Genomic DNA, 120,434 nt, shown 5'->3' on the forward strand with positions numbered 1-120,434 from the left:
TCCCCGGTGTTGTGTCCACATGCCGGACTGCTACATAGTCACCAGGTTCATACTTTAATAGAGCCCCATGATTATGGGCATACATCTTCTCATTTCTTTTCTGCGACAACCGTATGTTCTCACTTGCTATTTATCTTATAGTTTCCAACTCTCTAAGTTCTGACGCTAACTTCTCCTCTAGATATTCGGTTAATTCATCTACAACGGGTCCTTTCTGGGGTATTCCAAATAACAATGTGCTAGGTGTCTTTTTCGTACAGCTGTTAACGGAGTTATTAATGGCGTGCTCTACCTTGCTCATCAACCTATACCAATCGGCTTGCTCAACTGGCTCTGACAGTTTTCATAACATAGGAGTAAGAACACGATTCACCCGCTCCACTTGGCCATTCGCCTGCGGTGCACCTGTAGCTACCTTAATGTGCTCTATCCCTCTCTCCTGCAGAAAACTAGAGAACTCTAACGAGGTGAAACAGGTCCCACAATCTGATATTATCCTAGTAGGGCGACTATAGAAATCAAAATATTTACTTAAGGCATCCTTCGCTTCCCGCGTGCTGGTACTATTAACCGGGAACAATTTGACAAACTTAGTGAATGCATCTATTACCACAAGGAGGTGTTTTCGCTTAGATCTAATACTCGGCAACGGACCCAAATGATCAGCATGTAGGGTATGAAAAGGAACACACGACTTTGGGATACTATGGAGCGTTCTGTTATGGATTGTTTTAGGCATCGAGTGTAGTATACACGGTAGACAGTTTCTGATGAACCTTGCCACTTTACTTCTCATTGACGGAAACCAGTAGGTCCTCAAAAGGTCACTCACGCACTTCTCTGCGGCCAGATGTCCTAGTTTTTCGTGTGACCGCCTTATCAACTGCTCTTCCATACACATTGCTACATAGAAACATAGTTTGTTTTCACAACTCCTCTTGTAAACAATACCATCTATCATTTCAAAATCTACTTCAATTCCATCCTCTAGCATTTTTCGAATCCTAACTACTTCCTTGTCTCGCATCTGTTCTGTTTGCAAAATCAAATCAACATCTTCTGGCGTTGCACCTACTACCCCAACTATCAATGATTTTAGTAATCTTTCCTCCTGAAACTCTAACTTGTCCCTCTCTACTGTATCCTCAACACATTTTTTCTCTTTATCTGAATTCCTACTACTAATGTACTTTCCTCCCCCCACCACATCGTTAACGCTTCCTCTAAATTGGCTCAAATCTCCAATTTCAATCTTCGATCCATCCTCTTCCCTATATTCACTATTCTCTATGTTATCTCTACAATCACTACCAAGGTTCTCTCTATCATCAGACTTCCACCTATTTCCCAATCTACTTCCTACTGCACTTGATTCTCCACACTCAATCGAAGGGTTCTGTACGGTACTACTACGCTCTCTACTGATATTTAATTCTCTACACTTAATCACAGGGTTCTCTACGGTACCTCTATGCTCACTACCAGGGTTGTCTCTACTTACACTATTCCTTTTATATTGCTTTCTACTCTCATCTTATTCTAAATTAGACTTTTCTAAACCGTATTTGACTCTATAACCATCCTCTAACATATTCGTCACTTGATCTTGTCTGCTCAGCGCATCAACGTGCGCCATACTGGCCCCAGGTCTGTGCATAATGGAGTAATCATAGTTCTCTAACTCTAGGGACCACCGTGCTATCTTAGGACTAATTGACTTTCTGGTTAACGTCTGTACTAACGAATTACAATCCGTGATTATTTTGAAGGACCTATGCTCCAAATATGCTCTAAAACGCCTCAATGCATAAATTATAGCCAATGTCTCTAGTTCGAAACTATGATAACGTGATTCTCTTTCTGTTGTTTTGCCGGAATAATAGGACACAGGGTGCATCTTCCCATCATCTTGTCTTTGCATCAGTATTGCGCCATAACCGTATGAACTTGCGTCTGTATGTAATTCCGTTTCTCTATTTGGGCTAAAAATGGCTAATACTGGAGGATTTGCCAACGCATTCTTAAGAGTTTCAAACGTCTTCACATGTTCTCTATTCATGGGAAACGGACCACCTTCTTTTAACAACTGCACCAAGGGCTTAGCTGTCGTCGCAAATGACAACATGAAACGTCGAAAATACGAAAAGAATCCCAAGCATGAGTGCAGTGCTTTTACATTTTGAGGGACTGGGTATTTTTTCAAGGCCTCAATATGGGAATCACTAGGAACTATTCCGTTTTGATTAACTTTATACCCCAGGAAATCGATGTTTCGATTGACAAACCTAGACTTTTTTAGATTTATCTCTAAATTTTGCTCGCTAAACCGAATGCATAGTCTTTTTAATATATCCATGTGTTCTTCAACTGTTTTAGTCGCTACTAATATATCATCCATGTACACTACAATGCTTTTTTTCAAGAGCTCCGAAATAAATCTTTGAAAAATAGCGGATCCATTTTTTAACCCAAAGGGCATTCTCAAGTACTCATACTGTCCTTGCGGTGTCACAAACGATGTATACGGAACTGATTTTTCTTCTACGCCTATTTGATGATACCCACTTTTCAAATCTATAATGGAAAAACAGCACATGTTGTTGTTGGAGACTCACTATGACGGATTACTTTCTTTTCTGACAGATCATCTACTATTTCAGCTACTTTCTCTCTCTCATGGTAGGATAAACGACGCGGAGTACAATGAAATGGTGTTGTTTCTGTTACACGAATCTGCATCTGATACTTTGGTGGTGCTTTAAAGTCAAATTCTTTGTGTAAATAGTATGTCTTAATAACTTCCCTACACTTTTCTGCAAGAGTGGGGACAAATTCGAAACCTACGTTAATATGTTCCTCTTCATCAATCTCTACCGACGCACAAAAGTTACTGAATTCGTCGCCTTGATTCATATTCTCGATGACCATTTTGTCATTCCTTGAGTTTTCTTGTGTCTGATTTTTAAATGGATTAGAACGTTTGATTAGCTCGCTTCTTTCTGATTGATTACCATCTAACTTATCATATAGTCTTATGCTAATATTATTTTTACTTTCGGTGAATAAAGACGCGCAGGTTAAACTAATAGCTTTTTGCTTTAACGAACTTAATGGTGTGTGTTGCTTCGCATTGATATTTTTCTTATGAACTAATTTTACTTCAATAACTTTAAGGGCATCGCGTCCCAACAATACCGGCAAAGGCAGCATGTTATCATCTACGATGTTTAATAAAACGATATATTTATTTGTGCAAAATTCAATATGGCACTTAAATTTTCCCCATATGGGAATTGGTTGTCCTCCTAGTCCATAGTATTTCCTAACTTCATTATAGGCTTCAACTATAGCCGACTTCGGTATCAAAGACTTATGAATAAAACTTACAGGGCTACCTGTATCAAATAGACTAAAAATACTGACGCCTCTTTGTTCACCAAACGGAAGTCATAAAGTGATTAACTGGACAGCCGCTAAATCGTCGTTGTTTTTTCTCCTGGTCGCTCCTCATCTTGAACTGCAGCTACCCTAGTGGCCATCTTTCGTTTCGGGCACTGCGAATATAGGTGGCTGGTACTCCAACAGTTAAAACATGCCCCATTCGGTCTCTTTGGCTGACTGCATTCCTTCATAACGTGCCCAAATTGCCGACAGTTGTAGCAACGCATTGCGCCACCACCTTGCTGCTGCCCAACTGCCATACTCACATTTAGTTTTCCCTTTGTCATACCTTCGCTACGAATTGTTACGACGCCAGGAGCTCTTCTGACCTTATCATAGGTGACCATCTTGTCACGCAACTCGTTGAGTGTGCTGCAATATAGCATGGATGCTGCCATGCCCGTCTTGTCCTGCAGTCCCTCTACGATGAATTTGACCACATCGCTCGTGGCCATGTCTGCTTGCGACGCTATGCTGCATCGGATCGACAAAAAAACTTTCAAAATGATTTTGGAGAAAGTTCAACCCCATTAAGGTGTTACCAGGAAGTTATCTCCCTCTACGCAATTGGCTTCAGTAATGTGATATCTCGCCACTGGCTGCTACCAGTGGGCAGTTGCTAAAGACCACCATATAAACATTGGACGCAGTACATTTGGAAAGATTCTTCACAAACTTATTCCGTTGATGGACAGGCTGTTATGTATTGAGTTCATTTCGTTGTAGATGAATAATCATCAATTGCAACAATCATATGAATATTTCTATCGGAACTTTAAATTGCCTCGAATTGGTGCCTGTGTGGATGGAACTCATATCAGAATACTAAAGCCTGTACAAAACCACTCCGTGTTCTATAATAGGAAATGATTTTATAGCATGAATGCCATGGTGGTGTGTAACTACAACATGGAGATAATTGCTATTGATGCCACGCACCCTGGTTCCTGCCATGACTCCATCATTTGGAATCACTCCCCTGCTAGGGAATATTTATCCACGACCATTAATGGGTTTGTTTTGGCTGATTCGGGCTACGCTCTAGAGAGTTTTGTTCTGACTCCTTATAGGAGCGCGGAGATAGCCACCTATCAGCACAGATTCAACATAAAGCATACTGGAGCACGAAATATTATAGAACGCACCATTGGAGTCCTTAAAAGCCGTTTCCGTTGCTTGCAACGCACTTTAAATTACCCACCAATATTTTGTTGCCAAATTATAAATGTATGCTGTGCCCTGCACAATATTTGTAGAAGACGTAATGTCTTAATCGAGGAGGATGTTCGATTTGACGACCCTTTAGACACTGAAAATGAATTCGACGACACTGAAAATAATGGATCATCTATACGCGATGAAATAGCTCAGGCCATTCCTTATTAAAATGCAAAATTTTTCATGTTTTCTTCTTTATGTCATTCGATATTCTTTATAACTAATAAAGCTAAGTTTCACAAAAAAACTAATAGGAAACTAATTATTTCGCAAATTTGTCCAAAATTTGGCTAAATTTGTCTACAAGCGCCTTTTGGACCTCGAGCTTCTCCTTCTCTAACGATTCCATTCGTTCGAAATGTTCCGAAATTTTCTTGGAAATTGCCGACATTTCATCCAGCTGAGCAGCGCAGAGATCGTTGAGGTCCATGGTCTGCGCTGGTCTAGTTGGACGGCGCTTCGGCATGGGCTCCTCCTTCTCTGAGGGTTCGTCCTTCTCTGAGGGTTCCTCCTCAATGGGGTCTTCCATCACGCACTTAACCCCAGTGTCGGCCTCCTTGGTCGTACGGGGGGAAGTCCATACGCTGGCCCACCTACTCCTTCCACCATTTCGTAGAGGCCACATAGCTATCTCCTCCAATTCCCCAAGCGATTGCTGAGCGAAGGGCCCTCCACCTGTAGCTCGAGTTTCTGATTTGTTTTTCGCCATCTTCTTGCGGATGTTTGTTTTCCAATCTGCCCAAACCTGAAATTGTAGAATTGAATATAGAAGTGTGCTACCTTTTGTTGTGCAACACATACCTTTTTCCAACCCAATGCGTCCTTGATTGGCGGCCCAACAGCATTGAGAGCGCCGCAAAGCTCTGCCCACTTGGCATCGACAACAACTCGGTCGCCCTTCACAAATCCTTTTGCCAAGTCCGGGTTGTCTTTCATAAAACCCACCAGGATTTCATCTTGAAGAGATGATTTATGCTTTCCCCTGGATATAAAGAACAAAGCGGTAATTTTGAAATAAAAAATTAATTTGCTGCACTTACATTTTGAAGTCCGAATTATATTGGGCGGGAAACAGCTGTGCTCACCCAGATGTTCTGTTAAGCGCATGTTACAAGCACAGTCTAAGCTGTTACATGCACATTTGTGCTGTTATACGCAAAAATTTATTACTTGCCAACGTTCCGATAACCAAATCGGAATGCGTCAGCTGCTTACACCAAAACGATTTTTGTTGTTGCTGTGGCCAATTTTGTCCGAACCAAATTTGAGGTTGGGCTAAAATAAAATTATTTATAAAAAAAGCACAAGTTAAATTACCCTGATATAGGTATCAAGTTTATGTTAATGCATCAATAAGTCATCTATTTTTTTCCTTTTGCAATTAGGGTTCGTTTTGTTGTATAAAAAGCCGTTTACTTTTCATTTCGTCAACGAAAATGTTTTCGTTTTGAAAACGAAGAAATCTTGCGGAATGGGAAAAAGAGAGCCCCAATTTATGTGATTTCAAAAGTAAATCGGAAAACTTTTGTGAAAGTGAAAAACGGAGCCTGGCTGTATATGTTCTTCTTTCTTGATCGTCGTATTCGAATGAATGTGTGTTGGCATTGTTGAAGAATGACCATCTCTAGCAATGCACGCATGTATTGACAGACATATGAGTATGTAGACGTATGTATGAGTGAGAGACGTAACGAAGCGACGTTCTCTTATCTCCCTTTTTGTTCTCCCTTTCGTTTCGGTCTCTATCTGCCTGCGAGCAGAGCATTTATTAGTCACAAATAAACCTTACATATGAATGGTTGCGTTTTTACTTTTCGGTACAAGAACTTCCCTTGCAACGGCAGCGAAATTCTGTCCAACAGGTTATGGGCCCAGGTTCGGATTTTGTAAATTAAAAGTAAAGTGATTGTTTTAGTTACGAACTATTAACATCGGTGTGACTCAGAGACTAAACGATAATCAGCAATGAGCGGGATGTATCAAATAGACAAATTAGAGGAGGGAAATTATGACTCCTGGTGTATTCAAATGCGGTCTGTCTTGGTGCACGCTGAATTGTGGAGTGTGGCATCTGGTGACCTGCTACCAACGAATGTTCCCGAAGGTGTCAATTGGCAGGCCAAGGATGAAAAGGCGCTGGCCATGATCACATTGAGTGTGAAAACTTCACAGTTGGGATACATTAAAAATTGCAGTAAGTCGTCCGAAGCATGGAACAAATTAAAGAGTGTTCATCAACCAAGTGGACCTGTACGAAAGGTTCAACTGTACAAGAAATTGCTAAGCAAGCGCATGGACCAAAGGCAAAGCATTTCAAGCAACATTAATGAGTTCGTGGATATTCTTGATGGCCTTGGGTGAGTAGGAATCGAGCTAAATGATGAACTGCGCTCAATTGTTTTGTTGTCAAGCCTTCCAGAACAATTCGAAAATTTCGTTGTCGCCATAGAGACGCGCGACAGTCTGCCGACTTTCGATGTTCTATGCGTAAAACTGAAGGAAGAAGGCGAACGAAAGGGAAACACAGAAGATCAAAAGGAATACGCAAAGGCATATACCGCAGTACATAAGCCGGCCGCGCACAGAGCGCTAAAGAAGAGAAACAATACAATGATATGTTTCAAGTGTGGTGAGCGCGGGCATATGAAGGCTCAGTGTAAGAAGGAGAGCGCAAATGTGGAAAGGGCAGCAAGAGTGGAGAACAAGCAGTGCAGTCTATTAAATGCGTTGGACGCAGATAATTTGAAAAAGAGTATGTGGTGTTTGGATAGTGGTGCCACAAGCCACATGTGTTGTGAGAAACAGTTATTCACAAAGTTCGAGAAACACACAGAAATGATTGGTCTGTCTGACTCCGGTTTCCTAAAAGCTGAAGGAAAAGGGGAAGTAGAGCTGAAGACAGAGATATGCACGCTGCTGTTAAAGAATGTTCTCTATGTGCCCGAAATGAATGGAAATTATTTCTCGGTGAGCAGCGCTGTACAGAATAAATGTTTCGTCACTTTTGGACAAGAATATGCACGAGTTATCCAAAATGGCGAATGCATTGTAAAGGCGAACAGAGTTGAAAACTTGTATATGTTTCGAGGAAAACAAAACAACTGTTTTGCGGCGGTTAAGGCTGATGGTGCCCTGTGGCATAAACGGTACGGCCACTTGAACATCAGTAGTATGAAAGATTTGATCAGCAAAGGAATGGTGCGCGGCATTGAAAATATGGTTTTCCCGGCGAATATGAATTGCAAAACATGTATGGTCAGCAAGATTCATGCGCAACCATTTCCTGTTGCAACCACCAGTAGAGCTCAAGATATATTGGAACTAGTTCATGCAGATGTGTGCGGGACCTTTGGCACACAGTCGCTTGCTGGATCAAAGTATTTTCTAACCTTCATCGATGACAAATCAAGGCGTATATTTGTGTATTTCCTGCGGACAAAGGATGAAGTCTTCCAGAAGTTCGTCGAGTTCAAAACCCTGGTTGAACGGCAAACGGGAAAAAGTCTCAAATGTATCCGGAGCGACAATGGCGGTGAATTTGTCAACAAATCGTTTGATGAATTTCTGAAAACTAATGGGATTGAGAGGCAGCTGACAATGGCGTACACTCCACAGCAAAACGGCGTTGCTGAGAGGGCAAACCGCACTCTGGTGGAAATGTCAAGATGTATGCTGGTCCAGTCAGGATTAGGCGAATCCTTGTGGGCTGAGGCAGTCAACGCAGCTGTGTATGTACGGAATCGATCACCGACCAAGGCGCTGACCAGTATGACGCCTATGGAAGCGTGGACTGGTAAGAAACCTTTTGTTGGTCATCTAAAGGTTTTTGGCTCCGTTGCAGTAGCTTTGGACAAGGGTCCAAGGAAGAGTAAACTTCAACCAAAAGGCAAAGAATATTGCATGATTGGATATTCAGTAGCGGCTAAGGGCTATCGACTGTATGACCCTGTGTCTCATCAGGTGATTGAGAGGCGAGTTGTTCTCTTTGACGAGATCCAAGACGACAAGGATACAGTCACATTCGAACTTCCGAAGGCAGAAGTTAGCATGCAGTCAGGCGGCGATACTGATGACATTGACAGCAGCGGTGGAGACAGCAGCCATGGTGCAAGCGTTGACGGGGAGAATCCCAGTAGCAGCGGTACTGATGGGTACGAGAGCGCAACAGAAAAGGTTGAGTCAGATGAGCCAGCTCCTCGCGTTGGACCTGGCAGACCAAGGCTGATTCGGACCGGCAAACCTGGCCGTCCGAGAAAGGAGTACAACATTCTTGGTGCTCTGGTTGCCAGCGACGTTAAGATTCCAGTATCCTACGAGGAGGCGTTGATCAGTATTCATGCATCACATTGGTCCGAAGCGATGCAACGCGAATATGAGGCATTAATGGCAAACGAGACATGGCAGTTGGCAGACTTACCGGCAGGACAACGAGCAGTTGGATGCAAATGGGTATATAGCCTGAAACGCGACAAAGATGGTCAAATCGAACGTTTCAAGGCGCGGCTGGTGGCAAAAGGTTGCTCCCAGCAGTACGGCATAAACTATGCGGAAACATTTTCTCCAGTCTGCAGACTGGAGAGCGTGCGATTTATTCTTGCGCTAGCAGCAGAATTGAAATTATATGTCAACCAAATGGATGTATGTACGGCATACCTCAACAGTGACCTGAGCGATACGGTGTACATGAAGCAACCACAAGGGTACATTGATCGAGCTTATCCAGCGAAGGCTATGCTGCTTAAAAAGGCAATATATGGATTGAAGCAGTCAGGAAGGGAATGGAATTCGAAGCTGAATGGCGTCCTGACTAATCTAGGTTTTGTTTCCTGTGACAACGAGCCGTGCCTCTACCAGCAGAGAGGGAAAGGTAACTTATCGTTAATCTTGGTATATGTTGACGATTTACTTATAGCATGCCAGTCCAAAGAGGACATGCTCGGTATCAAATCGGCTATTTCAAATGCGTTCGAATGTATCGACAAAGGTGTTCCAGAGCTGTTTTTAAGCATGGAGGTGCACCGTGAAGGTGAGCTTGGGCCTATCACCATAGGCCCCTCGCAATACATCAAGGAACTATTGCAAGCTCACGAAATGGACAAATGTAGACCAGTGGCTACTCCGTTGGATGCGGGGTTCCAGGTGGATTGTACTAATGAGCAGTGTCAAAAGGTTGATCCTGTCATGTATCAATCCATGATTGGTGAGCTGATGTGGCTGGCACTCACAACCAGACCGGACATTTTGCATTCAGTTGCAAAGTTGGCCCAGAGGAACAAAGATCCGCACGCAGAGCATCTGGCTGGTGTGAAGCACGTTCTGAGGTACTTGGCAGTGACGATGAACTTCAAACTACACTACAAAGGGTGTCACCAGCCACTTACTGGATATGTGGATGCGGATTGGGGCGGCGATCGAACTAACCGGAAGTCGTATACGGGCTATGTTTATTTTTTGGCAGGTGGCCCAATTTCTTGGCGATCTGAGAAACAACGCAGCGTGGCACTTAGCAGCACGGAGGCAGAATACATGGCACTGTCGGCTGCGTGTAAGGAGTCCATATTCTTACATCGCTTAATCATTGAAATTGGCTGTAGAGATGAAGCTACCTCAACTAACTTATATGGCGATAATCTGAGCGCACAAGAGCTGGCTAGGAACCCAGTGCATCACTCAAGGACCAAGCATATTGATATTAGATATCACTTTGTACGACAGATTGTAGAAGAAGGTCAAGTTAAGTTAAAGTATGCTAGTACAACAGATATGATTGCAGATATCTTGACCAAGAATCTCCCTAAGAGAAAGCATGTCGAATTTACAAAACTGTTAAGTTTAAATTGAGTTAAATGGAAGCCTGCACGCATTGAGGAAGGGTGTTGAAGAATGACCATCTCTAGCAATGCACGCATGTATTGACAGACATATGAGTATGTAGACGTATGTATGAGTGAGAGACGTAACGAAGCGACGTTCTCTTATCTCCCTTTTTGTTCTCCCTTTCGTTTCGGTCTCTATCTGCCTGCTAGCAGAGCATTTATTAGTCACAAATAAACCTTACATATGAATGGTTGCGTTTTTACTTTTCGGTACAAGAACTTCCCTTGCAACGGCAGCGAAATTCTGTCCAACAGGCATATCGATACTTGTCGAGGACAAGTATCGATATATCGAGTACATTGGTATTTCTTATAATACTATCGATGAGTAAATCTTAAACTAATATTCAAATCTTATAAACTAATATTCATATCTTACACCTTTTAATTTTATTGATTGTAAAACAAGGTTTAAAAAATAGACTAGAAACAATACAAAATGAAGAGATCAGAAACTGGTGGTGGTAGCGATAGTTTCCAGTTTCCAGATAGTCCAGTTCTGAGGGCGAAGCGCCATCTATCGGAATTCTATGGCGGCTCCAAAGCGGGGATACGTTCCTGGGAATATAAGGAATACAATAGGAAAAGATAGACTTATTAGTGAGGTTGCGAAGGGATGAATAGAAGTGAAGAAAATAAGAAAGCGTGGATTAAGGTAAAGAAGTCGCATGTGTGTGTGGCGCATGTGTAAAATCAATCCAGCACCGAGGATTTGTGTGGTTAAGAGCGATTTTTGAATGCGAGTAGGGTTTTTTGTCACTAACCATACAGTATACATACAGTCTCGAAATACTGATTAAATATATCAGAATAAAATATACGAATGTAATAAACTTTAATATTTATGTACATATGTATGTACATAAGATATTTTATAATTGAATTAGAAAATTTATGGGTATTGTCCATGAGAGTATTCAAGGTGCGACCGGCATCTAAATTTTCTTTGCAGATTCCCGTCGGAAAGCGCGCGATTGACAATTGATTTGAAATATATGTAAAACCAATTCCATTTATATTTATGCATATTTATTTAAGTATATATATATTTTTTCTTATATTGTATATTTAGATACATCATTGTTTTAGTTATAATAAACAAAAAAAGTCGAGAACCGACGGCGTTTGCATAATTTGTATAATTTATAATAAACCTGTTTAAAATAAGGAAATAAATGTGTAATTATATTATTGTAATATTTTATATTTTGTGGTATAAATCAAACAAATAACAGCTTTTATTTCATTTCCCGCGCCCTAGTGTACCATACCCCCACCCCCTGCCCATTCTTCATTTATTTTGTGGCGGTAGGTCAGTCCATCAAAAGACCCAAAACAAGAACCAAACTCAAATTTCAGTTCTAGCGGCCAGCAATACTAAACACACACACGCAAAGTACGTGAGAATGCATGTGCACCCATACACTAAAACATGCTGGTGGCAAATCAGAACCAGACCTGAGAGAGTTCAAAAAATCTGAAAAAGCATACAATCACATATTTTTGTCGAAACATATTGCGTGTGTACTAAACATGCAAAGATGTTCTCTCTGCGCTCTCTCTCTCATGATGACGTCACTCTGGGGTACTGAACGCGCTAGCCAGTGTGTGACGCTTTCGTTGTATGAACTGGCACATCTATATATATCTATATAGCCTGGCCGGAATACAGGTACCGGAACCGTGCTAGAGAATTTCCTGTTTTTGTGGTTTGTGTTTAAGTTGTTTCGGGAGAGTGTGAGGTAATATAGTAACACAATCACATGGAAAAATCGTACGTTCGCGACCAGTACTTAAATAAATTTCAAAAACACCAATAGAGATAATTTATTGTACAATTACTAGATAGAAACCTACAATAATCCACTTTTAAAATAAATTAACTGTCTTAGAATATTCGGTTCCGTTTCACAGATTTTTACATTTTACTAGATTAAGCCAACATCGATGAACCCCATCCATTGTACTAAACATAAAACTTACAAAATTCTATCGAATCGAAAAAAATCTGATGAAAATTACCTATCTTTTTTTATATAAAAAGCGTACGTTCGCACCCCGCGGATGTGCCCAAATATAAATAATCTAAGAGAAATCAGATATTAGGACGATTTGAATTTGATTTCGATTCACAGTCACTTCGTTGTCACCTTTAATCATCATCAGTTTCAGGAATCCCCCAGATTGAGGTATGCAATGCAAATTCAGTTTTCTTTTAAAAATATACATACTTATTAGTAATATTATCAATTTCAATTGCTGGGCTTACGCAGATTTTAAGTTTTATAAAAGACTAAATATATGTATCAATAAACAAGGTAAGCACTAGATATAACGGTAAAGAAACATAAAAAATTGGAATCAACGTGTCCACTGAATATTAATGTTAAGAAATTGGTTCTGGGTTCATCGTGGGAGCAAGCGTAAATGAAGGGATCTCATCCAATCAGCCAATTGACTTCCTTCAGGTCACCACAGCTCCATCGTTGCCATGGCGAATTAGTGTGTGATCGTCGGCGAGATCCTCGTCCTCATTGTTCTCCAGTTGCTTTTGCCGCTTCAGACGCAGCTCGAATACCTCGCTGATGGCGTCGCGAAAGCAGATGAAGTTGTAATCAATGACGCCCTGCCGATTAAAGTTCTCCTCGCGCAGTATGCAGACCTCGCAGACCTCGCGCAGGAACTTGTTCACCTCTCGCAGATAGAGTATCGTATTGTTATTCAGCTTTATGAGACTAGAGCTGCCGCTGTCAAAGGCGGTTTCCTCCGAGCTGTAATGGTCATAGGCATATATCATCGACAAATGGAAATTTATCGAGGGCTTACCTGTATATACTGGACAGATCAATCACCACATCGATCATGTCGCAGCACAGCTCATAGGCTTGCATATCCACAGGTGAAGAGTCCGTTGCAATATAGATTTTAGAAACGACATCAAAGAGAAAGGCTTTCTCAATTCCAGAGTTCTGCAAATTGTTGTTGGATAAATAGTAGGAAAGTGGCTCGACAAAGTACAGAAATGACAAACCGGTATGAAGATATTGAGAAGGTTCTCTAGCGTTGGCAGCTGGGGAATTAGTTTCTGCACCACCTTGGAAAAGGCCTCGAAGATCGAGTGATCGTATATGGAGGTAAGATGGAAGCTCATACTTATTAGTAATATTATCAATTTCAATTGCTGGGCTTACGCAGATTTTAAGTTTTATAAAAGACTAAATATATGTATCAATAAACAAGGTAAGCACTAGATATAACGGTAAAGAAACATAAAAAATTGGAATCAACGTGTCCACTGAATATTAATGTTAAGAAATTGGTTCTGGGTTCATCGTGGGAGCAAGCGTAAATGAAGGGATCTCATCCAATCAGCCAATTGACTTCCTTCAGGTCACCACAGCTCCATCGTTGCCATGGCGAATTAGTGTGTGATCGTCGGCGATATCCTCGTCCTCATTGTTCTCCAGTTGCTTTTGCCGCTTCAGACGCAGCTCGAATACCTCGCTGATGGCGTCGCGAAAGCAGATGAAGTTGTAATCAATGACGCCCTGCCGATTAAAGTTCTCCTCGCGCAGTATGCAGACCAAGGCCAGGAACTTGTTCACCTCTCGCAGATAGAGTATCGTATTGTTATTCAGCTTTATGAGACTAGAGCTGCCGCTGTCAAAGGCGGTTTCCTCCGAGCTGTAATGGTCATAGGCATATATCATCGACAAATGGAAATTTATCGAGGGCTTACCTGTATATACTGGACAGATCAATCACCACATCGATCATGTCGCAGCACAGCTCATAGGCTTGCATATCCACAGGTGAAGAGTCCGTTGCAATATAGATTTTAGAAACCACATCAAAGAGAAAGGCTTTCTCAATTCCAGAGTTCTGCAAATTGTTGTTGGATAAATAGTAGGAAAGTGGCTCGACAAAGTACAGAAATGACAAACCGGTATGAAGATGTTGAGAAGGTTCTCTAGCGTTGGCAGCTGGGGAATTAGTTTCTGCACCACCTTGGAAAAGGCCTCGAAGATCGAGTGATCGTATATGGAGGTAAGATGGAAGCTCAGATGGATCTGGTTGAGACCCGCCTCGCTTAGATCGTCTGATGACCGCTGATGTATATCACGTTGCGATTCCATTTTTGAATCATCGCTTATTCCGTCAACCTGCGGGTGGAGTGGCAGTGGGAATTAAGCAGCTGCCTTGATAAGCAACAGCCGTATCTGAACTCACTTTGTGTATGAAAACCTCGAACTTGATTCGCTGGTTCACTTTGTAAGCCTTTATCACTGTGTTTTTGAACTTGGTTAGGGCCTCGTTGTAGTCATCCTTGGCATCAATGACAAACACTAAGGCCCCGCAACCACCAAAGATCATGTCCGAGTCGAAGGTGGGCTCAATGAAATCGATTTGGCCAGGAAAGTCCCAAATTTGAAACTGCACAAAGCTGGAATTGTTGATGTCGTCCTTGACGATCTTGCTCGTCGATTCGAGGAAGAGCGTCTCATTGGGCGACATTTTGTGGAACACAACCTTTTGAATTGAACTCTTGCCGGATCTGCGCAGTCCCATTAGTAAAATACGCGGCTTCGTTTCGCTGCTGCCCGTCGAATTGGGCTCCATTTCTAGACCATCCTGATTGTAGGTCCCATATCCGAAATCCTTCGGGAATGTATCTGCTGGGTAGTGGCCGTCGTCGTAACTCTGTTGATATGCAAATCAGTCATGCTTTGCTTGATTGGAATGGAATGGGGAAAAGAAAAGCGTGTGAAGGGCGGAGGCTGCTGCTGCTGCGGCACCAACACTGATACGGTTTCATTGTTTACTTGCCATTGTGGTAGCTAGGCTCGTATCCCGTCCTCTCGTCTTTAGTTAGTTACTTGGACGCCAACTTGATTGGAGACTGCGCTTGTATTCAACGTTATTCCGACTAACTAGTTTAGTTTACTTAATTTTTCGTATTAAAAGTTTCTTATCGGAATTAAAGTGTGTTCACATCGGCAATCAGCTGATTGGGAAAATTATTGTGTCGATAAGTCGATAGAAATCAGCTGCAGTTGCTAGCAATTTAGCTTTGCCACCATGTTTGCCTCACACACCTTGCATCTTGTAATACTTTTGAGTATTTCCAGATTATTCCAGTATTTCTTAAGACTCGTTATTCACTCACCTCGTTGTGCTAATCCAATCATGTAGAAATGCCATTTGAATCCTTTTCCGGGGCCCCAACGAATATCATTTCGTGATCAGCATACAATTCCTGATCGTTTGCCATTAATCTTAATTTTTTCACTTAATAAGTGGATAACGGAGATTTTTCACACTTTCACCTGGAGGTGTCGCTTTTGGTAATTACACATAGATGTAGTTAATATGTAATAAATGTGTAATTAGCGTGTACTTAACAATTAGAGTTTGTTCGAAATTCTTCTTGAACTTCTTTGTTTAAACATTATTTTATAAACAAGCGAATAAAGATGAGAACTTAGAGTTATCCAGTTTCGTAGGAAAGTAAATCATCAATCGGGTAAAATTATATTTTGAGGGCTGAGGGTCCTAACTAGTTAGTAGTATTCAACCGAATATCAAAATCGAGGAATATCAGTACAAATACTTCGTCAATATATTTATGGTGTACTTTGAAATTTGTGACGTATTTTTGGTATTTTTCGGAGGGTCAGACCGATAAGGGAACTCCTTTTTCGAACTTGCATATAAACAAATTGATATTAATTAAAATTTGCTCAAAGAGGATGTCGAGGCGTGGACGATTGTTGATGGGCCAATGCATGCCCTGCATCAAGCAAAATGCCTCCAAGATACGCATACGCCGCATGGAACTGGACAAGAATCTGAATATGGTTTGTTGCCGCTTTCAGCAAACAGTAGCATGGGATTCACTTAGTTTCCATTTCTCTTACGTTTAGTACTTTAAAAAGGACGACTTTTACTTTGCCCACGATCCGCAAAAGGTGTGCAAGACCGGCGACGTGGTCCTGATACGAGAGCTCCCCGAGCGTATGACCCGCCTCATCACGCATGCTGTAGAAAAAGTGGTATATCCGCTTGGTGACATAACCGATCCCATCACTGGCAAAAAAGTGGTGGTCGGTAAGTACCGCGAGGATATCGAGATGGCCAACGAGCTGTTCGGTAAGTCGAAGAAGTCCTTCGACTATGACAAGGCCCCACCACGTGGTCGCCTCGAGGGCACCAAAGACTTTACCCACGGCGAGACGTACATCAAATACCATGAAGATGGCAAAGATCAGCCCTTTGCGGTCTGATAAGTTTGGTATATCTACATATATAAGCTTAGTATTCGTTAAGTTTGCAAATGTCTGCTATCTATGATCTAATAGATCGTGCCCCAGAAGAGCCGGCCCAATAAAAGAGTCTGATTAAAAGATTTCTTTAAATATTTTATTTAAATTGTCGATAATGTATTTGCATGTCTTATTTGATTGCTTTCTTTACGTATAAATGTATTCATTTACACTTTCGGCCATCCATCTGATCAACAGTTTTTTTTTTCGTTGACTCGTATTTTCCTAATTTAAAAAGTGTTCTTCGAAGAAAAATGCAATAGGCTAAACCTGTCATTCAATCCGGTGAAGTCTAAAGTGATTTACTTCAACAATCGTAGAGCTGCGCTAAATATCTCGCATCAAGGAGTTGAGATCAGACAAGTAGAGCAGATCAAATACCTAGGCAGGACTATCTCAGCAAACAACTCAGCCCCTGGTCACATTGATCTGGCCATCTCGGAATCGAACAGAAACTGTGCGTTTCTCAGATTACTCAGTGGGTGTCACTATGGTATCAGCCCCAAAAGAGGGCTTATATTTTACAAGGCATTTGTCAGAAGTAGGCTAGAGTACGCGTGCTCATCATTTTGCAACCTGTCCAAATCTTCCTTGGCCAAAATCAAATCCCACTGCAACCATCACCTCAGAAAGTCGCTTGGTCTGATAATCTGCACTCCCGTTCCTATCATATATCACATGGCAGAAGAACTTCCCCCGGACTACAGGATGAGATTCCTGGCGGCGAAAGAGTTGGTTAAGGTGTTTGCATTTAATCTCACAGCAAGTGAAACAGTGTCAGCAAATAGGGATTTAAACACGGGCTACGCTAAGGCATATCGGGAGTTTGGCAGCATAATAGATAGAGTTGAGGTTTTCGAGGCCACAGCTTCGTTTTGTACTAAAATTAGCTCCGACTTAGAATTTTTCAAGGGTTCTGCACCCAACAAGCACGCTATAGACCAGGCAGGGATCATGCTGCTCCACGGGGAAAAGAAGGATCAGCTGACAAAGGGTGGTTTTGAAATCTATTACACGGATGGGTCAGTCGCAGATGGGCATTCCAGCGCCGCTTTCCTGCACGATAGGACAGGTTTTTTAGATAGCTATTACACGCACAAAACCCTTTCCTCGTTGTCCGCCGAGCTCCTTGCTATCGAGAAGGCATTAGACCATGCTATTTTGTACAATTTTCCTCGTGTCGCGCTCCTGACAGACAGCAGAAACGGGGCCCTCATTCTGGCGAAGAACATTCAGGATAACTCTATCGCCCACAAAATCAGAGAAAAGATCCAACAAAATCCACATCTAAGAACTGTAGAGGTTCACTACATTCCCGGACACGCTAACATCCCTCAGAACACTTCAGTTGACGCAGCAGCCAAAGAAGCCCACAGACGAGGAAAATACACAGTGGTTAAATGGAACCTTAAAGACGCTATGTGCGAAATACACAGAATCTTAAAAGCAGAATGGGAGAGAGAATACGCCGAGTTTGCTAGTATCAAGCACCGAGGTTACTGCTCGCTTTTCCTAAATAAAACTAAGCTTAAAGCCATTGACGCTAAAAGAATCAACAGACTGCTTAGTGGTAACGCATTCGATAGGCACACTCTCGCCAAAATGCATATAGTTCCTATATGTGATACATGCGATAGTATCGATAACGCCTCGCATTTAATTTTCAATTGTACAAAGTACAACACAACAAGGCAAAACTTCCCATCTCTAAGAAAATATAATGATATTTACAAATTCTTTGAAAAAGAAAACATCAGCGCGTACCAAACACTAATTGACTTCATCGACGAAATTGATGTAAAGCTATAAACAGTACTCCAACATCTTCTATTCTTTGACTTGGCAATTTCCACCTTCAAAAGGCGGGCGGCCAAATAATCCCACGCTACTCACGGGTAGCTTGGTAACTTCAACCCTAAAAAAAAAAAAAAATAAAAAATAAAAAGTGTTCCATTTTGGTGCCTTGACAATGCAGCATGTCGCATGCCGCTTGAACATATTTTACTCGTATATGGTATATATATGCATTTCTGGAGATTCAGATTAAGATTCAATCCGTGCCATAAATTAAATTGTAAACTAATCACAATCTCTTACGATTCTAAAGTTGTACTGGAGTATAGGGTTCGCCAGGTGAGCGCTATCATCGCATAGTTTTTGCTGCAAACAAAAAATTATCGGTTTGAATGAGGTCCTGAAGTGGTTCTTGAATATCTGCCCAGCACTCACCTGCTCCAGATCGTGGCTAGCGCGCAGCATAAAGTCGCGCAATAAGTAGCCGTGCTCGGGCATGTCGAGGGCCAGGATCAGTTTGTTGTTGCCCAGCTGCTTGAGGATTTTCACTCCACTGCTGGGAGGAACCTCATCGTCCTCGTTGAGTTGGGCATTTGCGTTCGCATTGGCCTTGGCCTGGTCCTCTTCAATGCAGATGGACCACTGCAGTGGCTTGTTCGAGCTGTCGAGGAGAAGAAAACTATGTACTTTGGCTCTTCGTCTGGCTGTGACTCTGTAGCGACTCACTTGAAATGTAGCTCCAGATTGCTGGCCTGGAGATAACGCGACACTGGGACTATGTAGCTAACGTTCAGGGAGCTGCCCGCACTGGGACAGAACTTCTCTATGTCGATAGTGCTGTTGTATTGGGCGGCCAGGACGCAGCTGGTGACGCTCCAGCAATCCAACTGAATGGGAGGGTGGTCAACCTCTGGCCTTGGCAGCTGCTCTAATGGTGTGCCCTGGCCCAGGCTCTGGTTTTCGATCGGTGCTGCCTGTGTATCTGCGTTCTTGGCCTGGGCATCCGTGTTGTGGGAGCTCTCTCCCTGGACAAAGGTAGTCTCGTTGCTGGCCGACAACGCTGGTTGTGAGGCTAGTACGTCGTGATCCTGCTCCTGCTCGTCGGACTGAAGATCATCCTCCACATGCTGCTCCCTGACATTGGCATCTACGTTATCCGGCTGTGTTTTCGACGACGGCAGTTCCTCAAAGCAAACGGACTGTGGATGGGCGAATGGAAGGTGTAACCGTTTAAGTAAAGGCTTCTTGCGTTACCTGGCAATTATCGCTGACTGACTCATCGCCAGTGCATTCCGCCGGCTGGCCAAAGAGCCCCGTCTTCAGGGTCTTATGCACGATCCAGTCCAAACTGCGCTGATTGGCCGACCGCCTGCCCACGCTGGAGTCCCTCAGGCCCGTTTCCGGGAACACAAATCCAAAGAGCGCTGAGATGGGATTGTCTACAGACTCGTTGGTGTTGCTTAGATTCTGCAGGTCGAGGGCATCGGGATTTTCATGCCCACCGCTGCTTTTGTGGACAGGAAGCGCCGCCGGGGGTGGCGCGTCCAGGGCCTGGGAGAGAGTGCTCTGGGCCGGTTCGGTGCTGACCTTGTTGGTGGTAAGCGCCAGGTTCGCCGTGGGTGGTGACACCGTCTTGTACACATTGTAGATGACCGCGTCCCCAGTGTTCAGCTTGCGGATGGCCTGACCGACGGTCCCCCGACATCCGACGAGTGGGATGCTCCCTCTGCTCCCTCCGAAGTGGTACTGGCAATGGTTCCCACTACCACAATGTGCTCGTCCAGCTTTAGGGCCGACAAAGGCTGCTTCCCCCCCACCAACTGCTGCTGCTGCGCATCAATGTCTATGGAGTTATTCTCAAAGTCTTGGGGCAGGGAAATGGCTTGCGACTGGCTCTGGGACGACTGTGTGGGCTTTTCGGATGAGGATGAGGGGGCGCTCGTTTCATTGGCGCCGGCTGGAGGCGGTGCCCCTCCCCGTACACCGTGCACAGCCTGGAGCGCCTTCTGACTGGCCGCCTGCCGCAGAACCTCTTGGGACAGCGGCCACTTGGTCTTCTTGCTGCTGATGGTCTTGTTGCTGAACCTCGGCGCCGATGTCGTGATGCGACTGTGTTTCAGGGACTGCTGTTGCTGCTGTTGCTGGAGGTTCACCTGCGGCTTGGTCTTAACGGCGGCCTGCTCCTCGGCCTCATCTTCCCCGGGGCGTGGGACCAAGGCAGAGGCGGGTGGTCGGGATGTACTCGTGGCGTACATCAGACTGGGCCAGGCCACGTGCGTCTTGTTCTTGAAGAGTGTGTGCAGGCTGTGCTGAAAGTAGTGCCTATCCTCCTCGCTCAGGTGCATGGGCGTGTCCGTGCGGAAAATGTGACTGTTGCCAAAGAGCTGGTAACCGTCCAGCTGCTGCTGCTTGTTGTGCTCCACAAAGTACAGCGTGGACACAGCAGCCAGGCTGCAATGGGAATCGGAACAGGGAATATCGGGATTAGGTGGGGTGTAAATTGTGCGGAGACTTCTCTCCTACCAGGCTGCCATCACGATGATCAGCACAAAGATGCCAATCTGCAGGGAGCGGCTGGAGCAGATCTCGTAGCCATCCCGCCGACTGATGTAGGACTTGAGGGCCCCTCTGTCCGGCAGCAGACAACGCGGCTCCAGCAGGTCCTTGGCACGCAGTTGGTGGCTGTTGTGGCTGTTGTTGGCCCGCTCCAGATGCTCGATGCGCGTCTCCAGGGAGCCGGTGACCTTGCACAGCTCCTTGACGGCCCCAATGTTCTCCATGAGGATGCGGTCCTATCAAAGGAGTCAAGAGAATGGAGTCTCGTTTTGCATTGAGAGCTTAGATGGATCTCACCTTGTTGACCAGCAGAAAGTTCTCGATGACATCGCCATTGGGCAGGACAACGCTGCCAGCCTCTTGCACCGCATCCGGGATCACCTCGCGTACCTCCTGGGCAATGACGCCAGTGTCGACAATCTCCCGCGTGTCGCTCTGTCGCCTCAGGCCCGAGTGAAGGGCGAACTCGGGCTCGTAGCGGTAGCGGACGATGCGTATCTTCTGGAGGTTGCGCAGCTGCACCGAGGTGTCCAGCTCCCCGATCTCTTGCTTGGCTCGACTGTCGCTGGGCTGGACAATGTGGCCGGAGACCTTCAGGTTGCCATGCACCACAAGACTTTCGTCCGGACGGTCCGTGTTGATGCCCACGCGGCCCACATGGAAGATGGACTCCTGGGTGAGGCCGCGCTGCCAGCACAGGTCCACGTCGGACTCGAATTGGCTGGGGTTGGAGGCGCGCACGATGATCCGCTCGCTGCCATGGCTCATCACAGGGAAGTTCCCGGAAATAGTGTGCACATGGAGGCCCACCACCAGCTGGAAGAAGCGCTGCTCCGGATTAGGGCGCCCCTTCTTGCGCATGTTGTTGTTGGTCGTCTCGGAGAAGTGCAGGCGGCCAACGGTGATCTTGCTAACGATATGCTTCTGGAGATCGATCCTGGAGATGGAGAAGGGGTTAACAGACGTACTCGTGTATTTGTATATTTTTGCTACTCACGGAACTGGATAGAATGGCTTCTTGGATCGGTCCGACTGGCTCTGCTCCACGCGGATGGTCTGGTTGGGCGCCTCGAACTTGACGCCGTAGAAATGCAAGTGAAAGGATTTGATTTTCTCAAAGCCGGACGGGGTCTTCACAAATTTGGCATCGCCCTGGAGTCGGGCATGGCAAGTAACCTGAAAGTGGTTCTTCTTCTGGCACACGTACGCGTCGTCCGAGACGCTGAAGTTGAATCCCTTGTCCGCATCGACGCGGTAGTAGATCACGGACAGCTCCTGCAGGCTCTGGTCGAACAGCTTGTGCCAGTTCTCCGGCTGGAAGGCATTGAAGCGGATGCACTGCGTTTGGGCGGTGTCCCCCGCCTCGCTGCCCGACCAAGAGCCAGAGCCTGCCGCCGCGGGGCTCGACTGTCCGTCCAGGCTGTTGTCCGCCTGCGAGTGGATGCCGGACAGGGCCGGCGACACCGAGGCGGAGCAGTGTGAGTGGGCAGGTGTCTTGGCCAGGTCACTGACGCTCCCGTTGCCGGCCTCGTGGCTGTTGCTGTTGCTCTGGCTGTGGGGCGCGGTCAAGGAGTGGTGCGAGGCGCGCAGGGGACTCATCACCAGGCCCGCGTCCACCTTGGCCGTGGGCGAGAACTCCGCGCAATCCAGCGTCGTGGACATCTTCCGCTTACGGGACAGCGAGTGCACGGGCGTGGAGGGGGCCGAGGTGCGGTTCAGCGATAGCTGGCTGGTCCCAATCACCTGCACCCGGTCGCCGAGTCCCAGCGAGGAGGTCAACGTGCAGGTGGAGAGATTCTGGTAGCTGCCAGCACCGTAAATACCCGGACCTGGTCCCGGCTCAGGTCCTGGCCCTGGCCCGTTGTCGTAGTGCTGGTAGATCATTTGCTCCTGGACCATTTCCGGATGTGGCTGCACTTGCACCCGATGCTGCTGCAATTGATTGTGTAGATGCTGCATTATCTGCTGCTCGTTGAGTGGCTGGCACAGCAGGCTGCTGGGATTCATGATCAGCCCTGCCTCGTGCTTGATCCTCACATCCACCTGCGGCGGTGCAAAGTTATGTCCCACGACGTTCATCTGCTGCTGCTGTTGCTGCTGCTGCTGTTGCTGTTGCTGCTGCTGCTGTTGCTGTTGCTGCTGCTGATGCGACACGTACTGCATGTCTGTCTGCAGCATGCTGCCCGCCTGCGAATGCCCCATTGGTCCCAGATTCGAGTAGATGAGGTCCCCGCGCCCCGGCAGCAGCCCCAAGCCATGCGTCTCGTTCAGCGGACTGTAGGCGGGCTCAGAGCCCGAGTCTGGCGGACTCTCCGGCAGATGGCCATGGACATGGGGCGTGCTGCTCAGGCTGATGGGCGGTGTGTGGGGCGATTCCATTTTGCTGGCGGCAGCTGCCGCGAGAACGTCATTGCCTCCATGCTGGGCGCTGCTGTCCTCGAGGCCACCCACTCCGGCCGTGACCTGCATGAACAGGTCCAGGGCATAGTTGTCGATCCCATCCAGTAGGTCTTGCCGAGCTGCAGGAACAAGGCGATATAGATTAGAATTTTTGATTTCAGTTGGCATTCAAATATCGCACTATTTGCTCGTGTGGGAGGGGCGTAAACCACAGCACAGATAGTAATTCCAATTAAATGAATACAAAATTCGTTGCTTTACGATAAGAAGACCGCCCGACAGACAAACAGACAGGGCCTGGTAATTCCCGGTCTGTTTGATCGATATGAAAACCCAAGGAGTAATTGGACTCCGTTGACGTGCCAAATAAATTTGTTGTGTAATTTATGCAGAAATATGCAGATGGCTAAGAACCAGCATATTACCATTACCATTACCATTCAGCGCCTTGGGATAGTCCATAGCTATTTTTGGGCCGGCTGCTTTCTTTGGGGCTATACTCGTATATTAAATATATTTTTTTATCTGAGCGCTCTCAGCTCTCGTTGCTTGGCCCTAACGATCTGCACTGATGGCCAAGTTGGGAGCAGCAGGCAGGCAGCAGCCGCTACGACGGCGGCGGAGGCGGCGGGGGCAGCATCCATGGAAACAAATTAATTTTTTTGTTGAGTTTTTTGTTTTTGTGTAAGTTATTCAGCAAATGCTGCCGCTGCATCTCTGAAAACAATTATCTAACGCACGTTTGAGCGAGCAGGCGGTTGATGCACTCTTCACTCTTCGCTGAGCAGTGAAAATGCATCGGAAAACGGAGGAGGGGCAGGGGCCCCTCTACCTCCATGCCATGCCTCTAAGTACATTTAGAAATAATAAATAAATAAAGCCCGGCCTACCAATCGGTATAATAATAATAAAAACAGCAAACGAAAGTAAAAATTAAAATAATCAAATCGAAATTACGAAAAATAGAATGAATTAAGGAATACCCTAGCAGATTGATGGTTCCCATAGTTCCAGCTATATATGTAGTATTCTATGATCTATTAATGAAAAAATTAATAAAACTACAGCTTGTGGAGTAGTTCTTCGCAACAAACACGTTTTCTCCCATTAGGAATGGTTCTTGGACATGGTTTTTCCAACAACTAATGATATTTGTACACCCAGAGAAAAACACCCTGAAATTAATATGAAAAGAATTGAGCTAGGATTTAATCTTTCAATAATAATATGGATGGATGTTCTTCTTGTTACAATGCCATTTTTTTCCGAGTGTACTCGTACATGTGTAGTGTATCCATGAAAATACCAGACTACTCGTATGACTAGAGGTAGCATCAAAACAGACAAACATTTGCTACAAAGCAAAAGGCAAATGAAAGAAACAGCCGCAGTCGAGCATCAAGTATAATTAAATCGTTTTGTTTATGCAATTGTATTCTTTGATGGCAAACAAATAATATTTTATTTGCACAAATGCATTGACAGTGCCATCCACAATCACACTGAAAAACTCTGTTTTCACACCACTCTTATGTTCGGTTTTATAATTACGAGTTTTATTTGATTTGTACGAGTATTATTATGGGTTTTCTCTTCTATCTCTGTGTTTTTTTTTGGTCACGTCGAGCGTGGACAGAACATATCTGAGGACTAACGGCAACATCAAATGTAATGTGCAAATATTCGAGTCCTGCGAGGCGGCGGATTATTATTGATCAAACAAGTTTGCTCGTTTCGTGCCGCACAGAAGTGGCATGCAAATTCCCTGCCCCGCCCGTTCCCTGTCGCAGGGAAATCGTATGGAAATACTAATATTCAACGAATCCGGGTATCATATTTCCCCAGACTGTCTTCCCCCGGTTGTCTATTTTCGGCGGCCACTTTTGTTGTCAATGACAAGGGGCGGGGCCAGCCTTCAATGGAGCCACCAGCAAGGACCCCATTTGTATTTGATTTTTGTTATCCTTGGTAATCGAATTTGTATACTTACAAAAATCCGAGAAATCAAAATCCATGTTCAAGTAACTTCAGAAGCATCGCATCCTCATATGTCCATGTGGCTACAGCATGATCTGCAAATGGAAATGGGAACAATGGGAACAGTGTAAACTAGGGCCACCTTAAATTACAAGCTCCGCTTTGCTGGAAGTATCGTATCGTACGGTACCGTATCGTATCAATTCAGCAGAAGAGACAAGCCCCAACCCAACCCCGAAGGCAACTCAAGACAAGAGAAGCGGTTTGACTAGTATTTCCCAGTCAGTTCCCAGGAAAATGGAATGGGTTTTTCTTGGCAAATATTAATAGGAGTAGGCTATTTTTATGCTGTGTACGTTTCGAATATGTTGTTTTAGCTTATTGCTGTCTGGCGATAAGCTCTGCTAAATGACGTCCCAAATTCCGCCACATATGCACATACATACATACAAACACATATCTTGTGATATCTTTTTCCAAGCCTGGGTTGAGTACAACGCAAAAAAGAAACAAACACACACACACACACACACACACACACACCTTAGATAAAGATAAATGAATCGCGCTTCCAACTGAAACTTGCGCGATGTCTGGGGCGGCAGCAGATTTATCAGCTCTAAGTGGGGGTCGGGTCACAAAATAATAATATAATTCCGCGATTATGGATATATGCTGTGCAGCCCCAACTAATTTGCATCCCATACCCGCCGACACGTGGCTTCACTCCACTTCTAACGACATTTAATAAACAAATGAATAATGGCACCGGCATCAAATATAAAAGAAAGGTATTTACTGAATGCTTGGCATTTGCCTTGGCATTTAGCGCTCCGATGCTCTTAAGTATGCAATAAAAATAGTATTCAATTAATTTGTGCCGCACACATACTTAATGCCAATAAAACCCCAAATTCAAACTCAAATTCAAATTAATATTTTTCACGAAATGAGGGATGCCTATTGAAGAGTTTCTTTTACTTTTTGGCCTCTGCTCTGCCTTAATTGCATGAAAATAAATGACTTGTTGATGTTTAACGAGAGATCGGAGACTGCTAGAAGCGGTTTGAAATACAGACTTCTGTTTCCCAATAGGGTATCTGTTCATTCGCCAAACATTCCCGATTGAGTAACTATTCGAGCCATAATTGAGTCTTTGATAGTCTCTGAGATACTCGGGAATCTCGTAGTCCGAAGAGGAATACCCGAACTGACTGGCTTCTTGCTCGACTGTTACGTCTTCTCATTGTTGTTTTGTCGCAATGATTATACCCGATACTCAAAATGAGTATTGGGGTATATTAGATTTGTGGTAAAAATGGATGTGTGTAACGTCCAGAAGGAATCGATTCTTGATCAGCATCAATAGCCGAGTCGATTGAGCCCTGTCTGTCTGTCCGTCTGTCCGTCCGTCCGTCCGTCCGTCCGTCCGTCCGTCCGTCCCCTTCAGCGCCTAGTGCTCAAAGACTATAAGAGCTAGAGCAACGATGTTTTGGATCCAGACTTCTGTGATATGTCACTGCTACAAAAATATTTCAAAACTTCACCCCGCCCACTTCCGCCCCCACAAAGGACGAAAATCTGTGGCATCCACATTTTTAAAGATACGATAAAGCCAAAAACGCAGAATCGTAGAGGACGACGATATGTTCTAGAGTGTAAAATATGAGTTCAAGGATCTCAGAATATCGGACCTTGACCGTTTCGTGTCCAAATTTCGCCACACCCCCTTCCGCCCCCGCAAAGGACGAAAATCTGGGGCATCCACAAATCTCAGAGACTATTAAAGCTAGAGTAACCAAATTTGGTATCCGCACTTCTGTTAGATCTCACTATAAAACGTATATCTCAGAATTTCGCCCCACCCCCTTCCGCCTCCACAAAGGACGAATATTGCATCCACAATATTGCAGATTCGAGAAAACTAAAAACGCAGAATCATAGATAATGACCATATCTATCAGACTGCTGAATCTGGATCAGATCGGATCATTTTTATACCCAAAAGGAACAAATCAATTTGCACTGGCTACGCAGCGCCCGACGTCACGCTCAGACTGATTTTCTGTCTATCTCGCACGCACTCTTTGTCGTGTCGTTTAATATTAGCGGCGTCTGCCGGAGGAGAGCCATACTGACTTAGTATCGGGTATAACTGTAGAGTTGCGGTGTCCGCAGCAACTCGGCTATTGATGCTGATCAAGAATATATATACTTTATGGGGTCGGAAACGATTCCTTCTGGACGTTACACACATCCACTTTTACCACAAATCTAATATACCCCAATACTCATTTTGAGTATCGGGTATAATAAACCAACCGAAAGCAGAGTCGAGTCTTGTCATGACAAGAGTTTCACTTGATGAAACCTGTAGTCACTGGTCGGTCTGTCGGTCGATGGCTATTGATTGTTGTTTCCGTCATTAAGTCGGAAGTCGGAGGCGCCATCATATGGTGCGGCCAGGCCTTAGAGGCAAACATATCTCGCACCATATCAATAGCACACAATAGCGGCGTGGTCTCATCCTTGAGCCAGCGCTAAGACATTGGCTTTCGCATTTGAATCGCTATTTGGCCGAGGCATTTAGCGTTTTATTAGCATTTCAAAACATTCACAGCAGCCGCTGTAGCAACAACTGCAATATGACATCCCCTGCGTCGCTCTCAAATGGCGTGCAAAGTATAAAACACGAAATGAAAATGCCAAAGCAAAAGCCAAAGCCAATTGCACTTACGCGCAGGGCAGGCCAGGCAGGCAGCAATCAAATTGAGTTATAAATATATACAAATATATACATTTTTTGTTTTTTTTTTAGTTTGGTGCTAGTTTGGGATGGGGATTACTTCTGCCAACAAGTCAATTACAAGACCAGAAGTGCTAGCAGCAGTCCCATGACTTTGATTCCAGCCCCCAGATGAAGTTAAGACATCAAACGTGTCTGCCAACTCGTCAACAGCAGCAGCCACAGACAATTATCAATCGAATTAGCGGGTGGTGGCTAAACAATTTGCCAAATAGCGAGTCAGGGGGTAATGGATCCCAGAAAGATATTTCACAAGACTCGATTCGAAACATATGGCTCTCGGAGAGTTCATTATGTTAAAAAAAAACTCAATAGATTGCCATAATCGAATTAAATATTAATTGAATCGATAGATTGGAATATTAATGTAATCTCCCATTAACGTTCTCCAGCTAAATTGTGGTTTCGATGATTCATTAAGATTGTTCATCCGACGTGTGGCCGAAAAGAAAGTCTGCGTTTCGTGTAGGGAACGGAATATTCCATTTGTTATTTGTTTGATCACATATTCGTATTTAGCATCTTTCCAGACGTAGCTTAACGGATCTAAACTCTAAGGCCAGCCCCCGTCCCCACCCCCACATTCATGTGGACCACACCACTCTCCGTCGATTAGCAAAAAATAAACTATGCTAAACAGATTTTTGAGCTTCAGAGGAGGTCCACTCCACCCCGATCATCATCTTCTGTATCTGTATCTGTATCTTCGTCTAGATTGTTATTTATAAGTATCTTGATTTATCTACGTGTGAGTGTGTGCGTGTATGTGTGAACGGTATGTGTATACCCTTACAGAAAGTATAACGATTGTGACCAGAAGCTAAGAAGGTCCCACATCTGTATCTGCTTAACACTCTGTACAAATCATTCGATTTTCGGCATAAACAACACTATATCATATAGAACAAATCGAGAAATTATCTGTGACAACAGCTTTGTTGTTTCGTACTCGTATCTTTATTTGTAGTTGTGTAGAACTCAATCAAAATCGATATATCACAGAAGAACGATGGATCTGCAAGCGTATCAAAAGCTTTGGCCCCTGAAGCTGGCCTTATTTTCTCAGCTTTTACGTGTACGTCGGGTGAAGTGTGGTGCGGGGAGGTGGGTGTGGGGTTAGAGCGGGAGCGGGAACTGGAGCCGGAGCCGCTGCTGTTGCTGTTGCTGTTGCGGTGCCTGAAACTCAACCAACCGGTTGACTTTTATCTCTTTGCTGATTTTAGCGGTAGCTTTGTTGTTGTTGCTGCTGCTGATGCTGCTTTTGAGCGTCTTTTTGGGCTATGGGACAGACACGTTTTACTTTTATTTTATTTTTGTTTTAGCGTCCGTCCAATCCATCCAATCCAAGCGATGAGGCGGCGCGCACAGACAAGAGCGCACAGAACACAACAACACAACAAAAGAGCGCAACCGCTAACCAAGTTAGCAAACTGAAACTGGCCAAGATCATAGGAATCCGGACTCAATGTCTTGTCTGGGCCGGACAGCACACACTCGTAATTGAGATAAGCGCCAAAAACAAACATCAATCGCATCGAAGATGAAGATGAAGATGTGCAGGCCCCCGAGGGGCAATACGAGACAGCCCACGAACAATATATGGGAAAAACAACACCTCTATTTCTGCCGCATTCTTTGGATACGCCGACGACACAGCTATTGATCACTGACCGAATGGAAGGGAAGGGCTTATATTAGGCGGCACTATTGCATATTTTTCCAGCCGGGCTGTGGGAGGAAGGTCTATTGTTTTCCTGATTCTTTGCTCATCTGACAAGATTTTTCGGCCACAAAAAACAAAAATGGAGAGCCAGCTCTCCCATGCATGTCTGTTTTGTGTGTGTGCGTGTGTGTTTTTACTGCTATTCGATTACTAATACCATTACTCGTACACCTGCTCGAGAGGCAGTGAAATCGGTTTTGCTTTGAGTCGTTTTTCCACATGTTTTGTTTCTCTGAGATTATTTGCGTAATTTCTAGTTTTTCACATACACAATGGATGGAATATTGCCATGCACTTTTTTTTTCAAATTTGATCAAACATAACGGTATCTTTCTATACTCGTACGAGTATATGTACGTATGTACATATGTATATACTTATATTTATGTGTTATCATTGCGCGGGGCGTATATTTTGTATTTCTCTGGTATTTCGCCTAATACGTTAGTTTTAGCGAGATTTAGCTCTCAAGCTGCCTTTAAATTAGTTATACACACAGTCACACACTTAGCCTACACAGGCACTTACACTTGCACGAATTGCCGTTACTTTGATTCTTGACGATTTTGTTGTTGCACTTTTTTAGTTCTATTTGGTTTGTGTCGTCACTGCTGTTGTTTCACGCTTCGTATACTCGATACGAATGTTAACTAAGATCGCGTTTTATTTTGTTCTCTTTTTGTTTCTCTATTTCGGTTTCTGTATTATTTTCCCCGATCCGCTAGAGCTATCTAAATAATACGTTGCCGTTGGAGTGCCCACACCAACTGGTGGTTGATCGGATCGTATGTATCGTGTGCGCTCCGAAGCTGTTCCGAAGCTCTCTTCCACTTCCACAACCGAATCTCTGCTCAATGAAGCTTGGCTTTGGAGTTGCCACTGTTGACATATATAAAATTGAAACAAAAAAATTGATCAATCATCTTCATGAATGCCGACTGCATCGATTTGAGATTTTGCTTATATGTACATTTACATTTTCATTAATTACTCTACCTAAAGGAAATTGTTGGCTTGATTCGTAACGTCTTTTAAGGTTCCGAGTGGGGTGACAACTCTGCTCGACTGCTGCCGCTCTCTCGCCTCAGAGACAGTCAGTCTCTCTCTCTCACTCTTTGGATCTCTCGTTTCGAGGAACTGATAAATCAAAGCCAGGCCAGGCCAGCGTTTGTTAAGAAAAAATGTAAATTAAATTATAACTAGTGGATGCAACAATGGACTTAAGTAAAACCCGGCCCCTGTGCTTTCTGCAACGTCGGCTCTCACGCAATTAGCCCTCCCCCTGTTCCCGCAGCCGGCTTAAATTACACACACCCCTCCCACCCCATACAACCAGCATACACTCTCCCTCTCCATCGCTGTAATAATACGATACGGCACGAGTGTACATATGTGTGTGTGAGCGGCAGATGAACAGAACAGAACCGAACCCATCAACGCCGCCTGTTTTCAACTTAACATCATTTAATGGAGTTGTTGTTCCTTCGCGAGTCCGCCTCGCAGATTGAATTAATACGCTGATTTATGTAAATTACACTAATTCGTATTACTCAATTTGTTATTCAATATTCAGGGCAGACCTCAGAGATCTGTTCCAAGAATGGTTTTATATTTTTCCAAATGGTCTTTTATCCATTAGCAAACATATACACACTTCTGAGGTACATATGTACATGCTCGTTTACATACCATTTACAATATCACGTGATTTACTTTTACTGGCTGAGGAAACCCCCATTTATTTCTGGCGTATATAATTTCCATAACAACGAATAGTACTTTAATCGGTGCTTTCTTTTTTACATTTTGAAACTTCTATTTGTACATTTTTGTTATATTCCTTTGAGTAAACAATTGAATCAAAATATATGAATAAGTACGCTGAAACTAGAACTCTTACATATTTTAATCCACACCGTAGGCCCTTGAGAGCTTCTCTAACACTTGTGGATTCTTTTTGGGCCAATTCTTGAGCAGTTTTAGTATAGACGACACCACTGTGAAGAAACAAAAAACAGATATTAATTGAGAAAATAAGCATAAGCAAGTAAGGTACTTTTTTTCTCCTTAGCTGACATGAGCATGGCCAAAATGGGAAACTCGTCATTTTTGCTAATCTCCAGTAGGACAGATGCCGTTGTGGGCTCTTTTTCAGGCACGTAAAAGTCCTGAATGGTACACAACAAATCGTTGAATGTGTCCGAATCAAAACCGGCTCCCAGAATTAAACACAGATTTTGTATGTCTATAGATTTTAAGTACTGATATTTCTGATTTGGAGATAGCTCTTTCCAGGTTATGTAGAACTGGGCCGTACCGGCTGGGGCTGGCGGCAATGCTCGCTGTAATAATACTGCAAGTTAAACCCACTTCCATAGAAAAAAAACACACATAATCGTCTTACCTCCACTGGAGTGGCACCCCCAACCGTCTTGATCTTTGAGCCAGATTCGATTTCGGGCTCATTTTCTGTATCTTTGTTTGAAGTTTTTGATGTCTTTAGAGGAGCTTCTGATGGTTTATTATCAATCAGTTCACCTTTTTTCGTATCCTTAGAAATTTTAGCATCTTTGCTTGGGTTTTGTGATAATTGTTTCACTTCGTTCACTGGATCTTTGTTCAGATTTGTTGATGTTTTTGGATGGTCAGCCGACGGTTTAGCTTCTTTCACCGCATCTGGCAGGGTCTGTTTGGTATCACTGTTGGAATTTTGAGATGTTTTTAGCGAAGAAGCGGACGGTTTTGCATCAGTTGCCTTATCTTTTATAAGGTTTGGCGATTTCTTCACAGATGATGCGGACGGTTCAGAATCAATAGATTCCACTATCGGCGTTGCTGTTGGGGGATCTGGGTTTGGCTGATTTTCCTGGAAGTCTTCTTTTTTAATCTCTTTGTATGGACCGCAATAGCTGTTGAAGATTTTGTCAATGTCTTCGTCTGAGATGCGTAAAGGCTGTGCCTCATCAGTGGAGGGTCTGGGGGAAACAATATCTGTTATGGTCACTCGACGCATCGATTTCTTGGAGCGTTTGTAAACCGGCTTCTCGATCGGCAATATGTCAATTAGGTCAGGACGGTCTGCGCTAAAATTGGGACCGTTTTTTGTGGCTGGAATGAAATACGAAGAACAATATTTAACAACAATAAATGAAAATAATATTAATATCGTACTTGATGTCATTTCATATCCCTCTTACCATTTTTACGTAAGCGCTCGTTTATGCGTGCCAAACTCTGTTTGCCCTCTATGTTTTTGGGATCAAGGGCCAGCACTGTTGTGCAGTCCTTAAGCGCTTCCATATTGTTACCACGCGATTCATTCGCCTGCATCCGTCGGTAGTAGGCCTTCACGCAGAGCTTGTCTAGGCTAATGGCAGCCTCACAATCATCCACGCAACTGTCAAAGCTGTCGCAATGAAATTGGTTATTGCTGGAACATTCTACACCCCATGACCCCATCTTACCGCTCCTGCTTAATGTAGCACAGGGCTCTATTAATGTAATAGACGGGATCGTAAGGATAAACCTCAACGGCTTCTGTGTAAGCCTCAATGGCTCTGTCGTATTCCCCCTGCTTCACATAGTTATTGCCGCGGTCCTTTATGTCGTTGGCCTTCTTGTGCTGCCGAGCCACCGGATCCCCGGGCGGATCTTTCTTCTCCGTAGGAGTACCGGCCGCTGAACTACTGGGCCTCTGGTGCTCAGTTTTTCCTGTTTTTTGCACATGACTGCGCACCGGCATACTCTGCAACAAATGAGAATACGAAAACAATATAAAAACATGCATGTGAGTCTGCACATTTGAGCTTACAGTATTGGCGGCAGCGGCGGGCGCCTTCTTCAGTTCCATTTCTTTGTTCTTGATGTCCTTCTCCCATGAGTACAGATCTTTCAACGAACTTTGTAACTCCTTGGCATTCTGACGCACCTGGCGTTGCATTTCAAAGGCCTTTTCTGCGCTCATTTCAATTTATTTTTCTTTTTCTAATTCTTAAAAAGTCTTGTTATTTTTGTGCTGCTAATGTGATTATCGATAAAATATACCGTCCGACCCTCAGAATTATACCGAAACATACCGCCTCATTTTCAAAATATACCGTAAATATACTGACGAATTCAAGTTCTGTTTTACATATTCCTCGTTTTTCATATTCCGTTGAATATTACTAGCTATATAGAACATTTAGCCATGCCCACATAACTTTAACCGATTAATGAATCAATTTTCTACACAATTGGTTAGTTTTTAGTCCTTGCTTTTATTGTATTTTGACTAAAACAAGGTTTAAACAAAATAGTTCAACAAAAAAAACAGTCGCAATGTTGCTGGTATTTGAAGACATGATGCGTGTATATGTAGGCCTTTGTGCACCCTATTTCGTTAATTTTATATGAAGATCAAACGTAATTTATTAAGACCTTTTCTCAAATTGATATTCTTTAGACATATTCAAGTACATTATTAGTATCTTGTATATATTTATGACGATCCTCAGTAGGTAGCCTTGGAAGACAAACATTTTCTCAATTCTATAACATCAATTTCCCCAGGGTATGTGTGCATGGAATAAGACTCATTGTTGCCAATCGGGTAAAAGAGGTCCTTACCCGATTTAGGTTCGGCTATCGATACTATCGACTGGTTACGAGTGGTGTGCGCCAAATCTAACTTTTTTGAATGTGAGCGACTAGGATTTAAATGTTGTCAACCGGGCCATTACCGATTCAACAAATACGACGATTCCCTCAATTTTGATCTTCCGTCGAATATCAACTATATGGAAGATTTAGCCATGCCCACATAATTTTATACGATTGATGAATTTATTTTCTACTTGATTGGCTTAATTTTAACACTTGCTTTTATTGGATTTCTATATAGGTTAGGTTAGGTTGACCCGGACGGCCCTCAGAGGGGGCCCCACATAGGCCAGTATGGCCCTTAGTTATGAACCGTCGCGGCAGTGTTTAGTGGGTTTTGAAGTCCTCGAGGATCGAGGTATTTTTCGCATAGGCCAGTAGTTGCTGTGGCGTCCTCTTGGAGGCATCTTCCAGTGATGCCAGCACTGGGGCGCCCAGGTATCTCCTCCTTGCCCTTAAGAGAGCAGGACAGTTGCAGATGAGATGTTCTAGGGTTTCGGTTGCCCCAGGTTCGTCACATTTCCTACAACTGTCTCTGTTTGTGATTCCTAGCTTTGTCGCATGCGCCGCAGCCAGGCAGTGTCCCGTTAATATTCCCACTAATAATCTGCAGTCCTTCCGTGGTAGGTGCAGCAGGTAGTGGCTGAGTTTGTCATTGCGTTCTTTGCACATGATTTTCGAGGTTCTGCAGGCGGTGGTACTCCTCCACCTACATTCGGTTTGTGATCCGGCCTGCTTTTCTAGATCGCTTTGCAGCGTTCTGAGGGAGACAGGCACGTTCTCGGTTCTCGTATTCGCCCGCCCGACGCCTTCCTTAGCTAGTACGTCCGCCGTCTCGTTCCCTTCGATGCCCTGGTGGCTGGGAATCCAGTAGATCCGCACTGACTTTGTCGTGCTTAGGGTATCTAGTGCCTCCCTGCTCGCCAAGACATTTCTGGAACTGACTGCGGACGACTGCATGGCTGTCGACGAATAGGTTGACCGCATCGTGTGCTCTTTCAGTGAGAAGAGCGACCTCTGCTGCTTTCCTGATGGCAAAAACCTCTGCCTGGAATATGCTACAATGGTCCGGTAGCTTATATGACAGCCTTATCTCAGGGTCTGTACAGTATAGGCCCGCTCCTACTCCTCCGTCCATCTTAGAGCCGTCCGTATATATATTGAGGTGCTCCGTTTGGTCTCTTCCGATTTTCCAGTCTTCAGGTCCCAAGGATGTAGTTGTTTTTACGTCGAGGCATGTTTGGGGGGTCATGTAATCAGTTGATCTGTTCATTTCCCTTCCAATTGAACAATGCCCGTATTCTTGTGGCGACATATTTCCTGAAGCGATGAGGCGTTGTGCTGCCTTTCCTGCAGTCAGACGGGCGTGGATGTCTAGGGGTTCGATTCCAAGTAGGGTTTCGAGTGCTTTTGTTGGGGTTGACCTCAGCGCCCCTGTAATACAGAGCAAAGCCTGTCGCTGAGTCCTTTCCATAAGCTTATGATACGTTTTCTTTCCAGTAGCTTGCCACCACACTAAGACTCCATACAGCAGAGTTGGTCGCACCACCGAGATGTAAATCCAATGCATCAGAGCCGGAGATAGGCCCCATGTGCTGCTGAGCATCTTCTTGGATGCATAAAGCGCAATGGTGGCCTTCTAAACCCTTTCCAATACATTGGGTTTCCATGCCAGTTTACTATCCAGTACTGTGCCCAGGTATTTGACCTTGTACCTCTTGGTAAAGAGGATGAGGTCCGTCTTGTCCGCGTTGATACTGAGTCCTACTTCTTCCGCCCACTCGCGTATCTCCCTGAGTGTTCGTTGCATTAGTGAGCTGAGGGTCGATGGGCAAACACCCGTAATAAGTATGCTTATGTCGTCCGCATAAGCTGTTATTATTGGGGCCTTCCTTTCGTATCTCTTGATGAGGTCGTCGACCACCAGATTCCACAGGAGGGGCGACAGGACTCCACCCTGGGGTGTGCCTCTGTGTGCCTCTTTCACCATGGAAGCTGTTGACGCCCCTTAATAGAATATAGGATTAAATTACTTTATAAAGGTTAACCATTTGAATATTTGAATTAATATGTAAATATTACTAAAATTGTGAATTAATTTGAAGTTGGCGCGTTACATTATGTACATATAAAGAAGCGCAATCGATAGTATCAATAGTATCGAGCCAAAACGATCTGAATTCTGCTCACTAGATTTAAGAGACATACGAAATAAAACGAACGAGCAAGGAACTACATCGAGCGGATTAAGGAAGGTCTTAATTGTGTAGACGGATTCCACTGGAAAACTGTTGGAGGGACTTAGCTCGTACATTTGGCGCCCGAGCAGGGACGTTTGGAGAAGGTTCAATTACCGGATGGAGTTCACGACTGGAACTCAATAAATATTTCACCCTGAGTCTGGCTGACGGCGAGTGCGACAGCGGCTTCGGTATTGAATTGTGATTGTGAACTGCTTTGAGCATCTAATATTTCTTGCAGGCATGTTTAGTTCCAATTCGATGTGTGTGAATAATCTTAAAACAATACAATTGTTTTAGTGTCAAGTGGTCGCGGCTTTGAGACTTCTGCGCTTTAATTGTTCTGTAAGCGGGGTCTCGTGTAGAAAGCAGATTACAATTACAGTTAGCTTGAGCGCTTAGGTATCTGCATACACACATACAGCCTATTGCGTGCACTGCTATACGTTGAAGCAAGGCACATTCATACTTGCATATATATGCAGTTACAAGCCGGCACCTAAAGAACAGTAATTGCTATTTGACATTGATTTAACTTTGTAGTCGTTTCTTCTTTGCCTGCCGGTTCGTTGGGGCGCAAGTACACATTTTGGTACAGTGGCGCACAGTGGTCAATTGTTGATCAATTATTGAATTGGGCAGTGTAGTGAGAATTTAAAGTTAGCCGATTATTGAATAGAGTGGCTAAACTTGGTACCGTGTTACTTACTCATGCCAATATTGAGTATTTTTTATTGTTAAATTGTCAAGGGTAACACCGGTGTAAATAGTCAGTGCAAATGGCACCTAGAAAGGGTAAAGATGCGGAGGTGCTCACTTCTCGAACGGCGTTAATGAATTCCTTTGTCCGTAACAAGGTCTATATCGAAAAAAGTAGCGACTCCATGACGGCTGCGGAGCTGGAAGCCAGGTTAAGTCTAATTGAGACAAACTTTAATCAGTTCTGCAACATTCAGGCTAAAATTGAACACGATAGCGAGGACGCCAGCGAATATGAAAGCCGCTATGAAGCTGAGGAGGTTTATTGCGAATTAAAGGCCAAGTTACTAAGCTGTCTTGGAAATAGGGGACGGCGGCAGTCCAATGTAGGTGATCTTCTAAATAGCACACAGGTGTCTCGTTCATCGAGACTTCCCAAGCTAAAGCTGCCTGAGTTCGCTGGAAAGTTTACGGAATGGACCAGCTGGTACAACACCTTTGCTACTCTAATAGAATCAGACTCTGAATTGGATGAGTTGTCTAAATTTATTCATTTGAGATCATCGTTAGGAGCTGGACCGTTAAGTGCGATTGAGGGTTTGGAATTAACAGGGCCTAATTATCGCAAGGCACTACGATTATTGAAAGATCGCTATGAAAATAAGGCAATTATTCTGCAATCACATGTACAGGAGCTATTCAACTTAAGGCGGCTAAAAAGACCCGACTCAGAGGGACTGAGAGTGCTGGTAGACAATGTAAATGCCCAATTAGTAGCACTCAAGTCGTTAAGCGACGATAAGGAGATTCTGGATGCAGTAATTTTCCATCTGATTCGCACAAAGCTTGATGAAGATACAATGGATAGGTGGGAAGTTGAGTGGGATTGCCAAAAGTTACAGTCGTGGTCATTGTTATCGCAGTTTCTGATAAACAGAGGAGTCAATATGGCAAATAGGGAAGTTCGGCGAGGCAATGGAGCCCGACCCAGTGGTAAAGGTGAGATGAAAAATGCGACCTTAGCTGCAACAATAGGCAGCAATGGCTGCTACGTTTGTCCTGGGACCCATGGATTGAAAGGGTGTCAAAGGTTTAACGAACTATCACCAGTACAACGTTACCATGAGGCGAAGAAGCATTCGCTGTGCCTGATTTGTTTTAGCAAGCGACATACAACTAGAAACTGTAATGGTCCGCGATGTAGGATTTGCAGCAAGCCGCATCATGAACTTCTGCATCGAGAGATACCTATTGTTGCCAATGAGCCGGGGCTCAAAGGGCAGGAGTTGCAAGAGCCAAAGTCACTGCATAGCTCCCTATTGTCTAGATCATCCACCAACTTTCTTGCGACCGCTGTAGTTCAAATCAAAGCTATAGACGGAGGATATCGCAATTGCAGGTGCGTGTTAGATTCCGGTAGTCAATTAAATTTTCTGACGGCTAGGATAGTCTCGGCCCTGGGTCTAGAAATGCGCGACTCAGTCATACAACTCAGTGGTATTGGAAATGCAAAATCTCAAGTTATGGGAGAGGTGCAAGCGACTTTTAAATCTAGAGTCACCAGATATATGACTACCGAGGACTTCTGTGTGCTGAAGGAAATAACTCAGTATAACCCAACAAGCTCAGGAATTTGTTCGGAGTGGGTTCCACCCAAGGGAGTTACGCTGGCCGACCCTACATTTCAGTCCGGGGAAGGTATTGACATGCTAGTTGGAGTCACATTGTTTTTCAAGCTAATTGTAGCAGGGCAAATAAAACTAGGAGCACACCTTCCAAGGCTTCAAAAGTCTCTGTTAGGCTGGGTCGTCGTAGGTGAATTCACGAAATCTTCTGAAGTTGCACTGTTAGCAACTGACATTGAACGAAAGGTGTCGAAAAATGATCAGCTGCAAGAGCTCGTACAAAGGATTTGGAAGTGTGAAGAAGTCCCTGAAACAGTAGATAAGTTCACTGAGGAAGAAAAACAGTGCGAAGATTGTTTTGTGACGCCTGTTAAGCAGGAGGCCTCAGGACATTTAGTGTTAGCTCTGCCCTTTAAGAATCCTAAAGTTGAGTTAGGCGAAACTTATCAAATCGCACTTACCAGGTTCTTGAATTTAGAGAAGAGGTTAAATCGTAGCCAAGCGCTGAAGGAACAATATGTTCACTTTATTGAAGAATATCGCCAGTTAGGGCATTTAAAGGCAATAGAGCCCGCCGGACAAGAAAAGGTCGAATACTTCATGCCACATCATCCGGTTATTCGCCCAGAGAGTTTGACGACCAAGTTACGAGTCGTATTTGATGCCTCATGTAGATCTAGCAACGGCAGGTCACTGAACGACGCAACCTTGGTTGGTCCAACGTTGCAGCCTGATCTGTTCGAGACTTTGACCAGGTTCCGTTTCTATAGATACGCCCTTACGGCTGTAAAGCGAAGTTTCTATATGGATGATATGCTGTGTGGAGCCGAATCAAAAGAGGAACTGACAAAGTTCGAGCTGCACAAATGGCGCAGCAATTATCAAGGAATGGACAACAAAACCAGCCTAGAGCCCCTGATGCTACAAACAGAGGACGCAGCTAAAACTTTGGGGATATATTGGTCAAGTCTAGAGGACAAATTCCAATTTTGCTTTAACATAAAGGTCTGCGCAATCGCCACGAAGCGATCAATGCTGTCCGAATTGGCTCAGGTGTTTGATCCGTTAGGGTTCTTGAGTCCCTTGCTGATCTTGGGCAAGATCTTTGTTCAGGAACTTTGGCTTCTAAAGCAGGATTGGGACGAGGAGTTACCAGCAAGCTGCGCAACTCAATGGCTTCGATATAGAGAAGAACTGAAACTAATTGACAAATTTTCAATTCCGCGATTACGGCCGACCCATGCACTTTGCAACTGTTTGGTTTCTCTGACGCATCCAACAGAGCTTACGGCGGCGTAATTTATGCTCGTGTTAGAGATGAAGGGGGAGGAATTTTGGTGCGACTGGTAACGGCCAAGTCCAAAGTAGCCCCAGTTAGGGTAACATCATTGCCACGCTTAGAGTTACAAGGGGCATTGTTAGTGGCCAAGCTAATGGCAAAGGTATGCGCCTGTCTTCACATACCAGTAGAGAATGTTAACTATTTCACGGACTCCACAATTGTGTTAAATTGGCTGTCGTCACATGCTAGTCGATGGACCACCTTCGTTGCCAATAGGGTGGCTCAAATACAAGAGCTCACACATATACAGGATTGGTTCAAGGTCGACACCAAATCAAACCCTGCGGATATTGTATCTAGGGGATTATTGGTAACCGAATTGAGCAAGTCAACGATGTGGTGGAACGGTCCAGAATTTTTAATGGACGCAGCAGATGACTGGACCAAATTTAATTGGAGTGAGGAAATACAAACAGTTCCAGAGGAGAGGAAATGTAAGTTCTCGCTGACAGTTGGAAAGGTAGAAAGTAATGAGAAGTTAGATGTCGTGGGGAGATGCAAATTTGCAAATGATTTCTTCAAATTGCAGCGAGTTTTTAGCTATATTTTTCGCTGGCGTAGAATATCGTTGAGATCAAACTCAAATGAAACAGGCAACCTTACTGCAGCTGAAATGGAGGGCGGATTGCGCTATATTGTATATAATGTGCAGCAGTTGAGCTTGCATGAGGAATTCATTAAGCTTAAAGAGGGAAAGGTGATCAAATCAGCGAGAATTCAGAGTTTAAGCCCGTTTTTACAAGAGGAAGAGGGAATAACTATTATTCGAGTCGGCGGAAGGTTGTCCAATGCCGAATTGCCATTTGACACAAGGCATCCCATCTTAATTCCGAGCAACCATAAAGTCGTAGAGGCGCTTGTTGAACTCACACATCGAAAGAATTTACATGCCGGGGCACAATCGCTATGTGCCATTTTGCGACAGAGATATTGGGTAATCAATTGCAGGAAACTTGCCCGCAGGGTGATCCGTGGCTGCATACCATGCTTTCGTCGTCGGCCGCTCGCTGAAACACAGCTGATGGGAGCGCTGCCAGCTAACCGAGTGCGAGGCAATATCTCCCCCTTCGAGCGCGCTGGACTGGACTTTGCTGGACCAATATGGATGCACTTTCACATGCGAGGAAAACGACCAGTAAAGGTGTATCTGTGCATATTTGTATGCTTTGCAACAAAGGCCTGCCATATAGAGATCGTGTCGGACTTAAGCTCAAATGCGTTCATCGCGGCGCTAAAACGGTTCTTTGCAAGACGTGGATTGAGTTCTGACCTATATTGCGACAACGCCACCAATTTTGTAGGTGCGTCACGAGAGCTCAACAGAGCTTTCGACTCGCCAAGTCAGATGCTCATTGACGACGAATGCAGCCAGCGAGGGGTCAGGTTTCACTTCATCCCCCAACGCTCCCCTCACTTTGGAGGATTATGGGAGAGCGCCGTGAAGGTGGCCAGCTGCTGGTGAAATGCACCAACAGCACAGCACTTAACTACGAAGATCTTGCGACTGCCATCACACAAGTAGAAGCGGTGATGAATTCTAGACCTCTGCATCCCTTGTCATCGGACCCGAATGACTTCGAGGCGCTAACTCCCGGTCATTTCTTGGTTGGCCGACCCCTGAACGCGTTAGTAGAACCAGTAGACGACGCACTGTTGAAACTGTCCATGAGCAACCATTGGAAACGCATTCTAATGGTACACCACATGTTCTGGCACCGCTGGTCGTCGGAATATTTGACGTTGCTGCAGAAGCGGACAAAGTGGAGCACTGTAGCCAACAACATTCAACTTGGTACACTGGTCCTTATTGCGGAAGACAACGCTCCGCCCGGACAATGGCTGCTGGGAAGAGTTGCAGAGTTACACCCAGGAGCTGATGGTGCAGTTCGGGTTGTAACACTCAGGACCAAGACTGGATTATTTAAGCGCAACGTACATAAGCTCTGCCCGCTGCCTACAGATGCCGATGAACTTAATGTTGGAAGGAGCTTCCAAGGTGGGGAGAATGTTGACGCCCCTTAATAGAATATAGGATTAAATTACTTTATAAAGGTTAACAATTTGAATATTTGAATTAATATGTAAATATTACTAAAATTGTGAATTAATTTGAAGTTGGCGCGTTACATTATGTACATATAAGGAAGCGCAATCGATAGTATCAATAGTATCGAGCCAAAACGATCTGAATTATGATCACTAGATTTAAGAGACATACGAAATAAAACGAACGAGCAAGGAACTACATCGAGCGGATTAAGGAAGGTCTTAATTGTGTAGACGGATTCCACTGGAAAACTGTTGGAGGGACTTAGCTCGTACAGAAGCGGTGCCCCACTCTGATTGCACCCGTCTGCAACCTAGGAGGTTCCTTATCCACAGGTTGATTGCTGGGTGTGTATTAGTTGCTACCAGGCAATTTGTTATTGCTTCCGTAGCCACGTTGTTGAATGCTCCGGAGATGTCCACGAATACTCCCAGTGCATACTTTTTATTGTGAAGGGCTTTCTCAATGGTAGCTACTACCGAATGTAGTGCGGTCTCCACCGATTTCCCTTTAGTATAGGCATGCTGGTTGGTTGACATCAGTCCCCCTACCTCATTCCTGATGTGTAAGTCCAGCAGCTTTTCTAGCGTTTTTAATATAAAGGAGGTAAGGCTTATCGGTCTATAGTCCTTGGGACTCGCATGGCTGCACTTTCCTGCCTTTGGGAGGAAGACAACTCTCGAGGTTCTCCATTGGATAGGGATATATTTCTATATAACGTTAAAAATTAAATTTAATAGTTTGTCAGAGTTTTTAACAGTCCAAAGATTGTTTAACAGGGCCATGTTAGCCTTTCAACTGTCAGCAGGTTTTCAAAAATAGTTTAATTTCATTTGATATATCGATATTGTATCAATATGTATATAACATCGCCAGATAACGATTCAATGCCCGAGCGCCCACTCCTTTTTTAGTAGAGCGAATTGGACATCTTTTAATTCATGCTGGAACGACATATCAACGGATCCTTTAAAAGTGGACAAGATGGACAGTAACAGATTGGAGTACCTGGGCAAAGCCCTTGCACCAAAAGTGTCAGAGATTATGATATATGTATGTATGCTGCAAACCTTCAACCACAAGAGGATCTTCGGCGGTATCCTGTATATTTTTTGGCCCGTGTAGTTGGGGCAATGTTTTAATTAACCACTCCCAACACCCTGCACACATTGATGTCATGGCTTCAACGAACATCTACAAACATTTACAAACATTATTATTTTCCGCGGTTTAACTCAAAAAAAAAATATAATTAATTTAAATTACAAGGCTCGGTCCTTGAACTCTTAGAATACTACAATTTGTATAATTCACCCCATTTCTTATGAAGGCACTCATTGGATCGCCTGGCCCGATATCCCTACAATGAATCAGGTCTGCAAAGGTGCAGAAATCAGCTTCCCTTTGTATACGTAGTTTAGCTAAATTACTTGGCAGAGTAGTTAGACACACTAGTTGTTTGATTTTAGTACAAGGCAATGCCGGTTCTGCTCTTGTTTAATTATTTTGGCGAATATCAAACAACTTCATCGGCCTTCGTATGGATTTGCAAACTGTGCAAACAATCTAGGCGCCTACTTAAGCGCTATCGCTGGGCTTTTGGAGACATATCCAAGTCAAGCATCGGCAAGACTTGTGTCTCTTTCCAATCTCAACATGAAGCTAATCTCGCTGAACTGCATTCCTCGTCTAGTTCGCCAAGTTCGAGCACCAGCAACAGTGGAAACGCCAAGCATGTGGTAGTCTCCAATTTGAAGTACACGGCTGTCAGGAGGATCCGGGTCGGCAGCAGCACCTCCAGCACTGCGACCACCCGGAGTGCCTCAGTGCGCAACAAGAAACTGAGGGCCAAGCGGGCCCAGGCCAAGTGTACCCAGGCCAAGCGTAGTCAGGCTAGGCGCTCCAAGGCTCTGAACGGCCGCAGGACCAGGGGCTAAGCTAATCTGAGGGAGTGGATCCGATCCCATTCCGCTCTATGGCCATGTTATCTATTCAGTTAAAAGTCAATCTTTTATTTTGAGTTCATTCTAAACACAAAAAACACTTAAGTTTATCGACAGACGAATTAAATTAGATAAATACGTAACTTGTACTGTTTGTTTATGCTATTTTGAATTGAAAGTAGAGACATTTGAGATGGAACTACCTGGAACCCGCCACCGAACTACAAACTAAAGAATCACATAGTACAAAATCGAACGCCATCGACGAGTGAGGACCTGTACCAGCACCAGAACCAGATCCAGTCCGGACCAGCTGCTGGTTTCATCTACAGCTTGGTCTTTGTCGCCTGCTTGTCATCCAGATTCAGCTCCTTGGCCATAATACGCATTCCGACATGCGGATGGGCTGGCTTGAAGACAACCTTTCCATTCGGCTGGTACTCGGAGAACTGCATGCTGAACACCTCGTGGAAGCCCAACTTCTCCATTACCCGGGTCGAGTAGTGGCTCGAGCAGAGCACATGGTAAACATTAATCCCATTCTCCCGCATATACTCGTACGCCCGCTCCGTGAGACGGCCAGCAATGCCCAGGCCGCGGTAATTGGTGTCCACGGAGAGAATTTTGCCATCCAGGATCAGCTCCTCGTTGGGATAGAGGTCGAATATGTTAAATTTCTCCTCAACATAATCCATGAGGGAGAGGATCTTCTTAAATTTGGGATGATCGCAAGAATCGGCTGCCTTTTCAGGAACTTCGTCGGGAGACTGCATGGAAAATATGAAATATCTTATTAGCATAGACTCTTTCTCTCTCTCTCTTTGTCTAAAAGCAAGCCATTCTACATACCGGGCGTCGAATCAAGCCGTTCAGGAATATCCCAATAATATCCCCACTTTTGTTAACTGCCTTGTAGGAGCAGTTATCGGTCAAGGGCTTCAGGGAGTACTTTTCCAGCTCCTTACATTCCCCGAGATCAAGAAAAGTATTCAGCGGCTCGTCCTGAGATGAGAAGGTATGGAGATATGTAAGTTTGGAACAAAGGAAAGTAAACACAAACTGATGTGTGTCCTATTTAGGGACCCCAACTATCATACATTTAGCGATCTTTAAGGAGACATTAAACGGCTGAACAAATTACCGCCATAATTGTGTGACACGATAATGGAATTGGTCTGCAATTTAAGGGATTCGTGCACGCTTTCGATGTGTTATAATTTATAGAGACAGTACGTTGATAGGGAACGGAACGGAACTGCATTTGCATAAAATCATTTTAAGCGGGGTCGGGTGAGGTCAGGTGGCAAGTGGCGCGTGTAATGAATATTTTGCATAACTATTTATATAAATATGGGCTTTGGTCATCCAATAAGGCTTTGGCCATTCATTGGGGAGCAGTGGAGTGGATTGGTGTGGAGCCGGCGTTGAAAGTTTTGATTAGAATTGAGGCGGTAGGCGGTAGCATTCTCATTGGCCGGCGCTGGCCTTTTCGAACGAACTGAAGTGGAATGGAACCTGAATAAGTCAAGATAAACTCTGGCATATTGATTTCAGCGACGACAAAGTCGTGATGCAAAACCAGTTGAAAGTTAGCCCTGACATGGATCATGTCCGCACCGCGACAGCCGAATAATCCGACAATCCGATCCCGTTCCCAAAAGATAGGACAGGTGCTGGTGGTACTCGTATCTTAATGAATGCAATGATTTTTTAGTGTGTGACTTTCGAGTTGAATTAAATCGAATTAAGACGATCGGTCGGACGGACAGGCCCGTGGTAGTGCTAATTTAAATTCTTTGGAAACGCTATTCAAATTGGGTTTTGATTTACTTATATTCTGTTCGTTCTCTCAACTCAACCGAGTACTTGGCTGAGTTCGGAGTCGGACATAATGGGTGAAATAAATTCACAAATCCCAAATCAGAGAACCAGGTGTTCAGCTTGATTGGCTTCGATGATATGCAAACCGAATTCCCCAACGAGTACGAGTACATGTAGCCCCCCTAATTGTGGGAACCAGCGAAAATACAACGGTCTTACCTTGAAGAAAAACGTCTTGAGCATGGCGATCACAGCCTCGGCGTCTTCGGGCTGCACCAGCTCGATGGTACAGGGGCAGTCGTCCTTGTCGACGGCCGCTGATGGGGTGGGTATGGGAGTGGGGGTGCTCGACGACGCTTTCCCAGACACATTAAGCACGTCCTCCATTTTCTGTGTCAGACGAGCGATGGGATTCAAGTCGTTCAGCTGCAAGTGTGTGAGAAGCAGACAAAACAAATCGTTTAGATCCGTTGTGGGTTCGGTTCGTATGGGGACGTGGACGTGGACGTGGAAAAATAGAAAACAAACGAGTACGTATAGCAAACATGATAATTTATGGCTCTTAGATGAAAGGCATTTTAATTTGTTGTGTATATTTTGTAGCACATGTGTGGCGGCGACTGGGGGACTGCATTTCCCTTTTCAATATTCCATGGCCGAAATATTTCAAAGTCTGCTTTCATGTACGCCTCTGACAGACCCCATAAATTATAGACCAAAACTAAGGGTTTTCTTCTGCCAAATGCCGACTGCACACGAAATCTCATAATTTTAATAGAGTGGGATTGTCCCCATCACATCATATCATGCGAGTTTAGATTGGGTATTAGGTTCTAAAATGCCTCTTTTGATATAAGATCAAAGAATAATATAAATCGATTTTCACCCCTAAGACACGATATACACTTCAACAAAGAACTATAAATCGCTGCTCGTCAACCGATGGGTGGTTAAACACAATAATTTCCCCGCACAAAAAATCCAGCAAATATTTCGAAAATGTTCTGTTGCCGAATCTCGAGTATTGGCCCCCAGGAAGGAATGCCATCGTACGTATTGTTTACACTCACTTAACCATTTGCGTTGGCCCGGCAGAATCCGCATATCTATTGTTGTGTGCAGCACTTAGTATTAATAGACCTTTTGCCACTGGATTGTGGGAACGGGAAGACCCACCCACGCAGAGAGGTATCGGGATCGATACCGGGATGCTCGGGACCTCTGGTTTCCACACTTACCCCACATCTGGAATCGAGCATGATGCGCTGGTTGGGCATAAGCGACTGATCTGGCATGTTTTGGACCTCCATGTTGAGCGGGCAGGTTCGGGGTCTGGTGCAAGGTCTGCGTTTGTTTTGCTTTTATGATTTTGTTTATTGCAAAATAGCGATAATTTTTTCTGGTTTTTATACCCGATACTCAAAATGAGTATTGGGGTATATTAGATTTGTGGTAAAAGTGGATGTGTGTAACGTCCAGAAGGAATCGTTTCCGACCCCATAAAGTATATATATTCTTGATCAGAATCAATAGCCAAGTCGATTGAGCCCTGTCTGTCTGTCCGTCTGTCCGTCCGTCCGTCTGTCCGTCTGTCCGTCCCCTACAGCGCCTAGTGCTCAAAGACTATTAGAGCTAGAGCAACGATGTTTTGGATCCAAGCTTCTGTGATATGTCACTGCTACAAAAATATTTCAAAACTTCGCCCCGCCCACTTCCGCCCCCACAAAGGACGAAAATCTGTGGCATCCACAATTTTAAAGATATGAGAAAACCAAAAACGTAGAATTGTAGAGAATGACCATATCTTTAAGACTGCGGAATCGTATTATTGTTATAGCCAGCATCAAGAAAACAATTTCATTTTTTCTCGCCCTGTCTCTCTCTAACACACACGTAGCATAGGCGGCTTTGCTTAGAGTACAACATTAGCGCCTAGATCTCAGAGACTACAAAAGCTAGAGCAACCAAATTTGGTATCCACACTCCTAATATATCGGACCAAGACGAGTTTGTTTCAAAATTACGCCACACCCCCATCCGCCCCCGCAAAGGACGAAAATCTGGGGATATTCACAAATCTCAAAGACTATTAAGGCTAGAGTAACCAAATTTGGTATCCGCACTCCTGTTAGATCTCACTATAAAACGTATATCTCAAAATTTCGCCCCACCCCCTTCCGCCCTTCCGCCCACAAAGGACGAAAATCTGTTGCATCCACAATATTGAGGATACGAGAAAACTAAAAACGCAGAATCATAGATAATGATCATATATATCAGATTGCTGAATCTGGATCAGATCAGATCATTTTTATAGCCAAAAGGAACAAATCAATTTGCACTGGCTACGCAGCACCCGACGTCACGCTCAGACTGATTTTCTGTCTCTCTCGCACGCACTCTTTGTCGTGTCGTTTAATATTAGCGGCGTCTGCCGAAGGAGAGCCATACTGCGGTGTCCGCAGCAACTCACAACGTTCCCCCTCGTTTTTTTTTTTCGTTTCTTCTTTGGAAATGGGAAAATATACATATGTATAGCGAAATTTTCCCTTGTTCTGCTTTTTGCTCTGTTCTTGAAAATTTTGCTGGCGCGCGCTTTTTGCGACGGTTTTGTTTATTTATTCCGCAGCTGGAGCTTTATTTATATTGGATTCTGTTTGATTTTTAATTTTACTTTGCTTTGTTAAACAGTTAAGTAAGCAGTAAGCAGACACCGATATGCACAGACACACGCGCTGGATAAACGATGAATGAAATTTAATATACTCGTATTAAACAAAGAAATTTAAGGCAGGATAAACCGGGAGCTGGCTGGCAGCAGGAGCACTATATCTGCGTTCCCAAAAGCGGTTTCGGTATCTTCGAACTGGTGGTGTATCCTTGCTTGCAGCTAAGTTGCCTGAGAGCCAGCAGTGACTGCCAAACAGTGGGGTGCACTTTATATAGTTTTTATATCCGATCCAATCCGATCCGATGCGATGCGATCCGATCCGACACGCAGCGTGAACCGAGCCGAGCGGTACGTGAACTCAGGCAACAACAACTCGAACTCAAATCGTGGCGCGGCGAGAGAAAATATCAATCTTACAGAGCTCGACATCGACAACGACGTCTGGTCTGGTGTGGTCTGGCCGGGCCTGGTCTGTACCGTTCCGTTCCGTTGTTGCTGCCGTTCGCAACTGAGCGACCTGGCCAGAACGCTCGAGCATACGCTTTGCTGGGCTTCATATGGGATATGCCAGTCGCAGTCGGTCCGATCGTGGATCGATGGATGTGCCTCAGCTCTCTTTCGTACGTACATACATTCGGAGAGAGGCACGGCACGGCCCTGGGGTTCGGTTCGGTTTGGATCTCTCTCTCTCCCACTCTTTGAGCAAAGAAAGCAGAAAGCAGGCCAAGCCTGAAAACATAGAGGGGGAGGGAGAGCGAGCAGCCAGAGAGCGAAGGTAACGTGATTCGTGACCGGCTTTCTTGGCGAAAAATCGAGTTTTCATCTGTTTCCTGTACTATCCAGGATGGGTCATTCCCCATGTCCCCATGCCACTTCCGTTCCTCCGCTGCTTGGTAAGCTTGCGGTTTGTTAGTTGATTTGGGAACTCGTTTATCGAAAATTTTTCTTGATTTATTGCGGTTTTTTTGGATAAGAGCACTCTAGGGCTCTGTGGCCTGCTCTCGGTTTAGTTTTTTGTTTAATTTGGCGCGCGCTCTACGGCCAATTATCACCCGAACTCTGCCACGCAAATACCATCCCATTGAAATATTCATATTATTCACTTAATTCATTCCGCGGCGCACTCCCTCCTTTTAATTATTCATAATTCAAGCGAAACCCCGAACTTTTTTCCAGTCTCCCTCCCATTTGCGGAATGAAATTAAGGAATATTAATATTGTATTGTAGGGAGGACTGGGAGATGGGCGAACCAGGACCTGCAAATGCGGTCCACTTCTACACTGATGGCTCAAAGCTAGACGGCCTCGTGGGAGGCGGAGTCTACTGCAGCGAGCTGAACATCAGTCATTGCTTCAGGCTCCCGGATCACTGTAGTGTGTTCCAAGCGGAGGTTGAAGCCATCAAGGAGGCCATTTCGATCGTCTCCAAACTACTTCTAGATACGCACTTAGTGTGCGTCTTCTCGGACACTCAAGCAGCTATCAAAGCTCTAAGCTCAATATCGTCGAACTCAGCGACTGTAAATGACTGCCGCAGGTCTCTGCACGAGATCGCAGAGCAGTTAGATCTCTTCCTTATATGGGTCCCCGGCCACAGGGACATCGAGGGGAACGACGCCGCCGACGAGCTAGCCAGGCAGAGTACTACGATTCCTCTCCTATCGGAGAGGGAGCAAGTAGCGATGCCCTTGGCTACGTGCAGGAGATGGCAGCAAACCGTTTCCTGTAAAGTCTCAAGATTGATATGGCCACATCGATCGAAGAAGCGCTCAGCAGAGCTGTATAAACTCAGCAGAGCACAGTGCTCTGCAGTTACAAGAGCCATCACGGGACACTGGCAGATCGGCACTCATGCCGCTAGACTGTCAATCCCTCATAACGACTTCTGCAGGAGTTGTCGCGATGAGGAGGAGGAGGAATCGGTCCCCCACTTCTTCTGCCACTGCCCAGCCCTTGGAAATCGTCGTCTTCGTATTCTCGGGGCCGCTTTCCTCACGGACATTTCGGACCTGTCCGAAATCAAACCAGGGACCTTGTCCAAATACATCCAAGCCACCGGATGGGACTGCCCTTAACCTGCAGTAGTATGCTCTCACGGTTCGGGCAACGCGAAGGGGCACTTGCCCATGCGGCAACACAACGGACCTTTTATAGGTCCCCCCCCCCCCCCCCCCCCCCCAACCGACTACCGCCTTAACCTAACCTAACCTAATATTGTATTTTGTTTACGGATTTTACAGGTTGTTCAAGTGCGCACAAACCTTAAAAATTAGTGTCGGTAGCAAAATGCAAATTGTCTTCAAATCTGTTTATCATGCAAAATCAATGGAAATTTTCGTAGGTATAGTATACTCGTATTATTTGAGAGTTCCATTTCATTCCGTTTGCATTAGAAGTAATTAGTCAGAGCCGATCAGAGGCCCGACCGTGGGCATACATGTAAAGGACAGTGTATCAAGCAGTTAACACTATTCTATCTAAATTAACTTTGAACTTAAGATACCATCGATGAGACCTAACCGATATAACCAGACTTAACCGATGTTTAAAAGACCTAACCGATAAGGGGTTATCGATATGGGAGTCGGTTGCTGGAAGTAGAAGCAGAAAGTTGAACAAAAAGTCGGAAGAACAGACTCATTAATTGCACATCTTAAATCATACATTTTGTACTCTTTTTCGAATAACACTATTAATAAACGATACATTATTATTAATCTTACATTTGGGGGCTCGTCCGCGTCGAATACAGAGCTCGGAGTGTGTGAAAAAGAAAAACAGAAGAAAGCAGAAGCTGATGCAAGAAGAGGATTGTTGAAAAGTTGTTAAAGTTGTTGTTTGTAGCTACATAAAGTTGTAAAGTTGTTGTTGGTGGCTATAAACATTAAGTTGAACAATCCAAATTCTGTGAGCCTAACAGTAGACACGGAGTTTAATAAAAGATCGGTCGTTTAATTCGGTTGGAAAATTGTGAAATTCATTGTCGCGCCGCAGCGTCGCCTTGTCCGTGCGCAGTACGTACGCAAGCAGAAAAAACACGCACAGACACGTTGTGTGTGATACACACTTATAAACAGAAAAGACAAGCACTCGTCGGGTACACAGACACAAGTCGAAAAGAGCCGCAAAATGATGCAAACACCGCCGCCGTTGCACTGGAAAGAGAGAGAGAAGGAAGAAGCTGTACCAGGAACGTCGCGCCCGAGTGCAAACGAGATGGAAGATTTAGAAAATGCGGAAAACAATACTGATGACAAGATTGATCAAATGATAAAGTTGCTAAGTTTGAAAGTGCTTTGCGATGAGCAACGAGAAATCCAAATGAAGATCGCTCCAGATAATTTTACAAAAGTTGTGAGCGATTGTGATGGAAAATCGGTTCCCATAGAAAAATGGTTTGAGATATTCGAAAAAAATGCCGACGCATATGAGCTTACTGAAAAGCAAAAGTATGTGCAGGCCAGAGGAAAAATGACCGGTGCAGCTAAGCTTTTCCTTGAAGCTGAATGCGTGTGCACCTATGAGAAACTCAAGAACGTATTATTGGATGAATTCACATGTAGCTATAACAGTGCAGACATTCATAAGCTGCTGCAAGAAAGAAAGAGGAAGAGTAGTGAGTCGATGCACGAGTACTTGCTGCAGATGAGAAAAATAGCAGCAGTCGGACATGTTGAAGACGCGGCTGTTATAAGCCATATTGTGAACGGTCTGGACATAAGAAACGAGTATAAGTATGCCATGTATCGCTGTAAGACCTTCAGGGCCTTGAAAGAAGAGTTCGATATCTATGATCGTTTGAACATATCGGAGAAGAAGGGCAATAACGAACAGCATAAAACGAGTTTCAAGCAGCAAAGTGGGCAAAGCGGTAAAAAAGAATATTGCTATAACTGTGGATCAGGAGAACACAAACGCAAAGACTGCAAAGCCGAAACGAAGTGTTTTAAGTGCAATCAGAATGGTCACATTTCGCGTAACTGTCCTTATGAAGCTGATAAAGTTGATAAATTTCGCGTCATTTTGGATCGCAGTCGCATGAAAAAAATTCAAATAAACGGCATTGTTGTTGACTGTCTTGTGGATACAGGGTCAGATGTAACCATAATCAAAGGGAGTATGTTGAAGACCATGAAAAACGTTAAACTTTTGAAGTGCACAACTATGTTGCGCGGTCTGGGTCAGATATCAACAAAGCCTGTTGGATACTTTAATGCAGAAGTTACCGTGGATAAGTTGCAGACCACACAGAAGTTTTTAGTAGTCCCCAGTAGCCAGATTGATTTCGACGCACTTTTGGGGCATGATTTCATTAAAAAGTTCCGTTTCGTCGCTGATATGCAAGGATACACGTTTTTGAAGCATGACGCAGATCCTGTGCCAACAGATGAGCATGCTCTTATATATAATGAAACTGAAGAGTCATCTTTTGTAGCTCCGCCGCAATATCGAAAAGACGTTGAACAGATGATAAGAAACATTTACCAAATTCCCACAGAAGTTGCAAAGCAGTCTCCAATCCAACTGAAGATAGTTCCCGACGGAGTAATCAAGACGTTTTATCACTCACCGAGTTGTTTATCAACAGACGAAGCCAGTGCCGTAAAGAAGCAAGTCGAAGAATGGATCGAGCAAGGAATCGTGCGCAAGTCGTCTTCAAATGTAGCGAGCAGAGTTGTCGTCGTGAAGAAAAAAGATGGTACACTTAGAGTTTGCGTAGACTACAGGAAGTTAAACATCATGGTATTGCTGGACTGCTTCCCAGTCCCGGTCATGGAGGAAGTCTTGGAAAAGCTGCAGTCGGCTAAGTGGTTTACCATAATGGACCTTGAAAACGGATTTTTCCATGTGCCTATGGAAGAGCAAAGCAAGTCGTATACGGCCTTCGTCACGAAGGAGGGATTATTCGAGTTTAATAAAGCGCCTTTCGGATTCAAGAACTCGCCAGCTGCGTTCATTCGGTTCGTAAGCTATATTTTTCAAGAATTAATCAACTCTGACATTATGCAGCTTTATATGGACGACATAATTGTTTACGCCGCGTCGCCCGAGGTATGCATGAGGAAGACGAAGTTGGTTCTGGAGACAGCTGCGCAGTTTGGCCTAAAGATCAAGTGGAAGAAATGTAGCTTCATGCAGCCACGCATTAGCTTTCTGGGCCATATCATTGAGGACGGGAGAATCTGGCCCGGCAAAGAGAAGACAGCAGCTGTCAGTCGGTTTGCTACGCCCAAAGACATTAAAGCAGTTCAAGCATTTCTGGGACTCACAGGCTTTTTCAGAAAGTTCATCCCTGGCTATGCACAAGTTTCCCGGCCGCTCACGAATCTACTCAGGAAGGAAGCAGTTTTCAACATTGGCGAAGCAGAGCAACAATCGCTACAAACCTTAAAGAATCTGCTTGTAATCGCACCTGTATTACATTTATACTCACGAGAAGCGCCAACGGAACTCCACACGGATGCATCCAAAGAAGGTTTCGGAGCAGTTTTGTTGCAGCAGTTTGATGGCAATTTCCACCCGATATACTATTGGAGTAAAAAGACTACACAAGATGAGCCCAAACGTCACAGTTACTATTTGGAGGTCAAAGCTGCATACCTCGCACTCAAGAAGTTTCGTCACTACCTGTTGGGACTCAAATTTGATCTTGCCACTGACTGTGCGGCGTTTAAGCAGACAACAACGAAAGCAGATATACCCAGAGAAGTTTCGCAGTGGATTCTGTATATGGAGGACTTTACATTCAAAGCAGTACACCGCCCAGGGGACAGAATGAGACACGTGGACTGTCTCAGTCGTTTTCCGCAGACATGCATGTTCGTGACGACGGAGCTAACAGCTCGGATAAAGAAAGCACAGCAGGATGACGATTTCATCAAAGCCACAGTTGAGATCCTGAAGCAGCACCCATATCAAGACTACAAGCTGAAAGGAGGTCTTCTCTTCAAATCTGTAAATGGCAATGACTTATTATTGGTTCCAAGGTTGATGGAAAGGGAAATCATTCAAGGATCGCATGAAGTTGGTCATTTCTCCACAGCGAAGACAATGCACTCAGTTCAGCAGCAATACTGGATTCCGCACCTTGAACGGAAACTAAATAAGTTGATTACTAATTGTATCAGTTGTATAATTTTCAGCAAAAAGTTGGGCAAACAAGAAGGCTTTCTTCATTGCATTGACAAGGGTGACACACCACTATACACGCTGCACGTTGATCATTTGGGACCAATGGATTGGTCAGCCATTGCGACAGCCAAGCAATACAAGTACATTTTTGCTGTGGTAGATGCATTCTCCAAGTTTGTGTGGCTGTTCCCAACTAAGTCAGCGAGCGATTGGTCATTTGTGTTTGGTTTTCCCAAGCGCATAGTCAGCGACAGAGGAGCAGCGTTTACATCCAACGCATTCAGCGAGTTTCTCAACGAGAAAAAAGTAGAACATGTGTGTACAACGACGTCAAAGGTTGTTGGCAACGGTCAGATTGAGCGGGTGAACCGTTCAATTTTGGGTATCATCGCAAAGCTCTCAGCTCAGGAGTCAACGAAGTGGTACAAACATGTGCCACAGGTCCAGATGGCGATTAATTCGCATGTGCATTCTACGTTGAAGTCGTCGCCATTCGAGGTCATGTTTGGGACAAAGATGCACAGACAAGCTGAAAGTCGACTATTGGAGGTGCTCAACGAGGAGTTGGTTACGCAGTTTAACATCGAGCGCCAAGAACTGCGTGACCAAGCGAAACAAAACATTGAGAAGGCGCAAGAGGTGTACAAGCGCAATTATGATAAAAAACGACGACCTGAGCACGGCTACAGACTAGGAGACATGGTCGCGATCAAGAGGACGCAGTTCGTCGCAGGACGCAAGTTGGCCAGCGAGTATCTAGGCCCATATGAAGTCACCAAGGTAAAGCGGAACGGTCGCTACGACGTCAGAAAGGTTGCTCAAGTCGAGGGGTCAAATATCACAGCAACGAGCAGTGACAATATGAAGCTATGGCGTTTTGTCTCAGAGAACGATGATATATAGTTATAACATACTCTACTACACTAATGTATGCTGATGATGGCAAAATCTGTCTTTCTTACTCTGATTGGTATTTGCACACACGCCTTCAACTTGATCTAAGTGAACTACTATTGTGGTGTTCAACTAATATTCTTTTTCTGAACCTTTCCAAATGCAAACTTATGACATTTTACCGTCGCGCTCCTCATTTTGTCTCATATGTTCTAGGAAATCATGTCCTTGAGCGAATTTCGAGTTCAAATGACCTCGGAGTCCTTTTTGATCATAAGATGTGTTTCAACACCCATATAGCTGCAACTGTAAATAAAGCTAAGGGTGTTTTAGCGTTCATCAAGCGTTGGTCCAAGGAGTTTGACGACCCGTACGTTACGAAACAACTGTACATCTCGTTAGTACGACCTATATTGGAGTATTGTTCTTGTGTATGGAGCCCGCAGTATAAAGAGCAGCAGGCTGTTATTGAATCCGTGCAAAAGCAATTTTTAATTTTTGCCCTTCGGAACTTTACCTGGGACTCGGGTAGAATCTTGCCACCCTACCGGTCTAGGCTAAATCTTACTGACCTGCCGTCGTTGCACCATCGCAGAATATGCAATGGCGTAATGTTCGTGCACAAGCTCCTTCTTGGGACTGTTGACTCCCAAACTCTCTTGGGTCAGATTGACTTGGCCGTTCCATCCAGACCTACCCGTACTTTTAGGCCTATCCGTCTACCCATATGTAGGTCTAATTATGCTGATCATGAACCTTTTAGGGTTTTATGCCATAATTATAACTCCCTCTGTCAAACCCTATCCCCTGAACTGTCTCTTAAACTAATTGCATGCAATATTTATAATCATTTAAATTTAGCTAACTTTTAACTTATCTTTTTCCGCCTTTAGTAACTAAGTACCATTATTAACAGATAATTTGTTAATTTAATAAATAAATAAATATTATCATCTGGGACAGATGAAGATGAGCAGGAGGGCCGAATGTAAAGGACAGTGTATCAAGCAGTTAACACTATCCCATCTAAATTAACATTTGAACTTAAGATACCATCGATAAGACCTAACCGATATAACCAGACTTAACCGATGTTTAAAAGACCTAACCGATAAGGGGCTATCGATATGGGAGTCGGTTGTTGGAAGTAGAAGCAGAAAGTTGAACAAAAAGTCGGAAGAACAGACTCATTAATTTCACATCTTAAATCATACACTTTGTACTCTTTTTCGAATAACACTATTAATAAACGATACATTATTATTAATCTTACATACATATGCACATACTATGTATCCCGTGGAACTCGTTTGCGGTTGTTTGTGGTTCCGATCGAATGGCTGTCCGATGTGGAGCACTAAATTTAGCTCGGCTCCGGGTCGTGCCTCTTTTTATTGTTCCTTCGCCAACTCTCCTTTCTTTCCTTTCGCCGCCGGATGACTGTCCCCAGTTGGGTCATTGTCATCGGGATCGGATCAGATGATTCTGGCTGCAGGTGCAGCTTTTGAACGTATATTTATAAACCGATATTCACATTGTATTGTTCCACAGAATATGGCTTGATAACGATCCGGAACATCAAAAAGTTGTATCCAAAACCTTCCAATCGCGTTTATTTTAAGATATATTTTGACATTTCCAAGACAATTTCCATTTGCACTTCACGTTTCTGCGTCGTCATGCAGTTAATGATATTTGCCACCGCTTATGGAGCGTTTAATTTGGCTGCCGAAATTGTGCGACTGTGCCAAACGGGTTTCTTAGGAGGGTGGGGGAGGGGGAGTGGGGTGGGGTGGGGCCTGAGATTTTATGATTATGCATACCTCCAGCCGATAACAGACTAATTGACAGTTACAAATGTTTTGCGCACCTTAAGTTATTCAAACACACATGTTTCATGTTTGTTTTTCCTATGCAAAAAACATTGTAGGGGCACCCCTTAAGAATGATTGCTATTCGAAGGAAAAAACACCATTTAAACGTGTGAAAAGACATTCGGCAGCCAGTGTGTCTAGCCTGCCGTATGCACGAGTGATACTCTAGTGCGTTTAATGACTTCTGATTGCACTGCTGACTGTCCCGGTCCCTGTCTCTGTCCCTGTCCCGCGTTGTCGCCTCGATGCGGTTCTGTTTGCATACGGATAATTAAAATCGCATTAACGCCGTTTAAGTGGGCACGGCGTCGATCCAGCCCCGCGATTGCTGGCAATTTGTAAATGAATGTACAATAAAAATGATTAAATCATTTTGCTAAACGCGCCACTCTCCACTGACTTGTCGAAAGCAATCAAAATCTTTTGATTTCTTCCTTTTAGCTGCAATTTCTTGAATACAGTATTGCGGAATGACAATTTTTATACCCGATACTCAAAATGAGTATTGGTGTATATTCGATTTGTGGTAAAAGTGGATGTGTGTAACGTCCAGAAGGAATCGTTTCCGACCCCATAAAGTATATATATTCTTGATCAGCATTAATAGCCGAGTCGATTGAGCCATGTCTGTCTGTCCGTCTGTCCGTCCGTCCGTCTGTCCGTCTGTCCGTCCCCTTCAGCGCCTAGTGCTCAAAGACTATAAAAGCTATAGCAACGATGTTTTGGATTCAGACTTCTGTGATATGTCACTGCTACAAGAAAATTTCAAAACTTTGCCCCGCCCACTTTCGCCCCCACAAAGGGCGAAAATCTGTGGCATCCACAATTTCGACGATACAAGAAAACCAAAAACGCAGAACCGTAGAAGATGACTATATCTTCTAGAGTGCAAAATCTGAACCAGATCGTATAATTATTATAGCCAGAATCAAGAAAACAATTTCATTCTTTCTCGCTCTGTCTCTCTCTAACACACAGGTTTCATGGTCGGTTTTGCAAATTGCAAAATATGAGTTCAAGGATCTCAGAACCCATAAGAGCTAGAGCAACCAAATTTGGTATCCACACTCCTGTGATATCGGACCTTGACCGTTTTGTGTCAAAATTTCGCCACATCCCTCCGCAAAGGACGAAAATCTGGGGCATCCACAAATCTCAGAGACTATTAACGCTAGAGTAACCAAATTTAGTATCCGCACTCCTGTTAGATCTCACTATAAAACGTATATCTCAAAATTTCGCCCCACCCCCTGCCGCCCACACAAAGAACGAAAATCTGTTGCATCCACAATATTGCAGATTCCAGAAAACTAAAAACGCAGAATCATAGATAGCGACCATATCTATCAGATTGCTGAATCTGGATCAGATCAGATAATTTTTATAGCCAAAAGGAACAAATCAATTTGCAGTGGCTACGCAGCGCCCGACGTCACGCTCAGACTGATTTTCTGTCTCTCTCGCAAGCACTCTTTGTCGTGTCGTTTAATATTAGCGGCGTCTGCCGGAGGAGAGCCATACTGACTTAGTATCGGGTATAACTGTAGAGTTGCGGTGTCCGCAGCAACTCACAACGTTCCCTCTCGCTTAATGCTGAAAATAATGCATTTCCGATCCCTAACGGTACACCAAAAAACTATAATAATAAGATAAGTAATAGAACGAGTATTTTGAAAGTGTCCCCGGGCTCTCCTAAATTTTTGTGGAAAAGCCCCAAGAGAGCGCTCAAAAGCCAGCTGCTCTCTCGTATGTGCCTTGTGGCGGCCTGTAGGTCCTTCTTTTCCAACTTATATTGTCTTTGATATATTGTGAGGACCCATACTGGAAGCCTCACATAGTAACAAGAGTTAATTGATTAAGAAGACAACCTGAAAATATAAGACATCGCAATGGAGCGAGATTTGTATCAGTCAAAATCATCTTCGTTTGTTTGTACACGGAGCATTTTCCGCATTAATGTTAATTCACGGATGGGGGTGTGTTAGTTTTTTCTGCAAACGAATCAAAGTCTATACAAGAAAGAGAAAAGTCGATCGATCCAGTTGAGTATTAGGGAATAACTATTTATTACAAATCTTAGTGCTTGAGTACTGGGCATAAGAGAGAGAATGCAGTGCTGAATTTTGTACAATTATGGTGAGAGTAAATACAAAAAGTGAGCGTAGGCTCTCTATTTTACGAGGGTCATTTGAATACTTGTTCCTTAAAGGAGTTTGACCGAACATCCCGGCCCTTTGAAAGGACTGCTTTCAAACCACCGGAAGAATTGCCAACTTGTGTATTGGCCTGCAACATGTTCCATTTGCAGTGCGGAGGTGCACCACCCGTACAAGTCCATCCTTCCCAAGCACAGTAGACTGCACTCGGCCTAGTTTCCAGCGTAGCGGTGGCAGGTTGTCCTCATGGATGATGACCAACGTGCCCTCGGTGAGGTTCGTTGAGGGTGCTGTCCACTTCGTGCGCGATCGCAATTCGTTGACATAGTCAGCAGACCATTGCTTCCAAAACCGTTGCTTGACGGCCGTAATCGCATCGTAGCGGTCCATACTTGACAGCTTGATATTCTCGAGGGACCTTTCAGTTAGTGATCGCAATGATTCGCCAACCAAGAGATGACCAGCTGTGAGAGTGCTATAGTCATTTGGGTCTGACGAAAGCGGCGATAGCGGGCGCGAGTTGAGGATCGATTCTATCTCGACGACGACAGTGCTCACCTCCCAAAGGTGAACCTGGTGTTGGCCAGCGTACGCTTTAACAGCCCATTTGCACTCTTGACTGCCGCTTCCCAAAGGCCTCCGAAATGAGGTGCCCTGGGGGGGAATAAAATGGAAATTAATAAAGTCAGATGCGCAAAATTTATAGATTTCATCTTGCGTCTGCTTTAAAAACATAAACTTTTTTAGTTCCTGCAGTTGATTCGATGCCCCTACAAAGTTAGTGGCATTATCGCAGAAGATGTCTGTCGGCAGCTTGCGACGACCTCCCATCCGTTTCAATGCGTTTAAGAACGCCTTTGTTGACAAATCAGAGACTACTTCGATGTGAACGGCCTTGACTTTGTTATACAACTGAGAAAGTAGATGTGCGCCGCATAGTTCAAGCTTCGGAAGAGACTGTTTCTTCACTGGTGCTACTCTAGACTTAGAAGTGAACAATTTCACTGTGACCTGTCCAAGCGAATTCTCCGTGCGCACATAAACACAGCAGCCGTATGCCCGAATCGATGCGTCGCAAAATCCATGTATTTGAATGCTCCTAGTATCAGGCTGCAAACAAAAACGAGGTCCCGCTAGTGACGACAGTGAATTCAGCGATTCCAAACACTTGCTCCATGCGTGGCTTAAATTCTGGGGGACAGACTCGTCCCAGTCGAGTTTCAAAAGCCACAACTCCTGAAGAATGATCTTAGAGACAATGACTAACGGTGATAGCAGACCGATTGGATCGAATAGCGACGACGCAGTAGACAAAATTGTTCGTTTTGTGGTAGTGGGATAGACTTCCTTTGGATTAAATGTGAAACTAAATGCATCACTTCGTTGATGCCAAGTTACGCCGAGTGTGCTGCTGACTGAGTTTTCTGAAATGTTTAATTCCTTGGTAGATTCGTCTTCCATCACGCCTGGATGATTTGAATGCCACTTGCATAATGGAAACTGACCACGAGCGAGAGTTGATGTGATTTCAGTTTTTAGTTTGAAGAGTGTATCAGCCCCACACAGAAGGTCATCAACATAAAATTCAGTTTAAACAGCAGCAGCCCCTAATGGCCATGCATCCTTACAATCCTCAGCCAAGTAATGCAAACTACGAGTTGCGAGAAATGGGGCAGACGCAGTCCCATATGTCACTGTATTGAGTTGGTAGGTTTGAAGATCCGTATTTGGAGATGCTCGCCACAAAATGTACTGGAATTTTCTATCCTTCTCACTCACAAGTACCTGCCTGTACATTTTTGTGACGTCGGCTGTGATGCCGAACCTATGCATGCGGAACCGCAGCAATTGCAAGTACAACTCATCCTGAATGGTAGGGCCTACTAAAAGTAGATCGTTAAGTGACAACTCTGAGCTTCGTCGAGGTACTGCTTGGTTTCAGAACGAAATGGTGGGGTATATGATAATGCGGTTCTTCCAAGTTAGGATTCAGTACGAGGGACATATGGCCGAGACTTTCATATTCCTGCATGAACGAGATATACTGCGAGCGAATTTCCGGTAGACGAGCGAGACGTCTCTCAATGGCAAAAAATCGAGTTCGAGCTGTATCGAAGGAACTTCCAAGACAACTTGGATCTTCTTGAAATGGCAAGCGAACGACAATCCGCCCACTGGCATCCTGATGTGTTGTGTCCCTGAAATGGTCCCCACAGCGACGATGATTTGGGAGCATTCTAGCGCTTGGATCGACAAATGAGTCCACTTTCCATAATTGCTGCAAATTCTTGTCGATCGACTCTTCTACAGTCGCCAAGCACAATGGTGGCTGTCTGTTATATTGCCGCTGGTACCTCCCAGCAACAACCCAACCAAAAAGAGTCTTCTGCAAAGTGGGAAGATTTGGACCAATGCGAATCTGGCCAACAGCTAGAGCTCCATAGAAGGCTTCGGTCCCCAGTAACAAATCAATACGTTTAGTCCTATAGAACGATTCGTCAGCCAATGGAGTGTTAGCTGGTAGGTTCCAATTCGATATGTCGATCTCACTATCTGGCTGGTAGGCAATATGGGATGTGATTCCAAACTGGAGAGTGAGCTGATAGCCGGAAGTACGTGACTTAATAGAGGTAGTCGTACGAGCCTTCAAACTAGTAAGGGAGTCTCCTATACTGCGAATTCCAATGTGGTGTTTTTCACGACGAAGGCGAAGCTTTTGTGCAAAGGTTTCGGTTACAAAATTAACCTGAGAACATGAATCAAGCAACGCTCTACCGAGTTTGTATTCACCTGTGGCATCCTTTACCAAAACCATAGCTGTTGCCAACAAAATTTGATCATCTGCTGCGATCTCCATATGAGAGTGTGAAGCAGCTTGATGAGCCGTTTGCCAGGAGGGTTGCGCTGGTTGGAGTACCGGTTCAGTAGTTGAAAATTGTCCTGCTGATGATTGGGGTGGCTGTTGCGGCTGAGAGTGATGCAAAGATGAATGATGATTCCGATTACAGGATCGGCAACGATGAGTCGATGAACATTGCGCCACTCTATGACCATTTCCAAGACAATTGATGCAGAGACCGAGGCGTTTTGCATTGTCGTACCGTTGGTTGCTGTTCATAGCCTTGAACTGAGCACAATTAGAGATCTTATGGCCAGAACTAGAACAAAGTGTACAAGACGGATTAGTGATAGCAAACGACGAGTTTATTTGGTGATTAGAATGACGATTTGACTTATTGGATTCAGCCTTTCGTTGTGACGAAGTAGCAGCCGAGTTTCCAGACGAATGGAGAAACTGACAGTGGCGTTCCAAAAGCTGTGTGCATGCTAGCCAGGTTGGCAGAGTTTTGTAGTCCTGCGATTCCTTCCACTTGTTCCGGGTTTGCTGATCACACTTTTCCATTATAATATATATAACCATAGCGTGAACAATGTTCTCAGGTTTGCCGATGGACTCCAGCGAGCTTAATATAGCGGATGCCTTATCCACTAGGCTGTGAAGCTGCTGACTGTTTGGCCTTTCCACAGGTTGTAGTGCAAACAATGCCTCAATACCTTCTAAAAATATAAGAGTAGGATTATCAAAACGGCTTTTGAGTTTTGCTAGGGCCTTCGGATAGTTTTCGCTTGTAACCTGGAATGCCTGAATTGTATCTAATGCCGGCCCCGTGAGGCAGGTCAGCAAATAATTAAACTTTTCTATATTAGACAATTCAGACTCACGCACAACAATTTGCTCGAACGAGTGAATGAAATTCTTATAGTTTGCATATGTTCCGTCGAAAGTGGGTAGCGACAACCTTGGTAACGATGACTTCACTGGCGGTGGGTGGTAGTCCGGCGCAACAATGCTGGCGTTCAGATCTCCTCCCATTTTTATACCCGATACTCAAAATGAGTATTGGGGTATATTAGATTTGTGGTAAAAGTGGATGTGTGTAAGGTCCAGAAGGAATCGTTTCCGACCCCATAAAGTATATATATTCTTGATCAGCATCAATAACCGAGTCGATTGAGCCATGTCTGTCTGTCCGTCTGTCCGTCCGTCCGTCTGTCCGTCTGTCCGTCCGTCCGTCTGTCCGTCTGTCCGTCCCTATTAGCGCCTAGTGCTCAAAGACTATAAGAGCTATAGCAACGATGTTTTGGATCCAGACTTCTGTGATATGTCACTGCTACAAACATTTTTCAAAACTTCGCCCCGCCCACTTCCGCCCCCACAAAGGCCGAAAATCTGTGGCATCCACAATTTTAAAGATACGAGAAAACCAAAAATCGATGCGTCGCAAAATCCATGTATTTGAATGCTCCTAGTATCAAGCTGCAAACAAAAACGAGGTACCGCTAGTGACGACAGTGAATTCAGCGATTCCAAACACTTGCTCCATGCGTGGCTTAAATTCTGGGGGACAGACTCGTCCCAGTCGAGTTTCAAAAGCCACAACTCCTGAAGAATGATCTTAGAGACAATGACTAACGGTGATAGCAGACCGATTGGATCGAATAGCGACGACGCAGTAGACAAAATTGTTCGTTTTGTGGTAGTGGGATAGACTTCCTTTGGATTAAATGTGAAACTAAATGCATCACTTCGTTGATGCCAAGTTACGCCGAGTGTGCTGCTGACTGAGTTTTCTGAAATGTTTAATTCCTTGGTAGATTCGTCTTCCATCACGCCTGGATGATTTGAATGCCACTTGCATAATGGAAACTGACCACGAGCGAGAGTTGATGTGATTTCAGTTTTTAGTTTGAAGAGTGTATCAGCCCCACACAGAAGGTCATCATCCCAAAATTCAGTTTAAACAGCAGCAGCCCCTAATGGCCATGCATCCTTACAATCCTCAGCCAAGTAATGCAAACTACGAGTTGCGAGAAATGGGGCAGACGCAGTCCCATATGTCACTGTATTGAGTTGGTAGGTTTGAAGATCCGTATTTGGAGATGCTCGCCACAAAATGTACTGGAATTTTCTATCCTTCTCACTCACAAGTACCTGCCTGTACATTTTTGTGACGTCGGCTGTGATGCCGAACCTATGCATGCGGAACCGCAGCAATTGCAAGTACAACTCATCCTGAATGGTAGGGCCTACTAAAAGTAGATCGTTAAGTGACAACTCTGAGCTTCGTCGAGGTACTGCTTGGTTTCAGAACGAAATGGTGGGGTATATGATAATGCGGTTCTTCCAAGTTAGGATTCAGTACGAGGGACATATGGCCGAGACTTTCATATTCCTGCATGAACGAGATATACTGCGAGCGAATTTCCGGTAGACGAGCGAGACGTCTCTCAATGGCAAAAAATCGAGTTCGAGCTGTATCGAAGGAACTTCCAAGACAACTTGGATCTTCTTGAAATGGCAAGCGAACGACAATCCGCCCACTGGCATCCTGATGTGTTGTGTCCCTGAAATGGTCCCCACAGCGACGATGATTTGGGAGCATTCTAGCGCTTGGATCGACAAATGAGTCCACTTTCCATAATTGCTGCAAATTCTTGTCGATCGACTCTTCTACAGTCGCCAAGCACAATGGTGGCTGTCTGTTATATTGCCGCTGGTACCTCCCAGCAACAACCCAACCAAAAAGAGTCTTCTGCAAAGTGGGAAGATTTGGACCAATGCGAATCTGGCCAACAGCTAGAGCTCCATAGAAGGCTTCGGTCCCCAGTAACAAATCAATACGTTTAGTCCTATAGAACGATTCGTCAGCCAATGGAGTGTTAGCTGGTAGGTTCCAATTCGATATGTCGATCTCACTATCTGGCTGGTAGGCAATATGGGATGTGATTCCAAACTGGAGAGTGAGCTGATAGCCGGAAGTACGTGACTTAATAGAGGTAGTCGTACGAGCCTTCAAACTAGTAAGGGAGTCTCCTATACTGCGAATTCCAATGTGGTGTTTTTCACGACGAAGGCGAAGCTTTTGTGCAAAGGTTTCGGTTACAAAATTAACCTGAGAACATGAATCAAGCAACGCTCTACCGAGTTTGTATTCACCTGTGGCATCTTTTACCAAAACCATAGCTGTTGCCAACAAAATTTGATCATCTGCTGCGATCTCCATATGAGAGTGTGAAGCAGCTTGATGAGCCGTTTGCCAGGAGGGTTGCGCTGGTTAGAGTTCCGGTTCAGTAGTTGAAAATTGTCCTGCTGATGATTTGGGTGGCTGTTGCGGCTGAGAGTGATGCAAAGATGAATGATGATTCCGATTACAGGATCGGCAACGATGAGTCGATGAACATTGCGCCACTCTATGACCATTTCCAAGACAATTGATGCAGAGACCGAGGCGTTTTGCATTGTCGTACCGTTGGTTGCTGTTCATAGCCTTGAACTGAGCACAACTTGAGATCTTATGGCCAGAACTAGAACAAAGTGTACAAGACGGATTAGTGATAGCAAACGACGAGTTTATTTGGTGATTAGAATGACGATTTGACTTATTGGATTCAGCCTTTCGTTGTGACGAAGTAGCAGCCGAGTTTCCAGACGAATGGAGAAACTGACAGTGGCGTTCCAAAAGCTGTGTGCATGCTAGCCAGGTTGGCAGAGTTTTGTAGTCCTGCGATTCCTTCCACTTGTTCCGGGTTTGCTGATCACACTTTTCCATTATAATATATATAACCATAGCGTGAACAATGTTCTCAGGTTTGCCGATGGACTCCAGCGAGCTTAATATAGCGGATGCCTTATCCACTAGGCTGTGAAGCTGCTGACTGTTTGGCCTTTCCACAGGTTGTAGTGCAAACAATGCCTCAATACCTTCTAAAAATATAAGAGTAGGATTATCAAAACGGCTTTTGAGTTTTGCTAGGGCCTTCGGATAGTTTTCGCTTGTAACCTGGAATGCCTGAATTGTATCTAATGCCGGCCCCGTGAGGCAGGTCAGCAAATAATTAAACTTTTCTATATTAGACAATTCAGACTCACGCACAACAATTTGCTCGAACGAGTGAATGAAATTCTTATAGTTTGCATATGTTCCGTCGAAAGTGGGTAGCGACAACCTTGGTAACGATGACTTCACTGGCGGTGGGTGGTAGTCCGGCGCAACAATGCTGGCGTTCAGATCTCCTCCCATTTTTATACCCGATACTCAAAATGAGTATTGGGGTATATTAGATTTGTGGTAAAAGTGGATGTGTGTAAGGTCCAGAAGGAATCGTTTCCGACCCCATAAAGTATATATATTCTTGATCAGCATCAATAACCGAGTCGATTGAGCCATGTCTGTCTGTCCGTCTGTCCGTCCGTCCGTCTGTCCGTCTGTCCGTCCGTCCGTCTGTCCGTCTGTCCGTCCCTATTAGCGCCTAGTGCTCAAAGACTATAAGAGCTATAGCAACGATGTTTTGGATCCAGACTTCTGTGATATGTCACTGCTACAAACATTTTTCAAAACTTCGCCCCGCCCACTTCCGCCCCCACAAAGGCCGAAAATCTGTGGCATCCACAATTTTAAAGATACGAGAAAACCAAAAATCGATGCGTCGCAAAATCCATGTATTTGAATGCTCCTAGTATCAAGCTGCAAACAAAAACGAGGTACCGCTAGTGACGACAGTGAATTCAGCGATTCCAAACACTTGCTCCATGCGTGGCTTAAATTCTGGGGGACAGACTCGTCCCAGTCGAGTTTCAAAAGCCACAACTCCTGAAGAATGATCTTAGAGACAATGACTAACGGTGATAGCAGACCGATTGGATCGAATAGCGACGACGCAGTAGACAAAATTGTTCGTTTTGTGGTAGTGGGATAGACTTCCTTTGGATTAAATGTGAAACTAAATGCATCACTTCGTTGATGCCAAGTTACGCCGAGTGTGCTGCTGACTGAGTTTTCTGAAATGTTTAATTCCTTGGTAGATTCGTCTTCCATCACGCCTGGATGATTTGAATGCCACTTGCATAATGGAAACTGACCACGAGCGAGAGTTGATGTGATTTCAGTTTGAAGAGTGTATCAGCCCCACACAAAAGGTCATCAACATAAAATGCAGTTTTAACAGCAGCAGCCCCAAATGGCCATGCATCCTTACAATCCTCAGCCAAGTAATGCAAACTACGAGTTGCGAGAAATGGGGCAGACGCAGTCCCATATGTCACTGTATTGAGTTGGTAGGTTTGAAGATCCGTATTTGGAGATGCTCGCCACAAAATGTACTGGAATTTTCTATCCTTCTCACTCACAAGTACCTGCCTGTACATTTTTGTGACGTCGGCTGTGATGCCGAACCTATGCATGCGGAACCGCAGCAATTGCAAGTACAACTCATCCTGAATGGTAGGGCCTACTAAAAGTAGATCGTTAAGTGACAACTCTGAGCTTCGTCGAGGTACTGCTTGGTTTCAGAACGAAATGGTGGGGTATATGATAATGCGGTTCTTCCAAGTTAGGATTCAGTACGAGGGACATATGGCCGAGACTTTCATATTCCTGCATGAACGAGATATACTGCGAGCGAATTTCCGGTAGACGAGCGAGACGTCTCTCAATGGCAAAAAATCGAGTTCGAGCTGTATCGAAGGAACTTCCAAGACAACTTGGATCTTCTTGAAATGGCAAGCGAACGACAATCCGCCCACTGGCATCCTGATGTGTTGTGTCCCTGAAATGGTCCCCACAGCGACGATGATTTGGGAGCATTCTAGCGCTTGGATCGACAAATGAGTCCACTTTCCATAATTGCTGCAAATTCTTGTCGATCGACTCTTCTACAGTCGCCAAGCACAATGGTGGCTGTCTGTTATATTGCCGCTGGTACCTCCCAGCAACAACCCAACCAAAAAGAGTCTTCTGCAAAGTGGGAAGATTTGGACCAATGCGAATCTGGCCAACAGCTAGAGCTCCATAGAAGGCTTCGGTCCCCAGTAACAAATCAATACGTTTAGTCCTATAGAACGATTCGTCAGCCAATGGAGTGTTAGCTGGTAGGTTCCAATTCGATATGTCGATCTCACTATCTGGCTGGTAGGCAATATGGGATGTGATTCCAAACTGGAGAGTGAGCTGATAGCCGGAAGTACGTGACTTAATAGAGGTAGTCGTACGAGCCTTCAAACTAGTAAGGGAGTCTCCTATACTGCGAATTCCAATGTGGTGTTTTTCACGACGAAGGCGAAGCTTTTGTGCAAAGGTTTCGGTTACAAAATTAACCTGAGAACATGAATCAAGCAACGCTCTACCGAGTTTGTATTCACCTGTGGCATCCTTTACCAAAACCATAGCTGTTGCCAACAAAATTTGATCATCTGCTGCGATCTCCATATGAGAGTGTGAAGCAGCTTGATGAGCCGTTTGCCAGGAGGGTTGCGCTGGTTGGAGTACCGGTTCAGTAGTTGAAAATTGTCCTGCTGATGATTGGGGTGGCTGTTGCGGCTGAGAGTGATGCAAAGATGAATGATGATTCCGATTACAGGATCGGCAACGATGAGTCGATGAACATTGCGCCACTCTATGACCATTTCCAAGACAATTGATGCAGAGACCGAGGCGTTTTGCATTGTCGTACCGTTGGTTGCTGTTCATAGCCTTGAACTGAGCACAATTAGAGATCTTATGGCCAGAACTAGAACAAAGTGTACAAGACGGATTAGTGATAGCAAACGACGAGTTTATTTGGTGATTAGAATGACGATTTGACTTATTGGATTCAGCCTTTCGTTGTGACGAAGTAGCAGCCGAGTTTCCAGACGAATGGAGAAACTGACAGTGGCGTTCCAAAAGCTGTGTGCATGCTAGCCAGGTTGGCAGAGTGTTGTAGTCCTGCGATTCCTTCCACTTGTTCCGGGTTTGCTGATCACACTTTTCCATTATAATATATATAACCATAGCGTGAACAATGTTCTCAGGTTTGCCGATGGACTCCAGCGAGCTTAATATAGCGGATGCCTTATCCACTAGGCTGTGAAGCTGCTGACTGTTTGGCCTTTCCACAGGTTGTAGTGCAAACAATGCCTCAATACCTTCTAAAAATATAAGAGTAGGATTATCAAAACGGCTTTTGAGTTTTGCTAGGGCCTTCGGATAGTTTTCGCTTGTAACCTGGAATGCCTGAATTGTATCTAATGCCGGCCCCGTGAGGCAGGTCAGCAAATAATTAAACTTTTCTATATTAGACAATTCAGACTCACGCACAACAATTTGCTCGAACGAGTGAATGAAATTCTTATAGTTTGCATATGTTCCGTCGAAAGTGGGTAGCGACAACCTTGGTAACGATGACTTCACTGGCGGTGGGTGGTAGTCCGGCGCAACAATGCTGGCGTTCAGATCTCCTCCCATTTTTATACCCGATACTCAAAATGAGCATTGGGGTATATTAGATTTGTGGTAAAAGTGGATGTGTGTAAGGTCCAGAAGGAATCGTTTCCGACCCCATAAAGTATATATATTCTTGATCAGCATCAATAACCGAGGCGATTGAGCCATGTCTGTCTGTCCGTCTGTCCGTCCGTCCGTCTGTCCGTCTGTCCGTCCGTCCGTCTGTCCGTCTGTCCGTCCCTATTAGCGCCTAGTGCTCAAAGACTATAAGAGCTATAGCAACGATGTTTTGGATCCAGACTTCTGTGATATGTCACTGCTACAAACATTTTTCAAAACTTCGCCCCGCCCACTTCCGCCAACACAAAGGCCGAAAATCTGTGGCATCCACAATTTTAAAGATACGAGAAAACCAAAAATCGATGCGTCGCAAAATCCATGTATTTGAATGCTCCTAGTATCAAGCTGCAAACAAAAACGAGGTACCGCTAGTGACGACAGTGAATTCAGCGATTCCAAACACTTGCTCCATGCGTGGCTTAAATTCTGGGGACAGACTCGTCCCAGTCGAGTTTCAAAAGCCACAACTCCTGAAGAATGATCTTAGAGACAATGACTAACGGTGATAGCAGACCGATTGGATCGAATAGCGACGACGCAGTAGACAAAATTGTTCGTTTTGTGGTAGTGGGATAGACTTCCTTTGGATTAAATGTGAAACTAAATGCATCACTTCGTTGATGCCAAGTTACGCCGAGTGTGCTGCTGACTGAGTTTTCTGAAATGTTTAATTCCTTGGTAGATTCGTCTTCCATCACGCCTGGATGATTTGAATGCCACTTGCATAATGGAAACTGACCACGAGCGAGAGTTGATGTGATTTCAGTTTGAAGAGTGTATCAGCCCCACACAAAAGGTCATCAACATAAAATGCAGTTTTAACAGCAGCAGCCCCAAATGGCCATGCATCCTTACAATCCTCAGCCAAGTAATGCAAACTACGAGTTGCGAGAAATGGGGCAGACGCAGTCCCATATGTCACTGTATTGAGTTGGTAGGTTTGAAGATCCGTATTTGGAGATGCTCGCCACAAAATGTACTGGAATTTTCTATCCTTCTCACTCACAAGTACCTGCCTGTACATTTTTGTGACGTCGGCTGTGATGCCGAACCTATGCATGCGGAACCGCAGCAATTGCAAGTACAACTCATCCTGAATGGTAGGGCCTACTAAAAGTAGATCGTTAAGTGACAACTCTGAGCTTCGTCGAGGTACTGCTTGGTTTCAGAACGAAATGGTGGGGTATATGATAATGCGGTTCTTCCAAGTTAGGATTCAGTACGAGGGACATATGGCCGAGACTTTCATATTCCTGCATGAACGAGATATACTGCGAGCGAATTTCCGGTAGACGAGCGAGACGTCTCTCAATGGCAAAAAATCGAGTTCGAGCTGTATCGAAGGAACTTCCAAGACAACTTGGATCTTCTTGAAATGGCAAGCGAACGACAATCCGCCCACTGGCATCCTGATGTGTTGTGTCCCTGAAATGGTCCCCACAGCGACGATGATTTGGGAGCATTCTAGCGCTTGGATCGACAAATGAGTCCACTTTCCATAATTGCTGCAAATTCTTGTCGATCGACTCTTCTACAGTCGCCAAGCACAATGGTGGCTGTCTGTTATATTGCCGCTGGTACCTCCCAGCAACAACCCAACCAAAAAGAGTCTTCTGCAAAGTGGGAAGATTTGGACCAATGCGAATCTGGCCAACAGCTAGAGCTCCATAGAAGGCTTCGGTCCCCAGTAACAAATCAATACGTTTAGTCCTATAGAACGATTCGTCAGCCAATGGAGTGTTAGCTGGTAGGTTCCAATTCGATATGTCGATCTCACTATCTGGCTGGTAGGCAATATGGGATGTGATTCCAAACTGGAGAGTGAGCTGATAGCCGGAAGTACGTGACTTAATAGAGGTAGTCGTACGAGCCTTCAAACTAGTAAGGGAGTCTCCTATACTGCGAATTCCAATGTGGTGTTTTTCACGACGAAGGCGAAGCTTTTGTGCAAAGGTTTCGGTTACAAAATTAACCTGAGAACATGAATCAAGCAACGCTCTACCGAGTTTGTATTCACCTGTGGCATCCTTTACCAAAACCATAGCTGTTGCCAACAAAATTTGATCATCTGCTGCGATCTCCATATGAGAGTGTGAAGCAGCTTGATGAGCCGTTTGCCAGGAGGGTTGCGCTGGTTGGAGTACCGGTTCAGTAGTTGAAAATTGTCCTGCTGATGATTGGGGTGGCTGTTGCGGCTGAGAGTGATGCAAAGATGAATGATGATTCCGATTACAGGATCGGCAACGATGAGTCGATGAACATTGCGCCACTCTATGACCATTTCCAAGACAATTGATGCAGAGACCGAGGCGTTTTGCATTGTCGTACCGTTGGTTGCTGTTCATAGCCTTGAACTGAGCACAATTAGAGATCTTATGGCCAGAACTAGAACAAAGTGTACAAGACGGATTAGTGATAGCAAACGACGAGTTTATTTGGTGATTAGAATGACGATTTGACTTATTGGATTCAGCCTTTCGTTGTGACGAAGTAGCAGCCGAGTTTCCAGACGAATGGAGAAACTGACAGTGGCGTTCCAAAAGCTGTGTGCATGCTAGCCAGGTTGGCAGAGTTTTGTAGTCCTGCGATTCCTTCCACTTGTTCCGGGTTTGCTGATCACACTTTTCCATTATAATATATATAACCATAGCGTGAACAATGTTCTCAGGTTTGCCGATGGACTCCAGCGAGCTTAATATAGCGGATGCCTTATCCACTAGGCTGTGAAGCTGCTGACTGTTTGGCCTTTCCACAGGTTGTAGTGCAAACAATGCCTCAATACCTTCTAAAAATATAAGAGTAGGATTATCAAAACGGCTTTTGAGTTTTGCTAGGGCCTTCGGATAGTTTTCGCTTGTAACCTGGACTGCCTGAATTGTATCTAATGCCGGCCCCGTGAGGCAGGTCAGCAAATAATTAAACTTTTCTATATTAGACAATTCAGACTCACGCACAACAATTTGCTCGAACGAGTGAATGAAATTCTTATAGTTTGCATATGTTCCGTCGAAAGTGGGTAGCGACAACCTTGGTAACGATGACTTCACTGGCGGTGGGTGGTAGTCCGGCGCAACAATGCTGGCGTTCAGATCTCCTCCCATTTTTATACCCGATACTCAAAATGAGCATTGGGGTATATTAGATTTGTGGTAAAAGTGGATGTGTGTAACGTCCAGAAGGAATCGTTTCCGACCCCATAAAGTATATATATTCTTGATCAGCATCAATAACCGAGTCGATTGAGCCATGTCTGTCTGTCCGTCTGTCCGTCCGTCCGTCTGTCCGTCTGTCCGTCCGTCCGTCTGTCCGTCTGTCCGTCCCTATTAGCGCCTAGTGCTCAAAGACTATAAGAGCTATAGCAACGATGTTTTGGATCCAGACTTCTGTGATATGTCACTGCTACAAACATTTTTCAAAACTTCGCCCCGCCCACTTCCGCCAACACAAAGGCCGAAAATCTGTGGCATCCACAATTTTAAAGATACGAGAAAACCAAAAACGCAGAATCGTAGAGAATGACCATATCTTTTAGACTGCAGAATTTGAATAAGATCGTATTATTATTATAGCTAGCATCAAGAAAACAATTTCATTTTTTCTCGCCCTGTCTCTCTCTAACACACACGTAGCATAGCCGGCTTTGCTTAGAGTAAAACATTAGCGCCTAGATCTCAGAGACTATTAAAGATAGAGCAACCAAATTTGGTATCCAGACTCCTAATATATCGTACCAAGACGAGTTTGTTTCAAAATTTCGCCACACCCCCTTCCGCCCCCGCAAAGGATGAAAATCTGGGGATATTTACAAATCTCAGAGACTATTAAGGCTAGAGTAACCAAATTTGGTATCCGCACTCCTGTTAGATCTCACTATAAAACGTATATCTCAAAATTTCGCCCCACCCCCTTCCGCCCACACAAAGGACGAAAATCTGTTGCATCCATAATATTGAGGATACGAGAAAACTAAAAACGCAGAATCATAGATAATGGTCATATATATCAGATTGCTGAATCTGGATCAGATCAGATCAGTTTTATAGCCAAAAGGAACAAATCAATTTGCACTGGCTACGCAGCACCCGACGTCACGCTCAGACTGATTTTCTGTTTCTCTCGCACGCAATCCTTGTCGTGTCGTTTAATATTAGCGGCGTCTGCCGGAGGAGAGCCATACTGACTTAGTATCGGGTATAACTGATCCTTCGTCCTTTGTGGGGGCATATTTTTGTAGCAGTGACATATCACAGAAGTCTGGATCCAAAACATCGTTGCTCTCGCTCTTATAGTCTTTGAGCACTAGGCGCTGAAGGGGACGGACAGACGGACAGATGGACGGACGGACAGACGGACAGACGGACAGACAGACATGGCTCAATCGACTCGGCTATTGATGCTGATCAAGAATATATATATTCGTTATGGGGTCGGAAACGATTCCTTTTGGACGTTACACACATCCACTTTTACCACAAATCTAATATACCCCAATACTCATTTTGAGTATCGGGTATAAAAACAGGCCAGCCCAGAACTACAATACATTAATTAGCGAGCAGTTTCCGCCGTCTTCAGCTTTGATTTTATTTGCGGCTAATCTATAGATTTTTGGGTAAGCAAACCCCAGCATAAATGTCTTGAAAGGCTATTCAAAGAGCAATTATAATTAAAATATCTACGCAATGCAGAACAGATATTTTGTGCAATAGAAACTGACTTTACGGCCTGATGGACCCCAGACAGCGAAGGCGCATTGCGCTTTGCCATCCAAAAATATCGCGGAAAAACTCGTCAAGATTGCCATTTAATTTCCGACTACAAACCGGACCGGACTGCACTTCGCCGCACTCTTCACTGCCCGGGACCCGATCGTCCTAATTGAGCTGTACCTCCCCTGTATCTTCTCCTCTGAGATCATCTTAATCATTGTACGAATATCAAGAACATGCTCGCTCGTAGACGTTCCATTTGGCAGGGAGCAGCTTTTTATCTCGGTTCCGCCCCTAATGTGTTTTTCTTTTCGCATCCCGTCTTGTGTATTTTTGTTAGACCCCCCCGTCTGCCCTACGAGTCTTTTCCCAGTGTTTTTATACCCGATACTCAAAATAAGTATTGGTGTATATTAGATTTGTGGTAAAAGTAGATGTGTGTAACGTCCAGATGGAATCGTTTCCGACCCCATAAAGTATATATATTCTTGATCAGCATCAATAGCCGAGTCGATTGAGCCCTGTCTGTCTGTACGTCTGTCCGTCCGTTCGTCCGTCCGTCCGTCTGTCCGTCCGTTCGTCTGTCCGTCCCCTTCAGCGCCTAGTGCTCAAAGACTATAAGAGCGAGAGCAACGATGTTTTGGATCCAGACTTCTGTGATATGTCACTGCTACAAGAATATTTCAAAACTTTGCCCCGCCCACTTCCGCCCCACAAAGGGCGAAAATCTGTGGCATCCACAATTTCGACGATACGAGAAAACTAAAAACGCAGAATCGTAGAAGATACCTATATCTTCTAGAGTGCAAAATATGAACCAGATCGTATAATTATTATAGCCAGAATCAAGAAAACAATTTCATTTTTTCTCGCCCTGTCTCTCTCTAACACACACGTAGTATAGCCGGCTTTGCTTAGAGTAAAACATTAGCGCCTAGATCTCAGAGACTATAAAAGCTAGAGCAACCAAATTTGGAATCCACACTCCTAATATATCGGACCGAGATAAGTTTGTTTCAAATTTTTGCCACACCCCCTTCCGCCCCCGCAAAGGATGAAAATCTAGGGATATTCACAAATCTCAAAGACTATTAAGGCTAGAGTAACCAAATTTGGTATCCGCACTCCTGTTAGATCTCACTATAAAACGTATGTCTCAAAATTTCGCCCCACCCCCTTCCGCCCCCACAAAGAACGAAAATCTGTTGCATCCACAATATTGAGGATACGAGAAAACTAAAAACGCAGAATCATAGATAATGATCATATATATCAGATTGCTGAATCTGGATCAGATCAGATCATTTTTATAGCCAAAAGGAACAAATCAATTTGCACTGGCTACGCAGCACCCGACGTCACGCTCAGACTGATTTTCTGTCTCTCTCGCACGCACTCCTTGTCGTGTCGTTTAATATTAGCGGCGTCTGCCGGAGGAGAGCCATACTGACTTAGTATCAGGTATAACTGTAGAGTTGCGGTCTCCGCAGCAACTCACAACGTTCCCCCTCGTTTATCTCTGCCCCATGGGTCATGGGTATATTGGACTGGTGGAAGATCAAAACAATCGATATAAATTTGATGCTATATCAAGGAAATGGATGCATTGTAGTCGATTAAGCCCCTACTCCGATCAGCAATTTTATTGTTACCTACATATATTTATTTCTTGGAAGTGGCTCTTTCCACTTTTTCTTGGCCTTCTAGTAAAGCACTAAAATGCGTCATGGGCATCTGGAATTTTTTGGAAAACACTTATGTAAACCGCTTTTCTGTGGGAAACTGAAATTTAAGGACTACCGCTGAGCGGAATTTCCCTATTTTTATACCCGATACTCAAAATGAGTATTGGGGTATATTAGATTTGTGGTAAAAGTGGATGTGTGTAACGTCCAAAAGGAATCGTTTCCGACCCCATAAAGTATATATATTCTTGATCAGCATCAATAACCGAGTCGATTGAGCCATGTCTGTCTGTCCGTCTGTCCGTCTGTCCGTCCGTCCGTCTGTCCGTCTGTCCGTCCGTCCGTCTGTCCATCTGTCCGTCCCTATTAGCGCCTAGTGCTCAAAGACTATAAGAGCTATAGCAACGATGTTTTGGATCCAGACTTCTGTGATATGTCACTGCTACAAACATTTTTCAAAACTTCGCCCCGCCCACTTCCGCCCCCACAAAGGCCGAAAATCTGTGGCATCCACAATTTTAAAGATACGAGAAAACCAAAAACGCAGAATCGTAGAGAATGACCATATCTTTTAGACTGCAGAATTTGAATAAGATCGTATTATTATTATAGCCAGCATCAAGAAAACAATTTAATTTTTTCTCGCCCTGTCTCTCTCTAACACACACGTAGCATAGCCGGCTTTGCTTAGAGTAAAACATTATCGCCTAGATCTCAGAGACTATTAAAGATAGAGCAACCAAATTTGGTATCCAGACTCCTAATATATCGTACCAAGACGAGTTTGTTTCAAAATTTCGCCACACCCCCTTCCGCCCCCGCAAAGGATGAAAATCTGGGGATATTTACAAATCTCAGAGACTATTAAGGCTAGAGTAACCAAATTTGGTATCCGCACTCCTGTTAGATCTCACTATAAAACGTATATCTCAAAATTTCGCCCCACCCCCTTCCGCCCACACAAAGGACGAAAATCTGTTGCATCCATAATATTGAGGATACGAGAAAACTAAAAACGCAGAATCATAGATAATGGTCATATATATCAGATTGCTGAATCTGGATCAGATCAGATCAGTTTTATAGCCAAAAGGAACAAATCAATTTGCACTGGCTACGCAGCACCCGACGTCACGCTCAGACTGATTTTCTGTTTCTCTCGCACGCAATCCTTGTCGTGTCGTTTAATATTAGCGGCGTCTGCCGGAGGAGAGCCATACTGACTTAGTATCGGGTATAACTGTAGAGTTGCGGTGTCCGCTGCAACTCACAACGTTCCCCCTCGTTTCCTTTATGGCTAGCTTGATTGCTATGTATGTATCCTCCAAATCTGCCCGTCCTTCATCATTCGGACTAAGGTCTTCAATATTAGCTTGGACATTTAAAACATTCTTGAAATACGTTTCTAAGATGTTCAACCGATAGCGAAGCTCATCATTGCATATCGGGGTTTCCGATTTAGCATCTACCACAGATTTGATCCGAGTTATATTTCGTTTTATATTGCTCCGTTGGCGTTTTAAGTCTTCGAGCGTCGTCATTTTGTTGTGTTGTGTATTTACGCTGACACAGAACTAGAGCTTCCAAAAATAACAACAACAAAAAACGCAGCAAGCAGCAGCAGCTAGAGCACAAATCCAACGGTGAAAGCAAAAGCAAAAGTTCCAGCAGCGGCAACGAAAGCAAAACGAAAGTGAAGCGGTGGAATTCCAATAGATAGAATGCGTTGATCGATGGACCAAAGCAGGTAGCTGCAAAGCGAACGAACCGAGAATGCAAGCGCCGTTGAATGCGTTGTGGGTGACAAGCGAATGATAAAATTAAGCGAGAACGGCGAGAGCAAGGCGAGGACAACGATCCCGCGATCTAGACGAACAATTCTGATACGGTTTTCGGAACTTTCGATTGCAGCTGCGAGACGAGCGAATGTTGTAATTGTTGCCTTTGTAGATTGCGATTAGTTTAATTGAAGAATTAACATAACACACATGCCCCACGTTGGGCGCCAAAATGTTTGTACAAGGAGCGTTTTCCGCATTAATGTTAATTCACGGATGGGGGTGTGTTAGTTTTTTCTGCAAACGAATCAAAGTCTATACAAGAAAGAGAAAAGTCGATCGATCCAGTTGAGTATTAGGGAATAACTATTTATTACAAATCTTAGTGCTTGAGTACTGGGCATAAGAGAGAGAATGCAGTGGTGAATTTTGTACAATTATGGTGAGAGTAAATACAACGAGGGGGAACGCTGTGAGTTGCTACGGACACCGCAACTCTACAGTTGTACCCGATACTAAGTCAGTATGGCTCTCCTCCGGCAGATGCCGCTAATATTAAACGACACGACAAAGAGTGCGTGCGAGAGAGACAGGAAATCAGTCTGAGCGTGACGTCACGCGCTGCGTAGCCACTGCAAATTGATTTGTTTCCTTTGGCTATAAAAATGATCTGATCTGATCCAGATTCAGCAATCAGATAGATATGGTCGTTATCTATGATTCTGCGTTTTTAGTTTTCTCGAATCTGCAATATTGTGCATGCAACAGATTTTCGTTTTTTGTGTAGGCGGAAGAGGGTGAATCGAAATTTTGAGGTATACGTTTTAAAGTGAGATCTAACAGGAGTGCGGATACTAAATTTGGTTACTCTAGCGTTAATAGTTTTTGAGATTTGTAAATATCCCCAGATTTTCGTCCTTTACGGGGGCGGAAGGGGGTGTGGCGAAATTTTGAAACAAACTCGTCTCGGTACGATATATTAGGATTCTGGATACCAAATTTGGTTGCTCTATCTTTAATAGTCTCTGAGATCTAGGCGCTAATGTTTTACTCTAAGCAAAGCCGCCTATGCTACGTGTGTGTTAGAGAGAGACAGGGCGAGAAAAAATGAAATTGTTTTCTTGATGCTGGCTATAATAATAATACGATCCAATTCAGATTCTGCAGTCTAAAAGATATGGTCAGTCTCTACGATTCTGCGTTTTTGGTTTTCTCATATCTTTAAAATTGTGGATGCCACAGATTTTCGTCCTTTGTGGGGGCGGAAGTGGGCGGATTGAAAATTTGAAATATTTTTGTAGCAGTGACATATCACAGAAGTCTGGATACAAAACATCGTTGCTCTAGCTCTTATAGTCTTTGAGCACTAGGCGCTGAAGGGGACGGACAGACGGACGGACGGACAGACGGACAGACAGACATGGCTCAATCGACTCGGCTATTGATGCTGATCAAGAATATATACATATGTATACTTTATGGGGTCGGAAACGATTCCTTCTGGACGTTACACACATCCATTTTCACCACAAATCTAATATACCCCAATACTCATTTTGAGTATCGGTTATAAAAAGTGAGCGTCGGAAACGATTCCTTTTGGACGTTACACACATCCACTTTTACCACAAATCTAATATACCCCAATACTCATTTTGAGTATCGGGTATAAAAACAGGCCAGCCCAGAACTACAATACATTAATTAGCGAGCAGTTTCCGCCGTCTTCAGCTTTGATCTTTATTTGCGGCTAATCTATGGATTTTTGGGTAAGCAAACCCCAGCATAAATGTCTTGAAAGGCTATTCAAAGAGCAATTATAATTAAAATATCTGCAGAACAGATATTTTGTGCAATAGAAACTGACTTTACGGCCTGATGGACCCCAGACAGCGAAGGCGCATTGCGCTTTGCCATCCAAAAATATCGCGGAAAAACTCGTCAAGATTGCCATTTAATTGCCGACTACAAACCGGACCGGACTGCACTCCGCCGCACTCTTCACTGCCCGGGACCCGATCGTCCTAATTGAGCTGTACCTCCCCTGTATCTTCTTCTCTGAGATCATCTTAATCATTGTACGAATATCAAGAACATGCTCGCTCGTAGACGTTCCATTTGGCAGGGAGCAGCTTTTTATCTCGGTTCCGCCCCTAATGTGTTTTTCTTTTCGCATCCCGTCTTGTGTATTAGACCCCCCCGTCTGCCCTACGAGTCTTTTCCCAGTGTTTTTATACCCGATACTCAATTTGCTACGGACACCGCAACTCTACCGATACTAAGTCAGTATGGCTCTCCTCCGGCAGACGCCGCTAATATTAAACGACACGACAAAGAGTGCGTGCGAGAGAGACAGTAAATCAGTCTGAGCGTGAGCGTCACGCGCTGCGTAGCCACTGCAAATTGATTTGTTTCCTTTGGCTATAAAAATGATCTGATCTGATCCAGATTCAGCAATCAGATAGATATGGTCGTTATCTATGATTCTGCGTTTTTAGTTTTCTCGAATCTGCAATATTGTGCATGCAACAGATTTTCGTCTTTTGTGTAGGCGGAAGAGGGTGAATCGAAATTTTGAGATTTACGTTTTAAAGTGAAATCTAACAGGAGTGCGGATACTAAATTTGGTTACTCTAGCGTTAATAGTCTCTGAGATTTAAGAATATCCCCAGCTTTTCATCCTTTGCGGGGGCGGAAGGGGGTGTGGCGAAATTTTGAAACAAACTTGTCTCGGTCCGATATATTAGGAGTGTGGATACCAAATTTGGTTGCTCTAGCTTTTATATTCTCTGAGATCTAGGCGCTAATGTTTTACTCTAAGCAAAGCCGCCTATGCTACCTGTGTGTTAGAGAGAGACAGGGCGAGAAAAAATGAAATTGTTTTCTTGATGCTGGCTATAATAATAATACGATCGAATTCAGATTCTGCAGTCTAAAAGATATGGTCATTCTCTACGATTCTGCGTTTTTGGTTTTCTCGTATCTTTAAAATTGTGGATGCCACAGATTTTCGTCCTTTGTGGGGGCGGAAGTGGGCGGGGTGAAGTTTTGAAGTATTTTTGTAGCAGTGACATATCACAGAAGTCTGGATCCAAAACATCGTTGCTCTAGCTCTTATAGCATCTTTGAGCATTAGGCGCTGAAGGGGACGGACAGACGGACGGACGGACGGACGGACAAACGGACGGACGGACGGACGGACGGACGGACGGACAGACAGACAGGGCTCTATCGACTCGGCTATTGATGCTGAACAAGAATATATATACTTTATGGGGTCGGAAACGATTCCTTCTGGACGTTACACACATCCACTTTTACCACAGATGCCACAGATTTTCGTCCTTTGTGGGGGCGGAAGTGGGCGGGGCAAAGTTTTGAAATATTTTTGTAGCAGTGACATATCACAGAAGTCTGAATCCAAAACATCGTTGCTCTAGCTCTTATAGCATCTTTGAGCATTAGGCGCTGAAGGGGACGGACAGACGGACGGACGGACGGACGGACAGACAGACAGGGCTCTATCGACTCGGCTATTGATGCTGAACAAGAATATATATACTTTATGGGGTCGGAAACGATTCCTTCTGGACGTTACACACGTCCACTTTTACCACAAATCTAATATACCCCAATACTCATTTTGAGTATCGGGTATACAAATCCAAGTGAAGCACCAGCGACGAAGCAGCACGCAAAGCAGAACGAAAATTCCGTGGTCCCCGCTATACTCGGGCAAAACCATGCGGGATCATAGCGCCCGGTACAGTTTGGAGAGAGGGGTGAAGACCGGAGAACAGTTCTGGGCGTCGGCGGCGGGGATGTGCCGAACGACCCACGAGTATAATACATGCAATTATCCCTTCCTCATACTACCCGCACCCCCCGATCTTCGACTATTTACCTAACCATTCGCCCGCGGCTCTCTCGCGTGGTGTTCTCGGCCGATTCCGAGACGTCGACGTCGGCAGAGGCTCGGCCGTTCAGCCAGACCCAATATAAGCCGGGTTGTATACAACGTGTGAAACAGTAGTCCTCAGCCTTCGATCAGTATACAACGCGCGAAAGGACAGTAGTCCTCAGCCTTCGGTCAACATACAACGTGTGAAACAGAGTGATCCCCTGCCTTCGATCAGTGCACAACGCGCAAAAAACAGTAGTCCTCAGCCTTCGATCAGTATACAACGCGCGAAAGGACAGTAGTCCTCAGCCTTCGGTCAACATACAACGTGTGAAACAGAGTGATCCCCTGCCTTCGATCAGAACGCAACGAGCAATACAGCGGTCCATATCCTGCAGCATACAACGTGCGAAAGACAGCGATCCCGCGTCTTCTGTCCATCTCGCGCTCCCTCAGTAGCTGAACACGAACCAACGGATTCTCATCGGAACGATCCTGCAGAAACCAACGACTAAAGTACCCCTGAACAAGTGCGTGTTAATTGGGTTGCCAGCCCCGTGTCCAGGTCCCCGACCAGGACGGCCCACCGGTAATTCACCACCGAATAGTCTCGCCGTTTTTCGATTCTTCGGGCGACGCCCCAGACATTCGATCGTGGACCACGTGCAGCAGCAGTGACCCGGACCAACTCAGCATGGGAGTCAAGTGGATTTCGGTTAGGCGCAAAAACGAGTTGGAGACGATTACCGCGGAGCTTGGGTTAGACAGTGCTGGAACTGTCGAAGAGTTGAGACGTCGACTCGCGACCTTCGCAAACTCGGCCGATTTACCAAGTACGGTGCTCTCTCGGTTGGAGGAATTGGAGGCCCAGTACGGAGTCACCGTGACTCCAGAGGTTAAACCACTTTCTCCCCACCCTTCTACACTCGCGCCTCTTAGCCTACAAACCCATCCCCCGGCTGCGTATGATGTCGTACCCGCCAGTAGCCGTAGTATCGTGGCGTCGGGATCCGCTGTGCCGGTAGAGAGCCTGCTCCACGGCATCGACGTCGGTGCCGCGCAGAGAAACCTGCACGGTAGCAAGGACCCATCAACAACCTGGAACGAGGAGCATTTTAACGCTGCGATCACCGAGAAAATGGTCCGCTGGGGAATCGTGTTTGATGGGTCCGGCGATCCGTTAAGTTTCCTTGAGCTCGTGCAAGAGAGGGCAGCCACTTATAGGATAGATCTACGACACTTATCACAAGGAATCCTCGTGTTGTTGACCGGTCGGGCCGAGAGTTGGTTTCGAACGAACCGCCTCAGTGGAGAACCATGGGAGACCTTCCGCAAAGAGTTTTCAGAGTTTTTTTTGCCTCCCCGGTACTTTCAACGGCTAGAGGACGATATCCGAACCCATTTTCAACGACCAAAAGAAGCGTTTAAAACGTACCTCGTGGACATTCGACTAATGATGCAGCGCGCGGGATACACCGAGGCTCAGGAATTGGAAAGGATATACGACAACATGCTCCCGGAATACCAGTTGTTTACGAGGCAAAAAGATTTTGATTCTCTCACCGAACTAACGCAACTGGTTGTAAACTTCGAGGTGACGCGTAACAAGGGCCCGTCGGAACTCACGGGCTACCCGAACCAAGCACGAGACACCCATCCCCGGGAAACTTCAGGGCCAACGGTCGGCCAACGAGGACCAAGGAATCACGCGACTGCGAGGACACAGGATCTCCGGCACGATAGAACCCAAGTGAGGAATGGAATCATCATCCAAGACGCCGACACCATAATCGACGTGCAGCATGCTTGTAGGAACTGCGGCGGGTCCGGACTCTTCTCCAGGGAGTGTGAACGGCCCAAGTCTTATACTGCTGGGACTGCGGCCGTCGCGGGCTACGCACCATCGAATGCTGTCGCAGGAATTCGTCGGGAAACGGACAGGCGCTTCACTCGGCAGGGGACCGGGCGAAGACCGCCACTCCCACCCAAGGCAGTAAAGAGAACCCTGCGGCTGGAGAGAGGACGAATTCGCGAATTGACTCAGGCGCTGATGGCAGACATACGATTAGGAGATCAACAAGTAAAGATGCCGGTGCTGGTAATGAAAGACGTGCTGGATGACGTCCTCCTCGGGATGGATTTTCTATGCGGAATAGACGCGACCCTGCAGTGTGGAGGAGTCCCCTTGCGCCTGAAATTTAAACACAGCCATGATACCAGGACTCAAGACATAGGATCCACATCCAGCCTGGATCAACCTACGAATCTCAGCCGAGACCGGATCACCCAGCATCAGGACCCGACGAGGAGTGCGTGGCCGATCCCCTGGGATCCATGATGGTGAGGTGGGAAAAACTTGCGAGGGACGACGTACCAAACAACGGCGACAACGGACCCCGCCGTAGGAGCACCGGTGAACGGCAACGGACGCAATGAGCAACAGTGGCCGAGCCCAAAGACGACGAACCCCTGGAACCCTGGATCGCCGAATGGTTGCAACAAGAACTGAAACAATTCGACGGCCTCAGCGGAGTGTCCCCCATTGCAGAACACACCATCATGATGCGCGATAAAAAGCCTATAAAACAACGTTAATATCCAAAAAACCCCGCTATGCAAGCCGTCATTAATAAACAGGTCGTCGAGCTGCTTAAGGAAGGGAAAATTTAACCTTCGAAGAGTCCACATAGCGCCCCAATTGTCCTCGTGGGCAAGAAAACAGGTGACATCAGGATGTGCATAGACAGTTGAACGCGCGATCAATCCCCGACGCGTACCCCCTCCCCAGGATTCAACACATATTGGAAAAGCTGAGAGATGCCAGGTACATATCGACCCTGGATCTGAAGAGCGGCTACTGGCAAATTCCGCTTGCCCCAGCCAGCCGCGAGTGCACGGCGTTCACCGTGCCGGGCCGCGGATTGTTTCACTGGAAAGTGATGCCTTTTGGCCTTCACTCCGCCGGCGCGACCTTCCAGCGAGCACTGGATAGCGTGATTGGCCCTGACATCTAACCACACGCATTCGCCTATCTTGACGATATTATCGTTATCGGGCACACAGTGGAGGCCCACATGCGGCATCTCGGGACAGTTCTACAGCGGCTGCGCAAGGCTAATCTTCGACTCAACCAGGACAAATGCAGCTTCTTCAAACGCAGACTGAAATATTTAGGGCACGTCATCAGCGGGAACGGCATACACACGGATCCTGACAAGATCGCCGCAGTGCGCAACCTGAAACCCCCTGCAGGTGTCAAGGAACTTCGCCGATGCATCGGTATGGCCTCCTGGTACCGGCGATTTGTACCCAACTTTTCCGAAATAGTAGAACCCATGACTGCGTTGTTGAGGAAAGATCGGCAATGGAAATGGTCGGAAGAACAGGAAAAAGCCTTCGAGGTGTTGAAGATCAGGTTAACTGAAGCGCCGGTTCTCGCCGCCCTGATTTTCATGAAAAATTCTCATTGCAAACCGACGCTAGCGAACAAGGATTAGGAGCCGTTCTTACGCAAAAGATAAGGGACGAGGAACGAGTAATAGCCTACGCGAGTCGACGCTTGTCCAAAGCCGAGGAGAACTACTCCGTTACTGAGAAGGAATGCTTGGCAATAGTGTGGGCAATCCGTAAGCTGCGCTGTTACTTGGAAGGATTCCGATTCGACGTGATCACGGACCATCTCGCCCTGAAATGGATCAACTCGATCGACAACCCCACTGGACGGATAGCACGTTGGGCTTTAGAGCTGCAGCAGTATCAATTCGATATCCACTATCGCCGAGGGAAGCAAAACGTGGTAGCAGATGCACTTTCCCGCCAACCATTGGAGTTACTACATCAAGCTCTGGAAGAAGAGTCACAGTGCAAGTGGATCAAGAAAATGTTGGCGAGAATCAGGCAGCAGCCGGGCAAATACGAAGACTACCGAAGCGAGAGTGGACAACTGTATCGGCGACTGCACACCGTGCCCGAAGAGGAAGACTCCACCCCATGGAAACTCTGCGTCGCTGCAGACCATAGACGACGCGTACTAAAAGAATGCCATGACCACCCGACGGCCGGACATCTAGGAATCCGAAAAACAAGCACAAGAACCCGCACGAGGACCACGCATCAAGCAGCTAAGGCTACTTGGACATACGGACAACTTAATTTGTACATATGTACATTGATCTATTAAATTTCTGATTATTTCGTTAAGTCGTTTTTGCCGCAGTTTTTGGATAATTTTATTCAGTTTTAGATTTCTGCTTTTCTGCATTTCATTATGATTTCATTATGTGCTAAAAGTTCAGTTTCTCTATAGTCCAATATAATTCACTTGTTAGAGAAATATTATATTATCACAAATTTGTATGAATAGAGCCACATTTAGTAGTCCACTATAGTATATTATTAAAACTTATTTTTAGCTTATACTTCCTCGTTTTTTAAATTTATTTATTTACAGATTGCGATAATTTCAATTTTCAAAGTTTGTTTTCCTTATTTAATAATTGCAAATAAAGAGTAATTCATTTTATAAATAACATAATAACTAATTAATTAATTTATTCATATTATTTCAGCGGCGGTGAAGATGAAAATACCCGACGAGCCAGCAGACAAAGTGATTCGGAAGGCTATTCACAACATTAAGAATAGTCATTTTCAGAAGACCTCAAGGGAAAAAAAATTAAAAGTAGACAATAATGAATAATAATAAAAAAAAATAATTGGAAAAATAAACAATTACAATGTATTACTTTTTATATTAAATGCATGGTTTTTCGTGAAAAATCATCACTTATTAAGTGCATGATTTTTCGGGAAAAATCATCACTTATAAAATGCATGATTTTTAGGTAAAAATCATCGCTTATTATGTGCATGATATTTAGGCAAAAATCATGCATTTAATAAGCGATGATTTAAGCCAATAATCACGCATTTAATAAGCGATGATTTAAGCCAAAAAATCATCACTTATAAAATGCATGATTTTTAGGTAAAAATCATCGCTTATTAAGTGCATGATTTTTCGGCAATGCTCGATGACAATGTCATCGATTATGCCCTAGGACATCTCCATGTTAATGTCATCAGCTCAGCGTATGGCCGGTCATCAACTATGTCATCGGGGGTAGTGACGCGGTCATCGACGTGTCAGCAGCTGAGTCATTAATGACCCGTACTGCAGGGATGCTTGTAGTTGTGTATATGTGTGTATGTCCTAGGTCGGCACGGCCATAAACCGGTTTCGCCCGCAGCATATACGCGTATATGCCGCGGCTTTTAGCTTCACACACAAGCGCACTGAAAGCATGTCAGTTTCTGCGTGCCGAAACCGTAGGGCAGCGTGGTCGCTGATGTCTTTGGCGCGGCACAGTGGGGACTCAGCCGAAATAGTCAAAAAATTGTATGAGTGCTTTATATAAATTTAATGTACGCATCTAATAGAGAATTAATCTAATAGAGATATAAGCACTCAAAGTTTAACATGTTTTCAGTGTGCAAATATTTATTGACTAACTAACTAATTTAGCAAGCTGAGACGGCCAAAGGTCCCACTGTGCCGCTCCAATGACATCGGCGATCCGCGACCACCGCTTCGACGGTGAAGGCATTGCCGAACAGACGAAACCGATGGGCAGCGGGGTCGCGGTAGAGACGAAGTACAGGCGAAAAGCGAATTGAAACCCCGCGCCCTCCCTCGTGCCTTTTGGGTCCTAATGTTAGGACCCACCATAGAACAGCTTTTTGGTCGCTCATGCGACATCTTGGTATTGTATAGTCTTTGCTACTATTCATAGAGAGGACATTTCTTTTTTTATTGCACTTTTTATACCCGATACTCAAAATGAGTATTGAGGTAGATTAGATTTGTGGTGAAAATAGATGTGTGTCACGTCCAGAAGGAATCGTTTCCGACCCCATAAAGTATACATATGTAAAAATTCTTGATCAGCATCAATAGCCGAGTCGATTAAGCCCTGTCTGTCTGTCCGTCTGTCCGTCCCTATTAGCGCCTAGTGCTCAAAGACTATAAGAGCTAGAGCAACGATGTTTTGGATCCAGACTTCTGTGATATGTCACTGCTACAAAAATATTTCAAAACTTCGCCCCGCCCACTTCCGCCCCCACAAAAGACGAAAATCTGTGGCATCCACAATTTTAAAGATATGAGAAAACCAAAAACGCAGAATCGTAGAGAATGACCATATCTTTTAGACTGCAGAATCTGAATTGGATCGTATTATTATTATAGCCAGCATCAAGAAAACAATTTCATTTTTTCTCGCCCTGTCTCTCTCTAACACACAGGTAGCATAGGCGGCTTTGCTTAGAGTAAAACATTAGCGCCTAGATCTCAGAGACTATAAAAGCTAGCCCAACCAACTTTGGTATCCACACACCTAATATATCGGACCGAGACGACCGAGACCCACGCAAAGGACGAAAATCCGGGGAGATTCACAAATCTCAGAGACTATTAACGATAGAGTAACCAAATTTGGTATCCGCACTCCTGTTAGCTCTCACTATAAAATGTATATCTCAAAATTTCGCCACACCCCATTCCGCCCCCACAAAGAACGAAAATCTGTTGCATCCATAATATTGAGGATACGAGAAAACTAAAAACGCAGAATCATACATAATAACCATATCTATCAGATTGCTGAATCTGGATCAGATCGGATCATTTTTATAGCCAAAAGGAACAAATCTATTTGCAGTGGCTACGCAGCGCCCGACGTCACGCTCAGACTGATTTTCTATCTCTCTCGCACGCACTCTTTGTCGTGTCGTTTAATATTAGCTGCGTCTGCCGGAGAATGCCATGACCACCCGACGGCCGGACATCTAGGAATCCGAAAAACAAGCACGCGAGTCGCCCAAAAGTACTACTGGCCAGGCCTGTTCCGAGAAGTCGCCAGATACGTTCGCCAATGCGTAGTGTGCCAAAAATACAAGGTGAGCCAGTTCAAACCGGCGGGGAAAATGTTCACCAGACAAGTTTACGAACCCTTCAGCGTGCTATGCGCCGACTTTGTTGGGCCGTTGCCTCGCTCCAAACATGGAAACACCGTCCTCCTTGTCTTCTTCGACGCATTTAGTAAGTGGGTCGAACTGGTGCCTCTACGCAAGGCAACTACGCCACACCTGGAAAGATCGTTCCGAGAAAGAATCCTCAGCCGCTTTGGTACCCCTCGTACCTTCGTTTGCGACAATGGGGCACAGTTTACCAGCCGATCGTTCAAAGGATTCTGCAAAAGACTATGGATGGAACTTCAGCACACTGCCCCGTACACTCCCCAACAAAATCCAACAGAACGCGCGAACAGAACAATTAAAACGATGCTGGCGCAATAAATCGACGAAAAACAGAACACTTGGGATGAGCTCTTGCCAGAAATCACGCTCGCGATTAACTCTAGCGTGTCCGATTCAACGCGATTCAGCCCCGCGTTTTTGATCCAAGGGCGCGAGCCAAGACTGCCAGGCGCCTTGTATGATGAGGTTACGCCAGGAACGGGAACCAGCATCGCCGACCCGGAGACCAGAGCCCGACAGATGAGAGAGGTGTTCGAAATCGTAAAAACAAACTGCGACAAAGCATCAGAGGAGCAAAAACGACATTAAAACCTCCGCCGTAGGGAATGGAAACCGGCTATCGGATCCCAAGTGATGCTACGTCGCCACACTCTGTCCAAAGCATCCGAAGGCTTCGCCTCCAAGTTGGCCTCGAAATTCGAGGGACCATACCGGGTGACCAAGTTTCTCTCTCCGAATCTCGTCCGATTACAGATTCTAAACGGACGTAAGCAGCGATCAGCCAGTTTGAAAGACCTGAAGGCATTCTACCCGACCATCGACGAAGATGACGAAAAGACCGACCAGAGCAGGACGGACAGTGCAGGCGACCCGGACCGAACCAATATACAACAATCTTGATTACAACGCGGATCTACTCAAATCGCCACAACGATGCTGACCCACCGGATACACAGAGACGAAACCAATCAGGAACCCGGATATCTTGCGAGGAACGACGCACCGAACGAGGCGTGCGTTGCTGCTCCTCCTGGACACATCCGCTTCAGGAACCCGGATATCTTGCGAGGAATGACGCACCGAATGAGGCGTGCGTGGCTGCTCCTCCTGGACACATCCACTTCAGGAACCCGGATATCTTGCGAGGAACGACGCACCGAACGAGGCGTGCGTGGCTGCTTCTCCTGGACACATCCGCTTCAGGGACCCGGATATCCTACGAAGAAGCGGGCGTGGCTGTTCCATCAAGGGCAAACCGCAACAGCGATTGTACCGAAGGGACCAGCCAAGGCCGACATTTTGGAGATTCACATTAAGTCTATAACCACTCCGCCGCACTCATAGGGTATCAAAGTATTTCTTGCCTGTAGTCAACAAGTCTATTCCTATTCACAGCTCATCGAATGCTAGAGACCCCCGCCGACGGAGAACCACGACAAAAGCCAAGTCCGAGCCCCCAGTCGACTGGGAGAGGAACTGATTCTTCGCCCCACTCCACGAGAATGCCAAGTCCACCCAGAGGTCCTCAGCTGGGAAAATCTACGCGGCGTCGTCGGAGTCAACCCCGACCAGGTCGTCGAAGAGCACGCGCAGGGCCCTGGACACGCCACCGTAGGAGAAGCAGCCGACTTCACCGCTCCGGGTCCGAGCCCCGACGAGGGGGCAGAGGCGATCACTATTCCTGACGGGCTGCCAGGTGCCACCGCACGCGGATACCACCAGCAATTCGAGCCGACGGAGTTCGAAAAAGGGGTGCTCCGCTGGGAAGAGCCACCGCTTCCGGCACTCTTCAAGGCCCTTGATATGCCCAACCTTCTCGAACGGATAGACGGGTTAGACATCGCCCCCGAAGATGCAGGACCACCGGCCGTCAGCGACCTTGGCGCCATCTCGCGTCCCGAAGACATCGCCCCCGAAGATGCAGGACCACCGGCCGTCGGCGACGTTGACGCCATCCTGCGTCCCGAAGACATCGAGTACGTACGCCCGACGGCCGGCTGCCAGACACCCTGAAGGCCCGGCTGCTGGCACAACTCGTCAACCCGCGGCGTAAAGATGTCCGATTCTTGGCAGAGGCGGACAACACCTTCTTCCAGGTCCACATCAGCAAGACGAGCAAAGTAACCATTCGCTCACGGGCCACCCGAAGCAAGGAGAGGGTGTGAGGACCCATACTGGGAGCCTCACATAGTAACAAGAGTTAATTGATTAAGAAGACAACCTGAAAGTATAAGACATCGCAATGGAGCGAGATTTGTATCAGTCAAAATCATCTTCTATGTTAGTAAATAAGCTTGTTAATTTTTGCATAGCCGAAATCCCGCCAAACGGCCAGCTCACACAGAATAGCCGCAAAGAGAACAGCGAAGTGAGAGAGCCACGCTCAGCCGGCAACAGCGCAGATCTCTTTCGAGAAAGTCCCGTTGGCCCGAAAACGAGCGCCAGGCGTGGTGAGAGCGTCGAGCGACCGTGGCGAGAGCGAGAGTCGATTTTCGGAAGCGAGCGAAGACGGAACGCCGCGGAGTGACTAGAAAAGCAAGAAAAAGTGTTGAACGGCCGGGCGCCCAAGAAGAGGAGAAAAAATGGACGAGCTGCAGGAACACAGACGCCGGATCCGCGGGTGAGCTGGCCGATGGCCAAGGTAGTGGTAGAAGTAGAAGGGAGTGCGAGGGAAACCAGGCCAATAAAACTTCGATCATATGACTAAGAATGATACTGCTTCCATTTGCTTTCCCCGGTCGGACCACCGACTGCGGTCACCTCTCCCCTTCCGTTTTCCTGACTGTTTTCGGTTCTACGCTCCCGCTCTGACTCTGGCAACAGGGTTTTACCCTGCTGGAGTGAGAAGTGGTACGCGTTTCGGCGGGTGCGCCCCCCTTCCTTCTTTTCTAACCATTCTTGGCCCCTACGCTCCCGCTCTGACTCTGGCAACAGGGTTTTACCCAGCTGGAGTGAGAAGCGGTATGCGTTCTCTTCCTTTCCTCCTCCTCACCGGACCCGCGGATCACCTCGACCTCAGCAACAGGAGTTTTTACCCTGCTGAAGTCGGGGTGTGCAGCGACCCTGGTGAGCGCCGCCCGGCCCAACGCCCGATGCCCTCTCTCTGATATTAGTAATATTACAACGGGAACAGAATTTCTGCGGTTATACAATTTCAACGAGGGGGAACGTTGTGAGTTGCAGCGGACACCGCAACTCTACAGTTATACCCGATATTAAGTCAGTATGCCTCTCCTCCGGCAGACGCCGCTAATATTGAACGACACGACAAAGAGTGCGTACGAGAGAGCCAGAAAATCAGTCTGAGCGTGACGTCGGGGGCTGCGTAGCCAGTTCAAATTGATTTGTTCCTTTTGGCTATAAAAATGATCTGATCTGATCCAGATTCAGCAATCTGATATATATGATCATTATCTATGATTCTGCGTTTTTAGTTTTCTCGTATCCTCAATATTGTGGATGCAACAGATTTTCGTCCTTTGTGTGGGTGGAAGGGGGTGGGGCGAAAATTTGAGGTATACGTTTTAAAGTGAGATCTAACAGGAGTGCGGATACCAAATTTGGTTACTCTAGCCTTAATAGTCTCTGAGATTTGTGAATATCCGCAGATTTTCATCCTTTGCGGGGGCGGAAGGGGTGTGGCGAAATTTTGAAACAAACTCGTCTCGGTCCGATATATTAGGAGTGTGGATACCAAATTTGGTTGCTCTAGCTTTTATAGTCTCTGAGATCTAGGCGCTAATGTTTTACTCTAAGCAAAGCCGGCTATGCTACGTGTGTGTTAGAGAGAGACAGGGCGAGAAAAAATGAAATTGTTTTCTTGCTGCTGTCTATAATAATAATACGATCTTATTCAAATTCTGCAGTCTAAAAGATATGGTCATTCGCTACGATTCTGCGTTTTTGGTTTTTTCGTATCTTAAAAAATTGGGGATGCCACAGATTTTCGTCCTTTGTGGGGGCGGAAGTGGGCGGTGCGAAGTTTTGAAATATTTTTGTAGCAGTGACATATCTCAGAAGTCTGGATCCAAAACATCGTTGCTCTAGCTCTTATAGTCATTGAGCACTAGGCGCTAATAGGGACGGACAGACGGACGGGTGATCCTTGAGTGATGCACTGGGTTCCTAGCCAGCTCTTGTGCGCTCAGATTATCGCCATATAAGGTAGTTGAGGTAGCTTCATCTCCACAGCCAATTTCGATGATTAAGCGACGTAAGAATATGGACTCCTTACACGCAGCCGACAGTGCCATGTATTCTGCCTCCGTGCTGCTAAGTGCCACGCTGCGTTGTTTCTCAGATCGCCAAGAAATTGGGCCACCTGCTAAAAAATAAACATAGCCCGTATACGACTTCCGGTTAGTTCGACCGCCGCCCCAATCCGCATCCACATATCCAGTAAGTGGCTGGTGGCACCCTTTGTAGTGTTGTTTGAAGTTCATCGTCGCTGCCAAGTACCTCAGAACGTGCTTCACACCAGCCAGATGCTCTGCGTGCGGATCTTTGTTCCTCTGGGCCAACTTTGCAACTGAATGCAAAATGTCCGGTCTGGTTGTGAGTGCCAGCCACATCAGCTCACCAATCATGGATTGATACATGACAGGATCAACCTTTTGACACTGCTCATTAGTACAATCCACCTGGAACCCCGCATCCAACGGAGTAGCCACTGGTCTACATTTGTCCATGTCGTGAGCTTGCAATAGTTCCTTGATGTATTGCGAGTGGCCTATGGTGATAGGCCCAAGCTCACCTTCACGGTGCACCTCCATGCTTAAAAACAGCTCTGGAACACCTTTGTCGATACATTCGAACGCATTTGAAATAGCCGATTTGATACCGAGCATGTCCTCTTTGGACTGGCATGCTATAAGTAAATCGTCAACATATACCAAGATTAACGATAAGTTACCTTTCCCTCTCTGCTGGTAGAGACACGGCTCGTTGTCACAGGAAACAAAACCCAGATTAGTCAGGACGCCATTCAGCTTCGAATTCCATTCCCTTCCTGACTGCTTCAATCCATATATTGCCTTTTTAAGCAGGATAGCCTTCGCTGGATAAGCTCGATCAATGTACCCTTGTGGTTGCTTCATGTACACCGTATCGCTCAGGTCACTGTTGAGGTATGCCGTACATACATCCATTTGGTTGACATATAATTTCAATTCTGCTGCTAGCGCAAGAATAAATCGCACACTCTCCAGTCTGCAGACTGGAGAAAATGTTTCCGCATAGTTTATGCCGTACTGCTGGCACCAGCCGCGCCTTGAATCGTTCGATTTGACCATCTTTGTCGCGTTTCAGGCTATATACCCATTTGCATCCAACTGCTCGTTGTCCTGCCGGTAAGTCTGCCAACTGCCATGTCTCGTTTGCCATTAATGCCTCATATTCGCGTTGCATCGCTTCGGACCAATGTGATGCATGAATACTGATCAACGCCTCCTCGTAGGATACTGGAATCTTTACGTCGCTGGCAACCAGAGCACCAAGAATGTTGTACTCCTTTCTCGGACGGCCAGGTTTGCCGGTCCGAATCAGCCTTGGTCTGCCAGGTCCAACGCGAGGAGCTGACTCATCTGACTCAACCTTTTCTGTTGCGCTCTCGTACCCATCAGTACCGCTGCTACTGGGATTCTCCCCGTCAACGCTTGCACCATGGCTGCTGTCTCCACCGCTGCTGTCTCCACCGCTGCTGTCAATGTCATCAGTATCGCCGCCTGACTGCATGCTAACTTCTGCCTTCGGAAGTTCAAATGTGACTGTATCCTTGTCGTCTTGGATCTCGTCAAAGAGAACATCTCGCCTCTCAATCACCTGATGAGACACAGGGTCATACAGTCGATAGCCCTTAGCCGCTACTGAATATCCAATCATGCGATATTCTTTGCCTTTTGGTTGAAGTTTACTCTTCCTTGGACCCTTGTCCAAAGCTACTGCAACGGAGCCAAAAACCTTTAGATGACCAACAAAAGGTTTCTTACCAGTCCACGCTTCCATAGGCGTCATACTGGTCAGCGCCTTGGTCGGTGATCGATTCCGTACATACACAGCTGCGTTGACTGCCTCAGCCCACAAGGATTCGCCTAATCCTGACTGGACCAGCGTACATCTTGACATTTCCACCAGAGTGCGGTTTGCCCTCCCATTAGTTTTCAGAAATTCATCAAACGATTTGTTGACAAATTCACCGCCATTGTCGCTCCGGATACATTTGAGACTTTTTCCCCTTTGCCGTTCAACCAGTGTTTTGAACTCGACGAACTTCTGGAAGACTTCATCCTTTGTCCGCAGGAAATACACAAATATACGCCTTGATTTGTCGTCGATGAAGGTTAGAAAATACTTTGATCCAGCAAGCGACTGTGTGCCAAAGGGCCCGCAAACATCTGCATGAACTAGTTCCAATATATCTTGAGCTCTACTGGTGGTTGCAACAGGAAATGGTTGCGCATGAATCTTGCTGACCATACACCTTTTGCAATTCATATTCGCCGGGAAAACCATATTTTCAATGCCGCGCACCATTCCTTTGCTGATCAAATCTTTCATACTGCTGATGTTCAAGGCACCATCAGCCTTAACCGCCGCAAAACAGTTGTTTTGTTTTCCTCGAAACATATACATATGTACAAGTTTCCAACTCTGTTCGCCTTTACAATGCATTCGCCATTTTGGATAACTCGTGCATATTCTTGTCCAAAAGTGACGAAACATTTATTCTGTACAGCGCTGCTCACCGAGAAATAATTTCCATTCATTTCGGGCACATAGAGAACATTCTTTACCAGCAGCGTGCATATCTCTGTCTTCAGCTCTACTTCCCCTTTTCCTTCAACTTTTAGGAAACCGGAGTCAGCCAGACCAATCATTTCTGTGTGTTTCTCGAACTTTGTGAATAACTGTTTCTCACAACACATGTGGCTTGTGGCACCACTATCCAAACACCACATACTCTTTTTCAAATTATCTGCGTCCAACGCATTTAATAGACTGCACTGCTTGTTCTCCACTCTTGCTGCCCTTTCCACATTTGCGCTCTCCTTCTTACACTGAGCCTTCATATGCCCGCGCTCACCACACTTGAAACATATCATTGTATTGTTTCTCTCTATACCTTTCGTTCGCCTTCTCCTTCAGTTTTACGCATAGAACATCGAAAGTCGGCAGACTGTCACGCGTCTCTATGGCGACAACGAAATTTTCGAATTGTTCTGGAAGGCTTGACAACAAAACAATTGAGCGCAGTTCATCATTTAGCTCGATTCCTACTGACCCAAGGCCATCAAGAATATCCACGAACTCATTAATGTACATAGCTTGAAATGCTTTGCCTTTGGTCCATGCGCTTGCTTAGCAATTTCTTGTACAGTTGAACCTTTCGTACAGGTCCACTTGGTTGATGAACACTCTTTAATTTGTTCCATGCTTCGGACGACTTACTGCAATTTTTAATGTATCCCAACTGTGAAGTTTTCACACTCAATGTGATCATGGCCAGCGCCTTTTCATCCTTGGCCTGCCAATTCACACCTTCGGGAACATTCGTTGGTAGCAGGTCACCAGATGCCACACTCCACAATTCAGCGTGCACCAACACAGACCGCATTTGAATACACCAGGAGTCATAATTTCCTCTAATTTGTCTATTTGATACATCCCGCTCATTGCTGATTATCGTTTAGTCTCTGAGTCACACCGATGTTAATAGTTCGTAACTAAAACAATCACTTTACTTTTAATTTACAAAATCCGAACCTGGGCCCATAACCTGTTGGACAGAATTTCGCTGCCGTTGCAAGGGAAGTTCTTGTACCGAAAAGTAAAAACGCAACCATTCATGTGTACGGTTTATTTGTGACTAATTATTAAATGCTCTGCTCGCAGGCAGATAGAGACCGAACGAAAGGGAGAACAAAAAGGGAAATAAGAGAACGTCGCTTCGTTAACGAACGTTAACGACGTAATTACGTCTCTCACTCATACATACGTCTACATACTCATATGTCTGTCAATACATGCGTGCATTGCTAGAGATGGTCATTCTTCAACAATAACTACTATCAAAGACTATACAATACCAAGATGTCGCATGAGGAACAAATGCTTTTTCAATTTTCGTTTGACGCTTCATGGTACGGGCGCGCGGGGCTAGTACTTCAATTCTCTTTTACGCTACCTTCGCCTCCGAAGTGCTACTCGGCTTCGTCAATACCTCGGTCAGCACGAGCTCGAGCCAACCCAGAAATATCCCTGCAGTACCAGCATTGAGCGATGTCGAATGTCATCTACAATGTCATCGAGGCGTTGACGCCAGCCAAATCGAACCCTTTGTTATACCCGATACTCAAAATGAGTATTGGGGTATATTAGATTTGTGGTAAAAGTGGATGTGTGTAACGTCCAAAAGGAATCGTTTCCGACCCCATAAAGTATATATATTCTTGATCAGCATCAATAGCCGAGTCGATTGAGCCATGTCTGTCTGTCCGTCTGTCCGTCTGTCCGTCCGTCCGTCTGTCCGTCCCCTTCAGCGCCTAGTGCTCAAAGACTATAAGAGCGAGAGCAACGATGTTTTGGAGCCAGACTTCTGTGATATGTCACTGCTACAAGAATATTTCAAAACTTTGCCCCGCCCACTTCCGCCCCCACAAAGGGCGAAAATCTGTGGCATCCACAATTTCGACGATACGAGAAAACTAAAAACGCAGAATCGTAGAAGATGACTATATCTTCTAGAGTGCAAAATCTGAACCAGATCGTATAATTATTATAGCCAGCATCAAGAAAACAATTTCATTTTTTCTCGCCCTGTCTCTCTCTAACACACACGTAGCATAGGCGGCTTTGCTTAGAGTAAAACATTAGCGCCTAGATCTCAGAGACTACAAAAGCTAGAGCAACCAAATTTGGTATCCACACTCCTAATATATCGGACCGAGACGAGTTTGTTTCAAAATTTCGCCACACCCCCTTCCGCCCCCGCAAAGGATGAAAATCTGGGGATATTCACAAATCTCAGAGCCTATTAAGGCTAGAGTAACCAAATTTGGTATCCGCACTCCTGTTAGATCTCACTATAAAACGTATATCTCAAAATTTCGCCCCACCCCCTTCCGCCCTTCCGCCCACAAAGGACGAAAATCTGTTGCATCCACAATATTGAGGATACGAGAAAACTAAAAACGCAGAATCATAGATAATGATCATATATATCAGATTGCTGAATCTGGATCAGATCAGATCATTTTTATAGCCAAAAGGAACAAATCAATTTGCACTGGCTACGCAGCACGGACGAATTTTTTGATATATTCTTAGCCCTTATGTCCCGACAACAACAAAATTATAAAAAGCATATAAAAAAAATACCACAGAATTAGAAGTAATCTTTATATATTATGTAAAAGAACATTTTAATATAACTAAAAATGTTGAAGAAAAATTATTAATGGCTGCATAAAATTTAAATATTAATATATCAGTAAAATCATTTTATTTTAAAATTTTAAAACCCACGGGCCTGTTAAGGGTTAATCAACATCAACATATACCGTCTCACTCACACTCACTATACTATGTGCCCTTCACTCGCACTTATTGCTAGCATACGTTAAGGGACTAACTTTTGCCGACGAGACCACCTTGTATAATTGCATCATGCGTCGACAGAACTCTTTTGCTTTGTTCTTTGCTAATTGCAATCGTCAGACGGAGTTTTAATAAGTGATTATTAATCTGGAGTTTTAATAAGTGATTATTAATCTGTGATTATTATTATTATCAGGTAAGTGCAGTTTTTAATTAATTAATAATATGTGTTGTGCGCGTGTTAAATAAAAAAAATCTCAATTGTATAAAAAGTTAAATTTATGAAAAAACGGTGTTCAAATTATATTAATGTTTCGCTGCATTCACATTATATTTCTTTATTCTTCTCTTATGCTCGGGAGTAAAAGAAGAATAAAGAAATAGAATATAAATCCGTATTAGCGAATTAAATTGTTATAATCTGCGGTGGGCACGAAATTGCAATTTTTGAGCAGTCCAGCAGCAAAACAAACAACAAAAGAAAAGCAACAAAAAGTAACCCTTATTTGTGCGGCTTGGCTCGAGCATGTACATTTTTTTTTGCGCGTGTTTTGTTTTTGTTGTTGGAGCAAATGAACAGTCCACCGCTGACCTACAGTGAACATTGTTGTTTTTGTTGAAACAAACAACCGTTTTTAAAATCGAACAAATTCTTTTTATACAATTGAACCAAATTAATAGTAATTGTACATATGTATATACAGTAGCGTACAACTAAATGTGGACAGTGAAAAAAAGATGATTTCGTTGCTTTAAAAAGTCGTATTTCTCACAAATAATTTTTGCGTTGGCATTGAATGAAAAATAATGCCTGCGAGAGAGACAGAAAATATGTCTGAACGTGTCTTCGGGCGCAGCGTAGCCACTGCAAATTGATTTGTTCCTTTTGGTTTTTTGAGTATCGGGTATAAAAATACATTAAATTAAATACATACATATGTAAGCTAACGAGTGCCCCTCGCACATTGTTGTGTAACATAAACAACCGCAAATGTTAGCCAACAGTTGCACTCAAGATGCCAAATCAGCGAACTTCAGTTCAGCGCCCTGAATGTGACGGTCAACCGGCGGTAATCTGATATCTTGCACATGCCGCAAGATCAGCATTATCGCTTATGCCAAGTCGGCTTACCGACTGTAGCTTTGTAGCTCTAAGTACATATGTATGTATATTTTGTAGCTTTGCATTCTTTGGCAGTTAAATACTTTTGATTCAGCGGATGCCCCAGCTTGCTGGTGGCTCCTAGTTTTAGTTCTGTTCTTATAACGAAAGCTAACGCTTGTTAATAAACCTTGCTCCGGCAACCAGCCGTAAACACTTTGAATTATTAATTCTATACCACTGTACCACAAGGCCAGTGATAAGAGAGACAGTTATCTCTCCAACATAATCTTCATAAAGGATTCTATACCACGGAACCCGCACGAGGACCACGCATCAAGCAGCTAAGGCTACTTGGACATACGGACAACTTAATTTGTACATATGTACATTGATCTATTAGATTTCTGATTATTTCGTTAAGTCGTTTTTGCCGCAGTTTTTGGATAATTTTATTCAGTTTTAGATTTCTACTTTTCTGCATTTCATTATGATTTCATTATGTGCTAAAAGTTCAGTATCTCTATAGTCCAATATAATTCACTTGTTAGAGAAATATTATATTATCACAAATTTGTATGAATAGAGCCACATTTAGTAGTCCACTATAGTATATTATTAAAACTTATTTTTAGCTTATACTTCCTCGTTTTTTAAATTTATTTATTTACAGATTGCGATAATTTCAATTTTCAAAGTTTGTTTTCCTTATTTAATAATTGCAAATAAAGAGTAATTCATTTTATAAATAACATAATAACTAATTAATTAATTTATTCATATTATTTCAGCGGCGGTGAAGATGAAAATACCCAAAGAGCCAGCAGACAAAGTGATTCGGAAGGCTATTCACAACATTAAGAATAGTCATTTTCAGAAGACCTCAAGGGAAAAAAAATTAAAAGTAGACAATAATGAATAATAATAAAAAAAAATAATTGGAAAAATAAACAATTACAATGTATTACTTTTTATATTAAATGCATGGTTTTTCGTGAAAAATCATCACTTATTAAGTGCATGATTTTTCGGGAAAAATCATCACTATAAAATTGCATGATTTTTAGGTAAAAATCATCGCTTATTATGTGCATGATATTTAGGCAAAAATCATGCATTTAATAAGCGATGATTTAAGCCAGAAATCATGCATTTAATAAGCGATGATTTAAGCCAAAAAATCATCACTTATAAAATGCATGATTTTTAGGTAAAAATCATCGCTTATTAAGTGCATGATTTTTCGGCAATGCTCTATGACAATGTCATCGATTATGCCCTAGGACATCTCCATGTTAATGTCATCAGCTCAGCGTATGGCCGGTCATCAACTATGTATGTCATCGGGGGTAGTGACGCGGTCATCGACGTGTCAGCAGCTGAGTCATTAATGACCCGTACTGCAGGGATGCTTGTAGTTGTGTATATGTGTGTATGTCCTAGGTCGGCACGGCCATAAACCGGTTTCGCCCGCAGCATATACGCGTATATGCCGCGGCTTTTAGCTTCACACACAAGCGCACTGAAAGCATGTCAGTTTCTGCGTGCCGAAACCGTAGGGCAGCGTGGTCGCTGATGTCTTTGGCGCGGCACAGTGGGGACTCAGCCGAAATAGTCAAAAAATTGTATGAGTGCTTTATATAAATTTAATGTACGCATCTAATAGAGAATTAATCTAATAGAGATATAAGCACTCAAAGTTTAACATGTTTTCAGTGTGCAAATATTTATTGACTAACTAACTAATTTAGCAAGCTGAGCCGGCCAAAGGTCCCACTGTGCCGCTCCAATGACATCGGCGATCCGCGACCACCGCTTCGACGGTGAAGGCATTGCCGAACAGACGAAACCGATGGGCAGCGGGGTCGCGGTAGAGACGAAGTACAGGCGAAAAGCGAATTGAAACCCCGCGCGCTCCCTCGTGCCTTTTGGGTCCTAATGTTAGGACCCACCATAGAACAGCTTTTTGGTCGCTCATGCGACATCTTGGTATTGTATAGTCTTTGCTACTATTCATAAAGAGGACATTTCTTTTTTTATTGCACTTTTTATACCCGATACTCAAAATGAGTATTGGGGTATATTAGATTTGTGGTGAAAATAGATGTGTGTCACGTCCAGAAGAAATCGTTTCCGACCCCATAAAGTATACATATGTATATATTCTTGATCAGCATCAATAGCCGAGTCGATTGAGCCCTGTCTGTCTGTCCGTCTGTCCGTCCCTATTAGCGCCTAGTGCTCAAAGACTATAAGAGCTAGAGCAACGATGTTTTGGATCCAGACTTCTGTGATATGTCACTGCTACAAAAATATTTCAAAACTTCGCCCCGCCCACTTCCGCCCCACAAAAGACGAAAATCTGTGGCATCCACAATTTTAAAGATATGAGAAAACCAAAAACGCAGAATCGTAGAGAATGACCATATCTTTTAGACTGCAGAATCTGAATTGGATCGTATTATTATTATAGCCAGCATCAAGAAAACAATTTCATTTTTTTAACACACACGTAGCATAGGCGGCTTTGCTTAGAGTAAAACATTAGCGCCTAGATCTCAGAGACTATAAAAGCTAGAGCAACCAAATTTGGTATCCACACTCCTAATATATCGGACCGAGACGACCGAGACCCACGCAAAGGACGAAAATCCGGGGATATTCACAAATCTCAGAGACTATTAACGATAGAGTAACCAAATTTGGTATCCGCACTCCTGTTAGCTCTCACTATAAAATGTATATCTCAAAATTTCGCCACACCCCATTCCGCCCCCACAAAGAACGAAAATCTGTTGCATCCATAATATTGAGGATACGAGAAAACTAAAAACGCAGAATCATACATAATAACCATATCTATCAGATTGCTGAATCTGGATCAGATCGGATCATTTTTATAGCCAAAAGGAACAAATCTATTTGCAGTGGCTACGCAGCGCCCGACGACACGCTCAGACTGATTTTCTATCTCTCTCGCACGCACTCTTTGTCGTGTCGTTTAATATTAGCTGCGTCTGCCGGAGAATGCCATGACCACCCGACGGCCGGACATCTAGGAATCCGAAAAACAAGCACGCGAGTCGCCCAAAAGTACTACTGGCCGGGCCTGTTCCGAGAAGTCGCCAGATACGTTCGCCAATGCGTAGTGTGCCAAAAATACAAGGTGAGCCAGTTCAAACCGGCGGGGAAAATGTTCACCAGACAAGTTTACGAACCCTTCAGCGTGCTATGCGCCGACTTTGTTGGGCCGTTGCCTCGCTCCAAACATGGAAACACCGTCCTCCTTGTCTGCTTCGACGCATTTAGTAAGTGGGTCGAACTGGTGCCTCTACGCAAGGCAACTACGCCACACCTGGAAAGATCGTTCCGAGAAAGAATCCTCAGCCGCTTTGGTACCCCTCGTACCTTCGTTTGCGACAATGGGGCACAGTTTACCAGCCGATCGTTCAAATGATTCTGCAAAAGACTATGGATGGAACTTCAGCACACTGCCCCGTACACTCCCCAACAAAATCCAACAGAACGCGCGAACAGAACAATTAAAACGATGCTGGCGCAATAAATCGACGAAATCTCGTCGATTACAGATTCTAAACGGACGTAAGCAGCGATCAGCCAGTTTGAAAGACCTGAAGGCATTCTACCCGACCATCGACGAAGATGACGAAAAGACCGACCAGAGCAGGACGGACAGTGCAGGCGACCCGGACCGAACCAATATACAACAATCTTGATTACAACGCGGATCTACTCAAATCGCCACAACGATGCTGACCCACCGGATACACAGAGACGAAACCAATCAGGAACCCGGATATCTTGCGAGGAACGACGCACCGAACGAGGCGTGCGTTGCTGCTCCTCCTGGACACATCCGCTTCAGGAACCCGGATATCTTGCGAGGAATGACGCACCGAATGAGACGTGCGTGGCTGCTCCTCCTGGACACATCCACTTCAGGAACCCGGATATCTTGCGAGGAACGACGCACCGAACGAGGCGTGCGTGGCTGCTTCTCCTGGACACATCCGCTTCAGGGACCCGGATATCCTACGAAGAAGCGGGCGTGGCTGTTCCATCAAGGGCAAACCGCAACAGCGATTGTACCGAAGGGACCAGCCAAGGCCGACATTTTGGAGATTCACATTAAGTCTATAACCACTCCGCCGCACTCATAGGGTATCAAAGTATTTCTTGCCTGTAGTCAACAAGTCTATTCCTATTCACAGCTCATCGAATGCTAGAGACCCCCGCCGACGGAGAACCACGACAAAAGCCAAGTCCGAGCCCCCAGTCGACTGGGAGAGGAACTGATTCTTCGCCCCACTCCACGAGAATGCCAAGTCCACCCAGAGGTCCTCAGATGGGAAAATCTACGCGGCGTCGTCGTAAGCTGGCCACGCATGGACCAGATCCCCGAGGTGCACGATTCAGACCCCGATCACGTCAATACTACGGGAGACGTGGCCGCCAACGCCCGGGACCCAAGCCCTGGCAACGTCGTCAAAGCCACGTTCACCCACGCTCAGGGCACCAGCCGAGTCAACCCCGACCAGGTCGTCGAAGAGCACGCGCAGGGCCCTGGACACGCCACCGTAGGAGAAGCAGCCGACTTCACCGCTCCGGGTCCGAGCCCCGACGAGGGGGCAGAGGCCATCACTATTCCTGACGGGCTGCCAGGTGCCACCGCACGCGGATACCACCAGCAATTCGAGCCGACGGAGTTCGAAAAAGGGGAAGAGCCACCGCTTCTGGCACTCTTCGAGGCCCTTGATATGCCCAACCTTCTCGAACGGATAGACGGGTTAGACATCGCCCCCGAAGATGCAGGACCACCGGCCGTCAGCGACCTTGACGCCATCTCGCATCCCGAAGACATCGCCCCCGAAGATGCAGGACCACCGGCCGTCGGCGACGTTGACGCCACCCTGCGTCCCGAAGACATCGCCACCGAAGACACAGAGCTACCAGACGCCAGCGATCTGGATGCCATCCTACATCCCGAAGGCGGCCGTCCGGAGATACCAGAAACGTCGACCCCCACCCCAGCTGTTCGTTGGGTGACTGGAGAGGCGGATTGGAGAGTACGTACGCCCGACGGCCGGCTGCCAGACACCCTGAAGGCCCGGCTGCTGGCACAACTCGTCAACCCGCGGCGTAAAGATGTCCGATTCTTGGCAGAGGCGGACAACACCTTCTTCCAGGTCCACATCAGCAAGACGAGCAAAGTAACCATTCGCTCACGGGCCCCCCGAAGCAAGTAGAGGGTGTGAGGACCCATACTGGGAGCCTCACATAGTAACAAGAGTTAATTGATTAAGAAGACAACCTGAAAGTATAAGACATCGCAATGGAGCGAGATTTGTATCAGTCAAAATCATCTTCTATGTTAGTAAATAAGCTTGTTAATTTTTGCATAGCCAAAATCCCGCCAAACGGCCAGCTCACACAGAATAGCCGCAAAGAGAACAAAGCGAAAGTCCCGTTGGCCCGAAAACGAGCGCCAGGCGTGGTGAGAGCGTCGAGCGACCGTGGCGAGAGCGAGAGTCGATTTTCGGAAGCGAGCGAAGACGGAACGCCGCGGAGTGACCTGAAAAGCAAGAAAAAGTGTTGAACGGCCGGGCGCCCAAGAAGAGGAGAAGAATGGACGAGCTGCAGGAACACAGACGCCGGATCCGCGGGTGAGCTGGCCGATGGCCAAGGTAGTGGTAGGAGTAGAAGGGAGTGCGAGCGAAACCAGGCCAATAAAACTTCGATCATATGACTAAGAATGCTACTGCTTCCATTTGCTTTCCCCGGTCGGACCACCGACTGCGGTCACCTCTCCCCTTCCGTTTTCCTGACTGTTTTCGGTTCTACGCTCCCGCTCTGACTCTGGCAACAGGGTTTTACCCTACTGGAGTGAGAAGTGGTACGCGTTTCGGCGGGTGCGCCCCCCTTCCTTCTTTTCTAACCATTCTTGGCCCCTACGCTCCCGCTCTGACTCTGGCAACAGGGTTTTACCCAGCTGGAGTGAGAAGCGGTATGCGTTCTCTTCCTTTCCTCCTCCTCACCGGACCCGCGGATCACCTCGACCTCAGCAACAGGAGTTTTTACCCTGCTGAAGTCGGGGTGTGCAGCGACCCTGGTGAGCGCCGCCCGGCCCAACGCCCGATGCCCTCTCTCTGATATTAGTAATATTACAACGGGAACAGAATTTCTGCGGTTATACAATTTCAACGAGGGGGAACGTTGTGAGTTGCAGCGGACACCGCAACTCTACAGTTATACCCGATACTAAGTCAGTATGCCTCTCCTCCGGCAGACGCCGCTAATATTGAACGACACGACAAAGAGTGCGTACGAGAGAGCCAGAAAATCAGTCTGAGCGTGACGTCGGGGGCTGCGTAGCCAGTTCAAATTGATTTGTTCCTTTTGGCTATAAAAATGATCTGATCTGATCCAGATTCAGCAATCTGATATATATGATCATTATATATGATTCTGCGTTTTTAGTTTTCTCGTATCCTCAATATTGTGGATGCAACAGATTTTCGTCCTTTGTGGGGGTGGAAGGGGGTGGGGCGAAATTTTGAGGTATACGTTTTAAAGTGAGATCTAACAGGAGTGCGGATACCAAATTTGGTTACTCTAGCCTTAATAGAGATTTGTGAATATCCCCAGATTTTCATCCTTTGCGGGGGCGGAAGGGGGTGTGGCGAAATTTTGAAACAAACTCGTCTCGGTCCGATATATTAGGAGAGTGGATACCAAATTTGGTTGCTCTAGCTTTTATAGTCTCTGAGATCTAGGCGCTAATGTTTTACTCTAAGCAAAGCCGGCTATGCTACGTGTGTGTTAGAGAGAGACAGGGCGAGAAAAAATGAAATTGTTTTCTTGATGCTGGCTATAATAATAATACGATCTTATTCAAATTCTGCAGTCTAAAAGATATGGTCATTCTCTACGATTCTGCGTTTTTGGTTTTCTCGTATCTTTAAAATTGTGGATGCCACAGATTTTCGTCCTTTGTGGGGGCGGAAGTGGGCGGTGCGAAGTTTTGAAATATTTTTGTAGCAGTGACATATCACAGAAGTCTGGATCCAAAACATCGTTGCTCTAGCTCTTATAGTCTTTGAGCACTAGCCGCTAATAGGGACGGACAGACGGACAGACGGACGGACGGACAGACGGACAGACGGACAGACAGACATGGCTCAATCGACTCGGCTATTGATGCTGATCAAGAATATATATACTTTATGGGGTCGGAAACGATTCCTTCTGGACGTTACACACATCCACTTTTACCACAAATCTAATATACCCCAATACTCATTTTGAGTATCGGGTATAAAAAAAATATGGGCTTTTGCCAAAATGTCCACAATGCCAAAAACCATTATTTCCATATACTTATCTCCCGATAATCCCGATACGACAGTAAACGCTGATTTACAACAAAAGAAACCAGGGAAGGGTTTTAATAAATGAAAAAACTTGCAAAATGATCACTGAATATTTCATATATATGAAAGGAAATGTTATGTAGATGGTCCTAACCAATTTGCAGAGTTTTGCCATTTTGTACACCAACGTCGAATATCAACTCTGTTTTTGGTAACTTTAGATCAGGTACCGTTTATTATTTACTATTAGAGAACAAAAAGGGAGATAAGAGAACGTCGCTTCGTTACGTCTCTCACTCATACATACGTCTACATACTCATATGTTTGTTAATTGTTAATACATGCGTGCATTGCTAGAGATTGTCATTCTTCAACACCCTTCCTCAATGCGTGCATGCTTACAAATTCAATTTAACTCAATTTAAACTTAACAATTTTGTAAATTCGACATGCTTTCTCTTAGGGAGATTCTTGGTCAAGATATCTGCAATCATATCTGTTGTACTAGCATACTTTAACTTAACTTGACCTTCTTCTACAATCTGTCGTACAAAGTGACATCTGCGTTTTTGGTTTTCTCGTATCTTTAAAATTGTGGATGCCACAGATTTTCGTCCTTTGTGGGGGCGGAAGTGGGCGGTGCGATGTTTTGAAATATTTTTGTAGCAGTGACATATCTCAGAAGTCTGGATCCAAAACATCGTTGCTCTAGCTCTTATAGTCTTTGAGCACTAAGCGCTAATAGGGACGGACAGACGGACGGGTGATCCTTGAGTGATGCACTGGGTTCCTAGCCAGCTCTTGTGCGCTCAGATTATCGCCATATAAGGTAGTTGAGGTAGCTTCATCTCCACAGCCAATTTCGATGATTAAGCGACGTAAGAATATGGACTCCTTACACGCAGCCGACAGTGCCATGTATTCTGCCTCCGTGCTGCTAAGTGCCACGCCGCGTTGTTTCTCAGATCGCCAAGAAATTGGGCCACCTGCTAAAAAATAAACATAGCCCGTATACGACTTCCGGTTAGTTCGACCGCCGCCCCAATCCGCATCCACATATCCAGTAAGTGGCTGGTGTTTTGCGGCACCCTTTGTAGTGTTGTTTGAAGTTCATCGTCGCTGCCAAGTACCTCAGAACGTGCTTCACACCAGCCAGATGCTCTGCGTGCGGATCTTTGTTCCTCTGGGCCAACTTTGCAACTGAACGCAAAATGTCCGGTCTGGTTGTGAGTGCCAGCCACATCAGCTCACCAATCATGGATTGATACATGACAGGATCAACCTTTTGACACTGCTCATTATGTGCGAATTTACAATACGTCCGCTTTTGTGGGTGTTTCACTGGCTATGAATATCGCAGCACAAGCTCCAGGTGACACCCGTTTTTGGATTAACTAAGGGGTGGTAGCTAAGTCCCAAGCGTCAAGATATAATAAAGGATGGTAAAGATGCTAAATGGAGCAAATGGAAGCTCAAGCTGCTAGCATCTCGAGATGTTGCATATGTTAAGTACGGTACCCAGTAGTCCAGCACTTGATATTCGTTCTTTGTGTTAGCTAATGTTTCGAAAGACATTAAAATGCTTTTATCTCATCGAGATGCACGTGTGGCACGGCAAGCAAAAAACAATGGGTTCTAAAGAATAAAACAGAACAGAACAGCACTGAACAGTACTGAACAGTGAATAAACTCCGAAACCAATTATTTACAAGTATCTGCCTGGCACACAGGTATGTCTCCCTCTCCCTCTCTCTCTCTCTCTCTCCCTCCCTCTCTGTGCTCATGTTTGTATGTTTGTATCATTTATATCATTTGTAATATAATATTCATATGATATTCCAGATGATTAGCTGGGGGGGCCACATGTACACATTTGGCATGGATGTGCATTTCATCTCCGTTCAATTTCATCTCATTTCCATAAGGGGAGAGGGAGGCGACTAGTGCATCAGTAATTTACCCATTTGGGGTGCCGCGGCCGTAAATTGCATTTTCCTCATTTCGCTCAAAGTTGGGCAAACTTCATTAAAATTCATCGCTGGCACAGGCAATTTGCTTCATTTGGATTCCATTCCCCATTTTCATTTAGTGGCTGGCCCAAGGGAACGGAAATACGCCCGCAGGCTGCCTTTCTGTTGCCCATTTGCCATGCAACAGGACGAATTCAATCTGAGCGAGGGATGAATGGGGATTCAGAGACAAAAACTGCTGCCAAGCAGAGATAATTCGCGCTAGTCGTGTGGCAAGGACAGGGACGGGGACAGAGCATTAGCTAATCCGGATAGACGACAGTCGACAGCCGACAGCCGACACATTGCGCATTCGCCGTGAGGTACAGCCAGTGCAGATTGTTGGCAGGAAGCCAACAAAAGCGAACAGCCAGGCAAGCGTGCAATAGCGAGCATCATAATCATCATCATCATCATCAGAGGAGGAGCAGGATGAGGATGATGGGTGGGAGCATCATCAGCACCAGTGCTTATGCTCTTGCTCCTCGTTCACAGCATAATCATCGCCTTTCCGTGCCCTTAAGCATTGCAAAATGGCTTTACAAGTCACGTCGTAGTCAGGATGCTTTGTCAGTCGTCTGGGATTGCCCCCGAAGGCGTCCGCCTGCCGCCTGTTGTCAGCATTTTGTCGACTCCTGTTAATTGATTTTGATGTGTTTTCGTTGCTGCGAGCACTCGTATTGTGGAGATTCCCAGCCCTGAGGACCCTCGAGCCGGGGGCTGAAGTTGTCCTTTTCTCGAGGCCCTTACTCTGATTTAAGAGGCAACAAACATTTTAGCCTAATTGGTTGAGTCTTTAGGCACTTGGTCCGAGCTGAATAATTGACAAAGGCATTGAATGTGAATGGAACAGGATAGGAAAGGAAAGTACACTGGCCTTCGTACGGCCTTCCTATGAGCAGAATCTGTGCAGAGTCCCACATGCCCCTGCGTGCACTTCCATTAATTTAATTGGATGAGAAATGGCTTTCCATAGCTCACACACACAGCTAGAACTCAATGCCACAATAGGGAAATGAAAGGAAAAAAAACTTTACTGCAGAGTTACAATCAGAGAGAAAGAGAAAATCCTTCCCTTGGGATGGGGATGGGACGCCAGCAATGGGAGCCAGATTTGGTTGAATTCATTCTGGGCCACATTTCATTTACGAGTACCAGCTGCGGCCCCTGATCCGTTGGGTCATTTACGTAAATCCAATTAACTGGGATGAGGCAGGGAATAAGGATAAGGATGGGGCAGGGCAACTGGCATCAGCCATCTGGCATCAGGCAGCTTTATTGGAGCGTACTGGTATTAAGAGGCAGCCAAACACAAACAAACCTGCGCGGCAGGGACATCAAATGGAATGAAATCCAATCAAATCGATACAAAACGAGGGGGAACGTTATGAGTTGCTGCGGAGACCGCAACTCTACAGTTATACCCGATACTAAGTCAGTATGGCTCTCCTCCGGCAGACGCCGCTAATATTAAACGACACGACAAGGAGTGCGTGCGAGAGAGACAGAAAATCAGTCTGAGCGTGACGTCGGGGGTGCGTAGCCAGTGCAAATTGATTTGTTCCTTTTGGCTATAAAAATGATCTGATCTGATCCAGATTCAGCAATCTGATAGATATGGTCATTATCTATGATTCTGCTTTTTTAGTTTTCTCGAATGTGCTATATTGTGGATGCAACAGATTTTCGTCCTTTGTGCGGGCGGAAAAGGGTGGGGCGAAATTCTGAGATATACGTTTTATAGTGAGATCTAACAGAAGTGCGGATACCAAATTTGGTTACTCTAGCCTTAATAGTCTCTGAGATTTGTGGATGCCCCAGATTTTCGTCCTTTGCGGGGGCGGAAGGTGGTGTGGCGAAATTCGGACACGAAACGGTCAAGGTCCGATATCACAGGAGTGTGGATACCAAATTTGGTTGCTCTAGCTTTTATAGGTTCTGAGATCCTTGAACTCATATTTTGCAATTGGCAAAGCCGACCATGAAACCTGTGTGTTAGAGAGAGACAGAGCGAGAAAGAATGAAATTGTTTTCTTGATTCTGGCTATAATAATTATACGATCTGGTTGAGATTTTACACTCTAGAACATATAGTCATCCTCTACGATTCTGCGTTTTTGGTTTTACCGTATCTTTAAAAATGTGGATGCCACAGATTTTCGTCCTTTGTGGGGGCGGAAGTGGGCGGGGCGAAGTTTTGAAATATTTTTGTAGCAGTGACATATCACAGAAGTCTGGATCCAAAACATCGTTGCTCTAGATCTTATAGTCTTTGAGCACTAGGCGCTGAAGGGGACGGACGGACGGACGGACGGACGGACGGACAGACAGACAGGGCTCAATCGACTCGGCTATTGATGCTGATCAAGAATATATATACTTTATGGGGTCGGAAACGATTCCTTCTGGACGTTACACACATCCACTTTTACCACAAATCTAATATACCCCAATACTCATTTTGAGTATCGGGTATAAAAATACGTTGCGACGAATCGGCCGACCGCTGAGCGAGCCCAGCAAACTCAAGCGAACCAAGAAGCAGGTTCGTTACAATATTTATTATAAATTTATTTAATACAAACATTCTTTCGATACTATTGCAGCCCTAGCGAAAAATCCGTTATGTTATGTTTGGCCGTCGCCGCGTTGTTGCCGTTGTAAATTTTAAAAATCACACCTACGCGCAGAATACACAACAAGGCTACTTCCGGCTACTTCTGGAAGAACAGAGTTCGAGTTGAGAAAAACACAGAAAAGAAAGAAAAAAGAAGGCAGTTGAATAAAAGCAAGAAAGTGTCACCAACGGCACCGATCCAGACGATCCTGCTGTTTATGAAGACATATTAAACATAATACTAGACTAAGCTATGCATGGTATGGGTATGCATATGTATGGTAAATTTACAATAAATTTGGTCAAACAAGGATGAATTTCGCGTGAGCAGGCGGTACATTTTTAAAAACATTTTTTGATTTTTTTTTAAATGCGATATTAAAAACGGAAATTATAAAGCACTTAAAAATAGCTTGGACTCATTTTACAGCACTGATGCGCCTAACATTCTCCTGTTGAGCTTAAAATTCCCCTGTAAGGCTTAACATCTGAAATACGTTACATTTTCAATGCAAATGCACTTTTGCTGACTCAAGTCGAAATGCACAAACAAAGAATGCACGAAATGAAGAAAACAGTTCAGTGCACTCATGACCAGTTCATTAACTAAATTAAATGAATGAAATTGCAAGCCAGCGCATTTTTATTGCAGTCAGTTGCAGTTGTTTTTTGAAATTGAGTGCTTTCGTCTGTCTGGCTCAAAGCAAAGGGGAGCTCAAGCTGCTAGCATCTCGAGATGTTGCATATGTTAAGTACGGTACCCAGTAGTCCAGCACTTGATATTCGTTCTTTGTGTTAGCTAATGTTCCTTTCTAAAGACATTAAAATGCTTTTATCTCATCGAGATGCACGTGTGGCACGGCAAGCAAAAAACAATGGGTTCTAAAGAATAAAACAGAACAGAACAGCACTGAACAGTACTGAACAGTGAATAAACTCCGAAACCAATTATTTACAAGTATCTGCCTGGCACACAGGTATGTCTCCCTCTCCCTCTCTCTCTCTCTCTCTCCCTCCCTCTCTGTGCTCATGTTTGTATGTTTGTATCATTTATATCATTTGTAATATAATATTCATATGATATTCCAGATGATTAGCTGGGGGGGCCACATGTACACATTTGGCATGGATGTGCATTTCATCTCCGTTCAATTTCATCTCATTTCCATAAGGGGGAGAGGGAGGCGACTAGTGCATCAGTAATTTACCCATTTGGGGTGCCGCGGCCGTAAATTGCATTTTCCTCATTTCGCTCAAAGTTGGGCAAACTTCATTTAAATTCATCGCTGGCACAGGCAATTTGCTTCATTTGGATTCCATTCCCCATTTTCATTTAGTGGCTGGCCCAAGGGAACGGAAATACGCCCGCAGGCTGCCTTTCTGTTGCCCATTTGCCATGCAACAGGACGAATTCAATCTGAGCGAGGGATGAATGGGGATTCAGAGACAAAAACTGCTGCCAAGCAGAGATAATTCGCGCTAGTCGTGTGGCAAGGACAGGGACGGGGACAGAGCATTAGCTAATCCGGATAGACGACAGTCGACAGCCGACAGCCGACACATTGCGCATTCGCCGTGAGGTACAGCCAGTGCAGATTGTTGGCAGGAAGCCAACAAAAGCGAACAGCCAGGCAAGCGTGCAATAGCGAGCATCATAATCATCATCATCATCATCAGAGGAGGAGCAGGATGAGGATGATGGGTGGGAGCATCATCAGCACCAGTGCTTATGCTCTTGCTCCTCGTTCACAGCATAATCATCGCCTTTCCGTGCCCTTAAGCATTGCAAAATGGCTTTACAAGTCACGTCGTAGTCAGGATGCTTTGTCAGTCGTCTGGGATTGCCCCCGAAGGCGTCCGCCTGCCGCCTGTTGTCAGCATTTTGTCGACTCCTGTTAATTGATTTTGATGTGTTTTCGTTGCTGCGAGCACTCGTATTGTGGAGATTCCCAGCCCTGAGGACCCTCGAGCCGGGGGCTGAAGTTGTCCTTTTCTCGAGGCCCTTACTCTGATTTAAGAGGCAACAAACATTTTAGCCTAATTGGTTGAGTCTTTAGGCACTTGGTCCGAGCTGAATAATTGACAAAGGCATTGAATGTGAATGGAACAGGATAGGAAAGGAAAGTACACTGGCCTTCGTACGGCCTTCCTATGAGCAGAATCTGTGCAGAGTCCCACATGCCCCTGCGTGCACTTCCATTAATTTAATTGGATGAGAAATGGCTTTCTATAGCTCACACACACAGCTAGAACTCAATGCCACAATAGGGAAATGAAAGGAAAAAAAACTTTACTGCAGAGTTACAATCAGAGAGAAAGAGAAAATCCTTCCCTTGGGATGGGGATGGGACGCCAGCACGGGAGCCAGTTTTGGTTGAATTCATTCTGGGCCACATTTCATTTACGAGTACCAGCTGCGGCCCCTGATCCGTTGGGTCATTTACGTAAATCCAATTAACTGGGATGAGGCAGGGAATAAGGGCAACTGGCATCAGCCATCTGGCATCAGGCAGCTTTATTGGAGCGTACTGGTATTAAGAGGCAGCCAAACACAAACAAACCTGCGCGGCAGGGACATCAAATGGAATGAAATCCAATCAAATCGATACAAAACGAGGGGGAACGTTGTGAGTTGCTGCGGAGACCGCAACTCTACAGTTATACCCGATACTAAGTCAGTATGGCTCTCCTCCGGCAGACGCCGCTAATATTAAACGACACGACAAGGAGTGCGTGCGAGAGAGACAGAAAATCAGTCTGAGCGTGACGTCGGGGGCTGCGTAGCCAGTGCAAATTGATTTGTTCCTTTTGGCTATAAAAATGATCTGATCTGACCCAGATTCAGCAATCTGATAGATATGGTCATTATCTATGATTCTGCGTTTTTAGTTTTCTCGAATGTGCTATATTGTGGATGCAACAGATTTTCGTCTTTTGTGGGGGCGGAAGGGGGTGGGGCGAATTTCTGAGATATACGTTTTATAGTGAGATCTAACAGAAGTGCGGATACCAAATTTGGTTACTCTAGCCTTAATTGTCTCTGAGATTTGTGGATGCCCCAGATTTTCGTCCTTTGCGGGGGCGGAAGGGGGTGTGGCGAAATTTGGACACGAAACGGTCAAGGTCCGATATCACAGGAGTGTGGATACTAAATTTGGTTGCTCTGGCTCTTATAGGTTCTGAGATCCTTGAACTCATATTTTGCAATTGGCAAAGCGGACCATGAAACCTGTGTGTTAGAGAGAGACAGAGCGAGAAAGAATGAAATTGTTTTCTTGATTCTGGCTATAATAATTATACGATCTGGTTGAGATTTTACACTCTAGAACATATAGTCATCCTCTACGATTCTGCGTTTTTGGTTTTATCGTATCTTTAAAAATGTGGATGCCACAGATTTTCGTTCTTTGTGGGGGCGGAAGTGGGCGGGGCGAAGTTTTGAAATATTTTTGTAGCAGTGACATATCACAGAAGTCTGGATCCAAAACATCGTGGCTCTAGATCTTATAGTCTTTGAGCACTAGGCGCTGAAGGGGACGGACGGACGGACGGACGAACTACTTGTGGGGGCTTGTGGAAAGGCTTTGATTTTGCTCTTGTGCAGATTTCCTGACTTCCCTCCCCACCCCGCCCCTTTTCTGCGTGCCATTTATTGGTCTGTTTGGCAGTGCCAGCCAGGAAAAATTGGTCAATTGTCACGACCCGAGGCAGCCGGCTATGGGATGGTCTGTTTTAAGTTACACGCAACAGTGGCCCTAACAAGGTGTTAACACTATCCAAATCGATTCGAAATACACACAAAATTAAACAAGTAGTTGTTACGAAACATATTCCTTCGCAAGTGTAAGCTTCCATTCGATAAGATTAAGTTCTTATGATTAGCTAAATTAAATATTTTAAAAATTTATTCTGCTGCATATATAGATCCATATGTGCTGTACATTTGTATATATGTATGTTGTGTAGTTGGACAATTTCTAAGATTTAATTTGGTCGCTTGCCAAAAAGTCGCGTCATTTGGCGGCTTTATGCGACTAAATATTTGTGTGTTGATTTTAATTAAGACGTGTGCGCCCTGCTCTGTTCGGAAACACTACAGAACTACCATTTCCGTACTATACTATAAATATGGTTTTATTGTATTTTTTACCTATATTATTTTCTCAGAGAGGCGGACGCAGAAGTTTAAATGAAAAACATTTGGCGGCAAAGTAAATGTCAGAGAGAAAACTCGGCCAGGCCACTACATCGATGTTCTATAATTAAAATATATTTAAACGTATAACTTACGCGTGAAATTGGCTAATAAATGAACCGTAGCGTAGTATGCCGCCTCCTTTGACCAAGTTCTCCTTCGGTTTTCAGTTGTGTTGGGGCCTGCGGTGTTGGTGGATGTCTTTTTGTCTTTTGGGGTTCGTTCTGTTCCGTCCGTTGGCACGTATTTACCACGAGGCACGGTTTCCAACTGAAGCAGAATGGTTTTAAACAAACCAATTCAACCCCTCGAGTACTTTGGCGCTTAATTTTGATATTTGTAACGCTCAAATGGCAACGGCGCTGCGTCCAGTAGGAAATTCACTCGGCGGGGCTCACAATCGGAAGAGTGTGTGGTGTGTGTGGGAGGGGGTTTGAATGGGAAGTAAAAGCGTGAGCGAGCTTTTCTGCTTCCACTCGCACTCGAGTTGGAGCATTGCTCGATAACAGCAGCGGATGATAAGAAAGCTGAGCTCTTAAACACACCATGTTCCTCTAATAAAGTACATACTCGTTTTGTTTATTGCAAAGATAGGATATTTTAAACAAATATAGTTGGGACCAAACACCAAGGCTTCACTGGCTATAGGTTTTTATCAGCGCGCGGCATGGGCCATGTGGCCATGACGAACCAACGCGGCAACGGTTGGCAAGCTTTGAGCCAGACAGACGAAAGCACTCAATTTCCAAAAACAACTGCAACTGACTGCAATAAAAATGCGCTGGCTTGCAATTTCATTCATTTAATTTAGTTTATGAACTGGTCATGAGTGCACTGAACTGTTTTCTTCATTTCGTGCATTCTTTGTTTGTGCATTTCGACTTGAGTCAGCAAAAGTGTATTTGCATTGAAAATGTAACGTATTTCAGATGTTAAGCCTTACAGGGGAACTTAAGCTCAACAGGAGAATGTTAGGCGCATCAGTGCTGTAAAATGAGTCCAAGCTATTTTTAAGTGCTTTATAATTTCCGTTTTTAATATCGAATTTAAAAAAAAATCAAAAAATGTTTTTAAAAATGTACCGCCTGCTCAAGCGAAATTCATCCTTGTTTGACCAAATTTATTGTAAATTTACCATACATATGCATACCCATACCATGCATAGCTTAGTCTAGTATTATGTTTAATATGTCTTCATAAACAGCAGGATCGTCTGGATCGGTGCCGTTGGTGATGGCGGAGCAGCAGCAGTGGTGACACTTTCTTGCTTTTATTCAACTGCCTTCTTTTTTCTTTCTTTTCTGTGTTTTTCTCAACTCGAACTCTGTTCTTTCAGAAGTAGCCGGAAGTAGCCTTGTTGTGTATTCTGCGCGTAGGTGTGATTTTTTTAAATTTACAACGGCAACAACGCGGCGACGGCCAAACATAACATAACGGATTTTTCGCTAGGGCTGCAATAGTATCGAAAGAATGTTTGTATTAAATAAATATATAATAAATATTGTAACGAACCTGCTTCTTGGTTCGCTTGAGTTTGCTGGGCTCGCTCAGCGGTCGGCCGATTCGTCGCAACGTATTTTTATACCCGATACTCAAAATGAGTATTGGGGTATATTAGATTTGTGGTAAAAGTGGATGTGTGTAACGTCCAGAAGGAATCGTTTCCGACCCCATAAAGTATATATATTCTTGATCAGCATCAATAGCCGAGTCGATTGAGCCCTGTCTGTCTGTCCGTCTGTCCGTCCGTCCGTCCGTCCGTCCGTCCGTCCCCTTCAGCGCCTAGTGCTCAAGTGCTATAAGAGCACGATGTTTTGGATCCAGACTTCTGTGATATGTCACTGCTACAAAAATATTTCAAAACTTCGCCCCGCCCACTTCCGCCCCCACAAAAGACGAAAATCTGTGGCATCCACATTTTTAAAGATACGATAAAACCAAAAACGCAGAATCGTAGTGGATGACTATGTGTTCTAGAGTGTAAAATCTCAACCAGATCGTATAATTATTATAGCCAGAATCAAGAAAACAATTTCATTCTCTCTCGCTCTGTCTCTCTCTAACACACAGGTTTCATGGTCGGTTTTGCCAATTGCAAAATATGAGTTCAAGGATCTCAGAACCCATAAGAGCTAGAGCAACCAAATTTGGTATCCACACCCCTGTGATATCGGACCTTGACCGTTTCGAGTCCAAATTTCGCCACACCCCCTTCCGCCCCCGCAAAGGACGAAAATCTGGGGCATCCTCAAATCTCAGAGACTATTAAGGCTAGAGTAACCAAATTTGGTATCCGCACTTCTGTTAGATCTTACTATAAAACGTATATCTCAGAATTTCGCCCCACCCCCTTCCGCCCCCACAAAGGACGAAAATCTGTTGCATCCACAATATTGCACATTCGAGAAAACTAAAAACGCAGAATCATAGATAATGACCATATCTATCAGATTGCTGAATCTGGATCAGATCGGATCATTTTTGTAGCCAAAAGCAAGAAATCAATTTGCAGTGGCCACGCAGCGCCCGACGTCACGCTCAGGCTGATTTTCTGTCTCTCTCGCACGCACTCTTTGTCGTGTCGTTTAATATTAGCGGAGTCTGCCGGAGGAGAGCCATACTGACTAAGTATCGAGTATAAATGTAGAGTTGCGGTGTCCGCAGCAACTCACAACGTTCCCGCTCGTTATTGTTGCCCCCATCGACAAATGATAAGACCTTCCTTTTCTTTAATCGAATTTCTCTTTATTCGTACTTATATGAGGACTTAGGGCTAGATGCTACAATTCAGCTTATCTATGGATCTCCACCACGCGTGGGCTCTCGTCGGGTGTGGCAGCGTTGAGGCTAACGGTTGGGGCAGTTTGACCTCCGCTATTGCTTTGGCCCGCCACGCAAATCCGCACTCTACGTCTCGCACTCCCCTCTTAGCTTCCGCCGGCAACTGTGGATCACCTCTTAACTTAGACTCACTCTGGGGGCAGGCGGGGCCTGTCTTCCTGTTGCTATTCACTTCACTGCACTTCTTCGAACCGTACCGGGTACTACTCTTACGTTTCGGCGGGGTTTCAACGTGCGCGCGCGATCACTTCTCCACGGCAAAAGAGACCCGCTTCGTTGCCGCAGCCTCCTTTTATAGCCCCTTGACGGGCCCCGGCTCGGCGTTGGTAGTTTTCCATCGCCGTCTCCTGGTTTCCCCGGCCTTCGTAACGGGGCCTGGCCGGTGGCGTGATCCCATGCCCATATTTGGTCATGCGTCGGATCGCTGCCGGCCCGATCCCGCCGTCTCCTCTGCCTCTCGCGTTTCTCTCGCTCCGAGAGCGGGACACTTCTCCTCTCGGGGCCCTTGGGCTCTTCGACGTATCCGGATATGTGTGGGTATCTGGGGATGACCTTCGCCTTATCCAGCCAGCCATCAGCCCTTATCCGACCGTCCCACCGCCTTTATCCGGCTATGCTTTGGTCGAATTCGGCCTGTGGGAACCGCGGTTCCTCACACCCCCCTCTTTCTTCCCGCAGCGGAATACTCCCGTTTTCCACGACCTTCCGACGGAGTGTGCTTTCCCCCTTCAAACGGCCCCATTTTACGCGCGCTCCTTACTGCATCTGGGATCACGGGCGCCCTGGCGCCCTCTGGCGCCTTTGCTCGGGCGGCGCTGCCAGCCCTTGCAATTTTCTGGCTGGGGCCGAATCCCCGCCTATCGATAAGGTGTAGGGGCGTTTAGGCGATCCACTCGATATCTCTCCCCAGTAAGTATTCCACTTTTCTCTTTTTCGTCTTCTCTTTATTCATTTTCTTCCCGCGTGTTTCGCCCTTGTTTTTTTTCTTTTTT

General features: G+C 45.0%; 9 protein-coding genes, 1 long non-coding RNA gene and 1 pseudogene across 12 annotated transcripts; 2 read left to right on the forward strand and 9 right to left on the reverse strand.

Moving 5' to 3' along the window:
* Positions 1-4,836: 4,836 nt before the first annotated feature.
* Positions 4,837-5,792, reverse strand: LOC117191255. Its single transcript, XM_033396174.1, has 3 exons — positions 5,700-5,792; positions 5,461-5,641; positions 4,837-5,404 (listed from the first exon to the last, which is right to left on the reverse strand). Coding segments are annotated over exons 1-3 (666 nt in total). The 5' UTR covers positions 5,702-5,792; the 3' UTR covers positions 4,837-4,921.
* A 6,997-nt stretch (positions 5,793-12,789) lies between these two features.
* On the reverse strand, positions 12,790-13,700 carry LOC117190458 (ras-related GTP-binding protein D-like). Its single transcript, XM_033395530.1, has 3 exons — positions 13,567-13,700; positions 13,362-13,504; positions 12,790-13,306 (listed from the first exon to the last, which is right to left on the reverse strand). The coding sequence occupies exons 1-3, from the start codon at positions 13,684-13,686 to the stop codon at positions 13,000-13,002; spliced, it is 570 nt and encodes a 189-aa protein (XP_033251421.1). The 5' UTR covers positions 13,687-13,700; the 3' UTR covers positions 12,790-12,999.
* Positions 13,701-13,711: 11 nt separating this feature from the next.
* On the reverse strand, positions 13,712-15,528 carry LOC117190457 (ras-related GTP-binding protein C-like). Its single transcript, XM_033395529.1, has 5 exons — positions 15,363-15,528; positions 14,766-15,236; positions 14,480-14,698; positions 14,275-14,417; positions 13,712-14,219 (listed from the first exon to the last, which is right to left on the reverse strand). Exons 1-5 carry the CDS (start codon positions 15,363-15,365, stop codon positions 13,922-13,924), a joined length of 1,134 nt encoding a protein of 377 aa, XP_033251420.1. The 5' UTR covers positions 15,366-15,528; the 3' UTR covers positions 13,712-13,921.
* Positions 15,529-16,285: 757 nt separating this feature from the next.
* On the forward strand, positions 16,286-16,941 carry LOC117190459 (28S ribosomal protein S17, mitochondrial-like). Its single transcript, XM_033395531.1, has 2 exons — positions 16,286-16,393; positions 16,460-16,941. The coding sequence occupies exons 1-2, from the start codon at positions 16,286-16,288 to the stop codon at positions 16,817-16,819; spliced, it is 468 nt and encodes a 155-aa protein (XP_033251422.1). The 3' UTR covers positions 16,820-16,941.
* A 1,862-nt stretch (positions 16,942-18,803) lies between these two features.
* Positions 18,804-30,894, reverse strand: LOC117190456 (annotated as a pseudogene).
* A 977-nt stretch (positions 30,895-31,871) lies between these two features.
* LOC117190988 (RNA polymerase II-associated protein 3-like) lies at positions 31,872-34,138 on the reverse strand. Its single transcript, XM_033395969.1, has 6 exons — positions 33,926-34,138; positions 33,579-33,859; positions 33,312-33,520; positions 32,519-33,222; positions 32,171-32,456; positions 31,872-32,111 (listed from the first exon to the last, which is right to left on the reverse strand). The coding sequence occupies exons 1-6, from the start codon at positions 34,076-34,078 to the stop codon at positions 32,020-32,022; spliced, it is 1,725 nt and encodes a 574-aa protein (XP_033251860.1). The 5' UTR covers positions 34,079-34,138; the 3' UTR covers positions 31,872-32,019.
* Positions 34,139-44,704: 10,566 nt separating this feature from the next.
* Positions 44,705-116,887, reverse strand: LOC117190948 (dopamine N-acetyltransferase-like). 3 transcript variants are annotated; one of them, XM_033395944.1, is made up of 4 exons: positions 116,697-116,887; positions 46,692-46,898; positions 45,501-45,653; positions 44,705-45,418 (listed from the first exon to the last, which is right to left on the reverse strand). In XM_033395944.1, the coding sequence occupies exons 2-4, from the start codon at positions 46,857-46,859 to the stop codon at positions 44,978-44,980; spliced, it is 762 nt and encodes a 253-aa protein (XP_033251835.1). In that variant the 5' UTR covers positions 46,860-46,898; positions 116,697-116,887; the 3' UTR covers positions 44,705-44,977. The 3 variants fall into 3 exon arrangements, with proteins under 3 accessions (XP_033251835.1, XP_033251834.1, XP_033251836.1); XM_033395943.1 differs by lacking the exon at positions 116,697-116,887 and adding an exon at positions 47,711-47,871; XM_033395945.1 differs by lacking the exon at positions 116,697-116,887 and adding an exon at positions 47,543-47,790.
* On the reverse strand, positions 62,821-64,140 carry LOC117190945. The gene is made up of 2 exons (XM_033395941.1): positions 62,990-64,140; positions 62,821-62,912 (listed from the first exon to the last, which is right to left on the reverse strand). Exons 1-2 carry the CDS (start codon positions 64,071-64,073, stop codon positions 62,896-62,898), a joined length of 1,101 nt encoding a protein of 366 aa, XP_033251832.1. The 5' UTR covers positions 64,074-64,140; the 3' UTR covers positions 62,821-62,895.
* LOC117190946 lies at positions 67,625-70,522 on the reverse strand. Its single transcript, XM_033395942.1, has 2 exons — positions 69,399-70,522; positions 67,625-69,321 (listed from the first exon to the last, which is right to left on the reverse strand). The coding sequence occupies exons 1-2, from the start codon at positions 70,480-70,482 to the stop codon at positions 69,305-69,307; spliced, it is 1,101 nt and encodes a 366-aa protein (XP_033251833.1). The 5' UTR covers positions 70,483-70,522; the 3' UTR covers positions 67,625-69,304.
* LOC117190944 lies at positions 71,016-73,722 on the reverse strand. The gene is made up of 2 exons (XM_033395940.1): positions 72,599-73,722; positions 71,016-72,521 (listed from the first exon to the last, which is right to left on the reverse strand). Exons 1-2 carry the CDS (start codon positions 73,680-73,682, stop codon positions 72,505-72,507), a joined length of 1,101 nt encoding a protein of 366 aa, XP_033251831.1. The 5' UTR covers positions 73,683-73,722; the 3' UTR covers positions 71,016-72,504.
* On the forward strand, positions 99,337-101,275 carry LOC117190951. The gene is made up of 2 exons (XR_004473894.1): positions 99,337-99,482; positions 101,180-101,275. It is a non-coding gene; the product is annotated as an uncharacterized LOC117190951 (long non-coding RNA).
* Positions 116,888-120,434: the final 3,547 nt, after the last annotated feature.

Source organism: Drosophila miranda (genome assembly GCF_003369915.1).
Source record: "Drosophila miranda strain MSH22 chromosome Y unlocalized genomic scaffold, D.miranda_PacBio2.1 Contig_Y1_pilon, whole genome shotgun sequence".
NCBI classification, from domain to species: Eukaryota; Metazoa; Arthropoda; class Insecta; order Diptera; family Drosophilidae; genus Drosophila; species Drosophila miranda.

Excerpts from the sequence above, each read along its gene's own strand:
- LOC117190457 (XM_033395529.1), bottom strand. Across the intron at positions 14,699-14,765 it reads TCGAGGTTTTCATACACAAA|GTTGACGGAATAAGCGATGA; the intron begins GTGAGTTCAGAT and ends CTCCACCCGCAG. Across the intron at positions 14,220-14,274 it reads GATCTGTCCAGTATATACAG|CTCGGAGGAAACCGCCTTTG; the intron begins GTAAGCCCTCGA and ends TGACCATTACAG.
- LOC117190988 (XM_033395969.1), bottom strand. The coding sequence starts at position 34,078 with ATGAGCGCAGAAAAGGCCTTTGAAATGCAACGCCAGGTGCGTCAGAAT. Across the intron at positions 33,521-33,578 it reads TGCTACATTAAGCAGGAGCG|CTTTGACAGTTGCGTGGATG; the intron begins GTAAGATGGGGT and ends TCATTGCGACAG. Across the intron at positions 32,112-32,170 it reads GTCAGCTAAGGAGAAAAAAA|TGGTGTCGTCTATACTAAAA; the intron begins GTACCTTACTTG and ends GTTTCTTCACAG.
- LOC117190946 (XM_033395942.1), bottom strand. The coding sequence starts at position 70,482 with ATGGGAGGAGATCTGAACGCCAGCATTGTTGCGCCGGACTACCACCCA.
- LOC117190948 (XM_033395943.1), bottom strand. The coding sequence starts at position 47,782 with ATGGAGGTCCAAAACATGCCAGATCAGTCGCTTATGCCCAACCAGCGC. Across the intron at positions 45,654-46,691 it reads TCAAGACGTTTTTCTTCAAG|GACGAGCCGCTGAATACTTT; the intron begins GTAAGACCGTTG and ends TTCTCATCTCAG. Across the intron at positions 45,419-45,500 it reads ACGGCTTGATTCGACGCCCG|TCTCCCGACGAAGTTCCTGA; the intron begins GTATGTAGAATG and ends TTTTCCATGCAG.
- LOC117190459 (XM_033395531.1), top strand. The coding sequence starts at position 16,286 with ATGTCGAGGCGTGGACGATTGTTGATGGGCCAATGCATGCCCTGCATC. Across the intron at positions 16,394-16,459 it reads TGGACAAGAATCTGAATATG|TACTTTAAAAAGGACGACTT; the intron begins GTTTGTTGCCGC and ends TCTTACGTTTAG.
- LOC117191255 (XM_033396174.1), bottom strand. Across the intron at positions 5,405-5,460 it reads ACGCATTGGGTTGGAAAAAG|GTTTGGGCAGATTGGAAAAC; the intron begins GTATGTGTTGCA and ends CTACAATTTCAG.
- LOC117190944 (XM_033395940.1), bottom strand. The coding sequence starts at position 73,682 with ATGGGAGGAGATCTGAACGCCAGCATTGTTGCGCCGGACTACCACCCA.
- LOC117190945 (XM_033395941.1), bottom strand. The coding sequence starts at position 64,073 with ATGGGAGGAGATCTGAACGCCAGCATTGTTGCGCCGGACTACCACCCA.
- LOC117190458 (XM_033395530.1), bottom strand. The coding sequence starts at position 13,686 with ATGAGCTTCCATCTTACCTCCATATACGATCACTCGATCTTCGAGGCC. Across the intron at positions 13,505-13,566 it reads TTCTCAATATCTTCATACCG|AACTCTGGAATTGAGAAAGC; the intron begins GTTTGTCATTTC and ends AACAATTTGCAG. Across the intron at positions 13,307-13,361 it reads GATCTGTCCAGTATATACAG|CTCGGAGGAAACCGCCTTTG; the intron begins GTAAGCCCTCGA and ends TGACCATTACAG.